This window comes from Prosopis cineraria, unplaced genomic scaffold (assembly GCF_029017545.1).
Source record: "Prosopis cineraria cultivar Desert tree isolate PC_DT_omini unplaced genomic scaffold, ASM2901754v1 PC2, whole genome shotgun sequence".
In the NCBI taxonomy this organism is placed as follows: Eukaryota; Viridiplantae; Streptophyta; class Magnoliopsida; order Fabales; family Fabaceae; genus Prosopis; species Prosopis cineraria.
The window spans coordinates 22,095,437-22,239,615 of NW_026555333.1; the positions used below are offsets into that span (position 1 = coordinate 22,095,437).

General features: G+C 31.1%; 3 protein-coding genes, 2 long non-coding RNA genes and 1 pseudogene across 10 annotated transcripts in view; 1 reads left to right on the top strand and 5 right to left on the bottom strand.

Annotated features, from left to right (window-relative positions):
• The first annotated feature begins 28,727 nt into the window (after positions 1-28,727).
• Positions 28,728-30,522, top strand: LOC129299417 (putative lipid-transfer protein DIR1). Its single transcript, XM_054937888.1, has 2 exons — positions 28,728-29,070; positions 30,153-30,522. The coding sequence occupies exons 1-2, from the start codon at positions 28,755-28,757 to the stop codon at positions 30,158-30,160; spliced, it is 324 nt and encodes a 107-aa protein (XP_054793863.1). The 5' UTR covers positions 28,728-28,754; the 3' UTR covers positions 30,161-30,522.
• A 13,850-nt stretch (positions 30,523-44,372) lies between these two features.
• Positions 44,373-62,138, bottom strand: LOC129303623 (uncharacterized). Of its 6 annotated transcripts, XR_008591517.1 has the most exons (6): positions 61,752-62,138; positions 58,695-58,928; positions 58,193-58,278; positions 52,277-57,495; positions 46,147-49,519; positions 44,373-45,127 (listed from the first exon to the last, which is right to left on the bottom strand). It is a non-coding gene; the product is annotated as an uncharacterized LOC129303623 (long non-coding RNA). The 6 variants fall into 6 exon arrangements; XR_008591519.1 differs by lacking the exon at positions 58,695-58,928 and having other exon boundaries at positions 61,818-62,138; XR_008591521.1 differs by lacking the exon at positions 58,695-58,928 and having other exon boundaries at positions 52,277-53,805.
• Positions 62,139-62,924: 786 nt separating this feature from the next.
• On the bottom strand, positions 62,925-79,513 carry LOC129303624 (uncharacterized). Its single transcript, XR_008591522.1, has 3 exons — positions 78,945-79,513; positions 78,022-78,326; positions 62,925-63,401 (listed from the first exon to the last, which is right to left on the bottom strand). It is a non-coding gene; the product is annotated as an uncharacterized LOC129303624 (long non-coding RNA).
• Positions 79,514-88,913: 9,400 nt separating this feature from the next.
• On the bottom strand, positions 88,914-90,309 carry LOC129300623 (putative lipid-transfer protein DIR1). The gene is made up of 2 exons (XM_054939197.1): positions 89,815-90,309; positions 88,914-89,169 (listed from the first exon to the last, which is right to left on the bottom strand). Exons 1-2 carry the CDS (start codon positions 90,029-90,031, stop codon positions 89,162-89,164), a joined length of 225 nt encoding a protein of 74 aa, XP_054795172.1. The 5' UTR covers positions 90,032-90,309; the 3' UTR covers positions 88,914-89,161.
• A 23,180-nt stretch (positions 90,310-113,489) lies between these two features.
• Positions 113,490-120,592, bottom strand: LOC129302645 (isoprenylcysteine alpha-carbonyl methylesterase ICME-like; annotated as a pseudogene).
• A 9,345-nt stretch (positions 120,593-129,937) lies between these two features.
• Positions 129,938-144,179, bottom strand: part of LOC129304207 (probable disease resistance protein At4g27220) — a 17,293-nt gene continuing 3,051 nt past the window's right edge. Inside the window, exons 3-11 of the mRNA XM_054943895.1 lie at positions 135,038-135,128; positions 134,872-134,961; positions 134,663-134,764; positions 134,411-134,563; positions 134,241-134,329; positions 134,083-134,140; positions 133,513-133,753; positions 130,765-133,287; positions 129,938-130,046 (exon numbers count right to left, since the gene is read on the bottom strand). Of these exons, the coding sequence (XP_054799870.1) occupies positions 130,769-133,287; positions 133,513-133,753; positions 134,083-134,140; positions 134,241-134,329; positions 134,411-134,563; positions 134,663-134,764; positions 134,872-134,961; positions 135,038-135,128 (3,343 nt within the window). The 3' untranslated portion in view covers positions 129,938-130,046; positions 130,765-130,768. The remainder of the gene's footprint in view (positions 130,047-130,764; positions 133,288-133,512; positions 133,754-134,082; positions 134,141-134,240; positions 134,330-134,410; positions 134,564-134,662; positions 134,765-134,871; positions 134,962-135,037; positions 135,129-144,179) is intronic.

Sequence of the window (144,179 nt, forward strand, 5' to 3'; positions counted from 1 at the left end):
TCTAATTCAAAAGTTAAATGAAGTAGAATACTTAAATTGAGTCATACATTAAAAATTTAACAAATATAAATATTGAAACTGTTTAGACTAAATATGAAACGTCGCTCAAATAAGTCATGAAGCTAAGTTGGGTTAAGTAATCGAAACGTCAGACCCAATATAAACAAAAGAAACTGGCTTAAAGCTCAATAAAGTCCACAACAAATAAACATGTTGAAATCCCATTAGCTTCAAATATCAGACCGTTGGCACGAAGACACGATCCTAAGTAATGCCGAAATCTATGCCCAAGTAATTCGATGAAATGGGCTGTTTATCAAAATGGAGAGACCGTGCCATAAGTTTCACGAGATTCCTGATTCTTCGGTAGAATGTGCTAAGTCTTAAAGAAAAGGCTTCTACTATCAGACACTATAAATAAAAAGAAGAAAAACAAAGAAAACTAGTCAACACTCAATTAAGACTCGCATATTTTGCATTCATTAGCCTTTTTTCAGTTCTTAGTTTTAATCTGTAATTTTCATGGTATTGAAACCCGGACCGGACCGGTTGGGTCAACCCAGAAACCAGTAACCCGGTCCTTTGTTCGGTCTGGGTTTACTCCTAAACCGGTGAGGGAATGAACCGGTATAATCCGATCAACCCAAGTTCAACCCGATATAACCTGGTGGGTTGACTGGGTCAACCGTGTTAATTTTTTTGGAGATTTTTTTTTCATTTTTGATTTTTCAAAGTGCTGAGTTCAGAAATAAGATAACAAAAAAAGTAAAACTAAAGTCAAAAAATGAGAAGTTAGAGGTAGAGCGCGCTAAGTCCAATCCAGATTTTCAAACAGTATTTAGTTCAGCCTTTCATCTGTGCCTCTCCTCTCTCGCCCTAACCTAATCAGCATCTCTTCTCTAGCTTAGTCTCCGTCTCTCTCCAGGCTCCAGCTCTATCTTCGTCTCTTCTTCAGCTCTATCTCTGTCTCTGCTATCTCCATCTCTTCTCCAGCATAGTCTCTGACTCTCTGTCTCTTTTCCAACTCAATCTCTGTCTCTTCTCCAGCTCTATCTCCATCTCTTCTCTAGACTTTTGAGATTGAAGAGTTGTAATTGTAATGATAGATATTGAAAGTGTTGTATTTTATTATTATTAGACTTTTGAGTGGTTGGATTTGGTCGAATATTTTTATAATTAATGTCTTTTTATTTAAATTGTATTATTTTAATCATGACCGATTTGCTACCGATTCAACCCCCGATTTAACCCTAATTGAACCACTAACCCGTGACCCAGTGCCATAACAGGTTCAATGACCGGTCCGGTTTTACGTACCTTGGTAATTTTTACACTTCAATCAAATTACACACTTGTTCTACCAAAGCCTTCTATCTTTTTACATCCAAGCAAACTGTAGTAAGGGAACTCATGACCTTTTTCGTTATCTATTGAGATTCAGTGTCTCTGGCACGCTTGGTATTTATTATTCAACCACGAATAATTTATGGCACGCCCAGTAGGACCTGTGTAACAAAGATGGCAAGGACGTGAAAAGATAAAAGGACTGATGAAACAAGTGCTGGTTCTCATGAACCAGAAGGGATCTCTACACACGCAAGATCAAAACACTTATCGCCCGATGCTAGAGCAGCTAAACATCCTAAGCACGTAGTACCGGTGACAGCAAGTAGCAGCAGCACGAGCCTTGGCTCCAAGTCAAGAAGTGGCCAACCCAACCCATTGATCATATCCAACAGACCTGTGGCAGAAATGTTGCGGGGAGTTCAAGACCGGATGGATAAGCAGCTAGAAGAGAACCAAAGGTTCTTTGCAATATCCCTAGAAACATCAGAACGCAGGGAGAAAGAATGACAGCAGATCATGATGTAGGCTCTGTATGAAGGCATGAAGAATAAAACTACATCATTGAAAGGCACCCATCTGGAAGTAGGCTCAAGCATAGGGCCACTTGGGGGATAGCAAGGGGGAGTCAATATAGGTGTTGGCCATCAAGGCTTTACACTTGTAAGAGACATCCCTTGCTACCAAGTATTTGAACACAATCATCCTTTAATTAATCCATCATATTATCTATAGGATCCTGGCATGAATGGCCTGAGGGGCACAGTGGTGATCCCGACACGTGCAGTCAAGCCTTAAAACCAATTAGTGAACATGGAGGCTCTAAGAGATGTCATTCAAGATATATATGGACTAGGGCTGAGGCCAATCAACCACCTCACCTTCTCAAAACCTTATTCAGAGTATATAGATAGGGACAACCTATACCCTCGAGGGTATAGGATCCCTAACTTCACATTGTTCTCAAGAGATGGAACACAGTCAACCCTGGAGCACATTAGGAGATTCACAATCTAGTGCAGTGAGATTGCTAATTATGAGAACTTCACTAACTTAAAGTTGAGGCTGTTTCTAAATACTCTCACAGGCCCGTGTTCACATGGTATACAGCGCTACCTCATAACTCAATCATTAGTTGGATGCAGATGGAGTAGAAGTTCCATATCAAGTTCTATAAAGTAGGGCCAAAAGTTAGCATAGCGAAACTTTACAAGCTCACACAATGGGCTGGAGAGATAGCAGACCAATACTCGGTGTGGTTCAAACATTTGAGGAGTAGGTGCCACATGCTGCTTCCAGAAACTAAATTGTCAAGCTGGCACAGTCAGGATTGGATATAGAACTCCGAAAGAAATTTCAGGGGATGGAATTTTGAGATTTCTATGAACTTATGGCCAAGGTGTGGGGTTATGAGGAGTTACTCAAAGAAGAGTACCATCACCAACGAACTATAACTGGAACTTAGTTTGGGGACCTGGACGTAGCGGTGGTAGAATTGAAGAATGCTGGTAACTACACATGCCCGACTCTAGTTAGAAAGGCTAGAGAACTGCCCAAAAGACCAAACGCAGTCTAGTACACCTTTGATACTACTAAAACAGAGGAAATTTTTGATTTCCTCCTCAAGGAAAACTTCATCTCCCTACCCATAGATCATAAGATTCCTTCAAAGGAAGAACAGAGAGGGAAGGAATACTGTAAGTATCATCACTCATGGAGTCACAATACCAAGGCGTATTAGGGATTCAAGAACATCATTTAGGACCGGATCAACAGGCGAGTTTTAAAATTCCCTAAGGAAGAATTTGTACGTATGAGGTGAAATTCAAATAGTCAAGAAGTTTTAATGGATAGAAAGTCTGTACGTATGAGGTGAAATTTAAATAATGATTGATTTAGTTCATTCACTAGTTAACAATTTGAGCTTTGAAAACAACAAAATAATTGAAGGAAGATAAAAGAAACCAAGTCCTTGTGATATAAAAAGTTTACAATCCAATTGCCACCAAAATGCATTAATGGCTCTTACTTTATAGGCTAAGTCAGACTTCAAATAGTAAGAACCAAAATGGAATTATTTCCCAACATCACTTTGAAGTTTTATCCTTGCTTTCATTCAAGATCTAGAAGAAGCCCTTTTTATTGTATCAACAGGGAAAGTGAAAAGAACAGAGCATGATTGCCCCAAACAAAATTAAAATAAAGCATGACAGAGAAGAAATTCACAATAAAGCATTTATCAACTACATAAGGGTAAGTAATGATCTGGGATGAGGAGCTCACAAATGCAACATGAGTGATGACAAGGACTTAGGAGACCGATAACAGCAAGCAATGACCAGTCAATTATTGTTAGGACTTGGGTCTTGGGAGGGAGTGTAGTCAGAGTCAATGATAGGGATAGCCAAAAAGTGAATAGAAGCAAAAGCAAGGATGACTTGTGATGTGAAGGCAAGGCGACGAGAAGAACTAGAGTGGAGAAAGCAAAAAGTGAATATTAAATGAATTAGGGGATTTAGGATTTGTTTTATTTCCTTCCTCAATAGATATGGGCTAGGCTCACATGTGATATGGAGACAGATCACACGTTAATTTTTTTTTGTAAAGTCCAAAGAGGAGTCTAGTCAATTGTATAACTTGATAAAAAAATATAAACATGTGGGCTTAAACAAGCTGGCCCTTTGCCCATTAGAGCTAACCCATTTAAATCCTAAATTAAACGAGCTTAAATGGGCTAACTTGTTTAAGCTCAATTTATCATTTTGGGGTTCCTTTTAAAAGCCCAGCCCTCTTATTATAGGGCTTAAATGGGCTAGCTCAATAGACTTGGCCTATTTTCCCAACTCTAACCATAGCCAATGATTCTCATATATATCAAATTTTTAACGTTCAACCCATGATCAACAAAAACATGAAGAGGAGAAAAATTCTCATAAATCATCATACTCATTCATTTATACAGCTCCCTACTTTTACTAATATTTTGGCCCTATTTAGACTTTGCAACTGCATAACATATAACCCACGACACAAAATAAACAATCAAATTAATTCACAGATAGTGCAAAAAGTTAAAAATTATATGAAATGCTAGTTAGCAATTATCCTTAAAATATGCATAATTAAAATGATACAAGACCTACTATTAAGATTTACATAAAATCCTATGCCTTTGGTCGCTTTCCCCAATCCTACTTCGATGAGCTAGGTTCTGTGATATTACAAAATGAGGAATGAGTATAACTATTCAATAATCAAGGTTAATCCAGCCTATACAATTAGATATCAATTAATTATAGATGCAAATGGCAATAACAACTTTCATAAAAAATTTTTGTGAAAGTTGTTATTGGCACAATACTAGCAACTATGTGGTTGGGCATAAACACATGCCATCTCATAACAATGTATAAACAATAATGCACATATGAAGTCATAATAATAATAACTATATGCCCCTATTATATCACGTCAGACCATAATAATAACAACTATGTGGTTATAAATATAAAATGTGTGATCGATACCAACTTTATACCCTCCTAATACCTCCGATGTGAAACCAATGGCTATTCAATGGCTACATCTATAACTCATACTAATCAAGCCTCCTACTTATAAGGAACTATCTGGCCAAGGCTACCTCAATTACTTGTGATCTGTAGTTTTTCCCAATACCAACACCTATAGGGTGTTGCACCCCTAATATAGCCTTGAGAGTCTAGTTAGGTTTAAGTCCCTCGAAGAACAAGTAGGATAGTCCATAATAAACTATAAGACAAGGGCTACCCTTAGATTCTAAGGTCGACAATTGGTTGACTTTTTATCCCAATAGTAATTTGTAACATCTCACCATACCTTCCAAGGTCTTTTGCTCCACTTAGGCTTAACACTGCCTCACAGATCTATTGATGCTACTGCTTGACACAACATTATATTTGTTCATTAATCCACATTTACCTCAACCTTATATCACATTCATCTTCTCAAAAGTATATGCATGCTCATAACTTGAAAACTACCTTGATTTCACATTTGCAATACAAACCAAATATAGCATCATGCACATTCATATTTTGAAAACATAAATCAAAAGTATTAACATGCTTTTACATTAAAATCAACTCATGCCTGTGACAATCCACATTATCTATAATTAACAATCAATTGACATATAACTACCCAGAATAAGGTTTCCCCGATTACCTCAAACCTTTAAGAGGTCAAAAATTTACCCCTCAATATTATAGCTTTCAAGCTTGTATTCCTAAGCCAAATTGGTGTCCAAGAGCTTAATCTACAATTAACTAAGTTAATCTTCATTAACATTGCCAAACACACGCATTCAACTCTCACTTATCCACTTTTAAATTTCCTAATGCCCACTTTTTATGAGTATGGGCCTACCCATTGGATTAATTAACTATTTTTTTGCATTATATAAGTTCATTGAATACCCATATTGCCATTAATACCTCAACAACCATCATAACTACAAACTTAATATCCATTTTTGAATGTTTATGGAAGTCACCATCTAACAACCACTAAAATCATCAATATTAGGTTTAAATACTTTAAACAACTCCCATTAACTCCATTTAATGGGTTTAAACCCATAACCCATATGGATCGAAAATCATCATCCTCATTCAAACCCTAACTTAAATCTTTAAAAAAGTAGAAGACAAAGGGAGAAAAGGGGTTTAGAAATCTTACTTTAGATGATTTAAAATTTCAAACCTTCTCAAATCCTTCCCTAGATTGTGCCCTAGCAAAGGAAGATGAGTTCCTTCATTTTCCCTTTCTTTCCCTTATTTTTTTCACATCAATTTGTGACTTATTTTTGCAGAATTCGTATCGTGTGCCGTGATGCCTATCACCATGCGCTGCAGCATGTGGTACAAAGAAGACAGTCTCTCGCCTTTTAGCCCTGTGCATCGTAACGCACCACACAGACCCAGCGGCATGTGGCATAGAGGCTTTCTACTTGTTTTTCTCTACTTTTTGATCCCTAAGTGACTCAATTTCACTTTGGACCCAAATTATACCTGAAATTTCAATTAAAAACACTTATTAATCTCCTTAACCAAACACCATGTAAATCCTATTAATGATGCTTAATTGCTTAATTGTTGGAGGTTAAATTTTTAAGATGTTACATAATTTGTCATTAGCACGTGGATTTAATACTATTCCTCTCTCTAAGCAAACTCCCACCAAAATGATCATGCCATACACACATTGATATATAGCATGGAACAATAATGACAACTATCACATCACATCATTCTTATTACAAATCATCACCATCATATTCAACACATCTTAATATCTATTTTTAAATATATTTGCATGCTTACTCAAGCTTTAATTGTACATGCTTAATTTACATATCATTTCCATATGTCAAGCATTTCACCATCACTTATCAAGCTAAAATTTGCATCAATAAATTTACAAATATTAATGAATCTCAAATCATTCTTTCTAACATATAATTAATTAGTACACAAAAGCATAAAATAAATCTTCTCCCTATTACCTCAAATCTTTAAAAGGTTAAATATTTACCCCTCAAAACACAATTTTCAAATATCTAATTAGCTCAAATGGTGCCAAATTTAGTTAATTTATAATTTTGACCACAAGGATAATTATTAGTATCCTTATTTGGGTGAATTCTAACACTTTACTCAACCTTTATAACTCATATAAAATATAATCTCTGACTTTTCAACATACCCATTAGGTTTACTAGTTTTTTATAACACATATTGTCATTAATGAGCCATTAAACTATTATTAATAATTCCAAAGCACCTCCAACCACCCCTATTAAAACAATTTCTAGCTATTTATGGTACTTACCAACCAAACATTTATAAAATCATCAATACTAGGTTTAAATAACATAAACAATTCCTATTAATTCTATTTAAGTCAATAGATTTAGACCCATAACTCATATGAACCGAAAATCACTCCCCTAACTTAAATCCTCATGAAAATTGTAAGAAAAAAGGAGGAAAGGGGTTTAGAAGGCCTACTTTTGATGGTTAATGGCTTAGAAATACTCCCAAAACCTCCAAAGTAAAAAGCCCTAGCAGAGAAACCTCAGGTCCTTTGTTTTCTCCTTTTCCTCTTCTCTGATTCCTCAAGCAAACACAAACCAGTATAAGCAAAATTTTGACCATGCACTACGATGCACACACCACGTGTTGCGGCACATGATAGAGAGAGGTCTCTCCTTAATTCATGGATGGACACTTGTGTATCACGGTGTATGTGCTGCACACTATAGCATGTGGGACAAGGACTTCTTTAGATTCTCTTCCTTTGTAATTCCTAGATCGCTGAACTTCACTTCGAACCTGATTTAAGGCTGTAAATACAACCAAATACACTTATTAGCCCTTTTTGGCCACACACCACACTAATTTACTCAGTTACTCTCTTTTACTTAACTTAATCTAGTTTTATAATTTAATAGATACTCCTTCAATTCTCTTTATAAGTCATTTCTACTAATTTCATTAATACCAATGCAAAAAAATATAAGAGATAAAAATGTATAAAATTTCAAATATGCCCTTATATAATAAATTCAAAAAGTAATGTTATATTACTTTTTTTCCCTCTCATGACCTGAAAAGCCGCAAACGTGACTTATATAAATGAGACCAAATAAATTTTTTAAAATATTCCTTATACATGGGACTGAAGAGAGTACAATGGTAGAAGTTATATTGAAAAATTATGACTTTGCATGAGATTTACTTTTATTGTCTCACACACACACGCACACACACACGCACGCACATTCAATTTTTTAATCAATGGGTGAGATTTATTTTATTTTTCATTTTTAAGTTGAATCTTTTTTATAAATTACTCTCTCTAGTCTTTATTATAAGATACTTTCAATTGTTTCACGCATTTTAAGAAAAATTAATTTTTCATTTTTAAGTTGAATCTTTTTTATGAATTACTCCCTCTAGTCTTTATTATAAGATACTTTCAATTATTTCACGTATTTTAAGAAAAATTAATTTTTTCTTGATATCATAAAAAATGAGATGTACTTTTTTTTCCTTAACTTTAAATAATAATACGACTATATTGAATAACTTTACACTAATCAAAAATGGATAAAATTAAAAAAAAAGTAGTTTAATTATTACAAGATGTCCTATATTTTAGACAAAATATTACTTTTAGAAGGTGTCTAATAAATGGGACTGGAGGGAGTATTAATTACAAAATCATGTTTATTTTACATTTTATTACTATTGAAATAAAAGATTCTACAATTAATATAAAATAAAATCTAAATTAACCCAATTGTCAAAGTATATATGGTGTAAATGTTGGTGGGCAATATGTAAATATCTTTGTAAGTGCATGTCTGATTCTGGAATGCTCTCGACAATGGCAACTTCAATTCACCTAAACATTTGATAAACATAAAATATACAAATTAGTCATAGTCTAGTGTGTCATGAACAAAACATTCAAAGAAGGTTCTCTACTACATCATAATGCAGTCAAAGTAGGTCTATTTTCTTCCAATTGATGTAGTGGGGCCTAGGAGGCCCAAGGAGTTTATGGTTAGTTCACAAATCACAAATAATAATTATAGCCGTCATTGATGATAAGAAGGATTTTTTTCATTTAAGTAAATTTGTTATACAATACTTTTCCCCTGGCCATCTTATTATGGATTTAATTGATAGGTGAAAACTCTTTTCACTTCATACTCTTTTGACTCTTCATGGAGTTCGAATGAATGGAGGTTGAGAGACAATTTTCCAAATCAACCAACCAATGTCCAATTTCTGCACCTGCGTGGAGGAGCTATACGCAACCCATGAGCAACTACGTTGAAAAAGCGATCCAAACGAGCAAATACCACCAAACAATCATGAACCCAATGAATTTTGTGTGCAAAATAAGGGAGAAAGGCGGAAAATATATGTTTTCAAAGAGGTTTGGAGAGTTTGGAGTTGGATTTTTTCCTCTACAAAAGAGAGCAGAGGAGAGACTGCTACAAATCTAAACCATTAAATTAGATTTGAAAATTCAAATTTGATGATTTTAAAAAATATATATTTAATTTGAACAGTTTAAATTTACAGTGGAGAAATAGTAGATTGAAAAAAACATAGAGAAACCTACCCTAGCGAGTTTGAAAGGAAATATAATAAGTCTGAGTGAAAAATAAAATAAATCCTGCAGGACATTTAAAAAAAATATTAAATAGTTATTTCAAAATAATTTTCAATTATTATCTATTTGACGCTTGAAAGTTATTTTAAAAAAATATCACATAAATATAATATATATTTAAATATTTGATGTTTGTTTTGAAATAATTGTCAAATATTTTCTGCTTTTTTATTTAATTTTTCATTTTTCACAAGCAAATGACAAATATAAGACATCTTATTTAATATTTTCTGTAGTAATTCATCTTGAAATGCATTGCCGAGCGAAGAATCTAAGTTATTGTATGAATGCCGAACTGATATACTTATTTGACTAAAGATATTTCAATTTGAATTCATTTCACCTTTGTATATGAGATATTATCCAGTAAAATTTAATTAAATAAATTAAATCTCTATGATAGAAACTTAATATAATTAATTAATTAATTAAACTACAAATGTTGCATTTCACCAAAACCATATTCACACACTTCATATTATTCTCAAATTAGTGGAGTACCAATTGAATGATGATTGACTTAATGATGCTAATTTAAGGAGTGCTTACACTATACATCAGCCACGCCAAAGTATCATATCATGTCATGTCATAATCGATGACCATGACTCCTTTCATGACTCTTTGAAATTTGAATTATGAAGCTTTATTTTCCTTTTGTTCACACTTGTACACTTCACCCACTCTCTCCTCTATTTGATTTCAAATTAACGTGAAAATGAAGAAACGAATCTTATTCTCTTCGTATGTATCGAAAGAAAATAGCAATGAAATGAAACTCGTCAAAGATAGCCGTTGAATATTTTTTGGTCATCGTAGAATAAAGCATAAGAAAGCAATGACTTGGAATATGTTTTTTATGGTACACTTTCATTTGGAAGAACTGTATATGAGTCTTGTTTATTTCCATGGAAATCAAGATAAGTTACATTTTTTGTGATATATCTTTTATGTTATATTGTATACTCATAGGGTAACAATTTAATAAAAGAAGGGGTAAAGGGCAAACTTGCATTAGAAGTTTTTCATTATATGCAATTGATATTTTTAACTTTTGATCGACACAATATAAATGTGGAAGTTTTAAAAATAGGGTAATTTCATCCTTTAGTAAGGTTTACCAACGTTGACTATTAGTTAAAAACTTTTAACAAGGGTAAAGAACAATTTTGCTTTCAAAGTTTTTTTAAATGAACAATTGATATCATAAACTTTCAATTAGCACAATATTTTTGGATTTTTAATGTTCAATTTAGAAGCCTCCAATCGATCAAAGTGCAGCCAAAAATCACAAGCCCAAGGTCAACTGAGGGTAAAATGGTGGTTGAGTGGCCGAAAATGTTCTTTTGGTTGGGGTTGGGAATGCTTTGACTGGAAGGGAATGAGTCTATTATGAAATGAAAATGAATTTTTGGAGGCATTTTAGACATAATATTTGACAGTTACTTCTAAACAACCACCAAATATTATGTATGTAACACTTGTTTTGGAATGACCATCAAATACGCACTTAATATATTTGATGGTTGTTCATAAACAAGTGTCAAATAGTTATATTTTTCAAATAATTTTATTATTATTATCATCTATTTGATGCTTGTTTTGTAATAACCATCAACTATATACTGAACCTTAGTTTTGATAATTACAAAATAGAAAAGATTTTATTTTTGTAGAAATTTTAATTTTGCTTGATGGCTATTAAATGTAATTAGTCTATATGCTTAAGCTCTATCATCTTATTTGATGTTCTAAGTTTCTTTAAATTTTTATTGGAATAAGTATTTGATTTATCTCAAATCCTTTCTTGAATCAATCTTGAGCACTGAAGAAGTTCCTTGTGCACTTATAATAAAGGATGGTGAGACCATCAAGGAGATGCAGGTCAAAAGTGCAAACAATTTACTAAAGCTCTTATCACTCTACCTACTACTCACTTTCGGGTTGTACAAACTCAATACCCCTGATAACAATGTGAAATCGATACAGCTACTATACAAAGGGTTTTTCACATCACTATTCAACCTTTCAAGCATTTCAGGACAATCCTTGAGTTTCTCTTCAATCGCCTCGGTTATCTGTTCAAGATGGTCTTCCTCATCAACCTCATATGTACTTGTATCAAAATTATATAACATGTAGCTTTTGCTATACCCTTGGCTTGCATCCCTTGCCTCTCCATGCTTGTACCAATACTTATAACTCAAATCAATTCATAACACACTAAATGATCTTCCAATTTTAACGCACAAACCTACTTCATCAAATAACATGTTACACAAAGGCACACAATACTATTATGGTCGTTAGTATGCTCAATAAACTTATTTACCTCATTCAACTATTCCTTTGTTATTCGATTGGAAAACATCTATTCCTTGTCCACCTTCCAAATCTAGAAACAATCATTTTGAAAAAAAAAAAAGTGATTAGTGGCTACTTGATATTGACCAAGTTAGTGGAAGATAAAAAATTAACCACTTAGTCTTTCAATCATGAGTCACATTTGTTTCACTAACATAATCCCTCTTTCATCTTTATTAACTATAACACTTAAACTAAGTTAAAAAACCTTGTTAAATGCTCAAAATTCTTTAACTTAATTTAAATAAAAATTTGACTACTAAGTAATAAAACTTCAAAACTTACAGTTTTATTACTATGAAAAAAATTGGACAACATAACGACTTAAAAATAAAATATTTTTGAACATTTTCCCCCTCTTCATATTAATTTTAATTCCTGTAGTCATTAATCTAACTTAACTCAATACTTAGTTACAACAACAACCACATTCATAAATATAAAAGAGGATAAAGGAATCATATGGTCATTGCGAGAAATCATGGGAATAATGATACCTACTTTCAAAGAAGTATCAAGCCAAATCAAATTAAAATCAAACCACAGAGTTCAAACCAAATGCATGGGATATAAACTAAGTTTGGAAAATAAACTTCACAATTTGATGTAACCAATATCAACCTAAACAAAATTTTAACAACATAACAGCTTATAATTGGAAGTTTTCCAAACATTTTGCCCTCTTTTCAACCCAACTTAATAACTACAGCAATCAAATCAATTTATGACAAACATTTTAACAATACAATAACTAATTCAACAACCCAGACAAATTCAATTTTGATTTCATAAAAGTATAGTTAATGCAACAAGTCAATTTTAGTCAATATAAATTACTAATTAAACATAACATAATTCCAACCAAACTAGCAGTCAAACCAATATCAATCTTTAGCCACACAAATTGAAGAAAAATTTAGAAGAGAAAAAATATTATCAACATAACTTGAAAAAAAAAACTACTCAATTAAAGTCAAGTAAGATAACTCACCAAAAATTAAGCAAGATGGAATTGAAATTACAATCCACCAAGTGAAAAAAAATCAACAATTGATCATAAAGCTATTGCCATGTTAAAAATTCAACGGTGCACACATTGAAAGAGGAAGATGAAGAGGACGAAAATGGAGAATAAAATTCTACCCTACCTTGGAAAAATCAATAAGGAAGAAGAAAGGATGATAACCCATTAAACAAAAACACACCTTAAGAGACTTCCTAAGCAATTGAACTTCATGGATTGAAGCACATACACCATTCACATTGTTGAGACCCAAAGAAAATGGATGGGTTTGACAGAAATCAAGTATTGATGGACAAGAATGGCATTTAGGGTGCTTGGGGATTTTGTAGCATTTGCAAAAATAAGGGAGAGACTTGATTTCAATTAGGGCCTTTTATTAATTATTTATCACCTTTAAGTGCACACATTGCATTAGATTTAAAATTTTGCCTAAGTGTCTACGTTTATTATAGGGGTATTTTGATCCAAAAAATGAATTTTTAAGAAAATGTACAAGAAAATTTGACAAAGTGCATTTTATGTTCAGTTGATGAGTGGTGAAATTATCTTTTTAAAATTTATTTTAGTTTGGGAGTAATTAAATAAAAAGTCAACACTTTCTTAAGTATCTTAGTTTGACTTAGTTTTCAGTTTACTTTTGTGTGAAAATTTTTATATAATTTTATATAACCTAGAACTTGGTTAGTTTAATAAATTATCCCTTCTAATTATGAATTTAATCTTAAATATTAATTATATTTTATTATATCACATGCTGTTTAATTAAATTATGTGATTTATGTGATATAGGTGACATGTGACTTGTGCATCAATTGGACAATTAAAATCAACACTCCTTGAGATTAATAGCTGAGTACTTGCACATGAATTCTTATTATTTTGAGGGACTAAATCAGCTTAAATGATGTGGATGACACATGAAAAATTACACACACATTGGAATCATCTACAAACAAATAGGAGGGTGCCACCTTACAAATGTAACAAGGCTCTCATTTTCTTTTTATTTTCTTTTCTCGTTTTCTAATTGAGTATTCAGCTGAAAGGAAACACTAGGAGCACACTATTTTGAGTCTCAAATTAGATATATTCACCTATTCACTCATTTTGAGTCTCATTTTCTCCAACCACCTTTTCTTTCACTTTTCACCATCAAATTCACTCAATTCTTCCACTATTCTTCTCCTTTCTTAAGGCTGACCCTACCCCAAACACTTGAAACAAGATTTGAGCTCAATTCATCAAGATTATGAAGCAACCTACTCGGCCACTTGGTGTTCTTAATGGAAGCAAGATTTTCTCGATGTTTTCTAGCTAGAACCTTTATGGAATCCTAAGAGAGAGTTGATGAAAGAGGAGTTTTGAAGTCTTCACTTGACTAAGCTCAACTATTTCTTCATCTTATTTCAATTCCATTAGAATACTATGACTATTGTTGATTGTGGTTCAATTTGACTTTAGTTTCATGCTTGTTTGTAATTTGTAATGTTAAAACAAGATTGTTTAGTTAAATTTCATGCTCTTGTTGCTTCTATAATTTCATCCACTCTATGAATTTGTATGGTAATATGTGATTTTAATGGGTGAATGTCTTGTATTAGCCTAGCATGTAATTGTGTGATGAATACTTAATGAGTTGCTTGAGTTTGTATAGTTTTAAGCTTAGGTACAGCTTTAGGAAGTGGCATTTTGGAATGAATTTTGACTAAACACTTAGTTAATCTTAGAGTTAAGCTAGTAAGATTACATAGGGGGTTTGTAATAGTACTTAGAGAATTGAATTAGTGAAGCTAAGGTACTTGAGATAGTTATCTTAGATAAATTAATTTTTAAGCCAAGGAAGAAGAGTTGAGTGAGTCGCCATATTTGATTAAGAACTAGGATTCTTCTATTAACAATACCCTATAATTCCTATTTAAATTGGAAAACCACTTCTTTCATAATTAGGTTTAGTTTTCTAATTTAGTTTACTAGATAATTAGGATGGAATTTAGTTAATCCACTTCAAACTTTAGGTGATTTATTTTACTAGATAACTTTAAATTAGATTTAAAATCATTCCTTGGGAGATGACTTAAGGTTGGCCCTATATTGCCTTAAGGTTAGCTTTAGTTTAATTTTAAAGGCAAGTGATAAATCCCTATCAAGACCTCAGCCAAGAAGGGGCTCATTTATGGCTTAATCACTCAGTATAACTCAAAGCTAGGGTACGAAGAAATTGAATCTTCGGGATAATGGCTCCTAGGCATGTACAGAGTGGTTTGATTTTAAGGAGAGAATGATTGAGGAGAAGAAATCACAAAGCTTTAGGAGGGTTCTGTTTATGAAACTGGAGAGGGTGAATTGAGATTTTGATTATGAAAGCTTAAGTTTGACAGTTAAGCTTTTAACAGTCATATATGTAAAGGATTTACTTAACGATTAAAGCTTTAAACCATCAAACTTAAAGATAAAATTTTTTGGAGGCTATAAGTTTGACGTTTTCCTAAATAACTATTATATGCTGTTATGTATATATTTAATAGTTAAGTAATTAACAATTAAATATACGTTTTCCTGTTCTCTACCTCCCTTTATTCAACATTGAGATTCATAACCATCAAATATTTTAAATGCAGTAGTGAGATCTGATTCCCATATGATCTTCAAGTCACCAATTAGAGGAGCTAAATATATGCTAATGTCATTCCCAGGTTGCTTAGGTCTTGCAATTAGTATTGACAGCATCACATACTTGAACTTCATGCAAAGCTATGGAGGAAAGGTATAAAATACTAAAATTACTGGCCATCTACTGTGGCTATTGCTTTAAAGCTCATACAGATCCATCCTATAAGTAAACAAAGCAAGGTGTAGGTTCCTACTTTCTTCCCCAAATTTAGGGTACTTACAAAGAATCTTTTTCCATCGTAGAGAATCAGTAAGATGATGCAACGTGTCATTTTTAATCCTATCTTCTTCATGCCATGTTAAGCTTTTTGTAATTTTCACACTGCCATATAAAATCTATGCATAATTGGAAAATACTATAGTGCCTTCACTGAACTTGATCCATTCTACTTGTAGAGCAAGGTATTACACTTTGAACACTTGGTAAACAACGTATATTAATTCTAAAATAAAAGTCAATCATTAGAACATGCATGTATATTTTCATAACTCATGCCAATTGATCACAGCACTTGTTTTGTGTCATATGTCTTGCAAGAAAGCTCAATTTTCTCAAGAAGTAATTTTACTTTCAAATACTCAAGCAACTCAATAAAACTTGCATCACTCTATCCATGTTTTGCTTTTATATTGCACAATTTTAACACTGCTAAGAACTTTGATGCACTACAACTAGCCTTCATCGGAGTCTTCTCATCACTTTTTAACTTCTCAAACATTTTTAGACAATCCTTAAGTCCTCATCAATTGCTTTAGCCATCTATTCTAGTCAATCTTCCTCAAGTGTTCATGTTTCAAAATCATTAGGAGATGATGCATAGCTTTCACTACACTCCTGCTACAACCAATATTATCCCTTGTCTCGCCATGCATTGTCTAACACTTGTAACTTTAATCAATCTCATTAATCACTAAGTGTTCTTCACAAGTATCCAAACTAACTTGATTCACAAGGCCACACTTTAAACATAGGCATACAATTCTAGTAGGCTCCTTTGCATGCTTAACTACACACTTAATGAAGTTCCCTACCCCATTCCAAAGACTATTGGCAGGCATCCATTCCTTATCCATAATTCCAATCTACTATGAAAGATTAAGAGAGAGATGTGATTAGTGATTTACATATATTAGGAGGAATAAAAGAAAGATAGGGATCTTTAATCTAAAAATAGAAATGGTAATCCATGATCCACTAGTCACATCAAATTTTCCCTCTTTAATCTTGTCATGAATTTTTTAACTAATTAAACTAATAATTAATGTAATCTAAAAAAGATTTTATCCTAAGGATAAACTCTTTTAAATGCTAGCCTTTGAAAAAAAATTTGGTAGCATATCGACTTAAAAACGAGAGTTTCCTAGGCTCTATGCGTTCTCTTTATACTAAAATTTCATCATGCAAGGTCCAATGTAATAGTATTATACCTAATCAATTGAAAAAAATTTGGGAGCACAACAATTTAAAATTAAGTATTTTCTAAGCTTTATGTCCTTAGAAAAATTATATTTTCTACAACAACGACAATATATAATCCCACAAAATAAGAGTGAAGCTTGTGTGAATTAAGTAAAATCCCAAAAATATGTTGTATTTTTAGTTATTCTTTTAGTAGAGAATTGTAAAAATTTTAATTAAAAAGAAAGATGAACATACTAATTAAATTAATAACTAAAGTAATCTACAAAGTTCTTTTCATTACTACTACTTTAAATGCTAGCCATTGAGGAAAAAAAAATTTGGTAGTATGACTGCTTAAAAATAAGAGTTACCCATGCTTAATACCCTCTCAATAAAACATTTAAGTAATCAAGCATTCAATCAATCAAATTTTTCATTCAAGTAATCAATTAAATTTTGCAAATTATAGTATACTTACACAACATTCAAATAATCAAGAATTCAAGTTGAAGCAAGATCCACATATAATTCCCATGAATCAAGCATTCTAGTTCTTTTACACATTTTAACAAACATTTTATGGGTATCAACAATGCAATCAAGTTCAAGCTCAATTAAAAAACAAATAGCTAGCTCCAACCTAAAAAAAAAAAATCCAAAACATCCATTTTCAAGCCCGCGAATTCAAAAAACAAGGTTTAATGAAGTAACCAACCTTAAAGATAAACCCACAAGCATGATTAAGAGCACCCATGAGCAAACAACAATAGAAGATGAAACCACAAATAGAGATGAGAAAATGGGTGAGCTCAGCGCCTAAGGGCTTAGGCCCTGAAGCTCGATTTTTAAAATTTTGAACAAATCATGAGACTTGTCCTTATTAACCAAGGCCCAGAAGCCTAGTTTAAAAAAAATTAAAAAAAATCAACAGTATAATTTAATTTTGCTCTTCTAGAAAATAATTTAATTCAACATCATAATATTTAACATTACAATTTAACTCTAAAATTAAACATAAACTAAATTAATGTTTCACATTATCTAGAAAATAAATAAAAGATTTTAAAGTCTAAATAAATGTTAGTTGATGCCATCAGAATTCACAAAAAAATTTCATAAACAGAATATATGAGGCATATTGATATAATCCTCATAGAATAAGATGAGAGATTAGACTTTTCAAATCAAATTGAAATCTCAAAAGTGAGCATCAAATTAAAATCTTGAACATCTATGGTCCTAAAAAAATGTCTATGCTGAAAGAAAAATTACTTGAGAGTAAAAGAGCCAAAAAGACAAAACAATAGAATTTTGAGAGGGAAAAGTTGACTCTAGAGACGAAGAGAGCTAGAGAACTTGGAATGGTAGAATGCTTAGTTTTTTTTTTTCTTATTTGCCAAATGGAGCATTCCAAAGTATAAGGGAAAAAAATAAAACAGGGTTTAGAGGGCCACTAAGGCTCAAGCCTTTTTTTCAGAACTTATTAGGGCTAGGTCAAAAGTTCGATTACCCTAAAAATTTATCATTTTAAAAGCCCGAACTCTTAGTTAATTAAAGCCCCTAGCCCAGCCCTTATTCTCAACTCTAACCACGATTGGAGTGCGAAATGATGGATTTTGGCCACTGGGTTGTCGGAAAATGGTTTTCAAAGGGGTTATGGGTGTTTTTGAGCAAATTCAGTATTGCAAAATGCATAACAAAAATAGAGAGAGAAAATAAATTTAAAATACAATTCTTGACAATTATTACAGAATAATTGTCAAGTATATGTGAGACATACTCAATTGTAAAATATGGATATGTCATATATTTGAAGGTTATTTTTAAATAACCATTAAATATATATTTAAATACCCTAGCATTTAGTGCCTTTTTTATTTGTCACTTTTTTCATATAACTATCAAATATGAGTTGTCTTATTTAGATAATTTTGTAATAGTACACATGGTTTAAACACATTTGAATTGAGTGCTGGAATCTTTCATGGTGTTATCAAAAATCACTTAAATGAATTTATGTTGATCTTTTTTTGTTCGGTAATTTTTGTCCAAAAGAATCATAGGAATTGGTGTTAATGGTATGGATTAACTTGCTGTATTAGATGTCTCTTTTGAGTTAGTTTAATTGTTGTATAGTTGATTGATGATTTGGTATTCTTGGAGAAATGGCATGATATTTTGTTCATGCAAAATTATGTTACTTCTAGAATGGAAATCATTTATAGTTAATCATTTTATCTGATTGATGAAGTTATTACTGCTCATGCATTGCACGAGGAAGTCAATGCTAGTTGAATGATACGGAAAACTTTTTAGCATCATTCAAAAAACACAATGACAAATGATAATTAATACAATAAACAACTTCCTAATCAATCAATGGTATGGACAAACAAACGTTTCGGTTGGAGCTTCCTTTTGGTGAACATTTCACTTCCTGACAACCCTAGCAACTATCCTCTACTTGTCAGTAGTATCGTTGAGATCTTTGATAAAATGATTCATTGGAGATGCCATGATAATTCCTTAAAAGGTCAAAATAAATGTAAATGTAAATCCTTGCAAAGATAAAGCGACATGTGAGCCTTACAAAGCGTTCAGAGTATTTACAATGAGTTTCGAGGTTCACAAAAAGTTTGACAATCGTTTAGGTGGGGATTATTTGAATAGCATCATTTGGTAAAAAAGAAAAAAAATTAAAGATATTATAATATAGTTTACATTAAAATTATAGCCATAATAGTGTCATCTACAGTATCACTATATCCCTTAAGAATAAAAACTAAGAAAAACAGAAAAACAGAGAAATGATGCTCTGTCCTTGTGAGGGATGGTGAATCTCCCGAGAAGCACAATAAATAAATAAATCCACCCTGACAGTGACAGATATAGAATTATGAAAAAAACAGACCAACTACACTGTACAATCCGTAACATGATAGGAGGAAGATGGAGTTAAACATCATGGTTATCCACTCTACACAACAGTCCCAGTAATTTAGGAAGTCAAGATACTTGTTAGACAGCTTCAAATGATATCGTGAGGAACCTTCATCAAGATCTTCCAAAGGATAGCATAAGAAACCGATAGACATACTATCTAAAAGTCACATAGCCCAGGATCCAGGCAATATATAGACAAGACCATCAAATCTTGGAACAACATTGACTAAGTAAACATTAATTTTAAACCACCCTATGAAAAATAGTTCGGCATTAGCAACTCTATCAAAAGAAGTTTGGCAAATCAAAGCACACAAGTCAGATATGAACTCTATCAAGTATTCCTTTCAATTCTATTTATAAATTATTTCTATCAAATTTATTAATATCATTACAATAAAAATATAAAGAATAAAATTTTATAAAATTACAAACATAACTCTCAAAAAGTAAATAAACTATATAATATTATTTTTTTATTTCTCTCTTTCTTATTTTTTAAAGATAGTTTAAACATTTCATTTGAAATAAAATATTAATATCAATCTAATAACTTATAAAGTAAACCACTTCACACTTCTAGAATGTGACCTATAAAGTGAACCGGAGGGAGTAGCAATAAAGCCCAAACTTTTACTCCACTAAATAGTGAAATTATTGAGTATAAAAGAAGAGAGCTTTCACGTGACCAAATTCATATAAATTGATTCAATGAATAGTTGATTGTTTTTGGGTATAGGTATGAGTTTAAATAATTTAGAATTACTTGTTGTTGTTCTCACTTGTTGTTAATAGGGTTGTTCTTGCTCTTATTATTGATATTAATGGAAGTATTCTTGCTATCTAGATGGAGTTTTTAAAATTTTTTGAAAAATGCCACATGGCTACATGTAGCGATTAAAGTCAAAGTAATGATCAATACTAATGGTAAAGCAAAATTGCTCTCTTTTCGAAACTTTTAAAGCAAATAAGTTTCAAACAAAAGTTCAAGATGTCTAGGCCCCCGGAGAAAATTTTTTAGAACAAATATGATATTTAATCTTTGATTAAACTTCAGTTTAACTATTAATATTTTTTATATTTAATAGTGGGATAAAAATATTTTCTTTTTGAAAAATTCGGGGCAAAAATACTTTCAAAAAAAGTTTTAAGTTGTTAGGCACCTCTGAAAAAAATTCTAAGGCAAATATGCCATTTAATCCAAAAATATATTAGTAATGCTTTTTTTTTTTTACAAAAAAAGATGGATTGACAATAGGATTTAAACAGAGAAATTGTCATGAAGTTAGCAAGAAAATGAAACAGAATGGTATTATTAAAAAAAGAAAGGACAATTGCTAAAAAGTACATTATAGTTATTATAATTCTAACTTAAATAATTCCATCGAAATGGAATTAGATGCTGAACTATGGTATAGATCGCAAATAATTACTAAGCACAACCAAGGTGAGGAATCTAATAATCATATGAAAATATTATCTAAAGATCTCTATAGCATAAAATTATTTAAATTCACTATGTACTGATTTTATATATATATTGTACACTATTTAAATTTTTATTTAATGTTAATTTATATAACAATCAAGAATATCCCGTGCATAAAATGGGTATATTGCTAGTTTTGATATTAAAGACTCTACAAATTTGAAACATCACTACACCCCCTTAATACATTCCTAAAAAGAAAATTTTGGAGGAAAAGACCTAATTACTCCATAAGTCTTGCTCCAATATGAACAACAAAGCATTTGAGTTATCATACCTAATTAACAAGCTATGCAGACATTCATTCATGAATAAATTATAAAAACAATGTTTTATACTAGTTTTAGAATTGGTGTAAAACCAGCCGGAATTATAATGTACTTTTGAGCAATTGTTCTTTTTTCAATTATAGCATTCTGTTTCATTTTCTTGCTAATTTCATGATAATTTCGCTGTTTAATTTCTATGAAACAATGTCATTCTATTTTTAAAAAAACTATGCCCAAATATTTTATCAAAGTTTGGACGAGCCAATTCATCTGCTTAGACTAGAAACCATCTCATGGTCCAATATTGATCAATTCCAAAACCTGCTTATAAAAGAATCGATCAAAGACAAAACAAACCCGATTAATAATCAACTAAATCAGTCAAAACTAAACTGATTCACTTATAAAAACTAGACTAGATTTTTTTAAAAGAAAAATGACCAATCAGAATAATTAAAACTCTAGGAAAAATGTTGCAATTTTCACTTAATATATTCAACTCTTCTACTCCTTACCAGCCTCTTGTACAATCTGGCTATTCCATTGCCTCTTTATACATACCAGGTGTTCCTGTTTTTGACGTGGGACTTTGTTCCCTTGCATTGCGCTTTTATTGATTTTCAAAAATTTAAGTGAATTGGATCCAGATCTTATTAAGTTCAGAACATACTTTCATACTCAATAACTGCTTATAGATATATTTGTAAATCGTTTGCCACTATGGTCCTCATATTGGCAACATAATTTTTTTTTCTTTTTCCCCTTTTCATTGCTTTGGTTGCTCCTTTTCTTCTACCTTCGTTTTTTTCCCCATCCAACTAATTTATTGAAATGTTTTGCTTAAACCTTGCATTATTTTTTTTTAATGTAAGCATATATATTCAATTGTTGTGGTTTACATAATTTATCTATATTATTTTTACGAATATTATATTTTTAATTTAGTCTTAATTAGCTTTTTAACATTGCCACATACTTTATGATTATATATATATATATATATATTGCATGGATGTGTACTCTTAAAAAAAACAAATTTAGAGTGATTTTGAACTTCCATATGACTTATAATATTTATGAAATAATAATTTTCACATTATAAACTTAGAAATTTTATGGAAAAACAATGCCATCCTCTTTTTAATTTTCTTCGTTCATGCAACTTATAATATTTTATGAAATTTCATTTCTAATATAAATTAATCATAACTGATGTGACCATATTGATCATTGAACCAATGTCTCATTTGATTTAATGTGACAAGTCTAGGTTTTTAAACCCTGTATTTCATAGTCAGTATGAAAGCTAAAAGTGAAAGAGCATCTATACTTAGACATGTAAATATACCAATAAAACGTAAACTATTACTTTAGTTAAGTCAATTTTTTAATATCTTTCAAATGATCTCTTTGTCATTTGGAGGATGACAGTTTTAGACCAATAGAGCAATTTAATTTTATTTCAATACCATAAATTATCTAACTTCAATTTGATTGTTGATTAATGATAATTATACATCTTGTACGAAGATAAATATAAAATAATAATTTTCAAATTATAAACTTTGAAATGTGAGTTATGAATTTCGAAATTTCAATTGTACACAGGTCTTCGTTATAGATCAATTTTCTTATTGTTTTTCTCTTTTTGTTTAGTTGTCAATTGATTTGTTCTGTTTGTTAACAGTGTCTCTGATAGTCATTCTCCTTTAATGAAATCAAATATATACAGGCCTCAAACCGTTAGGACCTGATTGATTGTGTTTCCATTTTTTTGTCCTAAAAATTGTTCTACAATATAATTTTAAAATTGTTTTTCTATAAAACAAAAGAAAAATAAAATTTATTTAATTATATTGATTTAAAAACAGTTTTATAATTAAAAAAATTGGCCAATAATAATGGTCATCAACTGCAGTTCAAAAATGTATAGTGAATATTGGTCAAAATGACTATACTTTTCAATAATTAAATGTAATATATTTAAAAAAAAGATAAAAAATTTTTATTTTTAAAATAAAAAATAAATTCAAAGAAGTCATCAAACAAGTTTTTAAATTTTTATTTTGTTTTTAACAATAAACAATTTTTTTAAAAATAGAAACTACAAGCTTTTTTCTTGACTCTTTTTTTAATGACCTTGACTTTATGCAGATGTAGATGGTGGCGGGCTCCGCCTTGCTTGGAAGAGGACTTGTGTTAAAATTTAGTGTTGGCATGTTTGTGAGCGTGCATGGACACGTGTATTTTCTTTTGTATTTTTTCTTGGGGTATATAGAAAGGCGAAACTCAAACAAAATTAAACTAAAACTAACCATAAAAAATCAAGTCTAATATATTCCTATACAATACATTAATTACACTATTAGAAAAATGAAATTTAGCGAGGGATGCCTCGCTAAATTTCATTTTTCATAATTAAATTGTATTTTAATTAGAAATTTTGTTCCTCGCTAAATTCGTAGCTAAAAAAGGGCTCGCTAAATTTAGCGAGGAATTGTATTTTCTTCGCTAATTAGTGAGGGATTTAGCGAGAAATTCAATCCTTCGCTAAAATTAGCTATGGATTAAATCTCTCACTAATCCCTCTCTCATAATATTCAAAATTTGATAACTTTAGTGAGGAATTAGTCCCTTGCTAATCCCTCACTAAATATGCTTATATTTAAAAATAACTATGCCACGTCACCCGCCATGTGTGATGTCAACTAGTGACATGTCATCAACAATCTCAGAAGTGGGGTCTCTCCACTTCCTTTTCCTCCATTTCCCTCTACTTCCCCCATTCCCACTATTCATTAATTTTTTCATTTAAAAAAATTGTTTAATAAAAAAATTTGAATGGTGGGGATGGGGAAAGTGGAGGGAAAGGGAGGAAAAAAAAGAGAGAGACCCCTAATCCCAACAACCTCATGCTTTGTCAATTATCATGTCACCTACCATCTCACGCCCTATCACCCACCACATGTGCGACAATTCATGACACGTCATTGTCCACCTTACGCCATGTCACTTGCTCCTTACCATATCATATATTCATCATGTTTATGCCAAAGCCAAGGTTTGAACCCTTGATCTCATCCCTTTCAAGTTTTATGCTCTCCTTTTTTGCCAGTTGAACTGAAAGGCACTTGCAATCATTATATGAGAAATTAAATATGTATATATATATTATTTAACTACATAAATATATCAAATAATATATTATAAAAATATACACATATACATATTAAATTTTATTTTTAATTATTAATATGTTAAAAATATTTATATTTTATTTAAATTATTTGCTATATTATATTTTTAATAAAATATTATTTTATTAATGAAAATTAACTTAAAATAAAGAAAACATTAAATAATTTTATTATGAATATTTTAGTTAATTTTTAAATTTAATTATTATTTTTAAATGAAAATAATTAAATGTATAATTAAAAGTCATTGTCAAGAGTTATTTTTTTTTTTAGTAATTAGTTAGGAATAGAATCCCTTGCTAAATCCCTCGCTAATTATCTTATTTTAGAGAGGGATTGGCAATCCCTTGCTATTTTCCTCGCTAATTCTCTTATTTTAGAGAGGGATTGACAGTCCCTCACTAATTTTCTTGCTAATTTTAAATCAAACTACGAAATTAATATCCCTCACTAATTTCCTCGCTAATTTGGTATTTTAGAAAGGAATAGATAATCCCTCGCTAAATTTCCTTGCGAATTTGCATTTTTCTAGTAGTGTTAAGCCTTCAAGAGGCTTACTCAAAACCTATAGTCCACATTTCTGTGATAAGCTCCAATTAACCAACCAATTCGCACTAAAATTCCCTTCTTGATAAGTATGTGCCACACGGATATGCTAGCTCGCATCAAGCATAGTTTGGATTTGTTGAAGGAATTGATTCTTCACACAGAAACATGACAACATTTGTTTCAACATGTGTACAAGTACAGTAGAGTCAGATTCAATGATAACCTTCCTTAGACCCAAACTTTTTAACAAGAGGAACCCAAACCATAAGCCCCATAACTCTGCCTCCAAAGCTGTACACCTACCCACTCTATTAACAAAACCCTCTTTCCAATTACCAGTAAAATCCTATATGACTCCTATACAACCAGCATCCCCAAGCCACCCCTTAGCAGCACCATCAATATTGAGCTTTAACCAACCCTCTTTAAGCGGGCCACCATCGGATATTGTCCTAATGCTTGAGACAAATATTGTCATCCACAGCATAAACTTTTTTAATCCCCTCAACATATTGCAAAACACTCATGGCAAAAATCTTAGAGGAATCAAAGTTAGGATCAAACATTATATTATTCTTCCAAGACTACATGAACCACACAGCCACCCTAAATATCAAATGCCAATTACATGCATCCTCCTTTAAACTACCACCTAAATTCTTTTGAAACCATTCATACAAATTTAAACAAAAAAATAAAAAAAATGCATACCTCATATCAGCTGCTCCCACACAATACTCGCATAAGAACAACTCCTCAACCAAACCACACCTGCAACAAATAGATGACCCAACAATACGGTTAAACCTTTAAATAGATGTTAATAATCTATTTGAAGCAGCCAACCATAAGAACGTTTGGATACATTATGGACCCTTCCAAGACTAAATTTTCACCCAAAAGCTGTTTCCCTCTTATTGATCAAAACCATTTAAATGCTTGTACATTGTAGCAACACTAAAATCATCAGAACCATCACCTAACCAACAAATTCTGTCTTCCCCTGCAGACGCACAAGGAGGCAGTGTAGCTTGAATCTGACCCACTATATCCTTAGGTAACCAAGCCTTGAACTCCTCTAATCTCCAACCACCCCTCTCATTGACATAATCCCTTACACGCTTCCATAATTCAGAAGGTGCAGGAACTACCAAGCATTGGTCAACTAAAAATGTACCATTAGCCACCCACCTATCAACCCAGAAGTTCACTTTGCTCCCTTTATTTACCTCCCATCCAGCGTGCCATAGTATATACAACTAAAGCTCACCCAATTTCTTCAATACAATAGAATCAATACGTTTAACAATGCATTGGGGATCCAACAGCTCCCTTCATCCATATTTACTTATTAGAACTTGAGAACTTAATTTCTATGGAGATACAAGTATCGTCCATCTAATATTACTTAATAGGGCATTATGAGAAAGGATTAAGTTAGGAGTAAATTTTCTTTTAACAAAAAATGGATGATGGTGGGGCTGGAAAATTAATCATGGGACAATGACAATTAAGTCCCAATAAAAGAAATTAATGATAGTTAAATTCTCAACAAATTTTTTAAAAAATTTATTATAAATATTGATTCAAACAAGTAAAATTAAGAATTTCAATTGCAAATACAACATTTAAATTCTAAATATAATAATTAATTTATAATTCATATTTTTAACTTATAACTCTTTAAATTGATATTTATATTTCTTTCATGAAATTTTATTATGAACTTATCTCTCATTAATTCATTTTTTTTTAAATTTTATTATTATTCTTTCATTAGTCATCTCAGCCAATATTGTACTGACTACTGCTTGAGAATTATTGAGATGAGGCCCATTAGCTCAGCGTGTTCTTCACGGTTACACTCATTGGGCGTGATTGACGGGTCAAGTCATGTTCAAAGCCAATAATGAAATTAGGACCGGTGAAAATGGCTAGTCCAGTTAATTAAAATTCAAAAAGGCAGTCATGTGACATGTCCGTGGTTTATCGAAAGGGGGCAAAAAAGTCATGTCCTTTGAACGAACAAGTGTGGAGAAGACCGTTGATGTGATGAGAAGGAAGAGTCAGTCAAGCGTGGCCTTTGTCCCCAAATTTTTTTTAATTCTTTTAATATGATATGTTTTTAAGAGAATTGTATGCAAATCATAATTAAAAAATTAATTAATCATAAGTTACGAATGTAAATATTAAAATTTCATTTATAAATATAAAAATATAATTAATTTCATTATTTGGAACTGTATTGTAATTGTAAATATTCTTATAATCATTTTCATATTTGTAATATTATTTCTTATATATTAGCCATATTATATATATAGGCACACATTTAAGGTTTTTATTTTCAATTATATCAAGACATGTTAATTATATATTATTTATTTTATAATAATTTTTTTAATAATTAATATATTTAACACATTAAAATATACTTGTTTTCATTTGATTGAATAAAAGTGTATTAAGTGCATATAAAGCTAAGTATTTAAATACTTTCTCTGTTTAAAAATATAAGACATTTTTAACTGAATCTCACTTTTAATAAAGTAGTTATATATTTTAAACTAACTCTATCTTTTTCATATTTGCTTCTATTAAAAATAATAAATATAAAGTTACTATCAATAGGGACACTTTTAAAAAAAAGACAATGATAATATCTCGAAAAACTAAAAATGTCTTATATTTTTTAACTTCTAACACTTTAAAAATGTTTTATATTTTTAAACGGAGGGAGTATTATCCTAATTTTAATTCCAATAATAAAAAATTACCAAGCAATAATATATCAACTTCTCATAAAAAAATAATATATCAACTTCTTAACATATATATTCTCTTCAACTACATGAGAAAATAATATTACGTTGCATTTTTAATTATATACCCTCTTAAAAAATATAAGATATTTTTAACCAAATCTTACCTTTCAATAAAGTAGCTACATACTTTCAAATTAACTCTATTTTTTATATTTACTCATATTAAATACCTTACAATAAATATAAAGTCATTATTAATAAGGGTATTTTTGAGAAAAAAGGAAATGATTATACTATAAAAGACTAAAAATACCTTATATTTTTTAAACATCTAACTGCTTAAAAAATATCTTATATTTTTAAACAGAGAGAGTATATTATATATATACGTGCATATTATTGGTGGGTCCATCCTTGACCATTTTCACATATAAATAAATAGCCCGAACTCGCACTTCAAGCATAGTACCTAAATCAAGACAACCCATCTTTCAGAAGAGAGCAACAACATGGCAATCAAACTCAGATCCTTAGTGCATGGCATCGTGGCAGCATACATATTGGTGATAATAGGCTTACTGGGTAGAGGAGTTGAAGGAGTTGTGCTATGCAACACAGACACCACCAAACTGAGCTTGTGTCGCCCGGCTGTCACCGGGCCACACCCCCCGCCGCCGACGGAGGCGTGTTGTGCAGTTGGTCGCCATGCTGATGTGGCATGTCTCTGCAAGTACAAGTCGGTGCTTCCTGCACTTGGAATTGACCCCAAGAAGGCTATCGCTTTGCCTGCTAAGTGCGGTGCCACCACCCCTCCCCAATGCAAAGGTAATTGTAAATTTGTTTGTTTTGTTTTGTTTTCCTTTTATTAATTTTGTATATATATTTTTTAAATTTATTTACTTAAAATATTTTATTTCAATTAAATATATATATATATATATATATATATTATGAAAAACGGAGAAGACTAGCCTGCAGCTCGGTTAACCGGTGGCTAACTCGGTGCAATCCGGCTAAGTCAGATGGGTTAATCGGTCCACCGCACTGAAGAAAAAAATGCAGACAATTAGTGAAGGTCTGGTCAAATATGAGTAAATGGCACGGTAATTAAGGAGTCTAAATAGATAGAAGACATAGAAGTTGGTGTATATTGAACCTATTAGTCAAGGCAGACGTTTTTTTAGCAAGGGAAAAGTTTTTGGCCCTAACGCAAATAAAGTATAGGTTTCATTGAAATGTTAGGGCATAGATATAATATCAATATCATGTGGGTGGAACTGTGTAAACTTTTAAAGGATAAATTTTTACCTGAAAAATTGTAAAATTTGATTTATCATGTTATTTTTAAAAAAATATTTTTTACATTTTAACTTTTATTATTATTATTATTGATTATCATAATCTCATTATTGTCTAAAAATTAATTTTAATGATAATTTAAAATTTTAGTTTTGTTGAGATAATCAATTTATTCTTAAATTTATATTAATTTAATTACTAGCTATTGGTTTAACTTAGGTTCAACCTTAGTCAAATTATTAATCCTTAAACCAACATCTAAATCCGGTTCAATAACAAGCTTGGTTTTTGATACCTTGTATTTTATACATTATTTATATTATAAAAATTATTGTTATTAATATTTTAAATTTTAATTGCTTGATTTTAAGAGACAAGTTGACCACAATATTCTTTTAAAAGAATAATTTTCTAATTATATTTAATTTAATATTTGTATCATACAAATGCCTCAAGATTTTTTTTTGGTGAGTCATAAACAGGATTTGAATTTAGGATCTTTTCTTAAAAGAAGTTTCCAAATCAATTATTTGAACCAGACTATTTTTTTAGTGAGAATTTCAGGCAATCTTATTTTTATTGTGACCCTTTCTTTTTTATTGTTGCAGGAAATTGAATGAGTTTTACCTCATATATATTACAAGCATAGTCTTATCATTAGCATGAGGAGGCAGAACATCTTCATTCCAGTTTAAAAGAATAAAAGTTTGAGGGTTAATCTTCCCTTTCCTTTAAATAAATTAATATAATATTGTTAATTAGTTACATTCCTTTTCTCTTATATGTAGTCAGGACATCATATGTATCCTACTTCTTGTGTTGGGAAGTTTATGAAGAAATTTGATAAATACTTCGATGATCTTGTTATGCTATTCACCCATTAAATACAATAATGTCAAAACGATTATTTGCTGTCATATTTATTTTAGCCACATATTTTCTGTGTGTTAATAGATTGGCAAATGAGTGTGTCTAGTAGATCTTGTTGCAATATCTTGTATGTTATGAGCTTTATTTCTCAACGGTAACTAAAAAACAAAAAAAAAGATCACTGTCTGAGTTAAATTTATGGGAAAATTTCAGTTGGTCCCCTTCACACAACGTAATTTTAGTTAATCTCCCAAAAATTTTGAAATTTTATTGCACATTTGGGGGATTGAAATGAAATTAAAAAGATGACTCAAATGATCTTATTGTCCCTGGTGAAGTTATGTATGAATAACTGATGCATGAAAAATGAACAACTAATGTAAGTGGAATGAGAATTGCAAATTTCACCTATGCTAGAAAGAAAGAAAGAAAGAAATCTGTGAATAATGCCAAGAGCCAATGATTTTTTAGCTGCACAGTCACTATTGTATTTATGCTAGAAACAATTACAACAAAATGAATACAAGCAAGACAAGTAGCCCTTAAAGAAAATTCTACACAAAGTACATAATTACAATAATAATACAATTATACAAATAATACTATGTTCAAACATTTCCCTCAAACAAGAGGAAGTAATAGACAACAAGTTTGCTTCTCAATGCAGAGAATTGAGGTTGAGTCAAGGCCTTTGTCAATTAATCCGCTATTTGACTTGATGATGGAACATACTTAACTATAAGTTTTCCAGCAATGACTTTGATCACACACAAAACATACGTCTATCTCTATATGCTTGCTTTTGGCATGTTGTACTGGATTGGCTACTAATGCACTTGCACTAAGATTATCACACCATATCACAAGTAGATAATGAGGTGACATACCAAGCTCAAACACAAAAAACCACTTTGTGTTAATGAGAAGCCTATAAGATAAGTTTACCACCAACATATACATAAAAACTAGCCATAGATTTTTGGTCATCATTATTAGTTGCCCAATCCACATCAATGAAGGCTATTTATCTAATAGAAGCTACTGGTTTCAAATGTAAACTAAAATAATAAGTACCTTTCAAATACCTAAGAATCCTCTTCACTGCCTGAAAATGAACACTTTTTGGTTGTGACATAAATTGACTTAGCTTATTTACTAAATAAGCTATGTCCAGATGAGCAATGGTAAGGTATTGGAGAGCGCCTATAGCTTTCCTATAAATAAAGGGATTAGAAAAAAAGTTCCCTATCAAAAAAGGACAATTGATGACTAGTAACCATTGAAGTGCACATGGGAGCACAATCAAGCATATTAAACTTCTTTAACAGGTCTAGTGTATATTTACTCTAATTTAAAAATAAACCAGAATTATCTCTACATACTTTAACATTCAAAAAATAGTGAAGAGGTCCAAGATCCTTCAAGGAAAATTGATAATTTAATTTTTGAATAAAATTCTTTATATAAGTGGAATTGTTTCCAGTCACCAAAATATCATCCACATAGAGCAATACAAAAACTTTCAGTCTTTGTATTCTAAGGAAAAATAGAGAAATATCACTTTTAGAATTTTGAAATCCCCACTCTAGTAAAGTAAGTCTCAACTAATCAGACTAAGCACTAAGAGCCTGTTTCAAGCCACAGAGAGCTTTGATTAACTTACATATGTGTGTTGGCCATTTAGGATCAATGAACCCTTCTGGTTGGTGTATGTAAACATCTTCTTATAGGTACCTCTTTGAGAAACACATTGTTTATGTCTAACTGGTGAATTTCCCAATTGAAGGTGACATCTATTATGAGCACTATCTGAATAGTTGTATCTTTGACAGCAAGATTGAACATTTCATTATAATCTACACCAGGGGCTTACTAAAAACCTTTGGCAACAAGCTAAGCCTTCCTTCTCTGAAGTGATCCATCTGTGTTAAACTTGGTTTTGAAAACCCATTTGCAATCAACTAGCTTTTGACTGCCAATGAACAAAACTAACTTCGAAGTATGATTCCATTGTAGCACATAAGACTCCTCTGCCATCGCTTGATGCCATTGAGGTGACTAAAGTGCTTCATGACTTGTGATTGGTTTAGCGACTTGCTCAAGAGATTTTAAGTCGTCAGCAACAAGCAGACCAACAAATGCGTATTTAAGTTTGAATATTCTACTCTTAGATTCAGTAATTATAGGATATGTATTTTAGGCTTCTGTTATTACTATTGCATCACTTAGGCTTGACTGTTCTTAGGCTATATTATGAGAACCTTCATTTTTTATCAGACATGGTGATTGCATTGGATCGAATTCTTCATTAACAGATCTAGATGGAGATAATAGTCAGATGATGACCATAAGAATAGAGACAACATAGTTGATGGTGAACTCATAGGAGAATTCACAACTAAAACCTCTAATGATGGTGCAGCAATTATTAGAGAATTGAATCATTATCTATTAAGGGAGATCGCTTGTTAAGAAAACTTATAGCAAAAGGTAATATTGATGACTAAAAATCACATGATGAGATACATATATTCTGCCAGTGGAACTTAGACATTTAAACCCCTTTTGTTGAGATACATAACCTAAGAAAACACATTTTTAATTGTGAAATTGTAGTTCATGTTCATTATATAGCTTGAGACATAGATTGTAGGCACATCCAAATGGTTGTAACACTTTATAATCTAGCTCTGTTTTAAAGAGATGAAATGGGGGCATGACACCATTCAAAACTAGAGTGGGAAGTCTATTAATTAAAAACACAGTATTCTAAAATGCATCAACCTAATAAGTAAGAGGCATACGTGCTTTAGCAAGATGAGTCAAACCCATTTCGATAATATGCCTATATTTATGCTCTGCTCGACCACTCTGAGGAGATGTACAAGGACATGTAATTCGTATGTTAATTCCATAACTCTGAGCAATCAGAGTAAATGGTTTATACTTATACCCACCATCACATTGTATATTTTTAATCTTGGTGCCAAATTGATTTTTAACCAAAGGTCTAAAAGATCAAAAGCATTAACAACCAATCCTTTAGTTTTTAGAGGACAAAACCATGTAAATCTAGTATAATCATCTATAAAATGTATATAATAATAGTGACCATGAATTGATTAAAGTGGAGATGGACCCTAAAGATTTGTATAAATTAATTCAAGTGGCAATGATGCTTGTGAAATAGAAATAGGAAATGGTAACAACTTTGATTTTCCATACTGACATGCTTTACAAATAAAATTCTCATTGACATTCACAGGAGCATTACATTTATTTAAAATTTATTTCAAAATCTTATCACTAGATGACCAAGTTTGTAATGCTAATCTTTATAACTTTAAAAATTTGATTCTAGACAAAGGTCAGTATTCTCAATACTTTTAGGATCATGTTTAGCCATGGGATAGACTCCCTGATAAGGATGCCCTTGTAATAGTACCTTACTTGTTATTTGATCCTTCACAACACAACTATTAGCCTTAGAAAACTCAATAGTAATGGCATTATCACTAAGTAAGCATGACAGACTTAATAAATTCTTAGTTGTAGAGGGAACAAGTAGCACATCATTCAATTAAATATTATACTGAGAAAGGATAGTATAACTAAAACCTTGTATAGGCATTTTGGCACCAGTACAAGTCAACAAATTAGTCTTACCAACTAGCTAATTTGGTAAAGTTGATTGGGGTTTGGAGCCATATGATAGTTGGCACTACTATCAATGTACCACACTAAGTCATTAACTGTAGTAGATGTAGCATAATAAGCTTGAGGAACATAAGAATCACTAGAACGATTTCCACCAACAATAGGAGGCTGAAAACTTCAATTAAACTTGTAATAACAGTTAGCAACCTTATGATCATGCTTATAACACAAATAGCAATAAGGTCTACCACTTCCCCAATTTCGATTATGAGAAAGAGGACTACACCAAATACCTCCATGACTGGAAAGATTATTGTCCCATTGAGCAAAATTAACAGTCGGCTAAATTGACAAAGTTGAGAATTGGTTCAGTTGGTCTAATCGACTTTCATAAGCTAAGAGAGCAACCTGGGCATCAATCAAGGTTAAATTTAGAGCATCGATAAGCTTCACAACTATAGCATTGTAATTTGCATTAAGTCCATTGAGAGTATAAATAATAAGATCTTCATTCGACATTGGTGAACTGACAAGAGCAAGTTGGTCGGCAATTATCTTCACTTTAGAAAGATATTCCTCTATTTTTAGTCTATTTTTATGAGTATGATGCAGATTTGACTTGTAGATCATAACATGAGCTTTGGTAGAAGCACCTCAAAGAGAACAAACACCCTCTCAAAGCTCCAAGTCAATTTGATAGTAGAGGAGCTAAGAGCTAATATAGCCATCATCGTGTTATAAAGCCAACCAACAAGCAATCAGTCACCAGTATACCATTCCTCAAACTCTGGATTAGCTTTTGATGCTACATCATTAGCAACAAGACAAGGAAGAACCTGATCTGACCCATTGATATAAAGCTCTAATTTGTTGCCCTCAATAAGAGGTAGGACGACAGACTCCCAAAGTAAGAAATTACCATGATCTAACTTGATCAAGGCAGTTGAGTAGGAGGAGCTAAACAAAGAATGTGTCAGAGCAGTTTGAATAATAATGGAAGACAATCAAGTGGTGGAGGAGACAAGAGCACAAGCAAAGGAGGTTATATTGGCTATGATACCAAGATAGAGAAATGGAAGAAATATGAGAATAATGCCAAGAGCTAATGATGCTTTGGCTACATAGTTACTGTTATATTTATGCTAGAAACAATTACAGAAGAATGAATACAAACATGACATGTAGCCCTTAAAGAATATTCTACACAAAATACATAATTACGATAATAATACAATTATACAAAAAATACTTTGTTTTAATAGCCAGTTATTCATTTTTCATACTTGAGTTATTCATTTTATTCCTTATATAAGTTATTCATGCACCTAGCTTCACAAGAAACAATAAGATCTTTTGAATTATCTCTTTAATTTCATTTTAGTCCCCTAAATATGCAGTGAAATTTTAGAGTTTTGGGACATAACTAAAATTATATTGGGTCAAGAATGATTGATTGAATTTGTCCAAAATTTAAACTACTTAAATCAGATAAATTTATCCAAAAATTGTATAATGTACACTTTTATTATGAACAATAAATATTTAAGGTCCATTAATTAATGACATTCTAATCCTTCTCGATGATTGAGAATGATACATTGCGATTCTTTCAAAATCTACATCCTGCCTCATTTGACCTAATTTATTAACACTTCACCAAGTAAAAAAAAAAACATGGACAAATCCAGGAACTAATAAATCTGTGGATCAAATGGAAAATAAAACATAAAGTGGCAGCCAAATTTATTTTAATATTTTTTATAAATAAAACATGAAGAATCATGTATTGACCTTCTCTCAAATGTTTTTATGCCTTCATATATATTATCAGAGCTTGGTTTTAATTGTAAGACCTATAGGTTATGGGCTCATAAGTCATATGATTAAAATTTGGCTCTAATACCACATGCATTATAAGAAGGTTTTAGTACAAAGTTTCCACAATATGCTTTGTAAAATACTTACATGACAGAGTTTATAAAAGATTGGGGCCAATTATGAAGCCAAGAGATTGTAGAATGAAAATTTTGAAAATAGAATTTGACAAACACTCGATACCAATGTTAGACAAATCAAGTATTTTAAGAATAGAAATGCTAATAAAATTAAATGAGATCTATTTGAGAGAAATATTACAATTTAAGAGAAACATTAAAAGTTTAGAGCATCTAAGAAATGTGTCAATTATTTTTTTTATATCATTTCCTTTCAAAAATACTTTCACTAGATCTTCCTTCCATAAATCATTATATGTTATTTCTTTTAATTCAATATAAATTTTTGTTATAAGTTTTTTATTCTCTCAATGATATGTATAGTCATAAACTTGAGGGTATTATGAATTTTATTTATATGATTTGATTCTCTTAACATATTATTCTTATCTAACTTACCTAACTTGTTAAAACATTTGTTATATTCTATCAATAAATTCATGCTATCAAATATTTTTCTAGTTAAATTTTTTTAAATATTTTTCAACCATGCATACCATTGTTGAAATTAGAATTGAAAAGTAAGACACAAAATAAAAAAATAGAAAAATTATAATTATTCTTATATGTCTTCAACTATGGTATCAGAGCTAAGTTTCTATTCTAAGATTTGTTATTTATGTGCTCGTAAGTCTAGGACCAAAACCTATAAACTTTACAATATATAAGCTTTTACATAATTTTATTATAATATTTATAATACATATAGCTTTAAAAATGAAAAAATTATATATTTTGCATGTTTGATTTGATTCTCTCTACATACTATTCTTCTATAATTTACCTAACATGTAAAACTTTTGTTATATTTTATGTCAATTAATTGTTTCCATCAACTATTTTTATATATAAATCTTCTAATCATTTTTTATTATATATACCATTATTAGAATTTAAGGTTCAATATTGAAAATATTCTTATAGTTTATAATTTTGATTAACATAGCTAGATTTTAATATATGATATAACCATTTGTGTAAATTTGTATATTATCCTTCCTTCTTTGAGGAGATTCTATGAAACTAAATTTATCTTTAAATTTTAGGTATTTTTTCCTTTGTGATTCTTAGCTTATAGTTATAACAATTATTAGAGTTGACTCTTTTCATAAATTTATGAAACTTTAATATATGTCATCCTTATTCAAATACAATCCTTCATGGACACCTATAACTATTTCAAAGAATGCTCCAAATTAATAATATAGCTTTAAAATTTTAAGATAGTAATAGCATTTCACACTATCTATATCTCTATCATTTTTTCATGCTATCTGAATTAGATTTTTATATAAGGAATTATTTATTTTCATGCTATCATTTCTCAAACATGTTTATGCCTTTGATTGTAATATCAGAGCATGATTTCAATTCTAAAACATGTGGATTATAGGCTCACAAGTCTCAAGATTGAAACCTAATTTTGATACCATATATATTATGAGAAATTCCTGTGAGAGTATTTCTATTATAGCTTATGTTATTTTTAAACTTTATAGATCTTGTGTATTAATTTTTAAAAAATTGGCCTTTGTTATGAAGTTGAAGAGATTATAGATTGAAAATTTTGGAGACCATTAGAATAACAATGATGTGATGTATTTTAAGTTAAATATATAATTTAGCAAACACTCAATATCATTTTAGAGGAATAGGTAATGTAAGGATTTACTAAGAATGTGATTCAAGTTCAAGTATTTGGTGAAACTTCTTATCACTTTCCTCTTTCATTGAATATGTGCATCACCGAATGTCATTTAGAATCAAAAATATGATTAACCTCTCCTATATTCCTCTAAAATCGAAGAGATTGATTGCTTGTGTGTACCAATCTCTACTTTTATTGAAATTGTGGTTGAATTTGAAAAGGATAATGCTTAGATGTTGAAAGAAATAGAGCAAGTGCATAAATTTTGAATGCTTAAGATGAGTACCACTTCAAGATACTCATTACTAATTAATTTGCATTTAGTAATAGAAGAGTAGACTACAACATGAAGACTCACAAAGTTCCCAACAAAACTTTTGTCAGCTTACTAATGAAAAATAGCATTCAGATATGGATAGAAAATCTTTTTGCTTTTATTTTACATGATTACCATACCACACATATGCCTAAAATGTAAGTTTTTAACCGATTATTTTATAATTACTGAAGATATCATGGTATTGAAAATACCCTGAAATGTGGCTTGAAAATTCCATAAAAGAGTGCCAATGATAGGAAACATGTAAAAGTGTCTTCTATAGATCATTTTAAATGTTATCGAATATCCATAAGCTTATTCATTCACATAAATTGAGATAATATCATGGTATTACAATTATGATGCCTAATTTTTAAGATGCTATGTCAAAATTTGAAATATATATTAAGTATAATAATAGAATTTATTTTGCACAATTTAAATTTTCATATTACTCTATTTAAATTGCTTGTGACATGCTTTCAAATGTCTCCCCATACAATTACCTAACTATTTTTTTCTCGAATCTGAGGATTCTAATATAAAAGTATACAAGAAATAATAAGTGAAAAACCATAAAAACTAAACCAAGAAAAACCATGAACTTGTACTTCTTACAACACTCAACTTAACATCTATGGCTTAAAAACTAATCATATTAGAATTAAATATAACCACAATGTACTATAATGCAATAAAATATGATTAAACAATAATAAAACTTATACATACCTGAAGGACTATCACTGACATTAATACTTAACTCTCTATGATGACTCCTTTTAGAGTAAGGATTTACTAATTTATAGGGTGCAGCCGCCACCTTGTCACCCACTTTCATATCTCCTTATCTAATTGTTTATGCTACATTTGCATCATTTCTTTTACTTGAAGAAATAACATCTTGTAGCATAACTGACAGACTATCAACAAAATATTGAGGGATCATACATTATCCATTTCTTAAACATTTTTATGCCTTTAACTGTACTATTAGAGCATGATTTCAATTCTAAGACATGTGGATTATAGGCTCACAAGTCTTAAGATTGAAACTTTTTTCTGATACCACATGCATTGTGAGAAATTTTTATGATAATGTTTCCATTATAGCTTATATTATTTTCAAACTTTGTATATCTTGTGCATCAATTTTTTAAAAATTAGCCCCAATTATGAAGCTAAAAAGACTATAGATTGAAAATTTTAGATATCACTGAAATTAACAATAATGTGACATATTTTAAGATAAATATATAATTTGACAAACACTTAATATCAGTTTTGGACAAATCAAATACCTTAAAAATTTTATATTAAAAAAATTATTTGGGATTCATTTGAGACAACTATTACAATTTAAAAGAAGTATTGAAAGTTAAAAATATTTAGGAGACAGGCCAATTAAGATTTTTTATGTTGTTTTCTGTTAAAAATACTTTCTCCATAAAAGATTCTACTATAATTTTATTACTTTCTTAATAATATATGCAGCTAACAAATTGAAAGAATTGTTCATTTTAAATGTATAATTTAAATTTTTTTAACATTTTGTTTTACTATAGTTTACGTAATGTATTAAAATCATATATTTTATCAACAAAATTGTTCCAACAATCATTTTTTGATGCAAATTTTCTAATTAATTTTTTATACAACATACTATTATTAGAATGCAATGCATATCATAAAAAATATTCTTATAATTAATTATTTAAATGAATATAGCTAGAATTTAATATATGAAATAGTCATTCGTGTAAATTTAGATATCATTAATACTTCATTTCTTGAGAAGATTCTTGCTAAAAAAATATCTATGTTCTTTAAGTATTTTTTCCTTTATAATTTTTGCAGTTATAATATCCTCCAGGTTGATCCTTTATTTTTATTTATTAATTTTTATTCTATCTTGTCCACTTTCAAAGACCATCCTTAATGGACTCTTGTAATCTTTTTAATGAATTTTTTAAGTTAATAGCACCACTCTAAAATTTTAAAGTCATTAATATTAAATTCTATAAGTTAATAAAAGAAATTGTTATAGAGGACTATCTTAATTGTAATCATAGACTTTTGCACTTTTTTATAAATGTTTTTAAATTGACCACTTCATAATTAGAATTTCTATTGGAATTGAATTTTATATACAAAGGAATCATATATTGTTCTTTTATCAAGCATTTTTATGCATTAAAATGTGGTATCAGAACTTGGTTTTAATTCTAAAATCTATAGGTTATTGGCTCACAAGTCTCAAGATCAAAACCTAACTTTGATATCACATGAATTGTAACAAATTTCTATGATAGAGTTTCTATTATAGCTTATATCTTTTTTAAATATTATAGATTTTGTACATTAATTTTTACAAAATTTGAGCCCCATTTATGAAGTTTAAGAGATTATAGATTGATCATTCTAGATATTACTGAGATTAATAATGCAATAAGGCATTTTAAGTTGGATACAAAATTTGGCAAATACTCAAGACTAGTCCATAAAGAAATCAAGTACTTTAAAAATAAAGATATAAAAAAATCATGCAAGATCCATTTGAGAGAAGCATTACAATCTAAGAGAAGTATTGAAAATTGAAAACACTTTAAAAATTTGTCAAATATAAATTTTTTATATTAATTTTTTATCAAAAGCTCTTTTTCCAAATCTTCCTTCCATAAGCCATTATTTGGTATTTTTTTTAATTTCATATAAACTTCTGTCATAATTCTTTTTATTATTTTTATAATACATATGTCAATAAACTTGAGGGAATTGTGCATTTTGCATGTATAATTTAACTCTCATCATTCTATTCTTATGTAATTTATCTAACATGTTGAAACATTTGTCATGCTTTGTTAATAAATTTGTTCCATCAATTATTCCTCTAGATAAATCTTCTAATTATTTTTATACAAAACATACCATTATTAAAATGTAAGACACAAAATAAATAACATTCTCGAAATGTATTGTTTAACCGAACATAGCTAAATTTTTGTACATGAAATACATACTTGTGCAAATTTGTATATTGTTGATCTTTCATTCCTTGAGGAGATGCTTGGGAAAAAAATCTATATTCTTAAATAAATAATATTCTTGTAATGTATTATTTAACCAAATATAGCTAGATTTTTGTACATGAAGTACCCACTTGTGCAAATTTATATATTGTTGATCCTTCATTCTTTGAAGAGATGCTCGGGGAAAAAAAATCCATATTCTTTAGGTACTTTTACTTTCATTCTTCTTGTAGGTATAACAATAGCTAGGGGTGACATAAGTTTTTAGCACAACTCCAAACCCTAGAGGTCATTGATGTTTATTTTTGTAATTCAATGAAAAATATTGTTGGAGGGAATCATCTTTATGGTGGTTAGTCCTTTCACTCCCTCTTATAACTCTTCCTAAATTGATTACTTTGAAAATTATGGAGCCTATTAGAATTGCATTTTTGACTAAAATAGTCATTTAAAAAAACAATAGTGTATAACTCAAACCCAATATTTCCATTTAAGCATTTAATCTAGAAACATTCTCATCTGATAACAACATAATGGTCAAATTTTGCTTTCTAAACTATTAGATTTGTATTAAATAGTTAAGAAATGCAACTCTCTCGTTACAAATAAATCCATTTACGAAAATAAACTTGTTTAATATGATTCGTTTAAAAAAATTAATTTCAAAATATCCTTTAGGAAGACGTTATCACAATGAATAACAAGCGTGGATACACAGTCCACGAGAATAAATAACAAATAAGTGTGAACACACAGTCTATAAAAGTGAAAAACTAGTCAAGCGCAACTGAAATACACAAAGCAAGCGTGAGATGCTTGTTAATATTCATCCCTCCATTTCACGTGCGTTGGCCAGCATATGGGGCTAGCATCTCCTACAAACATCCTATTAGCTAGGTATATTATGGCATGCCAATGGCCAATGGAATTGCTATTAGCAACTAGCATTTTGATTTGATCCTACACTTTAAATCAAGCATGCATGAGGCATAATAATAAATTATTTCTTAAACCATAAAATCAAACATTGCCAATATATTAGAAAATGGTAGATATCCAATTGTAAAATAACTCTCATTCTTCTTATAAAACTTTATATAATAGAAACATTTTTATTCATGATAGTTGATAATAAAGTTTAAAATATAATGATATAAATTTACTAATAAATGTGAAAAAATAAATTTATTAATAAGTTATTTAGGATGCTATTTACTTAACTAAAATATTCTCAAACATATAATTTACTTCAAATTAGCCACTTTTATAATAGTGTTTGTGCATTTCCTATTGCCCAAAGTAACGTCCTTGTTACTTCTTTTGTTTATAGACCTAAAAATTTTCACTCCAAACAAATTTGGAAAAATAGAAAAAAAAAAAGGTCAAGAATAAACTTTTCACAAATAATCAAAATGCCATGATGAATTTAATCAATGAATCTTTGACATACGCGTATATAAAAATATTCAAAATTTTCAGCTCTTCCTAAAAAAAAATAAATAACTTCTTCCATGATTTATTCAACATTATCAATTATATATGTCCAATTTTCATAATTTTTCTTTCACAAACATCTTATCAAACATTTTATATGCACCCAAAAGCTAACATAAACAAAATTAGTCTTGCTCCTTGAATTATTAACTGAATGCTATTTTTCTCCCCCAAAATTCTCTTAACTTTATTTCCAATTTTTCATTGTGAAGAATAATACCTCCTGTGTCAATTTTACCCATCCATAGTGCATATGTCACATTTATTTGTTACCATAGACTAACATCCCCCAATCAAACCTTTCATTGAACACCTTTCTTGCATCTAAAATTAAACCATACAACAACCAACTTATGCTTCAAATCTTTTTTCCAAAATTTTTTCTAGACATCTAAATAAATTTTCTATGCTTACGAAATTCATTTCTTTATCAAACATAAATTTAAATCCATTAAAAACAGAACAAAAAATCCATAACATTAGTCCTAAAGACATTGAATATATTAAATAACCCTATTCCAACTCTTTTACACTTTATCCATGACAAGTTAAAAGAGAAAACAATAATCAACCAATAGTTTCAGCACAAAATTGATGGTAAATTTCTCCATTCAAGCATTTTATCGATCATCTTACATGCATCAAATTTCAAAATAATACCAAGCTTCTTCCAATACAATCTCTTTATTTTTTAAAAAAATTGAAAGACAAGTTAAAAGACCTTAAAGTACAAAGCTTAGTTACTCATGCATTGTTAATCAGCCCATAAATAGGCCATACATCCACCAATAAGTTCATTCAAGATACATAGGTTAGCATTAATTTTAGGTTTAAGGTGTAATTTTACATTTAAACTATTATCAGAGAAGCAATATTGCCCTTAAACTATTCATCATAGCAATATTACCCTAAACTAATCAAATCAGAACAATGTTACCCTTGCCATTTAAATGTCCATTACTGTAGCTAATGGCACTCACTTTTTATGAATAAAGGTGCAATGTTACCATTAAATTATTCAGGAGTAATGTTGCCCTCATCATTTAAAAATTATAAAAAATACATAAAAATAAAAATATAATAATATTAAATAAAATAATATAAACGTATATATATAAAAATTATAATAATATTAAATAAAAATAATATTAAATGTATATATAAAGTAAATATAAGAAAAAATATAAATTATAATTTTATAACTTGTCAAATATAAGTAAATTTTGATTAAATTAGATATGAGTGGACTTAAAAGTATCTACATTTGCACCTATAACTATTGACATCTTTATACAAAAATAGTCTCAAATCATATTTTATATACATGAATTATTTAAAAATAAAGTTGACGTTTAGTAGGATCTAATTTTTAAATTTTGTGTAAATGTTTTAAGCTTTTTTTTAATATTATAGGTGTGGCTTAACTCTTGTCCAATCCAACTCAATTATGAAAATGGTTTTTTGATCCAAATCGAGTCGTTAATGACAACTCTAGTTGATAGTTATAAGTGCAAATGCAGATATTTTTGAGTCTATTTATATCTAATTTAACCAAGATTCACTTATATTTGACAAATTATAAAATTATAATTTATAATATTATTTATTTATGACATTTTATTAACATACTATAATTTTTTCTTATATTTATTATATATATACATTTAATATTATTTTTATTTAATATTATTATAATTTTATTTTTATGATTTTAAACAGTGATGGCAACATTATTCCTCTAAAAATAGTTTAGGGGCAAAATTGCACCTTAACTCATGAAAAATAAGTTCCACTGGCTATAGTAATAGACATTTAAATGATGGGGGTAACATTACTTCGATTTGATTAGTTTAGGGGTAATATTGCTATGATGAATAGTTTAGGAGGCAACATTGCTCCTTTGAAAATAGTTTAAGGAAAAATTGCACCTTAAACCTTAATTTTATGCACATCCTTATCCAGGCAGTCAACTACTTTTATATTCTCATGATTGGAATAGAAAATTTCCACTTCGCTAACTGAGAAAATCAATTTTTGTGTCCTAGTAATATTTGAACATAAAGGATGATTCAAGCCCCTACTAGTCTGCAGTAAGTGGGTAGCTTCCAGCAAGTCAAAGTGACACTGAATTTTCTTCATGTGATATTGCTTAACAAGTATAAGACCTAAATGTAATGTGGATAGCTTGGCCATAGTGGACGGAATATACCCAAGTTTACTATGAAAACCCAAAATCTAATTACCTCGCGCATATCAAAAGGCTCCCTCACGTTGCAAACCCTTGACAATTCATCGAATTGTCAACATCTAAGTGAAGATAGCTCTCTGATAGTGAACTCCATCTTTTTTCCCTTGTGTCCACCTTTGAAAGACCTTGTGCTTGAATATTCCATTCTCCACTATTTTAACTACTTGCATTTTAGTCTTGTGCAGGATCTCCACAGCTTCAAGTCATTTCCCTTCTATTATCCCTTTGCATCTATTTTTCCACAGAGACTAGTAACGCCAGCCATTCCTAGTTGTTTCTTGTTTCAGAGCTAAAGTTACTCTGAATATTTCTCCTTAGCCATACCTGTAAGTTAGAAGAGCAAAAGGTTTGCATATGTATGGGGTTAGTAATATAAGACCACACTTGTTGAGCGACTTCACAATCACGGAGTATGTAGATAACTATTTTCTCACTATGGCACTCCAATGGACAATTAGAACTTATAGAAACACCTCTTGCAGCTCTAAATGAGTTATTGGGAAGTTTCTCACCGAACACTTGCCATAAAAAGTGTTTAGTTTTTTCAGAAATAGGCCACTTCCATAACATCCACTAAATAGGCTCTGTAGGTAGATCCCCAATTTTTTGAAGAAAAAAATGCTGATTTAATGCTAAAGTTCCCATCAGAGGATGCTTTCCAGCAAAAATAATCATCTTGATTTCCATTGGGTCATTTAATCATCATAATTTTTTCCACAACCCAAAGAGGAAGAAATTTAATCATCTCCCTATAATTCCAGTCACCATTATGATTAAGAAAAGTAGCCATAGAGGCTCTTGGGTCTAACAAATGATGATTTTTATCCACATACTGGACTAGAGGTTTCTCTAGAAGGGACCACAAATCCCACCAAGCCTTGGTATTACATCCATGACAAATTTTTCTACTTATCATGTATGTAAACCTATCCCAAACAGTATTAATACTCTTCCAAACCATAGATGATTTTTTGTCCATTACAAAAGAATAAACATCATTACCACAACGATATTTGGCTTTTAAGACTTTAACCCAAAGAACATCAGGCTTAGTCAATTATCCCCAGCATAGTTTCAGCATAGTTTCATAATAAAAGTCAAGTTTTGATGATACAAGTCCTTAAAGCCCAAACCTCCTATTTTCTCATTCTTGATGATTTCCCAATTAATAAGGTGCATCATCCTACTCTCCCCACCCTGTTTCTAGTAGAAATTTCTACTTATTTTATTAATATCATTTAAAATTCCTTTAGGTAAAAGAGTAGATTGCACGAAGTAGCTAGGGATCACAAAAATAACATATTTAATTAGAACGACTCTACCAACTAATGAAAGAAACTTACCTTTCCATAATGAAAGCTTGCTACGAACCTTCTGCAAAATGGGGTGATAAGTTCTCTTTGTAGTTCGTTGATGTATGAGCGGAACCCCAAGATATTTCCCTAAGTCTGTAGAGACACCTATGCCCAAGCAGTCACTGAACTCCTTCTCATGATGGAAATTGACATATCTAGAAAAGAAAGCTTTCGACTTTGAGAGATTAATCCTATGACCTGACCCATTACAAAACTTAGTCATAGGATCACAAATAACCTCCATTTGCCTCTGGGAAGCTTCAACAAAAAGAAACAAATCATTTGCAAAGAACAAGTGTTAAACTTGAGGTTCGTGAGCACTAATTTTTATTGGTTTCTACTTCTTCAGTCTCACCTCTCTTTGAATCAAATGCCTTAGACATCTCATGCAAAGGATAAACAAGTAGGAACTTAGTGGTTCTCCTTGCCTAAGTCCTCTTGAAGGGTAAAATTCTTGAGTCTCCTCACCATTCCATAAGACTTTCATCAAAGCAAGGGAAACACAAGACATTATGACACTCACAAAAGCCTATCCGAGACCAATGTCTAACAAGGTTCTTTCAATTAGGCTACAATCAAGTTGATTATAAGCTTCTTCCATGTCAACTTGTCACACCCTAAAATTGAGATGTGATTGGCATGGGATATATGCACAAATATACATCCCTTGAGCCTTGATTAGGAAAACTTTACTCTAATATTTTAATTCAATTAAAATAGGATGTTAAATCATTATAACATTTTTTTTATATAAATGAAAGATTCTTAAATTTTCTTGTAAAAATTTTGACAAAACTTCCACTGTAAACAAGACTTCCCAAAATCTTTACAACATCAATGCGCGATCCAAATCAAAAATGCGGAGCTCTGCTCCTCCACCACAAACAGACAAATAAATGACATATTAAAATCTTATTTATAGTTAATGTGGAGCATCTAATCAAAATTTTAAAGTATAGCACATAGTTAAACATTTACGTCAAAAGGAAAGTACCCTCAAAAGGCTTTCTCTTTAGTTCAACAATGAGCCCCTTAGAGATCAATAAGAGGTAGATCATCAACTATGCTATCTGGGACCAAAAATATCTTCAGTGAATAACGTTCCAACAAATAAACAATTGAACATGAATAAAAGAAAAGTTTGAAACATTTGTGTAAGTTGGGGACCATGATTTTCATAAAAATTTTAGCAAACTTTAGAATAAAATAGCTCTATATAAAATTTTAAATAAAATTTTGGACCATTAAATTATCAGATCAAATATTATTGTCACGTGATTTCATAAAAACAAATAAACAAAATAAGTGATTATATATAAATTACTAAATAAAAACCAATGAGATGTAAAATCACAAAATAATCTAATTTATGATTATAAAGACTTATCAGAACAATTAACAAACATGGACACACAGTCCACGAAGGTAAATAATTAGATGCGGCTCTTGCCACAAAAACAAATGTAGACACACAGTTCATGAGGGTAAGAAACCAAACACAGCTGAAGCCACGAAACAAACGTGAGTATAATGCTCAGAAATAATCATCCCCCCGTTTCACATGCATTGGCTATTGCACGAAGCTAGCACCTCCTATAAACACCTGCTAGCTAGGTGAACCATGGTGCACTAAAGGCTAACAAAACTATCATTAGCAACCAACGTTCTGTATAAAGTTCCCTTTTTTTTTTAAATTCCATTTCAAACATGCGAGAAAATATTCACTATTAGAATAAAATTTTTATTTTCAACGTCAGACTTGCATGAATTGTTTTTTGTAGCAATTCAATAACTTTCAGAATGAAATTTCATAATTAGAATTCAAACTTGTATTTACTGATTAACTAAAATTATCAAATTTGATAAATTAATTCCACAAAATCAAATAATTTAATCAACAAAATATATAATAATCACATCGTTGTTGCAAAAAAAATTTGCATAAAAATGTAATATTTTAATAAAGAAATTTTATTAAAATATCAGTTAGGACGCTATCCACTTACCTGAAATACTTTTCAAAATTTAAAAATTCACCTCTCAACTTCAATTAAATGTTTACTCTTCCAAAAACCTTATAATTTATATAAAATATTTAATAAACTTTCAGTAAATTTGATAATTTACTTCCAATATTTTACTACCAAGATTCAACTTTATAATAACTTGAAATTTTAAAATCAAGACTTTACACATGAAAATCCCTCAAAGGTCATAACTCAATATTCCATTATGATACAATCTCCTACTAAACTTTTTATCTAGACACTGAATATACATTATTTTCAAATCTCACAATAAATTGCTCAACAATTTTTCAATAACTGCATAACTCTAAAGAATTTAACTAGCTAGGCACCACTTTCATAATAAAAAATTTTTACACAATACCAAGCTCAATTCACTAAATAATATCATCCAAACCTGTCTCCCAAAAAGTTTAATGAGATTTTAGGAAATGCACAATCAAACACTCTCTCTACCAAGCACTTTAGCAAACATCTTATAGACATCATTCTTCAAGTTTCATTTTTTGGTTTTTCTCTTCCAACTTCATCCTAACCAAGCCTTCAATATCAATTTAAACAAAAATCAATCCAGCTCAAAAATTCTAACCCAAATATATCTTTACCAAGCTTCAATATGCATTTTTAGGTTAATTTAAAATCTTCTCCTTCTTAAACAATCATGACAACAACAAAACACAAGAAAAGAAATTGAAACTTCAACAAAATTGAATCATGCACACGCACAGCAGTACCACCAAAGGAAGTAAATTTATCAGCAACAATATGAACAGAGGAGGAGAAAATAAAGAAGGTCCGATGCAACCCATACCATGGCAAGAACAGAGGAGACAACCAATGACAGCAACCCTATAGCAACGCACCACAGAGGAGAAGTGGGTGAAGATGAGCCACGAAGGGAAGGATTTCAGTCACCATAGTTTTCGACGTCAATAGTAAGAAAGAGATGACTTCATCCCTGCCCAGCAACGATCGACTATAGCACAACAGAGGAAGGAAATTCTAGCGCACTCTTACAGCTTGCCTAAATAGAGGAAAACAAAAGACGGAAGCTCCAGCACTTTCACGATGACCCAAGACGCACGGAGAAGAAGATCAAAGAAGATACGATGGTTAAGGTCGGCAGCTTACTGTCGGTCTCCAAGTGCATCCATGAGAAATAAAAGAGGAAGCTTCAGTTACGTGGCCATGGAGGAGGAGAAAACCACGACTTGAACCTCTTCGAGTGGCAGACGAGGCTTTCTCACACACATACGCTGGCGAGAATTGGAGACCATGGAGGAGGAAAGAGAATATGATGAGAAGCAGAGGAGGAAGAACATGCTGTTATAGCTCTGTGATGAAATAAAAAAAAACTCATAGTCACCGATGAATGACAAGGTAGAAGGAGGATGAATAAAAATTGACTCTCTCTCCCATCTTGGGTCTGGAAAATTCAAGTAATGGGAATGGAAAATATTGACCGTGCATGTGTGCGTTTTCTAGATTTCTGATCCCCTCTTCTCTATTTTTTTTCAATGGTAGAATGGTAATTTTATCAAAACTGAAGCAAAACAAAACAATTTTAACTCCGCACCCACTAAGATTCGAATCCAAGATGTGAAGATAATTTCAAACAAAAGTTTCCCCTGAACCACCAACACATCTTGCTGCATCTACTATCAAATTTATATAAAAACAATCAAAATATGTTATTATTAATTTAAGTATTATTTTTATTTTTAAGGTCATTCATTACACAACCAGTATAGCCACAAAACCTTTTTGGCCCTTTTTCCTTGTCATGGAGTGAATAATTTCTCATACAATGATGACATTATCACACCCTTATCTTTCTGCAATGAAACTACACTGATTAGGCTCAATAAGAGTATTCAAAACACCCTTTAAACTATTGGCAATGATTTTGGTAATTATTTTCAAGCTAACGTTACAAAGGAAAATAGGCCTAAATTGTTTCAAGGAGGAAGGATGATCAATTTTTGGGATAAGAACAATGTTTGTATGGTTAAGCTCCTTAACTTTAACAAGATCCAAGAAGACTTGCTCAACCAACTCACACACTTTCCCACCAACAGTACCCCATTGACCCAGGAAAAAATGGGCCTACGAACCATTGAGGCTAGGTGCTTTGAAGGTGCCCATACAAAAAGCTACATTCTTAATCTTAATATCAGTGACTTCTCTTTGGATATTGTCACACCAAGAAAAATGCGACATGAACGGCGCGCGAGTGAAGGTCCCGGCCTTTGCGGCGGGAACTAGATCGAACGAGGAGTCGCCACTAAGATTTTAAAGTAAATCTCGGGAAACTAATTAAAAGGAGGATAAAGTTGGTTTGCGAAATCAGAGAATAAGTTTGGAAGTCAATTGAGTGTGGGGAAAGTGTTAGGCATCCCACAACACCTGTTTGACAGAACGGTTACCTGAAATTTGTTGTGCTCTATTAATATAGTTTTTTAATTATTTTAATTATCTCTTTTATATTCATGTGTTTGATAAAAATGATAAGAATTAGGTGAAAAATATTTATTTATTTACAAAGGAGGACTTGACTTAGAATCTGACTTTGAGGCTTACGTACCCTGTGATGGGGATCAAAGTCCACATAGTTCGGGTTTAAAAGTTTGTTGGTGAAAATATTTTTGAAGAGAAATTAATTAAAAATAACTCACCATTTTTCAAATAAAATAATTTATGAATTTTTGATATGTGTGTTTTAAATTACAAAAAGTGATTTAATTTCAATTATTTTCTCAATTTTTGAATATTTGGAATAAAGAAGAAAAAGAGTTTAAAATTAAAATTATTTTTCTTTTATGTTTTATGTTTAGAAATTTTAACTACTATACCTGCAGAGCCTTATTGATTCATACGATAATGCAGTTGTTTTAAATATCTGCGAAGATTCTGAAATCTCACACGATAAAAGAATTTGACAATTTAATTTATTTTATATTCTTATGTATATTTTAAGTGTTAAAAATATATTTTAAGTGTGTATATACATGTTTTGAAGAATTTTAATCAACATACCTGCAAAACCTTATTGACTTATATGATAATACGATTATCCTAAATATCTGCGAAGATTCTAAAATCTCACATGATAAAGAAATTAAATTTAAATACGTCTTTAATTTAATTAATTTAATATATAATTTATATATATATATATATATATTTTAAAAACATAATCGTTATATCTGCAGAGTCTTATTGACTCATACGATAATACGATTATCTTAAAAGTCTACGGAGATTTAAAAATCTCACATGACTAAAAGATATAATTGATAAATATGATTACAACTTAAATTCGTTAATTTGATTAATTAATTTTTTTAAATTGTGTATTATATAATTATCTATAAAAATCATTTATTATATATATTGAGAACCACTATATCTGCGAGAACTTATTATCCCACACGATAATGTGATTAATTTAAGTCTTTATGAAGATTCTTAAAATCTCACATGAGACTTAAATATTTATTATAAGATTGATCCTCACACCTACGAAATCTTATTGATTTACACGATATGAAATCCTTCTAAATGCCTACGGAGATTCTTAAAATCTCACACGACAAATAGATAATTAAAACATTTGTATTTGCAGTCGGTGTATAATATGAGTTTAGCATTTAAAGGAATAGAGAAAGAAGCTATTTTGACACTTCACTCCTCTTTTGACTTGAAGATATGTTCCTCAAGATTTTTCAAATTGGTTTAATGCTCAGATATGACTTTCGAAAGAAAATGATAAGAGTAGTGGTAATAGCATCCAACAATTAAAATTAATAAGTTCTACATACCATCACCACCATTACTTACCTAATTTATTTCCCATGAAAATCAAAATGAAGTTGATGTCTTAAAATTATTTGTGAATAGACAATAGTCACATATTATACATATGCATACTCTTAATTTTTTCAAAATAATATGATCATTTGAATGAATAAAGCAAGCATATGAAATTTTTGAAAGAACTACAAAATTTTAAACAAGAAAGAGCTAAATCAAAGTTATGACCTAATTATGCATGTAAAAGATGACTTATGAAGAATGGAACAAAATTATACCTGACATTGCATTAAGTAGCCTCCACGGAAGGTACCTGATAATGCAATTGAAGCTTGAGCCGCTTCCATAACCTTCTCTATCACGAACTACCCCAATGTAAGCATTTCAAGAATCTTTCTCTAACCTCATGAAATCACGAAATAAAGTTTGATCCAACACCAGTGAGAATGTAAGAAAGCCACAAAGCAAAGTTCCATTCCTCCTCTTCAACTGAAAGAAGTGATCTGTGATGAACTTCCATTTGCAGATTTTGAAGAGAAAGAAGAGCAGAATAGCACTGTGATGACCAAATTTTGCATGAGAATGAGTCATCAACTCAGTTGGAACTCGGAAGCTAGAAGTGAGAGCATGTAAAAAAATGATCAGTAGGTGCTGTCCAGTTTCCATTATTTCTCCGTCTGGTTTTCTCTCTTCTCTTCTCCCGGTCCCCTCTCTTTTTCTGTGTTGCTTCCTCTCTCTCCTCGTGTTCTTTCTTTCCTCCTCTTCTCGATGCTTTATTTCTTGTGCTCCAGTTTTTTCTTCTCCCACAGTCCTTTCTCGCTCTTCCTTCTGCGTTTCCTTTGTGTTCTGTTCTCGATTTTTTTCTCTTCCTTTTTCAGTTTTTTCTTCTTTTTTTCTTTTCAAAAAACTCTCCGGTGCTGGTTTCTCGGCTAAGTCCGTTTCTCCTCTCTTCGTCTCTGTTTCTTCCTCTCTCAACCTCTATTTTTTTTAACTCCTTCGGTCTCTCTCTTCTCCTTCCCAGCTTTTCTAGAAAAAAGCTACTCCGTCACCTCCTCTCTTGTCTCTGTTTTCTACCTTCAGTCCGCTCTTCCCTGTCACTCTCCTTTTCTTTAGCCATGACATCCTCTATTTTGCATTCTTCAGTCCTCTCTTCCCTGTCATCGTGTTTTTGCTTCTTTTGATCCCTCTCTCTGTCTCTATTTTGCTTCCAGTTTCTCATCATCCTGTCTTTGTTTTCCTTCCAGTTTCTCATCCTCACTCTCTTTTCTTCTTCACCTCTATTCAAGCTTCTCCCCTTTCCTACGTTCGGTCACTACTCTCTCCCTTTTTTTCTTCTCTTCCAGTTTTTATTCTTGTCTCCCATCCTTCCTCACTCTCGGTCTCTCTCTTCTATCTTTCATTTGTGCTCTCGTTCCCTTTTTCTGCATTTCATCCGTGCTCTGTTTTTCTAGCGTGTTTTCCGTGCATGTGTGTGCTTGCTTCAACGTGTACGCCTGGTCTTCTGTTATCATCTATTGCTCTCTTTCTGTCTGTGTTTCGCTTGCAGTCTGTGTGCATGTCTAGTCTTTTCTTTTGCCTTCTCTCTGCTCTCTTTTTTTACTGCATGGCCAAAGTTTTAGGGCTATGGTTGCTTGCTCTGCATCTCTCTCTTATTTTGTTGCATGTTCACATGTTCTCTCTATGAAGCTTTTCTGTAGTCTGTGTTTTCATCTGGCATTGCTCTTTGCTCTTTGCTTTTTCCTTTCTCCATTTCATGATTGTGTGTGCTTCTGGCGTTCTCTGCTCGTGTTTCTGTTTTCTTTCCTCCCTGATCAGCGCCGAAAAGGTCTGCTCTTAGCTGTGGTGAAATGCTGTGCGTTTAACCACAGCCTTTTATCATTTTTTTTAATTAATGTCTATTTTTGAAATTAAATTAAAGATATATTTTTTTAATTTTAATGAAAAACAAGATTTAAGGAGAGAAAAAGTTAACTCTCAAAAGTTGACACTCAATATTTTTTGAATGGTTGAAATAATTTGAGAGAGATTTTTAAAAAATTTAAGCAAGATTTTTTTTGAAAATATAATCCTAAAAAAGGATTAAATTTCATTTTTATATTTTTTTATATTTTTTGATTATTTATTATTAAATTTAAAAAGAATACCCGGATAAAATACAATGTTCACAGATATGATTCAACTAATAAGAATGAAGAACAGGGAAATCTTGAGGCCAATCAGTGAAGCTCAGAATATTAGAATTATTATAATAGAGATTCTTGAAATAGTCACAAGCCATGCTTTTTAGCGTAGGAATATCATGATCCATTCACCTATATTATTTTGAAGGGCAATAATGTTGCTTTTCCTTCTTCTTATTCTTGTAGTAGTATGAAAGTACCTTGTGTTCCTATCCCCCTATTGAAGCCATTTACACCTTAATTTTTGAAACCAAATCATCTCCTCTTGACCATAAAGTTTTTGGTATTCTTTCCATAATCTTCTTTCCAATCGAAATAAACCATCATGATCAAATTCACTTCTATTCCTATCAGTGCTCCTAAGCTTGTTAAAAATTTCTCTCCTCTTTTTAGGAATGCTACCAATATTATTATTACTCTAAATTTTAGTAGCTTTACTAAAACTTTGTGCACCCTCAATCCAACTTCGATTATTCTAAGTGTCTTGGACAAGTTCGGGAAGACCATTTTCCAATGTTCAAGCTGTTTGATAGAAAAAATGCTTGTTGACACTCCAATTGTTCCTAGAAGGATTTTCATTAGCAACAACTAAAATGCAATTATCAAAGCTGAATTTCAAGCAATGGAAAACTTTGGCATGCGGGTGACTTTCTTGCTAAAGAGCATTGCAAAAAGACCAATCTAACCTTTCCTTGAGATCTTTTCTTTTCCAAATAAATTTATCTCCCACAACTGGAATTTCAATAAGTTCAACTTCATTAATGTAGTTGTAGAAATTATTCATAGCCTGAATAGAAGGTAGTAACCCTCCACTCTTATTCAAGAAATCCAAAAAAGTATTAAAATCACCAATAACTAACCAAGCTTCATCCGTGAATTCAGCAATGGCTTTTAGGGAGTCCCACAATAACTTTCTTTTTAAAATACAAGTCTCCCCATAAACAAAAGTAGAAACTAAACACTTACCTGACCTAATATCAAATAATTTGCAATGGAAAACTTGGGTATTGGAGCATATATAGTCAACCTTAATATCCCTATCATTCCCAAGAACCTAAATCCCTCCAGCAAAACCAATTGCTTCAACACAAAGCCAGTGACTGAAACTAAACTATTTAATCACCCTATCAGATTTGTCCCTGCTAATCCAAGGCTCAATGAGACATAAGACATCAATATTATAAAAAGAGAGCTAGTTTTTAATGATGCCTGTAAAATCCTTACTACTAGCACCGCGACAATTCCAAGAAGCAACAATCATTAAAAACTAGGACAAAGAAAGGGATAAACCCGAATTAGTTGAGAGGATCATTAACAAACTCCTCTAGAACAGACTTCAGCAAAGACATTGTATTTTGGCATAACTCGTTGATTCAAAATGCATGAAACACTTCGCACCATAGCTAAAAAATCTTGCCCAGAATTATCCAAGAAGTTGTGCGCAGTCATCAAACCTTGCGAGTCAAGGGGTTTCTTCTCCATTAGTGTTTCCATATATGTCATTTATTTGCATATCTAAAGGTGAGCCTAGAGGTGAGCCTTATGTGTCATCTATTAGCATATCAGCCTCAGGGGGATAATTTGGCATAATAATTGATGGGCTATTGTGTGAGGATTTCAATTGGTCAATATGACCAATTACAATAGAATGGGTTCTCTAGCCCAATTTCTTGTTAGATCCGTTGGATATTGGGCTTATTACCCAAGTCGTTTTTCATCACACCAGTTTTTGGTTCTGACCATTAAAAATAGGCCTAGTCAATTTTTGGTTTGGGCCATTTATACCTGACCCACTTGGTTTCAAATTTTCTTTCCTTATTGTCTTTGATATTTGCTTTGACTTATCTTGTCCTTTCTTTCTTCCCCCACTGCTTCAGGATTGACCCCCTACACTTTTTGTCTTTTTAGCCTCCTTAGCATTAAATAGGGTAGACTCTTCTCCTTTCTCAACCAAAATTACCTGCTTCCCTTCTCCACTTTCTTGATTTTCTTTTGACATGCCAACATCACCTTCTAGCTCATCTAAAGCCTGATAGCGAGAAGACAAGTTTAACTTTTCCTCTTTCTTGTAGAACCTGCTACTCCTGCCTTACTCATACTTTTTCCCTGATGGTCTATACCTTCTCACATTCTAAGGATTTCTTGGTGTACCTTTCAACATCCATGTCCTACAAGGGTGTTTTTTGTAAAGTCTTTTATATAATCTAGACTTTACTAATCCATACACACATTACAACACAAGTATAAGACTTATAGCCCTTAATTTATTTTTAAAATGGGAGATCTCGAATTTTTAAAAAAATAAGTTCAAATAATAGGGCTAACAAAAGCATAACTTATAGCCTACCAACAATTAAAATACACAATTATTTATCTCAAACAAGGCCGTGTGCTACGACCTGTACCACAATACACTGCCACATGTAGTATAAAGTCATAGGCTCCCTTCTTTGTGTCATGCCACGGTGTACATGATAGAATTTTATTGTCAAATGACAATTCACAAAAGCAAATTTTCATCTTGCATCGATTCTACATCCGATGTTTGATTGGAGTGATTCAAACGCCCACACGAAAGTTTCAACATATTCTATCTAATGAGATAAGTTTGGACACAATTCAACGGTCCGATCTACAATTGGACATTCAAATGTAAAAAGTCATTTTTTAAAACTAGCATCCTAGGTTCTCAATTCTCATTCCTTATCCTATTAGATCGCTATGGTCCTTGAACTAAGTCTAAAATGACAATATATACCTGATTAACATATCAAATCATGTATATCACAATAAATACTTATCTTTACCTCTCAATGTCACATTACACACTTGTGGACTTATATGAGACACAAAACACATACGTACATACACTTGTTCACTTTTAATCATCTGACTCTCACATATGGGACTAAGCCTTACTATATAGTCGGAAATTACAAATACACTTGACTCATACAAATGGGGTAAAGCCTTAACATTTGGTCAAGTCCCACATATATGCACATTTCATCACAACAATTTCATAACCAATACTAGTAGAACAAGTTATATAATAACATACACTTGCTTGACTAGCATCTTGGCCTACCCACGTATCCACCATTGTGGTACACTCAGTGAGATGCAATACAGAGATACAAGCAAGTTCTCACAGCATAATCACATATATTCATTTATATACACTTATGTATCCTAGTTGACAATTCAAATCTTTAACAACATAATTATACACTCATTCCACAAAAGTGGTTATACCTCTACCATTATAAGTTACTATTTCCTCATTTCCTTTCCTAGCCTTCTCATCCTCTTTTCACCTATATACAAAGGTAATAGAGTGAAACATATGTCCAAGTAACTTGAATAAACCCCAAATACTGGTTAATAAGTAAAATCATAAATTAGAGATAAAGTAGCATTATTTCAATTAAATAGTATAGATATACATGAACATAATATCATTCACTCATGGCTATGCTCATATATTCTTAGTTCCCCCTAGCGAAGCAAGCTTTATGTTTGAACCAGCACTTCTAGCCTTATATGAAACAGAGCCTACTAAACCACTATCTCAATCTAGGAATCATTAATATGTATTGGTGGTTTCCTGCATCCTACCAAAGAAGCATTCTCAATACTTAGACTTTTAAGACTTTCTAGCCTTACATAGAGTAGGACCACGATCCCCTACTCTAGTCTAGGGTACATTTATGGATCATTATCCTAGGTCCTTCCTGGTGGAGCAAGCTTTACGCTCAAGATTTTTAGGACTTCCTAGCCTTGCACAGAGCAAGGCTGTAACCCCTTACTTTAGTCTAAGGTACACTAACGGATGCAAATACATATGCATATGTCACTTCACATACGTTTCAAACATCACTCATACACTCATATGCATATTCTTTTCACAATACTGCTACTCTATCAGTTCATGAAACACAATGCATTCAACTATATATAAAATACTTGTAAAAATTTTTACAAATTAATAAATAAAAGAGTTACTCTAGTTACCTTTTACCCTCACTATCAAGGGTTACCATGCAGGCAGTTAACTCCCATGGGTGTAGATTCCCACAAGCAACTCTCAAAGACTAAATCTACACAAGGAACATTCTTTAATCAATTTTCAACATTTAGCACAGGCACTAATTTGGTTAAATCAAATCCCTCAATATATGAAACAATTTATTTAGTACTTATAAAGCTCAGACAACAATTTTCTATAATCATTTGCCCTTTAGGCTACTCAAATGACTAAAACACCTTCTTATTTCTTCTGTTTATCAGTTTTTTCCCATTTTAACCTAACAAATTAGTTCAATTAAGACTATATCCTCAAATTTCAATCATTAAACTTTAAACTAATCACAAAACCTTAGTTTCGCACCTAAAAATCCTTTTTAAACCTTGTCCTTAGATTATAATTCCTTATAACTTCCTAATTCAATTTTTCTAACGATCAAACTCAAAAAAATTAGGGTAGAAATATAGTGGAAGATAGTACGAAACTTACCTGACAAGTTACTAGTTGAAGTAAAATTCTAAACTTTTGAAAACTATTACCCTAGCAGAGAAACCTTCCCTTCATGCTTTCTCTTCTTTTTCCTTCTGATTCTCAAGTTGATGCATATCAGCTTTAAGTAAATTATGTGCCATACGCCGTGATGCATGTGGCACATAGTACAGTGAGGCTATTTTCATAAGTGCTCACACGTTTCATCCTGACTTGCCATTCTACTATTCAATCCTATTAACATAATAATCAACCAACACAAAATATTAACCCAACATCCGAATAATAATCAATCCACTAATTAATAAATTATCCCTAGTTAATAACTAGTTTTCTGGATTAAAATTTAAGATGTTACATTTTGTTCCTAGAAATTTCTTTAACTGACAATTTTCTTGAGGGTTGGAGAATAGATAAACATCTTGAGATCCTTGTTGATCGCTTGCCCTATACTACCAAGGGTAGTTCTCTCCCAAAAATATAGACGTGAATGACACGGAATATATGCACAAACATACATCCCTTAAGCCCTAATTAAGGAAAGTTTTTAATTAATACATCTAACACTCTGTCAGCATAATTTTATGTATTTAATTTTAATTTTCATGTAAATCTAATTTTCAAACTATTTGTAGAAATTTCGACACTACCTCCCCTAAAAGTAATATGCCTTGAAATCCCTACAACAAAAATTTTACAATATAAATCCAACAATACAGAGCTCTACTTCTCAATAATAGATAGATGACATAACAAAAGAAAATTAAGACTCTAACTACAATCAATGTGAAGCACTCTAAATTGTATTTCCAAACCATGCTACATAGATTTTAGAATTTACATAAAAAGGAATATATTCTCATAATTGATCTTCTAGTAAATTTAGCAATGAACTCGTCAAATGTTAGCAAGAGGTATCACATTAACTATACTATCTGAGACCAAATAAAATATTTTTTAGTAAATAACATCCCAACCATAACATTTTGCAGAATTAAAAAGAATAATATATAATAGTTACATAAATTAAATGAGAAAGCAATTCAATATAAACAAATTTGTAAATTTGAAATAAAAGTTCTATATAACTTTAATGACAAGAACATTTAAATCTGTAATAATAAAGCAGCTTTGACATTTAATCTTGATAAGAATAACAATAAATAAATAAGAATAATAATATTTACTGAATTAAAATCCATTACATATAAAATCACAAATTAATTAAAAATTCATATATTTTTAGAGGATTTATTAGAACAATTCACAAATGTGGATACATAGTCTACGACGGTAAATAATCAAACGCAGCTTATGCTATGAAAATAAATGTAGACACATATTCCATGAGGGTAAGTAACCAAACATAGCCTGAGTTACGAAATAAACATGGATACACAGTCCACATGGATAATACTAACCAAACGCGCCTTGAAGCCATGGAAACAAATGCAGGTGTTAAACCCATGAATAACAAATATGAGATCGGAGCTCACAAAAATTAAACTTCCTAGTCATTGACTATGGCACGCCAAGAGCTAACAAAACTACCGTTAGCAACCAGTGTTCTGTATAAAATCCCTCCAAATCTATTTTCAAACATGTGAGAAAGTCATTACTATTGAAATACAATTTTCATTTTTAAAATCAAACTCACATGAATAGTTTTATACATCAAAACTTGTCAAAATAAAATTTCATAACTAATATTCATGCTTGCATTTATTGAGAAGCCAAAATTACTGAAGCTAATAAAAATAATTTCATCAATCTTGAAAGTATCATTTGTAAAGAAAAACACATACACATGTCATAATTCAAATATCCTTCAAAGTCTCTTTATAATTTTTCAAGATAAAGATAATTTAATTAACAAAGTATGTAATATAATTGTTATTAAATGATCTATATAAAAATATCTTGGAAAAAATTTTTATTGATAAATTAGATGGGATCTTATCCACTTACCTTTAGTGTGTCCAAGTACTAGAATTCATTTCTTAAAAGTTCATTCAAGTCTCCCTTCCTCTAAGAACCCTACTCAAAATACAGAACCATTTAATGCCCTTATTCTAGTCAAATAAACTATCTTCCAATATTGGCAACAATATAATCAGTCGGGTTCCAAATCATTATAATTTAATCAACCAATTCTCAATTTTTTTTTCTAATCCTTTCAATATTTTACATACTCACTTTTCTGGACCATATAACTCTCAAGAATTCATCTAATAACACACTAGCTCCATATTCGACAAATCTCTTATAATACTCAAATTAAACTCACAAATAATTACCAAATATGCTTTATAAGAGTTATCGCAATTTCAGGAAGTACATAAACAACAAAACTTCCCCTAAAATATTTTTTTCATCAAACATCTTATAGGCACCAATGTTAAAATTTTAATACTAAGCTCCTCTTTCAATCTCCTTATAATATATAATGTCAGACTCCCTACAAGTCCAACAAACTTCCTTCTAACATTGATACAACATTCTCTAGATATTCTAAAAATCAATAATACAATTATCACAATTATTTCCTATCATTCACCAAAACTTTATCTTTCAAATATTTTATTGAACATCTTGTTTACATCAGAGTTCAAACAAATACCAGCCTTCTTCTTTATTAATTTCCTTTCTAAAATTTATCTCAATAGCAATATCTAGAATTAATCAATCTCCAACCAAAAAAAAAAAAAACAGTTTTAATCTTAAAGGAAAAACCCCAAATTCACATTCATCTCCATTAACCATAACCCAGAACAACCATACCACGCTTGCTTAACGGAAATGATTAATTAACATTTAAATTTCAGATTACTCAAATCTTCTCTCTACACAAAGGAAAATGGCAGTTAAACAAGGAAAGAATAATTCACAACCATAACTACCCAAAACACATGCTCACAGAATCATGCCTGAATGCAATTTCAAAAAATACCAATTAACACAACTCTTCTCTAGTTCTATAACTTAAGTAAATCCTTAACTTCCTCCCTTCTTCTAACCACCAATAATTTAAACAAGGACAGAAGGAGTTCCTCATACCAAATTAGTGATGAAAAAACAAGAGTTGAAAGTCAAACACGGAAGAGATAAGGAGATGATCTCCACCCATCCTATAGTCGACGACGGCAGAGCTGAGGAGAGAAGATTTTTCGATGACGCTGCTGCACTCGAAGGAGGAACGCCCAGAATTGTTTGCAGGTTCCCACAAAAAAGGAACTCTGATGATTACACCCACAATAGAGGAACGAACAGAGGAGCAGATGTGGAAGACAGAGCAAAGGCGAGGATCTTCTGTGCACCTAACATCACTAGTAATGGTGATAGACAAAGGAAATTGGTGGACAAGGGTTGCGGAACGGAGGGGTTGAAGCTTCCGGACAAAGAACTCTTGCTCACAGACACCGACAAAAATGAGAATCAGATCGGGAAAAGAAGAGAGAAGGAAAGGAAAAAAATTTGATGATTTTACTGAAGGGCTTTCTAGTAATTTTTCTTAAGCTGAAGCAAAGCCCTTTTTTTGTTGTTGAAGATTCGAACCTATAAGCAAAGTGTAAGTACCAAGACACTTTCCACTAAGCCACCAACATCATTTTATTAAGTGTCTCTCAAAATTAATAAAATATATTTAAAAAACCTTATCATAAATTTTAAATTTTAACTAAAGATTTTGAGTAATTACTGATGACCATAGTGCTCACAAGCAAAACAAATATCGTTCAACCCTTCTAAACCACATTAAATACAAAATTTGCAGCGATAATTCTTGGAATTAATTTCTTCTATAAATTCAATTTCACACACAGCCGTGCAAATCTTCTCTTTCTACAAGAGCTTCTTTAACTGTAAAGTCAGCTAAGGTAAGATATTAACCTTCAGAGCTCTCCTATTCCTTTCTTTCAATCTTGAGATAAAATTCTTCTTGTAACAATACATTGAGATATTGAGTGTCCTAACCTATATAGTTAGTCTTCCAAGTTAGTTATGGAAGGGATCAAAGTAGGGTGTTCACCTCTGTATCAGGACACAATGTTGCTTAATCACCCACAAACCACTATAGAGAACTTTTTTGTAATGCACCAACTCTTGGGTTGGATTTTTAAATCTTACCATCAAGTAGTTATTAGGCATATCATTTAGTTCAAAGCTTCTAATTTCCCATATGAATTCCAAGTAATCCTTTAAGTCATACATGCTAAATCTCTTACCTAGCATAGTGAGGATCAGAGCCTTATTCCAAGGCCTGCACCATTCATTGAACTCTTCTTGGGAGATAGGAACTTTAGGATACAAGTGCTTCAACTGTTCAACCTTTTCAGAAGGTTATGGTAATGTCCATGTGATTTCATCATCATCCAGCAGCAAATCTTCGTTTTCCACAATTTCCTCTCCATTAGCCACTTCATTATAGGCCATAATAGAGCCTTTATAGGAGACTTGTTGCTGTTCTTTCTTGCATTTAAACTTTCCTCTATTTTCATCTTCCTGATCACCTGAGGGCGATGCCTCACTCACTTCACTAGATCCTGCCATTTTATCATCCGTGATGGCATCTGTGATCAAATTTTCAGCATTGTCAATAATCATTTTCTTCTTTGAATCAGGGGGAGACTCATCCAACGACCTATCTAGGGGTAACTTTCGGTGACCTAGATCATCCATGATATAGAAAACACCAACATAGCACGCATCCTAAGAGAGAGCAAAATGTTAGTAGTCAAGGCACTTACCCACTATTCAACACTTCATTTTACCAAACTTTCTAAATATCATTTATTCAACACGAACCAATTAAGCTCAAGGAAAAATCAAATATAAATCAATCTTCATCAAGCAATAACCAAGACAATTTTAATAGAACATCAATAAAAACATGCTCTTTAAGCTTAAATTTTCAGCTTGCTCAAACTCCCTCCTTTCGTCCCTCATAGCAACTAACTGATAAGAACAATCAAGGTTTTAATCACCCAAAATCCAATAAATATACATAATCAACTTGAAGAAAAAAGGATCCAGAGTTCCTACCTCAAATCAGTCACGACAAAAGCAAGAAGAAGAAGGAAATGTTAGCTATATGAACATGCAGAAGGAATAAAAAGAGGTTGCGATTCTGCTCAGTTCTGCCCTCCATAATGGCTGTTCTCATTCCACACACACCAAACAACGTGCCGTAGGAGAAGGAATAACAAAGCTCTCGCATACACATCTCTGTAGAACGCCGCTGCAAGAATTAAGGAAGTAAGGAGAAAATCGACGACATGAACAAAGGAGGAGAAGAATCCAGCTACATCGGCCCCCAACTACAACATGAATAGATAAAATTTTGGTGACCTCCAGTGGCGATGGATCTCCCTTCCACACACCTCGACGAGGAATGGATGGAAGATCTCTCACTCACATTTGTGACAAAAGAGAAGAAGAGTTGTGAAGCTCTCTGCCTCTTAGTGTTCAGCTGCCCAAAAATGAATGAAAAGAAAATGGGGTGGAAATATAATGTTATATTTTTTAAGAGGGTTATTTTAGTAATTTCAATGTGTTTAAAGAAAAATAAAATAAAAATTTTCCATCATCCTAATGAGGATTCGAATTTAGGACCAGAAGATAGGCAACAAGCATGGTTCCACTAAACCACTAATTTATGATTGCATCTATTCCAATTTTTTTAAAAAAAAAAATTCATCAAAACATGTTCCTATTAATTTCAATATTTAATTATTTTCAGAATCAACATACGTACATGGATATACATTTTTCCACAACATTATCATCAAAATATTAATAAGAACAAATAATTATTTTATTTAAATTTATAATTATTTTTCTTTCTTTCTTTCTTTCTTTTTCTTCTTCTTCTAATTTTTTTTTGGGCCAAATTCTATTTTGATACTAAAATAAATTTTTTAATGTATATTAAAAAAATTTCCTAAATTTCCCAGTTGTCACACCCGATAAAGAGTTTGAACGGCATGAAATATGAAAGAAGCTCATATTTTATAAGCCTTAATTAGCCAAAATTTAACCTAAAATATTAATATATAAGTTATATGTATAATAATAATAATAATAATAATAATAATAATAATAAGGTTTGCAAATTTTTAAATGTTTTGTAAAAATTTCAGTAAAGTTTTTGTAATTTAGACCTCCTGAAATTTCTACAATAAAAAAACCTGTCAACCAACCTAGCGGAGGAGACTAGCTTCATTATAGTAAGTTACATATTGACAAAATAAAACTAGAATCTAACAATGGCTTACGTAGAGCACTGAGATAAATTCATATAATACAATACCAATTTTTATCAAATAGATAATCAAAAGGTGCTTTCACTATCCAAAAAGTTATGGGGCCTCTTAATGTTAAGAAAGAAGCTCAAGGTTGCTACAATATTTGAAACTAAAATTTTTTTTTGATGAATAACGTTCTAATTAGAATTATAATTTAAAATTTATAAATATAAAACTAATAAATTTAGTTCAAACAATTTAATGAAATAATGAAATATATACTCAACTAACAATAAAGAACAAGTTTTCTCAATATATCAATTGTGAAATTTAACAATGCTAATAGAACAATACAAATCATCAAAATTTGTAATGCTCATAGAATATAAAAATTTCAAGTAATAATACAATTAGGTAGAATGCTCATAGAAAATTAATATAGAAATAATAGATTTTAATCTTAATTTTGGAGAGCTTTGTCAGAATGAATAACAAACATGGACATACAGTCCATAAGGGTAAATAATCAATTAAGCGTAGACACACAATCTACAAGAATAAATAACCAGTTAAGTGCAACTAAACGCTACAAAATAAGTACGATTAAAGCCACAAATCAAGTGTAGGCATGAGGCTCACAAAAACAAGCGTGAGTAGTACTCATGAATTACCATCCCTCTGATTCACGTATGTTGGCCTTTATATAAGGCTAGTATCTTCTATGAACACCCTACTAGCTAGGTGTACCATGGTGCGTCAAGAGCCAGCAAAACTGCCATTAGCATCTATCATTCTAAATTCAGTCCTCCTCATTAAAATCAAGCATGTATGGATCAAGAAAGGTAATTTTCAAAATTTTCACTTCAATTATTGTTGACCTATCATTTTCTCCATACACAGATTATTGTAATAAAAATTTTATATAAATGTAAAATTAAATAATTAAACTAATTATGAGAAATGATACCATTTATCATATATATGTTTCAGTCATTTCTTATTAACAATATAAATCATAAGTAATGTTTAGGACATTATCATTAATATGACAATTATTATGAAAATAAGATTAACAACAATATTTATACAATTTATAAAGCAATAATAATAAAATTTAAATAAAAATTTTTTATAATACTTCACTAGAAATTTATTCGAATTGCCACCCACACACCTGAAAGTTTTTTAAGAATTATAAAGCTTGCTTTTCTTAACTTTTAGTTTTATTTTAATGATGCCTTTAATGTTCTGACAAATAAGTCAAAATTCTACAATCATTTATCAAATAATCTTCCAAACACTTAATGGTATCCATGTTCAATCCAAGCAATAATAAAAATATTATAACCAATTATATTTCAAGTATACTTGAGTTAGTCAAATATTTGACAACTCTTATTCTAAGTATACTTGAGTTAGCCAAATATTCAACAACTCTCAATTTATCCTCATACATTTTTATGATCCATGCTCATTCATAAATCATAATAAACTATATTAATCACTCTTAAGCTTCCTTTAGACTAAAAAAAAAAATGTAAAACAAGCATCCTATGTAATCGTTTCTCTCACTTTGATATTTTAAAATTTTCAATTAATAACTTAAATAAAAAATTATATATACTGCTCCAAGCTATAATATGGAAGTTTAACAACCCATAATTTACCAAATTCTTCTCTATCACATTTTTACAAATACTTTAAAGGCATGCATTTATTGTTGACAAAATTTTGAGATGAGTAACCAAAAAATTCCAATAATTTCCAAACTTATACTTTCGTTAATCAAATTTAGTTCAATATCATAATAGAATAACATTCAAGATTAACTAAAACTATATTTCTAATTGATTCTAAAATTTCATGACAGCAGCAATGAGGAACAAAGATTTCATAATTCAGCCAGAGAAGGGAGAAGAAGATTCGTTGCTGTTATGGGACTTGAAGAGGAAGGAGAAAAGAACTGCAACTCAACTCCAACAAAACTGCATTGGCTACCCCTATAAATCAGCACGTGACCAACACTGAAGAAGGGAAAGAGAAGAGCTCCGATCTGCTGTACGCACGAAAAAGAAGAGGACCAAAATTTCAGCTAGCAGATGCAAGAATCAAGCTACCATAGACGCACAGACACGGAACTTCAACAGCCACGGAGGAAGAAAAGAGACAGATCAAACATGAGTACACACACCTCTGACAGCCACAAAACAGAGCAGAAACGGGGAAGAAGATTCAACCTTTTATCTGTACAAAGATGGACGGGCCTCCGGCGGTGAGAAGAAACGAACACACTCACGAGAGGATTGAAGCTAGTGCGACAGGAAGGGAAGAAAAACAGAGGAAGAACGTGAGCTCTCTCACTCTACTTGCTCCATGCGAATGACCCATAAAGGGAAAGGAGGTATTGAAATAACAAGTTCATTGGGCAAAATTACAAAACAAGACCAAAAGTTGAGAAAATTACAAAATAATACCTCATCAGATTTTTGTTATTGATATTATAATATTTTTATTAAAAAAGGGCATTTTAGGACTTTTTAAATAGGAAAGGAAAATTATTTAATTTAAATTTTGGATTATTATACTGGTCATTGCAGATTTCTTTATTTACATAAAATCATCAATATGCATGTGATTGGAAACTTCAATATGAATTGAGTTGCCAATGTGTCTTTGACTGAGGTTTTAATTAATTAATGCTTCAAATTTGATTGCATCTTGTAGCGATGCTTGGATTTGAAACTTTGCGTCAGTAAACAAGTGCAAGCAACTATATTTCAAGTCTCTCTCTCACCGGAATGGAACGATTCCGTATCACGTTCAAGTGTATTGTGGGTCATCGTTATTTTTAAATCAAACCTGATTGTTTTTAATTAAGCAAATTAATTCACTTGTTAAAAATTTTTTAATTAAACCTTAGGTTAAATTTGAGAGTTATTTTTTTTAAAAAAATTCAGATAGCATTTCCCAATAAGAAAAGGCTACTTGAAAGGATTAATTAAAAAAAGAAAAGAAAATCCTTAGATAGATAGGATTAGAGCCGATAATTCGGGCGGGTCGGGCTTATTTGAATCGAGTTTAAAGAATTTTACTTTTTGTAAAAAGCCCATATAATCAAGCCCGACCCTAACATCTTTGGGCTTTGGGCTTATTCAAGCCGGCTTGAATACTTGAAACTTTTTAAAAAATATTTTTTATTTTTTAATCAATTTTAATTTTTAAATAATTTTATTAAGCATAAAATATTTTTTAACTTAAAAGGAATAAAAAAATAATTTATTAACTTTGTAGTTAAGTACTTAAGTAGCTCTGTTACTATTTTGTTATATTATGTGCAATTTATTCATGAATGTTTCCTTTACTTGTAAATTGATGTCTTCTTTATTTAAATATTTTCCTTATCATGGTTATATAAAAATATTTATATATTTTAACTGAATCATATTATTTTAATTATGATCAAGTTAATCTCAATTCAACTACGATTAGACCACTAATTTAAAATTATTGTCCAAATTAGTTCAAAATTTTTAACAACTATTAGATAAACTGTAATTTTCATTTTTAAGAATATGAGAAAATAGCCATCATTATATTATATAAAATAAAATCATTTAATTATGGGTAAAATACTATTTTTTTGAATTTTTTTAACCTTTTATATTATTTAAGTCCTATATATAAAGGGTATTTACTTTAGTTCATTCTTAATTTTTAACTAAATCTGACGTGGATGATAATTAAATAATTATCTAAAAATATTAGTTTATTTATTATATTTGTTTAGTAGTAGAGCCGAAATTTGGACATGCCCAAATTTTATTTTTAAAATTATTTTTAATTTAAAATTAATTATCTTATTTTATAAAAAATATAAAATATAATTTTTTGGACAAGAAAATGGTGTATATGACTCAATTTTTCCAAAAAAAAGATTGAGTCTTAAAGTATAAAAATTAATATTAAAATATATTTTAATTATTATTTTGAGATATTTTATTTAATTAAAAATTATAAAAATAGGAAAATATAATATTTTTATTTTTTTAAAAATAACTATAGTAATACACTCAAATATATGGTATTTTAAAATAAAATGATATAAAACATAAAAAATAATTAATAGTTATTATACTATATATATTTTCAAAAATGTATTTTTTTTATTCGAGTATTCGGGCCAAGCCCGAATCCAATCGGGCTTGGCTTGAATTTTCTCAAGCCTATTTGGGCCACCCGAATAGGCTTGAATAATAAAAAATTATTATTTTATTCGGGCTCGAGCCTAAATTATTATATATATTTTTAAAAATGTATTTTTTTATTCAGGTATTCAGGCCAAACCCGAACCCAATTGGGCTTGGCCCAAATTTTCTCGAGCCTATTTGGGCCGTTAGAATAGGCCTGAATAATAAAAAATTATTATTTTATTCTGGCTCGGACTTAAATTTTTCAGACGGGTTTGAGTTGGCCCATCGAGTTTGGCCCAAATTATCAGCTCTAGCTAGGATAACCTTGGATAAGGTTTCAAGAGTTAGTTCTCTATCGTCTGAAGTTTCAATAGTTTCATCAAGGTTTGCTTTTAATTTTTGTTAAGTGTTTCAATTCTTATAGAGGTTAAAAACACTAAAAAAAAAACTATTGGAACCTGAAAGCAAAAGTCATCCAATTTTTTTAAAACTAAATAAACTAAAAATATTAAAAAAAGCTACATGAACTAAAAACAAAATTTCATAAAACTATACATACCAATGATTGTATTTTCCCTTTTCCGAATAAGAGAATTTATCTAGGGATAAAACTTTTATACTTAATCTTATTTACATAAGGTTCTTATTTCTAATTAAATCAAAATATATGAATCCTTCATAGCTTATTTATTATATAATAAACTTCTATTATTAATATTTTTAATACATTAAAATTCACTTGTCTTAATTTAATTGAATAAAAGTATATTAAGTACATAAAGTTAAGTATATAAGTCTTGCCCTTTATCTAATGACTAATATATTTTTTTTTTACTAACCTTAACAGTTACTCCTTTTGGTATTTATTGTAAGATATTTTCAACTGTTTCATGCATCTTAAGAAATTTTTCTTCTTGATATCATAAAGAAAATAAAACATACTTTATTTGTTGTCCTTAACTTTTAATAATGATACAACTATATTAAAATACCTTTTATGTTAATAAAAAAATAATAAAATTAAAAAATATTTGAATATTACAATTACAAACTATCCTATTTTGACCAAAATTAATTCTAAGTGTCCTACAAATGCTCAAGAAGAATTAATCTAGTACTAGAAATCCCATTGCAATTAGATTAAATGGGGTGACAAGAATACCATATTTTCTTCATGCATCTGTTGTAGTTAAAAGGAAGTCAAACAAGATTCTAGCTTTACAAGATGATGATGGGAATTGAATAAATAACCAAGAAGAGTTGAAGGCTATGGCTAGTAAATTCTTTCAAGATTTATAGTCCAAGGATTCTTGTTGGGTAACATGACACTTGGCCAAGCCCCTTTCTGCCTCTTGATAACACTGTCATCTTCTAGATTCAATGGGAGGTTGATTGCATTGAGATTAAAAATGTTGCTTTCTCAATGGGAGCTTTCAAAGCCCCTGGCCTAGATGAATTATAAGCAAATTTCTTCCAAACCTAATAGGATGTCATTGGAGACAAAGTTTTTGATTTGGTAATGAAGGTGTTTTGAAATCCAGATTCTTTGGGGCAAATTAATGACAACAATATTGTTCTAATATTAAACAAATTAATTCACTTGTTAAAAAAGTTTAATTAAACCTTAGGTCAAATTTGAGTTTTTTTTTTTTAAATTCAGATAGCATTTCATAAGTCACTTTGAAAGCCACATTCCAACCTATTGTCCATAAAGTACAAAGGAAACTTTCATCTTGGAAAGGGAAACTTTTAAGTACGATTAGTGCTGATGAAATCTGTGTTATCTACCATTACTAGCTACTATATGTAGATTCTGCTTTTCCTTAAGGGTCCTTTGGATGAGGTTGAAAAATTTAGTGGGAATTTTCTTTGGAACCAAATAGATGACTCGAGGAAATTATACCTTATGGCATGGGATACTATTAAAAAGGAGAAATCCAAAGGTGGATTGGGTTTTTAACAAGGCTTTTATAATGAAATTATGCTGGAATCTCCTTACTCAATAGAATAAACTATGGGTGAAATGCTTGAGAGCTGAGTATAATTGTGGTCATGCTTCTCTACCAAATGTCTCAATTCGACTAGATCAATTTGTTATCTAGGGAAGCATTACTTGGGTATGGGACTCCTTTATTTGAAGTATTAAGAAAAACGGTCATTAGCAGTAATGACACTCTTTTTTATTGGAATTCCTTGACACAATTGGATTCGCCACTTATACAATATATATTCAATAGAGGTAATTGACTAAACTCTAAAGCCTATGTCAAGGAGATGATCCAAGCTGATGGAAATTGGAATTTGGCGCTACTCTAAGATCTACTTCCTCCTCGGGCAGTCACTACAATTCTTCAAATAAAACCCCCTTCGCAACATGAAATTTATATGTGGTATTGGAGAACATCTATGAATGGAGCATTTTCTATGAAAGTTGTTTATACTTATCTATGTGATTGTTTTGACAGTAATAAGGGTGTTTTCTTTAGCAAGTTTTATAAATGGGGGATACCGAAAAACATTAAGACTTTTCTGTGGCAAATCTCCTTTGATAGAATCACTATCAGGTCACTTAAAGCAAAGAGAGGTCTCACCTCAAACAAGAAGTGTTACCTTTAGTGTCATTATGAGGAAAATAGCAGTAAGGGTGTTTTCTTTAGCAAGTTTTATAAATGGGGGATACCGAAAAACATTAAGACTTTTCTGTGGCAAGTCTCCCTTAATAGAATCACTATCAAGTCACTTAAAGCGAAGAGAGGTCTCACCTCAAACAAGAAGTGTTATCTTGAGTGTCATTATGAGGAAAACACCATACATATACTTCTTGATTGTGAAACAGAAGCGTGAACGTAACTCCCTGAATGTAACCCACGTAACTCCTCCATTGATAACCTTAAATGCCATAATTCTCTCTGTAACTTTCCTAGGCTAATAAACACATGTAATAGCTCATGTAATAGCTAAAACTCCTTCTTCAGCATTTAAGTCTTTGGGTTCTAAGGTTTAATATAAATGGCCATGTCATTTCCTTTGTAAGTCATAAAATTAGAGAATAAATAGAGAACTTTGTTCAGAGAGTGGTTTTTATGCCATTTTGGCATCAGAGTTGATTTAGAAAGTGAGAGAGTAAATTACAGTTAAGAAAGTACGTCGAAGAGGAGAGAAGCTCAGAGGAAGAGTCCATGACGTTCTCGTGTTTTACAATTCAAGCATTTGTTTTGGAAAACTGACATTACCATCGTGCTCTGGAGATCTAAAAACATGAAACAATGGGTTCCTCGTTGCCGGACACATAGTCATGCACCTATATGTGCCATTGCCTAAAGTCCAAGTGCCATCACCATCTTACACGCACCGCACATGCCTACTAGAGGTTGAAGACGATAACGTCAGCCACCACATCATCCGCCATGTCAGCACTCTGACTAGATCAACCTAGTCAGATTTTGCCACGTGTCATCATAGGCACGTCACCTTACCAAATCAGCCATATTTTTTTTAAACCTTTTCATATTTCCATATTAATCCTGTACTTTTTAAAATTTCATTTTTACTTAAAAAGTTTTTAAAATTTCATTTTGACCCCAAATCTTTCCTAAAATTACACTTTTACCCCTTAACTTTACCTAAATTCCATTTTGACCCATATTTCTAGAAACTATACTTTAACCCCTATACTTTTTGAAATCCCCATTTTGCCCCAATACGTTTCAAAATTCATGTTTACCTTGATTTTCCCAAAAAATGCCTCCAAGACGCAGGATATGAGAGTTGAAAGCTATTGTGGAAATGCAATAAACTTTGTTAAACAATAATAGAGAAAACCTAGAAGGAGATTCTGAAGTAGTAGTTCATCATCCATTAATAACCACCGTCGTCCATGGCAACACAGTTTTGCCCCAATGACATCAAGGTAGACATTCCTTAATTTAAGGGAAGACTCTAGCCAGACGAGTTTGTAGACTGGCTTCAAACTGTTGAATGAGTCTTTGAATATGAGGAGATTCTAGACACGCAGAAAGTCAAGATTCAAGAAACATGCTTCCATTTGGTGGGAAAACCTTAGACGCAAGCAAGAATGTGAGGTAAAGTACAAGATTGAGACCTGGGAGAAAATGAGAGGCCAGCTCACCAGGAAATTTCTGCTAGATCATTACCACCATGATAACTTTTTCTAGCTGCAAAATCTTTGACAAAGGTCTTTATTTGTTGAAGAATATACTAGAGAATTTAAACAACTCATGATGAAGTATGACATTCAAGAGAAGGAGGAGTAAACAATAGCCTGGTACCTTGCAAGCTTAACCACTGATATCAACTATCCAATCCAGCTTCAGCAGTATTAGACCTCGGATGATGTAATCCATCTAGCCATGCGTGTTGAGAAGCAGATGCCTAAGAGGTCCTCTTTCTAGCCTTCTTCATCAAGGGGTTACCCAGAAGCCCATAAAGTAGAATTTTAGCAAACCAACTCCTTAAGCAAGCCACAATCTAGCACTATATACAAACTATCACCTAATACTGCTAAGGAATCTAGCTCTAAAGCAATTAAATGCTTTAAATGCTAAGGATTTGGCCACATTAATATAGATTATCCTACCCAAAGGGTAGTTAGCATTAGAGAAGGACAAGAGTATGAAGCACTTGAAGAAGATGCGGAGGGGACTGAGTTTTATGGCATTGATCTTGTATATAATGAGGAGGTCATGCCTGTTGATCAGGGAGAAGCATTGGTGCTTAGATGAAGTCTGCATAGAACTGTAGTTAAGGAAGAACCTTAGCTATGACGCAATATTTTTCCATACTCGTTGCATGGCCCAAGGAAAAGTTTATAATGTCATCATTGTCAGTGGAAGCTGTGAAAATGTAGTATTTGACTATATGGTGGAGAAATTAAAGTTGCCAACACAAGATCATCCATAACCTTACAAGCTTCACTAACTCAACAGGGGGAGTGAGGTAAAACTTTTCAAATAATGCCTTGTGACCTTTTCTATTAGGAACCAATATTGCGATAAAGTTTTGTGTGATGTTGTTCCTATGGATGCATGCTACCTTCTCTTAGGCAAGCCATGGCAATATGATCGACATGCATGCACAACGGGCGACCAAACACCTATTCTTTTATGAAAGATAGTGTAAAGTTCACACTAGTGCCTTTATCGCCTAATGAGATTAGCCAATCTTCTAGGGAATCTAGCACCTTTAAGCTATTAGTATCTTTAATGACTATGGAGGAACTCAAGGTGTCAAAGTTTGAAGCCCAAATGATGAGCCTTATTCTGATGCTTAAAGTGAACGATGAGTCTACCAATCTACCAGGAGTCATTCTGTTATTGTCTAAATTTCTAGATGTAATATTTGATGAGATACCACCAAGGTTGCCTCTCATGCGAGACATATAACACACTATTGACTTCGTTCCAGGAGCAGTCATTCCTAATAAGCCTGCCTACAGGATGAGTCCTTATAAACATGTTAAAGTCCAATGGCAAGTTAAAGAGTTGTTGAACAAAGGGTTAGTTTGAGAAAGTGTTAGCCCTTATGCTGTACCTATTCTTCTCGTACCTAAGAAAGATGGGAGTTGGAGAATGTGTATTGACTGTTGAGCTATCAACAAGATCACTATTAAGTATCAGTTTCTGATACCTCAACTCAATAATGTGCTAGACTAGTTGCATGGTGACAGTATATTCTCCAAAATTAACCTTTGTAGTGGGTACCACCAAATTAGAATTAGACCAGGGGATGAGTAGAAGATTGCTTTCAAGATTAAAGATGGTTTGTATGAGTGGAATGTGATGCCTTTTGGATTAACAAATGTCTCTAGTATATTTACGCGCTTGATGAATTAGGTATTAAGACCTTTTATTGGCAAATTTATTGTTGTGTACTTTGACGATATTCTTATTTACAGCAAGAGTCAAGAAGAACACTTAGATCACTTGTGGCAAGTTTTGCAAGCCTTGTGAGAATATAAGCTTTATGCTAATCTCAAAAAGTACACCTTCCTCACTAGTAAAGTTGTGTTCTTGAGATACATCATTATTGTAGAAAGTGTTCAAGTTGATCCAAGTAAAGTTACAGCCATTAACAACTGGCCAATTTCAAAATCTATCCAGGAGGTTCAAAGTTTCCACGAATTAGCTTCTTTCTATAGGAGGTTCATCCTTAATTTTAGCTCTATTGCTACACCACTTATAGATTGCACCAAAGGATAGAAATTTTAGTGGACAAAGCAAGTTTAGAAAAGCTTTGAGGAGCTTAAGAAGAAGTTTACCAAAGCTCCAGTCCTATCTCTTCCTAATTTTGACCAAGTGTTTGAAGTTAGCTGTGATGCTTTTAACACCAGCATTAACGCTATCTTAAGCCAGGAGGGCCTTTGTAACGTCCCTGAGATTAAACCACAATTTACTCCAAATCATGGTGATCCAAGGTTTAACCCTAAAAAGATTACCAAATTACAAAATTTAATAAAAAGGAAATTCTCAAAATTCTTTCAAAGGAATCCCCAACAATTCAAAACTCAAACATGATTTAATAAGTCCAAAGTAAAGTTTTGAAAGTAAAGCAGAAGCTTGAAAATCATTTGAGACCCAAATAATGAGTTTTAAAACTCAAAAATAGATTTTATGCAGAAAATGTCATGTGCACCGCGGCTTATGGCATATGTGCTGCGGCACGTCTTTTCTATGCCATACGCCGCAGCGTGAGGCGCAAAATTTGATAGCATCAGTGCTGTTATTTGACAGCACAGGGAGCGAACTTTCGGCGCGTCCCAAATCTCCTTTTGACTTTGATTAAAGTGGTTTCAATGTCTACATAGAACTTTCTCCTAACTCTAGCTAATAACACTATTTTCACACTCAAACTCATTTTCTATAAAAAGTTGGACACCAAAACTCATTTTGACCACTTTTTCACAAAATCTCACAAATGGGGTGTCGCAACTCAACCACACGTGCCAATAGTTTATACTAACCATCTGACCATACTTAATAGGCTCTTGCAAACTCATGCAATGCACCACACACAATAAAAAAAAAGCTTATCTCATGAAATCACCACTCAATCTCGATTTTTACAAAACATAAAGGGGGAGGAAATGTTGTACAAAATCAACAATTTCATTCTAAATTTCTCAAAATACATATGTCTCTACTTGTAAAAGTATTTTAGCCTTGTCCATGGGTTCACAACCCAAAACTCACTAATCTAGGGCACAAAATACTCTAATTATACATAAAATCATGCAAGTAGTGCATAAATCATGCAAATAATCCTAGTTCACAATTACATTAACAAATACATACGAAAGTAACAAAAGAGAGGCATATAGAGGGTTACTCCACAAATCCTAGGGCTTTATATGTTTTTCCCAACTCAAATTTGATGAGCTAGGTTTTAAAAATATTGAGAATTGAGGGGTGAGTACAAGCACTCACTGATCAAGTTTCACTTAACCCATACAGTTGTATATCAATTATAAATAGATGTAATTAGACAAATAAGCACGAATAACACATAACACTCAGCCACAGTTCACAAAACTAACAACTATGTGACCAAGCTTACCACAAAACACTTAATCATGTTATTTTGCAAAACATAACACAGGGTCGCAAAAATAACAGCCATGTACCTTCAACACATGCTGGACCATAAAACTAACAACTATATGGTCGAACTTATATGCATGATTATATGCTAACCTTATATCCTCTTGTTACTTCTGACACGAAACCGGTGGTTATCATATGGCTATGTCCTTCATAGACTAATCCAACCTTCGACTTATAAGGAGCTACCGGTTAGGGTAAACTCACTTACTTATGTAATTTAGTTTTCCCCAATACTAACAACCATAGGGTTTCGTACCCCTAATCTAGCCTCCTCATAAACCGGTAGAGACTAGTTAGGTTCAAGTCCCTTATAGAATAAGTAGGACAGTCCCGAATCAACCATGAGATAAGGGCTATCTCTCAATTCCAACGATCAATGTCAAAGCTAGTTCTCGATTCCAACAGTCACTGCCAATACCATTTCAACCAATCTACTTCTTTCCTTAGGCAAACTCCAGCCAATGATCATGCTATGCGTATTTCTCATATAATATGCAATTTAACAATCAATTCATAATACATAAACCCACATAACTCAATACTTCACAATTCAATACATAATATATCACAATTCTCCACCCAATAATAATAAATCATAATCAATTTCATAAAACATCAAGGGTGACAAAATCAAAGTTTTCTTTCTAAAAACCATTTCACAAATCAAACAATTTGCAAATATGCATCATTAATTTAATCCATAATTCACATTTCACAAACAAAATTAATATTCAACTATAAAGATTAAGTTTTCCCCAGTTACTTTAAACCTTTAAGAGATTAAAGGTTTACCCCTCACTGTACAAACTTTTCAAAGCTTTAACCAGCTTGAATAATGCGAAAAACGAACCTCTCTACATCCATACCACAAGAATATCATTAGTCTAACTCTTGAAGCTTTATCAACATATAACTTCATACACTCTATTTTTATCAACTTATAATCACTATCCATTCATATATAATGGGCTCATTAAATTTTATTAATGCACATTATCATTAACAACACTTCAAACCATCATTAATGCACATAAACCTCTCCTAACTACCATATTTATGATAATTTTTGGATAATAAATGCTTCTATAGACTAACCACTTTCAAAATCATCAATGTGGTGTTCCAATACATTAAACAACTCTCATTATATTTATTTTAACCAATAGAATCAGATCCATACTCCTATGGACTAAAAATTCATCTCTCAAGTCAAACCCTACCACAAATCATCATAAATAAGGGAGAGAAAGGAAAAAAAAAGGAACCATAACCTTACCTTGGGTGTTTGAAAGCTTCAAAATGTCTACAATAGAAGCCAATGTCGTGCCCTCGTAGAGACTAAGTCAAGCTCTTTATTTTCCTCTCCTCCTCCTCTTTTATTTTCGCATGCAAAACGAATCAGATATATCTAATTTTTAGCTTGTGCGCCTACCCTCCGCTGTGGCACATGGCACAAAGGAGCTCATTATTCAAATTTGTCTCTGTGCATCGCGGAGGACCCTCATAGAGAACGATTCTTTATTTTTTCTTCCTTTTTCCTTGCCCGGGTGGCTCGTCATCGATCTGGACCTATTTCTAGAGCTGAAATCACAACAATTATGCCAAGTTAATCCCTTTTAGCCATACACCTCATTAACTCGCTAATTACCCTTATTAGGTTAATAAACTAAGGTTAAATTTTTTCAATATTATAGCCTTCCCATCGCCTTTTTCAGTGAGAAGCTCAACAATGCCAAACTTAGGTATTCTAACTATGACAAAGATTTTTATGCCATTATTCAAGCTCTTCAACATTAAAGTCATTATCTCCTAAACAAAGAGTTCATACTCTTTTTTCATGAAGCTCTCAAGTATTTGAACTCTCAACAAAAGATCAGGCATAGACATGCCCATTGGAGTGAACTCTTACAGTCTTATCCATTCCTCTTATGGATATCATTCTATAAGTTTTAAGTCTAAGTTCTTTTATCCAAATCTCATCTTAACTAATTCTTCAATATCTACCAATCCAAACAAATTAATTTAACTCAAAAATTTTAATCTATACTTATCATAATTATGCTCTCAGCACATAAGTTTCAACTTAAACTCTTCTCTCTCTTCTTTTTTTTATACCTTTCCTCTCAACAGTTACAAACAGAAACAGCAGAAATTCAAGAGAAAATTGGCAACTTTAACTCTATCATATCTTACACTTACATGCACAGATTTTTACGAAAATAGAAAATCATGGTTCCTCATCTCATCTCAATAGAAACAACAGGACAAAGTAGCAAAAAGGAGAGGAATGTCTGAATCCATGCTAAAACACAACAGAAATGAGAGATGACGCATCAGAATTGGAAGGAGACAAGGAAAAACTTGGAGCTCAACCTATCACAGCAGCCCGAACAAAGGGAGGAGAGGAAAGGAGTTCACGATAAAGAAAAAAAAAAAACAGGGGAGGAAGAAGACCAATGAAAACGCGCGCCACAGCACCGTCAAAGGAGGGGGATTTCGGTGTTTTCCTCCAGTCACCAGCGGCGAACAGTGAGAAACAAAGGTGAAGGGAGAAGAAGAAGATTGAACACACTCAACCATATGGATAGAGAAGGCAGTCGACACCGGCATTCACCATGGGAGAAGAACGAAAACTCATGACTGAAGCTTCCTGCATGGCAAACTGTTGTAGATGCCCAACACACGCCTGAGGAACTGGAATAGAGGAGGAGCGATTGCTTGAACGAAGCTCCCCTCTATATTCTCTAGAATCGAATCGAAGAGGATGAGGGGAAGTGAAATATCCGTACGTGATCTGATAAAATCTCATCCTCATTCTTTTTATTTTATTTTTATTTTTTCTCAACGAGGGCATTGCAGTAATTTCTCAAACTGAAGCAAAAGTAAAAAAAAATGTTGTGTTCCACGTATGTAGATTCGAACTTTGAAGCAGCAAGTAAAGGCCCAGAATAATTTCGACTAAACTACCCATCCTTTACTATGATATAATTACCCCAAAATTTATAAAATTACAATCAACCTATATCGTTATTAATTTTTAATGTTATTATTTTCAGGGTTATTACAATTTGGTTTATGAATTCGTGAAAGGTAATGTTCCTATCTAGAGAGAATATGTGTGGATCAACTTCTAGAAATGACCTATTCCTAAAAAGATTAAAATCTTCCTGTTGAAAGTTTCACTTGAGAGACTACCCTCAAACTCAATTAGAGCCAAGAGAGGCTAAACAGAGATGGTTTATGCCAATATGAATGTCAAAGAGAGCAAGAGATTATACACATTTTGAGAGATTGTAACATCGCTTCTGGAGTCATGATCCTGGAAATAATCATTTCAAAAAATGGCCTTAGGTTAGAGTTTTTTCGTTAGTCTGTTGGACCTTTTTGACATCAAGGTGCAAAAAAATCTTTAACACATGTACACCTTTAATCAAGGAGATAACTCATCGCTGTATAGCACTCATACTGGAAGAAACAAGCAATGGGAAGTTCAAAAATAGAATATTTCAACTACATACCAATGCTCATAGCAAATAGATTCCACCCTCATCAGATTTCATGTAGGTAGATATGGATGCTTCATTCATATTGTTATGACTTGCATAACCACGACTTCTATGAAGGTTCTTTGGAATGGAGAAGAGTCTAGAGAGTTCTAACCTTTAATAAGGATAAGACAAGGAGATACTTTAAGCCCTTATATCTTTTTCCTTTGCATGGAAAGATTGGGTATGATGATTCAAGATCTTTGTAGGAAAAAGAAATGGAAACCTTTGAAAATCTCTGCTTCTTGGCCTTCTATATCACACTTAATTTTTTATTGATGACCTTGTTCTGTTCTATAAGGCTTCCTTGGAGCAAGCTGCTTTGGTCAAGAAAGTTATGTTGAATTTCTGTATGGCCTCATGACACAGAATGAATTTAAGGAAAACTAAGCTATTTTGTTCTAAAAAAGTTAGCCGGTATCTTTCCTCTGACATCAGTCAACACCTTGGAGTGGGACTTACCCCAGGCTTGGGAAAATACTTAGGAATTTCATTGCTTCACAAAAAGTCACCAAAGGTATGTTCATTCCTATTATTCAAAAAGTTCAATCCAAGCTTTCTTCTTGGCAAAGCTCTTTTCTAAATATGGCTGGTAGAACGATGATCACAAAGTCTGGTATTTCTACACTCCCATCCTATTTTATGCAAACCATGAATATCCCTGTAGGTATTTTAAAGGAGATTGATAAATACAATCAAAATTTCTTTTGGGAAAATAGGGAGAATCAAAAGAAAATGCGTCTTATTTCTTGGAATACATTAGAGAAAGTAAAACAAGGGGTTGGGTATAAAGAATAAGGCTTTTCTGATGAAATGGTGTTGGGTTTTTCTTACAAATGTTGATGCCCGTTGGGTTAAATGCTTGAGATCTAAATATAGATGTGGCGAAGGTATTATTCCAGCGGTTGTTAAAAACAGTTCTACCTCCCATACTTGGAACAACATTGTTAAAGTTTGGGAAAATTTTCTTCAAGGAGTGAGCAAGAAAGTTAACAATGGTAAAACCAATAGCTTTTAGTGGGATCATTGGGCTACATTTGAAAGATCCTTAATTGAATATGTGACCAATATATCCATCCCTTTTAATGCCCATGCTAAGATTTGTGATGTTTATTCTAGCATGGGTGGGTGGGATATTTGCGCTCTCCAATATCCCTTTTCCTAATGCTGTTATCAGGAGAATGATGGTTTTTGGTGGGGACCATCTAGCGATGTTAGATTCTCAATCAAATATGCTTACTCTTTCCTTGAAACTGGTACATCTAATGGTTTATCCCATATCTGGTCTCATTTATGGAAGTGGTCTTTACAGGAAAAAATCAAATACTTCCTATGGCAGGGCCTGCATGAGTGTCTCCCAAGAAACCTCATTAGAGCAAAGAGAGGGATTACTCAAGACACTCATGCCCTTTTGAGTGTAGATGTGATGAGAATGCCATACACATCTTGAGAGATTGTAAAAGAACAAGAGAAACATGGGAGAAAATTATTAATAATGTTTTTCATAACAAATTTTTCTCATATAGCTTGCATGATTGCTTTCAATAGAACATAAGCCAAAACTTAGGAGGTTGAATCTTTCAAACTTGGGACTTAACGAAGATCTTTGGAACCATTTGTTGGTTAATCTGGACAACAAGATGCAAGGAAATATTTGAAGGAACACAGCACCATGCTGAGAACATTTAGTGCATGTAGATCGAAACTGATGGAAGAAAGTGATTTACAACACTTTAAGTTAATACTCAAACAGAGGTGCAAGATTCCGTTTAGGTTGCTCTAGTTGATGGTACAATACGCATGGGTGTGGATGCTTCTGTAAATCAAAATAATAGTATGGCCTTTAGAGGATTACTCAGGGACTCAGAAGGAAGTGGATTATAGGTTTCACATGCAATTTGGGGTATATGCCAATCACAATTGCAGGAGCCAAGGCAATCAAATATGGGAGTGAGGCCTGCAACCTTGTTCATGCAGGGAAAGTTTATGTAACTTCAGACTTAAGGAGGCTATGGATATAATCTATCAAGGCATGGCCAGGAATCATCTGTTTTATAATGATATTGTGGAACTTCAACTACTTGTATGTGAGCGAAAGAATCTGGAAATGCAACACGTCCATCGTGAGGGAAACATGTGTGTTGATTTTCTTGCCAAGTTTACCTATAAGGGGCCGAACCACTTGAAGCTTCTTCATAACATTCAAATGGATTGTATTAATCTTATTTTACAGGACCAAAACAGGGTTAGTACCCTACGTATGCAGCTTTGGTTCTTTCATTTTGTGTTTGTTTTTCCTCTAGCGGTCTGCTAGCCTTTCCTAGAGCTAAAGAGAGAGAGAGAGAAACTCGAGTGGTAGACGAATCGTCGGATTTCAAAAAGAACTTGTTGTAAGAAGCATAGTGGAAGCAGAAATTCATGCAATTAAATTATGCTTTGGAAGTGAGTAGACAGTTGGATTTTACAAAAATCCAGATATTGTCGGATTCACTGAATGCTATTTATTCACTGCTGAGGGATGCTTGGAAGTGAGTAGATGTGGCCTGAATGATTTTTTTGTGTAATTTTGCTTCCAGGCTAGTGTTGTTCTGCTTATTTTAATCCTTTAAACTTCGGCTTGCCTTTGTCATTAAAAAAAAAACAATTTTATGCCTACAAGTGTGATGAATTATAAGTCACCCTCAAATACAGATGACGGGAAACTCACTGCAGGTGGAGAAGGACCTCCATGGATGCTGCGATTGCTCCTCCTCAGGTCTGTATCTGTTATCGAGTTCTATTTTAAAAAAAAACTATAGTGGTCTGTGTATTTGTATGGAATTTATATTTTATCTTCCGTTTGTAGCTTGTGGATGATGTTGCTTGCTATATTTATATATTTTGTATTGATACGAGTAACATTTGATGAAATCTATACGGTATATGAACATATTAATTGTCTTTTATTTATCCATAAATTTCAAATATAAGTCCAGAGTTTCTTCTATTCAGTAAAAGTGAAGAATTAGAAAATTTATTATAATTATTAGATACAAATTAAATTATCATGAATTAGATTTATCTTCTATGTTTGTCGACCCTTCTGCTGCCTGAATCACACATACATATTTGGGTTTAAGGATGACAAGTGGCTTCTCTCTTGGAAATTCGAAGGCTCCTAACTGTATTCATCTCAAATATTGGCCGATGTGGAGAACTTCAGAACTCAAGTCTCTTACTTTATGCCCCCACTTGTCTTTTGAATTCCTTATGTGGAAAGTTTATTTGCTGGTTCAGTGGGTCTTTGTTCTTTAGTCTTATAGGTTATTTTGGTTTTTCTTTAGTCTTTTAGGTCTGTAACTTTTAAGCTTATATAATTTGTTTTTTTTCCTGTTTTTGGCAGGTTTTGTTTGTATTTTACTTTGGTTGTGATGTTTTTCTCATTACAAAAAAAAAAAAAAGAAGAAGAAGAAGAAGAAAATAATTGGATTAGCAGTCTAGAGCCAATAAGAGTGAAGAGTGCGCTTCTAGGCTACAAGACCATTGCTTATAATGCCTCTTTTGGTGGTGTTGTCACTGTACACTTGTATATCAGCAGATCACCAGGCAATGATTTCTGAATCCATTATATCTAGATTTATGCAGTTCAAATATTCTGGTGTTACATTTGATCCTGATCATTGTTGTGCTTTTCAACATGCTGGTGAATTGGCATAATTCTCTAATTGTGATGGCAGAAATCCTAAAATAAGAACATGGTGTAATTAAATTATTTAGAGTAGATTTAGATTGATAGATTAGGATTTGTATTTAGATTTTAAATTTAAAATCTTACATTTCAAATCTCATATTTAAAATTTATATATTTAAAACTCTTTGTTTGAATAGTTTAAAAAATGTCAAATGAATATGAGAGATGAATTAAGATTAAAACAAAATGAAAAATTGAAAATGATAAGTTTATTTTGATTTTTTAATTGACAAAATATAACAATTATAAATGTATTAATAGTAAAAATGCGAAAAGAATGACATGTTTAAAGTTATTAAAATTTCAAGTACCTAAAATATGAATGGAATTTAAAATTGTAAATAAATTATGATTTAAAAAGGATTTTGATTTAAATCAAATTCAAATTCATAATTTTTTGTGCATTTAAATGAAAGATCTGGGCTAAATCCAAACACACCATAGATGCTTTCTGCTTCTTGGCCAAAATAGACGTGTTCTTCATTATATCGAAGATTTTGATTAGTTAAAAGATTTCCGGAAAGAGCTGTACTCCTCCTTTCACTTATTTCTTTGTCCTTAACTATAGTAATGGACTGCTTTAACTCAAGCTTATAACTAAACCTAAATGGATGTAATAGTTTGGGCAACTGAATGGTTAATATCTTTATATTCTTTTAATTATAATCCCTAACATGTCATTACATGAAAGCCAGGTGGACTTGATGTGTGTTGAAGCACATGCCTTGTACTGAAATTTCGATTACCCCAATTGAAATGTAGATGTGTTGGCCATCTATATTTTGACCCAAGCATATAAGCTGTGTAGTGAAGGCTTGAAAATAATGCTGCACTTTTATTATAAAACATTAACAATCAGAAATTTGATGATCTGATAATAGAATCAATTCATTACAAGTGTTTGGCTTTCAATTCTCACAAAACCACTTATCCGTTATCTTCTTCCCCATAGAACATCACTCATCAGGAATCGGGTTCGCCTATTGAGGACTTGAATCTGCCATTGGCTGTCCTTTGAGGAGTCTGCAGCAACTAACATCAGCCGTGCAAAAGAAAGTTTGTCGATGTTGATGGAAAGACTTGTATACACCATACATCATTATTATATATATGTTGAAGGAATTTTGATGATGTCTACAATTCAAGTATATGGTCTCTTTTATAAAGTTAATGAGTATTTTTACACATTATATTTGTTTCTTTTTTTTAATAGTCATTATTGTTAATGGACATTAGTCAAATTTAATGGAATGAATATTGTTGCATTCATTAGATCAAGTTTTTAGATATTATTACACCTTTATTCACTTAAAAATACTGAATGTTCTCAGAGAAAAAGCTATTGGATATTTTTGAATTTTAAGTTTGTCATTTATTTTGAATTCTTATCTCTGCAATGGTTCATTTATTGCTGTTATGTGTTGCATTTTCACTTTTTAAGAACATAATAAGAGAAAAACTGGGTAAATCACACTTTACTCCCTTGATATGATAATTGTTTCCCCAATATCTATACTCTACATGTTAACCCAATTTATTGAATTGACTAATACTTTTTTCCTGTAATTTATTATCTTCATCTACGTGCTCGTTGAACCTCTATTTGTTGGTGGAATAAAGTTTTTGTGAAGGATTTGGTCAACATTTCCATTGCCCTGAATTGACGGCTTTTTTTGTGTGCTTGGGTTTGTATGCCTTGACAAGCATGGTGCTTCGTGTGAAGAGAAAATGATACATAGAGTAGGAGAGTTTCACTTGACTAATTCTCATCAATTTAAGAATCAAACCTTATAAATCTAAATCACTTTTATAAACAATTTTTGTTGGACATGACAGCCAAAAAGAGAGTAAATGGAGTTCTTTAAATTTCTCAAAAACTTTTCCCAATCCCAATGAATAGTAAACAACAAAAAAATAGAGTGAAAAATTGATTATGATAAAATCAATTAATTGTGAGGAGAGAAGAAGAGAATGACACAAAAAATTTATCCTAATTTAACTCAATCACTTCCACATTGTTCTCAAGAAATTTCTAGAAATTTTACAGCTAGCTCAGCAAGTTTTCAATTGAACACTTGCAGCCACAGTACAGTCTCAATATTCAAAGTCTTGTAACTGACTTAATCCCTTACAAAGACTTGTAAGAATCAAAAACCAACTTAAGAAAAACCTTTTTTTAACCAATACTTTGAAGTATTCAAACATGAATGCTTATAAAATCTCAAAAGGTGTAAATGAATACAAAAACGCTTAAATAGAGTAAGAGAGCTTCTTTATAAAAATTCAATGAAGTAGTTGGATGCAATATATTTATTACCAACCAATTAAAATTAAATGAGGTTTTATTTATAGTTTTTGATTATATTTAGAAGCAAGAAATAGCAGAAGAGCCATTACCAGAGTTGCAACATGCAATAAAGATGCGGCTTGCAAAAAGCACTTTATTGCAGAAGAAATAAATACACGTCAGAACATTGGGCGTCATTTGGCGGATAGCATGTTAACTAGTAAAAAATGCAAGGTTTTGGGTTCTGGTTAGTTTAGAGGCCCAAAATTGGTTAGATAGCGTGCATATCGTGCTAACTGATATGGCTGAGAGGAAAGCATTGATGAAACAAGATGAAGACTCTCTAGATATCTTGTTATTTGTTGATTAGCGCACTATTGGAGTTACCGGGGAGTAGATCGTTTCTGATTAGGTGGCTAGCTGCCTAGATATATAGAATAAAAAAAAATAACAAATTAATGACAAAATTTAATGATGGAATAAATTGTTATCATTAATTCATCACTAATTCATTACTAATTTATTAACAGAATGTTTTGTTACTAAAAATTCTATCATTATTCTGCCGCTAAACTTTCATAAATAGTTTGGCAATGGAATTTACCAAAAAAAATTTATTGTTAATTTTTAGGATATCTTATTTTAATTTTGTGATAGAAGTTGCAACAAAAAAATTCATCACAAATATCTCCATCATAATTCCATTGTTAATTTTGTCATAAATTATTTTTTAATTTTATTATATGGTTTATAATATATATTTATGCATAATTAATTTTATAATTTATTATTATGCTATAAATAAATAATTTATTATTTTAAATTATTCATATAATAGTAATTTGAATTGTATACTTAATTATTTTTATTTAAAAATAAAAAATATTTATATTATATGAAAAATAATATAATATATAATGGTAATAAAATATTTGTCCAATTTAATATTAAATTTCCTATCAAAAATAATTTTTGTTAAAAAATAATATAATATAAATAATTATTATATATAAAAATTACTTTATCATATTAATAAATAAAGATAATTTCAAGTAAATAAGTATACGTAAATAATATATTTATTGATATAAATGTGTGTGGTGTTAAATATTATATATTTAATTTATAATTAAAGACTAAGCATCTTTTTTAGCTCAAATACTAGCAAGTAGATGAATGCAAAGACACTATAGAGATATGAGGTTGTGAGTTCTAGCTAAGTTATTTGAAGTTAATATATGATATGGTAGTGACAAGTGACATAGCAATGATGTGGCAATGACATGGCGATAAGGTGGCATAGGATTCATTGGGTGACGTGGCAATGGTGATTTATTGATGGACTTAAGATGGATTAATGATAGAATGTATTTTGTTACAATGTTAAAATAGCTTGTTCTTGTATACTAATTCTATCACTAATTAAAAACGAAATTGCCATTTTGTCATTCCATTGCTAATGAACTAGCGACAGAATTTGTCTTGATTGACAACGAAAAAATTCTATCACTTATCCATTGTTTCGTTGTAGTGATAGTAGATAGTTTGTTATTTGATGCACTAGCACTGTTTGAAAGATTTGGTAACTCAGCGTGGAAAATGAATCCAGACACTATATTGAAGCTCAAGTGTGCTACGCGAAAGACAAGAACAATAACCAAGTGTCTAGGAGGCAGCACAAGTGAAACTCATACTCATCAATAGTGCGTTATTTGAAGGACATGAGGACTCATATTTAGTTTCCCTTAAGTTGGATAGCACGCTAAGTAGAAATTTAGGCGCTAACGTGGACGGAAGAGGGGGAATTAAGGATGACACACACTAGACAAAGTGCTATCTGATGGATAGTACACTAAAGGACTAGAAGCTTGAAATATACGGCGTATTTAGTTTCTTTTCTTATTTTTTATTTTTTAAAATTATTTTGTAATATAGTTTTTAAAATTATTTTTCAAAACAAAACAAAAGACTTTGTTTGATTGTGTTAATTTAAAATCAATTTTAGAATTTAAAAATTGGCTGATAATAATAGTTACTGGCAATTAATAGTAGTAGCTTATGATAATCATTAGTTAAGGTAGTTGTAGTTTCTAATAATTAAATGTAGTGTACTTGAAAACAAGAAAATTAAAATGGAAACAATTTTAAGTTGTTTCTATTTTTTGTTTTAAAAAATAAAAAATAAAAATAGTTTTGAAAATAATTAGATTCAAAACATACTTATTCAAACAAGTTTTTAATTTTTTTAACAAAAAAAACTATTTTTAAAAATAAAAGCCAAACATGCCCTAAGTCTTCATCTTGTGCAAACTATTAATTTAATTATTTTGTATCTTCAAGATTTTCTTTAAGTCCTGCAAAAAAAAAAAAAGTAACTCATTGATTTGTTATCGTCTATACAAGTGAATGGTGATCCAACAATTTTCCTCATATGTAAGATTCAAATTTAAATTAGCAAAAAATTATTTAAAATAGTTACCATTGATAATGATCTATTTTAAAAAAAATTATAGTCAAAATATGGATCTGCAATGTCAAATTTTAACGATCTACTGTTGCAGCATGAACGTGAATAGACATCCATTTGCAAATTTAATTAATAAACAGAAAAAATAATTGTTTTGATATCATTATATCTCTTGGTGAACAGAATATGCATATCAAGACCTTTTGCAGTACATATATCAAGTGGCAATGCAAATTAATTTTACAAACATAAGAATCACATTACATCAGATCAGACATCTTACCCTGTAACAAATAAACTAAGTCACAATACAAATTAATGGTATTTATTTATTTAAGGGCAGGCTGTTTAAGACGATGCATATGATAAATATGATCTAAAAGACCTTCAATTCCCTGCAAAAAGAATTAAAAAAAAACAAGAGCCATCATCTCTGAATAATATTATTTTAAAATGTTTTTTGTGCACAAATTTAAAATGTTTCAGCAGACTGTCTTGTTTTCATTAGGAGATATATTAGTTTGATTCCATCTAAAATATTAGGAGGGGTTTTTAATGACATCGTTTTCAATATTAACTTATATAATATATCCATCAAAAGCTAAAAAAAAAAAAACACTTGTATATATATAATCAATATGCTTGATAAAACAGAGCATATGAAAACCATAGTCAACTCATTCAAATCTGAATTTGGAGGGGGGAAAAAGGAATGAGTAGTAGTGGCTATTAGGTATAGTTATAAAATTTGAAAAATAATCTCCATCTAAATGCAAAGAGTTAAAGTAAATTTGACACAAAAAAAGGTTAAAGTAGTAAATTGAATTAAATATATATATATATATATATTTATACACCTTAAAATTCCTTATATAATTGATCAATCCAACCCTTACTATCAATCAATACCAACATGAACAGGAAAATAATTTCTCCCCGGATTCATGTAGTTTCCTTTTATATTTTTCTTTCTTTCCTTTTTTTTCATAATTTTTACAACTCAAGAGCCATATAATTAAAGGATTGATTATATATATTACCTTTGCATTGTGGAGGAGCGGTGACACCACACTTTGCAGGCAAAGCGATGGTCTTGTTGGGGTCAATCCCAAGTGCAGGAAGCACAGACTTGTACTTGCAAAGGCACGCCAGATCAGCATGCCGGCAACCGCGCAACATGCCTCTGTTGGCGACGGCAGGTGCTGGCCGGTGACTGCTGGACAACACAAGCTCAGCTTCGTTGTGTCTGTATTGCATAACACAACCCCTTCAACTATTCCACCCAGTAACCCTATCACCACGAATACAGCCACTGCCACCACACACTGCACCAAGGGTCAGAATTTGATTGCCATGTTCTTATTAAGATGTTGAGGTTGAAAATGGATCTGGTTATTATACACACACACATTGTGTGCATGCGTGGAAATAATTTGAGACTTCAATTTTGACCTTTCAAAATGATATTTTGGTGTAGTGCAATGAACCGTCTTGGTCATCAATCAATCATTCATGACCAGTGACTGAAATTAAACATCAACATTCGTGAATGGAGAGGAAGTTTCTTATGAGTCTGGATCTGCGTTTCATATATTATATATATAACACATACAAGTGGTAGTTATACCAAACAATTATGACTTTGCATGGGATTTACATTTATGATTATATATATTCAATTTTTTTAAAATCTTCCTTGGATGGGCGAGGTTTCTTTTTTATATTAATTTTTGTTATGTTTAAGACGTTTAACATCTTTTTATGAATCATTAATCATAAAATCATTTTTATTTTCCACTTTATTCCTATTAAAATAATGATTTTCCAATTAATTTAAAATAAAATATAAATTACTCAAATGTAATTTAAAGGGTCTAATTAGTTAAAATATGATATGCGCATTCTAAAAGAATTCTTTTGTCCTTATTACAAGGCACTTGATGAAATATTAATTGCACTTTTTTAATATTACTCCTATTTAAACTCATTAACAATGAGAAATAATATAATATAAATTTGAAAAATTTTTATTTAAATAGGGATAAAATTAAAATTATATTATATTTTCAGATAAAATTAATGACTTAATCATCCCTCCTTAATTCTAGTGAGGTAATTAAAAATATTGTATAATAAATATCAGAGAAAATATATGGTAAACATAATATTCAGAATATATTCTCTAAATCATAATAGAACCAAAAGTGGTTCTATTCTCTTAGTCAATGTAGTGGGGCCTGAGAAGTATGAAGTTAGGTCACAAGTATAGTTTTGATAAGTCAGGATAAAATTATGTTAAATATAGAAAAAAAATATGTGTATATCCCATGGAGTAAACTTATTAAATAAGTTTGGTGACATTCAAAAACTATAGCCATATATCTGAAGATTTGATTATAATTTAAAATTAGATTGAAAAGATCATAATGTCCCTATAAAAATGCATTGCATATATCAATCAAGTAATTTATAACTATGTCATTAGTAATTTATAATTATCACTTTAATTTTAATTTTACAATTTTAATTTTATATATTAAATAGTTAAATTGATTATATGCTATGTAACATCCTAATTTTAATTTTAGGATTTAAGAAACATTAAAAAATAACAATTTCAAGGTAAATGAAAATTACCATGTAATTACTTGAATAAAGAAAATTTACTCTAATGGGTTAAATTTTTGCAGACTTAATTTTTAAGTCATAGTTTTTACAAAAGGAAGAATTATTTAAAGTATTTTTTCAAATTAACATGTCATAAATATTTAAATCGTATGAATATTTTATTTGAATAAAATACACAAATTTAATTCAATCCTTTAAATTTTGAAGAATATATATATTATAGATGGAATTTTAAAAAAAATAAGAAGAGGAAGAAAAGAAAATAATGAAGAGGTGTTTTTAAAACAAAAAACAAAAAAGATTTGGGGATTGGATTGAGAGCGATAGCCCATTAGTCATGCCACGTGACATTAGACGGCAAACAATTTCATCCCCTCCCACATTTCATTTTCCGAAACGGACAGAGAGGAGAGAAATAGAGAGCTTTCACACGAAACGGGGCGTGCGTTCGGCTGAGGGAGATTTCAAAATTCAAAGGGCTTTATTATATGATACCTTCAGAGTGTTTTAAAGTTTTTTAACAGTAGATAAGCATTTTAAATAATTTTTAACTATATTTTCTGTTTGATATTATAAAATATTTATGAGTATTTTAAAAGAAATTATTATAAATTAATAATATTAAATACTATTTAAATAAATTTATGTTGTAACATATATATTAAACCCCATTATTACATGAAACTATTTTTTAATTTTGTTTAATGTGTTTTTATTGTCCAATTTTATATATATCTGCCTATGAAAGGCAATACTTGCCACATGTATTTTGAAGAGCCTCTAAAACGACCTTTCTCTCCTCCTCTATCTCATTGCTTTATTAGTGTTAATATTGCTTGAGTTATTTTGTAAATTTTCATTGTTCTGCGTCCTTGTTCATTTTTTAGGAAGAGTCTATTTAATTCTTGAAAGCTACTATACAATCAATCTAGTATAGCGGAATAACTCTGAAGGACAATATTCTTGAGCACAACTCAGAGTATAATTTTACCTACTGGTACCAACAATTTTAAGAGCTGTTTTTTTTTCCAGCCTATTAATGTTTTTGAGTTTTTCCACCAGTATTTCATTCAACAATGGAAACAAGATAAGTTTATCTTATGATTTTGCTTTATTTAATTTTCATATGTATCTTAGAAATCACCTCTGTACGTGGATCCAAAATGCTTCTCACCTTTGTGTTCTTTTTTTTTTTTTTAGAGAGATAAGAAAGGAACATTATGAGTGAGGATAACATGATTAGCAGAGGTTGTTCAATTGTTATTGGAAGAAAATCTTAATTATTTGTGGTAATATTAATTGTTCTTGTAAGGAAATGGATCGGAGTTATGATTAAATTGAAAGAAGACATCTATTTAGTATTTGTAACGTCCTAAGTTTTTTCATTTATAATTATCAATGTTTTCAAGGAGTAATTTGGTCAATTTAGATAACTTATCAATTTAGCGAGGTTTATGAGAGACTAATATAGTTTTTGAATCCTTAGATAGCCTTAGAAGAGAGTTAGGTCGATGTTTAAGTGAGCCATGTCACAAAAGAGAGTTTAAAATTTTGTGAAATTTTCTGTGTCATGAGCTATGGCAGGCGTGTCAATGCACCGCGGTACACGTGCAAAATTTATACTTATTAGACATGAAAAACAAATTAAAAATAGAAGAAAAAAAGAGAGATAACAAGAGAGCGACGAAGAAGAGCTTATAGTCTACTAGGGCATGATCTTTAGGCTATTTTGGAGGCATTTGGAGCTTGGATCACCGTTAGGTAAGTTGCACATTCCCTCTTCTCTTTCTTTTATGCGAAAATCTAGATTCGTGGGGCAATGGGAGTTTTAATTGGTTCCCTTGGGTTTAGACTGAACTTATTGGTTTATTTAAGGTCTTAGTATAACATCATAAATTTTTTTTTCAAAAAAACAATTTAACTCAGCCATGGTAGAAAAGTGTCTACCATGGTAAACAAAAGTCAATTTATCCTATATTTTTTTAAAACAATTCTATAATTTAAAACACTACCATGGTAGAAAAGATTAAACCCTTTTTTAAATAATACAAAATAATTTTATACAACTAATATACATTTACAACCATAGTTGGGTTATAACCACCCAACACATTTTATATCAATAAATTTAATATAAAATATTTTATAATTGGCTTAAGCTTGCACAATAGAACATCTTGAATAAATTTTTACTTCTTACATGCCATTAGGCTTAAACCACATTTTTCATCCTTATACTCCCAACAATTGCAAACCATAGACTAATAACTAACAACTTAATCAATTCCCAAAACAAGTCAATTATTTGGCCTTATAATCATACCATTTTAAACCATCGAAAATAAATCAGAGATTAAAGTTATAGTCATCCAAAGTGTACCAAAAGTAGAAATAGTTTGAAAGACATGATTATATCATTACATTTATATAATTGTCAATAAACAAAAGCTCTAGTGTTGACAATATAACACATTAAAAATCATAAATCAAATACCTAAAAGAGACAGTAGATTTATGCCACTAAGCCTCAAGGACTCCTCCACGCGCCACTCGTGGTTCTTCTCTTAAAAATTATTAACCACATAATGAGACTCAAAAGTCTCAGTAACCAATGCTAATTTATGATAGTGTATACAAGCAGTTAAATGTTTGCTTGCTAAGTGGGAAAATAACAATAATATAATTCTAACAAAATACATGAAATATTACAATGCATAACAAACAACCATCCTTATCTCCCTCCATTAATCTCGAGCCTTATCCCTCACTCAATGTTAAATTATTCGGCCAAAGATAGATTAGCTCGAGTCTTTACAAGCCACCTGTTGAGCTCCAATAAGGGCGTACCACATGGCACATAAATACAACAACAATAACAAGTCTCCTAACACCTCCCACACTAATCAATTATACAATATTACAATCTTCACAATTTTTTTTATTTTCAACAATATTACAATATAACATCTCACTTGGAAAAAATAATTCAAAATGCCTGTCCATAATTTCACAATTTTTTCATAAATATAACAAGGTAATTTCTCAACAATAATTTATAATTTTCTCAATAATCAGCCAATTAATATGAAGCAACACTAATCACAAATTAAAAGCATGGTTACCTTATGGCTTTTTCAATAAATTATTCTTTACAATTTTTCTCCCATCACAATCTTTACCAACAACATAATCCACAAATAACATATTATTTATAAATATTAGTTTCAATTATTGAAACTAATAAAATAAATCTAATAATAGGATTAGAGAATATAACATAATTTTTAATCTCAATCTTAATATAAATCTAGAGTTAGTACTATTAAGTAAAATTTCTAATTCCTCTTTTAGTCATCAATAAATATTAATAAGCTAAAATCAACCTCTAAACCAATTCCTATTATCAAATTTTTTTTTATTTCATAAATTCGCATTTAAAACACCCAAAAATTAGAAATTGAGTCTCAAGTTTAGAATCATCATCCTATAGCCATAATAATCCATTCCTCATCCCAAATAATCATCTAAACCTCAATAAATCAACATATATTTTTAAATTTAATAAAAATTTAGCCTAGGGTTTGATCTATAAGCCTCAAATTCAAAGCCCACTAATAAATTTATACTCTAGAATATTTATTATACTACTAACAACCTCAACAACCACATTTATTCAACAAAAATTCATCCCTTTTTCAAACCCTAGATTTTCTACCACCACAAAATCTGAAACCAAAGAGGAAGGATGGCTAAGGAAAAATTTTAAAACACTTATTTAGTTTTAAAAAGCTTGAAATCACACCCTAAATATTCTATTAAAAACTCTTACCTTTGAAACTTAAATCTCTCGCACCGGTGACTCGCGTTCTCTCTGTTTTTGCTTGCGCACAAGGAAAAGCAGTGAATAGACGAAGGAAAAAGGGCTGTGAATTTTTAAAAAACAACACTGTGGGTCCCACCCCCTTTTTCTTTTACATCACACTGCGCACACAGAACTGCCCCCTACCTTTATTCTTTTTTTAATGTGTGTGTGTGTGTGTGTTTTTTTTTTTTGTACATTACACAGCACGCGGAAAAACATCCGGCCTTCCATTCTATTTTATTTTTATTTTTTTATTTAATTCCTACACACACACACTCATATATATATATATATATATACATTTCATTTCTCAATCTCTCTCTCTATTATATTTTTCTTTCTTCTTTCCTAATAATAATTTATTAGTTATTATTATTTTTAAAATCTTAACTTAGAATTATATCCTAAGTTAGATCTAATAATCATCTCCTACTAATTTACTTACCTCTAAATATTCTCCAAAATTTCTATTAACCCAAATTAACTATTAAAATTTAAATTAGGATGTTACACTTGGGAAGATAAATCAAGCCTTTAACCTTTAATTTATAAGTTTTGTGGTGATTAGGAATTTTTGATAAGGGTTTGGACAATCCCTAAGTATGATTCAAGAATTTTGAGACAACGGGAAACTTTAGTTAGTGAATTTGATGTGTTAGGATGTTTAATTAGATGGTTAGAGTATTTGAAAATGGTTGGTGTTGAGAGAAAAGGGAATTGGGTGTTATAGACACTTAGAATCTAGTGAATTTGGGGTTAACCAAAGTGATAATTGATTATTGTCACTTGATTATATAGATTGAGTTTTGCTCGAGCTTTATCGTGCGTATAGAACACGTGGAGCTAACATTAAGCCATGATAACCCTTTTTGTGTGACAAAGGGTTGAGTTAACCATATAGTTTATTGTGTTTATTAACTATTATAACTGTGTAAAAGTAAACACAAATGATAAAGTTATGGTTTTGATGAGTTTTGTGCATAAATAATTTGATATTGTAAATGATTTTAGCATGAAAATCAATTTATAAAAAGTTATTGATTTTAGTTGATATGTATATACTATGTATATAAATTTGTGATGTGAAAATGTGATGAAAAGTAGTAAAAATTGTGAAAGAGCATGATCATAAGGGGTGGAATTTCACCCGAGATATGTGGGGGATATGTGTTTGTGGAGATATATGAGTGAAAAATTCATATAGTTAGGCTAGCACTATAGCACATCCGGTATAGTATTATATGGGACTGTTATCACGGGACATTCGGGCAGTCTGAGAACTCCTAGTACCTAATAGGGTGTAGTTAGGAGTCAACAACACCTCTATCATAAATGTGTGAAGAGAAAAAAATCATAGTCTATAAGTAAGTTAGATTACCTTTGGCCGGGTGTTTTTGCCACCAAAAGTGTTCTCAGGTTAACAAGTAGTTGATTCAGGAGAGCCTATGGTTTCATGTCAGGGAGTATTAAAGATTTAGTGGTTAGATGATCATGCTAGTATTAAATTATGTGTTTTGTTGTGAAAGGATGCACTTATCTCATAAATATGGTATACTTGAAATTACTTTAGTTTTGATACTTTATCATGGTTATTTATGGTAATAAGCATTTGATGAACTATATTGATTACTGAGATATTTATCTTACCCCGTGGTTATATTTTATAGGTGAGAGCTTCGGTAGAGGCAAGGGGAAAGAAGGGACGTTTGAAGGGTGAAGAGTGTCATTGTATAGCTCTTTCCTTTTTTCTTTGGGTATTATAACAAATATTGTCAATGCATATATATAATGCCAACTTAGGTACATGACATTATTTTGAATATCACTTGTATGGATTTGTTATAAGTTTACGTATCTTGGTCCAAGGATAATGTATGAATTATGTGTGTGTGTTGGGCCAAGTTGTAATTACAAGTGATGAATTTGAAGTGAATTATGTGCCTAAAATAACCAAGTTGATGTGTGTGCTAAATACAATCCACCCCTTTGTGTTATTGCCAAATGGGAGTTTGGTAGTCATTTTAAGCGTGACTGCTTATTTGTATGATATGAAGGAATTGTTATGTTGTGTGTGGTCCATTTAAGGTGGTCAAAGTGGTGGGGCTAATGGTATTTGGTATTGTGAGTTGGACACCTTTGTGTGTGTTTTGTTATGAAAATGAATCATTTTGAGTTCGAGTGTTTGTCCTTTTAAGGGATGATTATTTGAGTGAGAAACCCACCATTAGCTAGAGGGCTCAAAGAGTTTTGTGTGGACACTTGAATCGCCTAAATCGGACATCGGATGGTAAAATGACGCACTTTGAAAGTTCGATGGGTTGTCATGATAGTAGCTGTGCACTGTGACACATGATTGTTGTGCCACGGCACATGGTTGTTGCACCATGGCATGTTAGGCCTTTGAGGGACTTGTCCCTCTATGCCATCCGCCGTGACAGATGAACCAGAATTTTAGAAGAATGATATTTTTGGCCTAATTTTGATGTGATTTGTTTCTCATTCTTCCTTATTTGTTTTAAATTGATTTTTAACCATGATTTGAGCTTAAATAATATTTTAAAAAGGATTTTCTTGGAATCCTAATAATTTAAACTAATTATCTTTAAACCTTTGAGTTGTAGTAACTTAAAAGGATTTTATTTAATCCTGGTTACAACGATGTGTGAGTGTTATCCTGATAATATTAATATAGACATTACAATGTCGATATAAAGGTTGATTGAGTTTTATTTCTAAACATATATGTTTCATTATTTATAAAAAATGGGAACAGTATAAGTGATTAAGGCCCAAATACTTGGTTCACATGGGCAGGGATTTGATGTTTTGGTGTAGGGCATGCAGGCAAAGCCATCCATGATTATTATAATCGGTGGTGTGTTTTTACGCTGCCCTAAAACCAAATTCACTCCAACCTTGTGCCATGTGTTTGACATATAGCGAAACCTCTCAAATGAGACAAGTTATATTCTCAAATATGTTTCCTATTTTATTATGAGAAATATGATGATTAAATAGAGAAGCCTTGGGGTGTGTTCAAATATGATGGTTGAGTAAAATAAAATAAAAATAAATAATCGTTAAGATGATTTTTTGACTTTTGCTTGTTTCCAGCTTTCGGTTTTGCCGTTTCTCCTTTGTTGCTCTTGTAATTAGTCCATGTTTCTTCCTTGTTAGCTTTTCGCTGCACCTAGTTTGGCATGGCTTTTGAGTTCAATAATATTGATGTGGTTTAGACCCCCACACAAAGATATATATATTGTTTTCTAGTTATATCCAAGCATTAGGTATATCATGTATGAATTCAAAGTTTTTGAGCAACAGAAGATACTGGACGTCTCTTGAAGAGTTACCAATAATCATGACTTATGCAAGTGCCCATTTCAATTCTCTTTTGGCATTCATGGTTTCTTAATAATTTTTGGGTGTTATGGATTGTTTATGAAGTGGCATAATAAACTTTCAATTTTATAAATATTGAGGCTAATAAAATGGAAAATATTTATAGATTAAGTCTCAACAAATATACTTTAAATTTTAAAATGATTATTGGCTAAAAACATTATTTTGGAGTTTCAAAAATTAATGCTGGTATTAATAGATTTGTTATGATATCAGTAAAAGAAAGGCATGGTTGTCATTTGGCACCTAATTAATCAATGATAATAATTGATTACATTTAAATCATTCCCATGTTAGTTGTGTGAAAAGTTGGGATTAAAGCTTGATGCTTTGTCTACATAAATTGGTAGGAGTTGCAATTTTCTACAGTAATATATTTAGTAAATGCCAATTGGTGTGAAAAAAAATTTTTGTGAATTGAATATTTATAATTAACAGATGTTATTTACAAATGGAGATTATGACTCTCTAGGTATGATACCACTCAATTATTTAGACATGAATGTGGCATTTATTGTATTTTAGAAGTGAATGAAATATTGTAAAGTGGTTACACAACAATTTCCAACGCTTAATAATATTTTGTCTAAAGCATAAGTGATATCTTATAATTCATTGTAAGAGTATATTTTGGGCACTAAGTAGCATCAATGATTTGGTGCGTGTGTATATTATTGTTATGATTATGAGAGATCACATGTTTGCTTGCACAATTGTGCTGCTTTATGGATGTTGCCCGAAAATGTTTTGATCCATTCACAATTTTTAACATCTAAAATATGGGGGCTATGTGCATGGGTTTATGCATAGTGAATTTAAATTATGAGAAATTCTAATTTAATTAGAAAAGGAGGAAATTGTATGGTGAAATACTAATTTAATTAAAATCATTATTGACAAGGTATGAAATATTTTTCATGTGATTGAAATATTTAAAAGTATATGGGTATTAGCCTCATTTTATAAATGCCAAGATGTTTTTGTGTTGTGATTTGGAAAAGTAAGGTTTTTTAATTATGAAATTTTGTATTGCTTGAAATAAGCATTACGATGGTGGCACAAAATTTAATCATTTATCTAGTATAGATAAATGTATTTTAAAATAGGTGGATGACCTAGTTAATTATCTTGGTATAAGTATTTATTATTGCATGTAATGATTTGTTTATGTGTGTTATGGTCCTATGTAAAATAAATGAAATATTTTTTATCATAGTTTTGTGAATAGTGGATTTCCCTGAAATAAAATACACAAGTATTAATATAATTGTATAATTATATGAGAAAATCCATTGGCAATAAATCTACCTTAGGTGGTGATAAAAAAAATGTTAATAGGACCATAATTGAGTTAGAGTCATTACTCTTAAATTGGAAGTTAAGTTGTAGAAAATCTTCTTAGCAATTATTTGGTGCAAAACCAACATTTAGCATCAATGAGCATTCACATGATGCTAACATGTTATTAGAAAAAATTAAAATAGGATGATTTTATTGCTCCATCTATATAAGTATGTACAAACTTTTGAAAGTTTGTTGCATTTATCAATATTAATTTATAAATAGTTATGTTGTGTGAAAATTGAGTATATCAAGTAGTCTTATAAAAGGATGAAACAAATTTGGTATCACATATAATGAACTTCCATTGTATTAAAATAGTACAATGATATTAATTGAATTTCTATTCAGATGAGGAAAAAATCATTAATAGCCAAATACAATATTATGTGAGCCAGAATATATTAATTTGAAGTTGGCTAGTAATGAGGCTAAATAGTTGAGAAATCTCTTAATGAATATTGTTTTAAGAGTAAAATCGACACATGCTATCTATGTCAATGTTTTGTGTAATCACCAAATGGCAATAGCAATGTAAAGAGAGCAATAACAATTGCCAAATGCCATAATAGTGATACATGCGCCATGGTGCATTAGTGGCAATACTATGGTGCATGGCACAAAAAACAAGCATGTGTAGCTCTATATCAAATGTGTAGTACCTAGCACATTTTTAGAAAAATGTTTGTTTGATTTTTCTAACGTGTGGGTGTACATTTACGCTTCCATGAGCCTTTTTTTTGGTAAACTTTAAACTTATGTTTGACGTGTTTTTAAATAAAATCGAGATCGCACATTTTAAAAATAATTTAATGGCTTATATCTTTGTTATTATGTAATAATTATAATGCAAGGTATAAATGTGTAAGTAAAGTCTAAGATGAAAAAGAGGACTTATACAAAAATGGTCAGAACATTCCCATAATTGTAATCAAAGTTTAATTATTCAAAACAATCAAAACATTTCCACACTTGTTTTAGAACCTTCAAAATCTATGTTAAAAGATTCAAAAGAATATTCTCACATTTGTAATCAAATTTAAAGGATTAAAAAAGGTTGAAACATTCCAACATTTAATATTAAAATTAAAATATTCAAAACGATCAAAACATTTTTACATTTGTAATTAAAGTTAAATGATTCAAAACAATCAAAACATTCTCACATTTGTTTAGGAAATGTCAAACTCTAGGTTAAAGGGTCTAAAATAACATTTCACATTTGTAATAAAAGATAAAAGATTCAAAATAGTCAAAACATTCTCACATTTCAAATCAAAGTTAAAGGATCCAAAATGATCAGAATATTTTCACATTTGTAATCAAAGTTAAATGATCCAAAATGATTAGAACATTCTCACATTTTTTTCGAATCATCAAAATCTATGTTAAAAGGTCTAAAACAACATTCCCACATTTGTAATCAAATTTAAAGGATCCAAAAAGGTTAGGACATTCCAACATTTAAAATTAAAGTTAAAAGATCTAAATCGATCATAACATTTCTACACTTGTAATTGAAGTTAAATGATCCAAAATGATTGCAATATTCCCACATTTGTTTAAGGACCATCAAAATAGGATAAAAGGTCAAAAATAACATTCCCACATGTGTAATAAAATTTAAAAGATCCAAACAGGTTAGTACATTCCCACATTTGAAATCACAATTAAAGGATCCAAAATGAACAAAACATTTTCACATTTGTAATCGATGTTAAATGATCTAAAAAGGACAAAACATTACTACATTTGTTTATGAATCGTAAAAATCTATGTTAAAGGATCCAAAACAATATTCCCACATCTATTATCGAAGTTAAAGGATTCAAAACAATTTGAACATTCCAACATTTGTAATCCAAATTAAATGGTCTAAACTACTAGATATTCCCCAATATATAATCCAACTTAAAGAGTCTAAAACATTCCCATATTTGTATGGGAACCATAGAAATTGAAGTTAAAATATATATAAAAAAGCATTCTCACATTTATAATCAAAGTTAAAAGATCTAAAGTTGTCAGAACATTCCCACATATGTAATAAAATTTAAAAGATTCAAAAAGGTTAGCACATTCCCACATTTGAAATCAAAGATAAAGAATCCAAAATGATTAGAACATTCCCACATTTATAATCGAAATTAAAAAACCCAAAACAGGAAAGACATTTCCACATTTAAATTAAAGTTAAAGGATCCAAAACGATAAAAACATTTTCACATTTGTAATCAAAGCTAAAAGATCCAAAATGGTCAAAACATTTCCATATTTGAATTAAAGTTAAAGGATCCAAAATGATAAAAACATTCTCCCATTTGTAATTGAAGTCAAAGAATCCAAAACGGTTAGAACATTATCACATTTGCTTAGAAAAAATCAAAATTTGTGTTAAAAAATCCAAAACAATATTCTCACATTTGTTATCAAATTTAAAGAATTCAAAACAGTCTAAATATTCTAACATTTGTATTGAAAATTAAATGATCCAAATAGTCAAATATGCCTAAATTTATAATCCAATTTAAAGAGTCCAAAAAAAATCCCATATTTGTAATCTAAGTTAAATGATCTAAAATGATCAAAACATTCTCACATTTGTTTCAGAACCAACAAAATATATGTTAAATGGTTTAAAACAACATTCTCACATTTGTAATCAAATTTAAATGATTCAAAAAGGTTAGAACATTCCAACATTTAATATCAAAGTTGAAGGATCTAAAATGAATAGAACATTTTCACATTTGTAATGGAAATCAAATGATTCAAAATGATCAGAATATTTTCACATTTGTTTAGGAACCGTCAAAATCTATGTTAAAGGGTCTAAAATAACATTCTTACATTTGTAATGGAAAATAGGGGATCCAAAATGATCAAAACTTTCTCACATTTAAAATCAAAGTTAAAGATCCAAAATGATCCGAACAATTCTACATTTGTAATAGAAGCTAAATGATCCAAAACGATGAGAACATTCTCACATCTATTTATGAACCGTCAAAATTTATGTTAAAGAGTCTAAAACAATATTTTCACATTTATAATCGAATTTAAAAGATCTAAAAAAGTTAGAACATTCTAACATTTAATATCAAAGGTAAAGGATCTAAAATAAACAGAACATTTCCATATTTATGATTGAAGTTAAATTATCTAAAACGGTCAAAACATTCACACATTTGTTTAGGAACCATCAAAATCAATGTTAAAGGGTCTAAAATAACATTCCCACATTTGTGATAGAAGATAAAGGATCCAAATTGCTCAGAACATTCTAATATTTCAAATCAAAGTTAAAGGATTCAAAATGATCAAAACATTCTCATATTTATTTCGAACCATCAAAATCTATGTTAAAGGGCATAAAACAACATTCCCACATTTATAATCGAATTCAAAGGATCCAAAAAGGTTAGAACATTCTAACAATTAAAATCAAAGTTAAAAGATCCAAAGCAATTAGGACATTTCTACATTTGTAATTGAAGTTAAATGTTCCAAAATGGTTAGAACATTCCCACATTTGTTTAGGAACATCAAAATCTATGTTGACAGATCTAAAATAACATTTCTACATTTGTAATTGAAGTTAAATGATCTAAAAAGGTTAGAACATTCCCAATTTGTTTAGGAACTATCAAAATCTATGTTCAAGGATCCAAAACAACAATCCCACATTTGTAATCAAAGATAAAAGATTCAAAATAGTTAGAACATTCTTACATTTGAAATTAAAGTTAAAGGATCAAAAATAGTTAGGACATTCTCACAATTGTAATCCAAATTAAAGGATCTAAAACACTCAAAACATTCAAACATTTGTTTCAGAACTATCAAAATCTATGTTAAAGGTTCCAAAAGAATCTTTTCACATTTGTAATCGAATTGAAAGGATCCAAAAAGGTTAGAAGATTCCCACATTTGAAATCAATATTAAAGGATCCAAAATCAACAGAACATTTCTATATTTTTAATTCAAGTTAAAGGATCCGAAACGATCAGCACAATCTCATGTTTGTTTAGGAACTATCAAAATCTATGTTCAAGGATCCAAAATAACATTCCCACTTTTCTAATCGAAGATAAAGGATCCAAAATGGTCATAAGATTCTCACATTTAAAATCAAAGTTAAAGGATTCAAAAGGGTCAAAACATTTCCACAATTGTTATCAAAATTAAAGGATCCAAAATAGTCAAAACATTCATGCAGTTGTTTCAAGACCGTCAAAATCTATGTTAAAGGGTGCAAAAGAATATTGCCACATTTATAATCGAATTTAAAGGATCCAAAAAAGTTAGAAGATTCCCATATTTGAAATCAACGTCAAAGGATCAAAAATGGTTAGAATAATTCTACATTTGTAATCGAAGTTAAAGGATCAAAAACGGTTAGTACAGTCCCACATTTGTTTAAGATCCATCAAAATGTATATTCAAGGATCCAAAATAACATTCCCACTTTTGTAATTGAAGATAAAGGATCTAAAATGGTCACAACATTCTCACATTTGAAATCAAAATTAAAAGGATCCATATCGGTCAAAACATTCTCACAATTGTAATCAAAGTTAAAGGATTCAAAACAATCAAATTCCCACATTTGTTTCGGAACCATCAAAATATATGTTAAAGGGTCCAAAAGAAAATTTCAACATTTGTAATCAAATTTAAATTATCCAAAAAGGTTAGAACATTCCCACATTTAAAATCAAAGTTAAAGGATAAAAAATGGTCAAAATATTTTCATATTTGCAATCGAAGTTAAAGGATCCAAAACGGTCAGTACATTGCCACATATGTTTAGGAACCATCAAAATCTTTATTCAAGTAATCAAAATACCATTCTCACTTTTGTAATCAAAGATAAAATATCCAAAACAGTCAAAACATTCTCACATTTAAAATCAAAGTTCAAGGATCCAAACGGTCAAAGTATTCCCACATTTGTAATCAGAGTTAAAGGATTCAAAACCATTAGAACATTCTCACATTTGTTTCAGAACCATCAAAATCTTTGTTAAAGGGTCTAAAACAACATTCCTACATTTGTAATCGAATTTAAAGGAACTAAAAAGGTTAGAACATTCCCATATTTGAAATCAAAGTTAAAGGATCCAAAATTGTTAAATCATTTCCACATTTGTAATCAAAGTTAAAGGATCCAAAACGATCAGTACATTCACAAATTTATTTAGGAACTGTCAAAATCTATGTTCAACCATCCAAAACAAAATTCCTACTTTTGTAATCAAAGATAAAGGATCCAAAACAATCAGAATATTCTCACATTTGAAATCAAAGTTAAGGGATTCAAAATAGTCAAGACATTCTCACATTTGTTTCGGAACTATCAAAATCTATGTTAACAGGTCCAAAAGAACATCCTCACATTTGTAATCAAGTTTAAAGGATCCAAAATCTTAGAATATTCCAATATTTAAAATCAAAGTTAAAGGATCCAAAATGGTTAGAATATTTTCACATTTGCAATCGAAGTTAATGGATCCAAAACAATCAGTACATTCCCACATTTGTTTAGGAACCATCAAAATATATGTTCAAGGATCCAAAATAACATTCCCACATTTGTAATCGAAGATAAAGTATTCAAAACTATTAGAACATTCTCACATTTGAAATCAAAGTTAATGGATCCAAAACGGTTAGAACATTTTCACATTTGCAATCGAAGTTAATGGATCCAAAATAATTTATACAATCCCACATTTGTTTAGAAACCATCAAAGTCTATTAGAGCCGGTAATTCGAGCGGGTCGAGCTTATTCGGGCCGGGCTCAATTCGGGTCGAATTTATTCGGATCGAGTTTAAAGCATCCAACCCCTTCTAAAAAGCCCATATAGCCAAGCCCGGTCCTAACACCTTCAGGCTTTGGGTTTATTTGGGTTGGCTCAAATACCCAAAACTTTTTAAAAATATTTTTTCTTTATTTTTTGAACCAATTTTAATTTTTAAATAATTCTATTAAGTGTAAAATATTATCTTAATTTTAAAAGAATAAAATAAAAAATAACTTATTAACTTTGTATTTAAGTAGCTTTGTTATTATTTTGTTGTATTATGTATAATTTATTCATGAATGTTTCCTTTACTTGTAAATTAATGTCTTAATTGTTTAAATATTTCTCTTATTATAGTCATATATAAATATTTTCTATATTTTAATTAAATTATATTATTTTAATTATGATTAAGTTAATCTCAATTCAATCACAGTTAGACTACTAATTTAAAATTATTATCCCGATTAGTTCAAAGTTTTTAATAACTTTTAGATAAATTGTACTTTTTATTTTTATGAATATAAAAAAAATTGCCATCATTATATTATATACAAAAATTATTTAATTATAAGTAAAATATTATTTTTTTGAAATTATTTTTTTTAACTTTTTATATTGTTTAACTCTTACATAAAAGAGATTCTTACTCTAGTTTACTCTTAATTTTTAACCAAATCTAGCATGGACAATAACCAAGTAATTATTCAAGAATATAATTCTATTTATTATATTTATCTAGTATTAGAGTCGGAAATTCATACATGTCTAAATTTTATTTTTAATTTTATTTTTACTTTAAAATTAATTATCTTAATTTATAAAAAATATAAAATTATTTTTTATATGCAAATGATTTAGAGGACTCAAATTTTTTTGACAAAAATTGGATCTTAAAATATTAAAATCAATATTAAAATATATTTTAAATATTATTTTGAGATATTTTATTGATTAAAAATAATAAAAATATGAAATATAACTATTTTTAATTTTTTTAACAAATAACTACATTAAAACACTTATATATATAGTATTTTGGTATAAAATAATATAAAACTTGAAAAATTAATTAATATTTATCATATTATATATATATTTTTAAAAAGTTATTTTTTTATTTGGGTATTCAGGCCAAGCCCGAACCCGATCAGGCTTGGCCTGAATTTCCTACCCGAATAGGTCCGAACAATAAAAAATAATATTTTTTTGGGCTTGGCCCTAAATTTTTCAGGCAGGTTCGTGCTGGCCTGTCGGGCTCGACCCAAATTACCAGCTCTAAAATCTATGTTCAAAAATCCAAAACAACATTCTCACTTTTGTAATCAAAGATAAATGATTTAAAACGGTCAGAACATTCTCACATTTGAAATCAAAGTTAAAGAATCCCAAACGATCAAAGCATTCCCACAATTGTAATCAAAGTTAAAGGATCCAAAACCATCAAAACCTTCCCATATTTGTTTTGAAACTATCAAAATCTTTGTTAAAGGGTCCAAAACAACATTCCCACATTGGTAATCAAATTTAAAGGAAAAAAAAATGTTAGTACATTCCCACATTTGAAATCAAAGTTAAAGGATTCAAAATTATCAGATCATTTTCACATTTGTAATCAAAGTTAAATAATCCAAAAAGGTTAGAACATTCCCAAATTTAAAATCTAAGTTAAAAGATCCAAAATGTTCAAAATATTCTTACATTTGCAATTGAAGTTTGAAGGATCCAAAACGATCAAATCATTCTCACATTTGCATAGGAACTGTCAAAATCTATGATCAAAGATCCAAAATAGCATTCTCTCTTTTGTAACTAAATTTAAAGGATTCAAAATGATCTAAAATTAAATGATCCAAAACAATTAGGTATTTCCACATTTATAATCTAAGTTGAAGAATTCACAATAGTCAAAACATCCCATATTTGTATAGGAATCATCAAAGTCAAAGTATCAAAAAAAAATATTTTGACATTTGTAATCAAAATTAAAGGGTCTAAAACAATCAAAACATTACCATATTTTAAATCAATGTTAAAGGATCCAAAATAATTAGAATATTCGCACATTTGTAATTGAAGTTAAAGGATCCAAAATGTTTAGAAACCATCAAAATCTATGTTAAAAGATCTAAAAGAACCATCCCACATTTGTAATCAAATTTAAAGAATTCAAAATGATTAGAACATTCCCACATTTGTAATCCAAATTAAATAATCCAAAACGGTCAAATATTCCCACATTTATAATCCAACTTTAAGAATTCAAAACAGTCAAAACATTCCTACATTCATATAGGAAACATCAAAATCGAAGTTAAAGTATCCCCAAAAAAAATCCCACATTTGTAATGAATTTAAAGGTCCAAAATAGTCAGAATATTCCCACATTTGAAATCAAACCACATAGCTGCAGGATTTAGTGGCTATGAATTGCAAATGGTGTCGATTTGAAGTACTGGAAAGACTCGAAAAAATGCTAAAGGATTTCCAATTCTCTAGCACATCATGGGACCTAATTGGTCAAATATTCTAACAACAAATTAAGATAACTGCATGCATGTAAGCTAAGTCTTCACCACTTGCCAAAAATAAGTCAAGACTATCAAAGAATCTTTAGAAACCAACCTCTAATGCAGAACATCACATGTTTTTCACTAATATCTTATCAATGTACATTTTCAGGAATAATTATAGGACTAACACTACCCCAAGACAAATACTACCTCGCATATTAGTTATTTAAAAAATGAGATAGAAAATTACTACTTCACACCAGTATCTCAAGTAAAGATTTCATTCCATGCAATTACAATAGGACTAATAACTCTAAAAGTGAAAAACCAAACTGGAAAGTTAAAAGTTTCATGAAAAGTTAACAATACCACCAGCATTGTCAGCATATTCCAGCTCCGCATCACAATCTTCCTCAATTGGTTGCTGAAATAAAGATGCTTTTGCACGTGAAGGGACAAACTCCAGCCTGATTACAACCTGAAGTGTAAAATTTTTGAAACCATCAACAGTTGTATAATTAATTTGATAAAAGATGAATCCTCAATAATCCCATATAGTAATTACTATGTAAAGTAATTAATAAATAGGAAATTGAATTTCAGCATTCTTTAACAAACTAACGGACAAGAAAAAAATGCAATTATCATTGAATTTTAATATATTTAATGTATATCAAGTATAAAAATAAAGCACATAGTCATACAACAAAATATAGGGCTTTGGTGATACGTTTGTACTCAGGTAAATGACACTGCCAAATCCCCCCATCCCCAAAGAAGGTTCTGGTTGTGAGTAGGGTATAGGTAGGATACTACTGTCACCACCATCCTCAAACCCATATTTAACTTGTAAGAAATTCCCCATCCCCTTGGAATTCTTGTATAATATTTTTTTGGCATTTTTTCTTGAAAGGCCATCAGGCACCACCGAGGTTATAGCTATGCAAAGACAAAAAGAGACATGAATGGTAAATTTTTTTAAAAAAGAAAAAGTATCATGAAATAAAGTTGGTAATTATTATTATTTTTTTTTAATGAACTGAGGTAACCGTTGTTCCTAGAATCCTACTGTCACAATAGTTTTCTCAAAGCCAAGTCAGAGAACTAATCAGAGGATTAAGTGAATAAGAGATCTTTACAGTCAACAGCTAAGTGTAGTGAAAGTTAATTTATGACCAACGGGCGCTTTATCATAACAAATAATACATATTATATTATGTATTACTTGTTATAATAGTATTATTATGAACTCGGCTTTGAAATGATGGTGGGTTTTTTCTTTTTAAACTCATAGTTAATTATATTTTATATTTTATACTTTATATATATATTGACACACACACTTTTTCACTTGTTATGATAGTAAATCATTTTTTATGAATATCCAGTAACCTTAAATTTATTTCCCCTTGTTAGGAATTAGGAATAAGATTAATTGACTGTCAATGAAAATTTATCAAAAAAACAAAGAAAATTATTTTTTAATGACCACTTATTCAAAATATTTTAAAAAAATAATTCTGTGTTACATAAATTATGTTTTAATAGAAAAAATATTTTTGGCAAAAAGAAAAACAGATGTTATTACTAAGGAATTCAAAATTTAATATTGTGATTCTTATAAGACACATTCTAAAATAATTTTTTGGTCCTTGATATAAGGTACCTAATGAAATATTAATTATATTTTTTTAATGTTATCCCTATTTAAACTTTTTATCAACCATGAGAAATAATATAATACAAATTGTAAAATTTTCATTTAAATGAGAGTAAAAATAAAAAATTATTTTAAACAAAATTAACAACTTAACCATGTCTCATTAGTTTCAATGAGATGTCTTATAATATAGATTGAATATAAATTAACAATTAGACATTAAATATTAAATAAATTCAACATCAAGAATATATTAAAATTTAAAATTTAATGCATTAATTTAAGAGGGTAACCATTTTTCTTGGATAATAATTAAAGGTGAATAATTTTAAGTTAAACTACCTACATGCAGAAAAAAATATGTAGCAAATAAAACAATTCAATTTCAAAGAGAAAAAAATCAGGGAAGAAAATGATATATATATATATATATATATAATTTTCTAGTTGACACTTGAGGTTATTTTTACAATTTTAAAATTTATACTTCCTCCGTTCAAAAATATAAAACATTTTTTGAAAAGTTAGATGTTAAAAAAATATAAAGCATTTTTAGTCTTTTGAAGTGTAATCATTACTTTTTTTTTTCAAAAGTATCCCTATTGATGAATGACTTTATGTTTATTGTGAGATGTTTAATAGCGGTAAATATAAAAAGATAAAATTAATTTAAAAGTAGGTAACTACTTTATTAGAGAGTAAAATTTGATTAAAAATATTTTATATTTTTAAACGAATGGAGTAGATCTTAAATCCATTTAGAAGAATCTTCATAATTTGTAGATATCACAAGATATATGACACATTGTATATCAACCAAAGCTATTCTGATTTGATTTATATCTTTTCAATTTGTGAAATCTTGAATTCACTTAAAAAAATTACCCTAATATTTCATTTAATAAAAAAATCATATGCAAATCTCACTTGCACAATAAAAACCACAAATCGTTTCCCATATATAAATCATAGAAGTATTAAATATGTGTCAGTAGTTTATATAAAAAAATACTCATTCCCTTTAATATTATAAAACACTTTTAATTAATTTATAGTTTTAATAAATTAATTAATGATATTTAAAATTATACTTGAAATTAACAAGAATCTATTATGGTTTTAACAAGTTAAAAAATAATAATGACAAATAAGGACCTTATAAGAATATTAATATCAAATTAGGACTTTTCAACATTGATGTTCCTAAATTTTAGTACTCCTTCTACCATGTTTCAATACTAAAGTTTCTAATTTGACATTAATGTTCTTACTAGGTGCTTACTTGTCATTCTCCCTAGAAAAAATGATAGGAAGGGTTTAGTTTTATGTGTTAGTTATTCATTAATAAGTATCCGTTTGGTTTTGATAACAACTTATTCATGATTGATAACAACACATTGTGACATTTAACAAGTAGAATAAGTAAAGTTTTGAAGCCCTCAATTTGTAATTGTCTATATCAGATTAATAAGTGACATTTGTAAAATAACAACAATTCATTTGAAATTAACAAGAATCTATTATGGTTTTAACAAGTTAAAAAAAATAATAGGAACGGTTTAGTTGTACGTGTTAGTCATTCATTGATAAGAATTCATTTGGTTTTGACAACGACCTATTGGTGATTGACAACAACACATTGGAATGTTTAACAAGGAAAAGGAGCAAAGTTTTGAAGCCCCCAATTTGTAATTGTCCATATCAGATTAAGAAATGACATTTGTAAAATAACAATAATTTATTTAAAATTAACAAGAATCTATTATAATTTTAACAAATTAGAAAAAATGATATGAAGGGTTTAGTTATATGTGTTAACCATTCACTGACAAGTATCTATTTGCTTTTGACAATAACGTATTCATGATTGATAATAACATATTGGAACGTTTAACAAGTAAAATAAGTGAAGTTTTAAAACTCCCACTTTGTAATTGTCCATGCACATTAACAAGTAATATTTGTGAAATAACAACAATTCATTTGAAATTAACAAGAATTTATTATAATTTTAACAAGTTAGAAAAAATAATAGTAAGGGTTTAGTTATACGTGTTAGTCATTCATTGACAAGTATTTGTTTAATTTTGATGACAAGCTATTCGTAATTAACACAATACATTTGGACATTTAACAAGTAAAATGAGTGAAGTTTTGAAGCTCTTAATTTATAATTGTCTATATCAAATTAACAAGTAACATTCGTAAAATAACAAGTTTTGTTCAAAAATTAACAACACACATTAGGTTATTATATGAAAGTGGTTTTGTGCTTGGTTTACTACTTGTAATTTTTTTGTTTTGCCATATATATATATATATATATATTAAAGGGCTTGGGCCACCAAGGTCATGGGATTAAACACACCCTTGGCCACCTAAAAACTTCAATTCTTAGATAAAATGTCGTTGGTGATGGAGCTCTAGTGACAGTAGGGGCTCTAGCGACTTCCTTGCTGACGGCGATGGGGATTTTTGTTTTTTTTACTATGAGGGGTACTTTGATCTTTTCATCTATGGAATTAATACGTTAGAAGGACTAAGAATTGCAATACTATTATCAAATTATTTGGTCTTTGTAGAATATAAATTTTATACGGTGCCCTTGAATGCTATTTTTCTTATAAAAAATGACAGCACACTCATAAATGGAAATTGGTTGATTGAGATCAAGACTCCATGAACATAAGATCGGACCATATAATCCAATCAGTTGGACCGCTGGCCCGACATTCCAACGGCTTGATTTTCATCAAATAACTGTTTCTAGGGTTGAACCGAGTCAAGTCGGATTGAGAGGCCATGAACCTAGCAACTGTTATTAACCCGAAACCGAGACTTGACAAGTTGAGCCTATTGCACGGTTCAACTTTGATACCACGTGTCCCCATTAAAAAATCTGATATGAGCACATGTTCCCAAAAATAACGCAAATATTGGCTAATACGGCTTCGTCGAAGGACTATTGAAATATTGGAATTAGAATAATATACAAGGACTAGAGCATTGGAATATTGAAATTAAAATTATACAAACACTGGAATGTTGAAATTAAAATATATATACAAGGACTCAAGAGTCATTGACAATTAGCCTCTGTTTTTTTTTTTTTAATAAAAGGCAATCCGGCTCTCTACAATTGCTATAAAAATGCAAAAATTGACAAGGTGGTAGGAGGCTGGTTCAGGGAATGCAGTTTTGGAGATGTTTCCAGGAAATTGATATGAATAACATGATTACTTATAGATTTTATATTTTATCTGGAATGGAATTGAGTTGATATTGAAAATTATATTAATTTCTATCTAACACTCCACTCAGTTTCAAAATTATTAGACTGCCCAACTCTGACAATATATGCATATATATATATATATATATTAGGTTTTTAGAACAGCAACACATACATACATGCATATACATATATATATAGAACAAGCAAAGGAAAAAAAAGATTACAGTACATAAATATAAAATGGAACCTGAGGATAGCGAAAAGATCAAAAGGGGCTGATCTTGCTGGCCAACTTTAATAAAAACTCAGGAACAAGGCATCTTCTTGGAGGTTCTGTTACATTCTTTGCAAGAGCTTCATCATCACCAGCATGTATGACAGAAACTACATGTTCAAATAGGTCGTCTTTACCACCTCAGAATGGATCCTGATTATGATCAAGGTGCAAGACATCATTGGACAAGAAAAGTTAGCAGAGTTACTCAATGCACAAGCATGTTGTTTGCTTAGTTAGTTTAGGATGTTAATAAATTCAGAATATGTGAGTCATTTAATTGGACTCAAGCTGTATATGCTCTCATGAACACATGAAAGTGAAATACAATATGACTGATTCTTTCCATTCTATATATCTCAGGAAGTTCCAGCACAAGACCAATCCTCACGATTTATCTGACCATGTTTTTGTTCAAGTATAATTTTGTTCAAATGTCATGTACTAAAACGATACTATGAAATCCATCAAAGATTAAATACTCTAAGCTATCCAAAAAAAAACTTGACTGCTAAAGTGTAACAAAAAATCTGATAAACACAATAGCTGGTACTGAAGTCATTTTTGGATGACCAGCATAGTTTCAGTCCATTAAGGCTAAAACTACCAATAAAGTAATTTAGCTAATAAGGAAGGGAAGAGGCCCACTTCAGCATCAAAACAAACTTGTGTGTTTTACTATGACATATACATAGCCTACGTTGGATTATTGTACGCATATCCATTATTAGTGTTTTTGCCCTTGTTTAAATGAGTATCTGATCAAATAGAAAGAAAGTTTGCATCAGATCAAATAATAAACAACTATGGATACCTCAAAAAAAAAAAAAAAAAGAAACTCCACCTGCATGCAATCACTTGGTATAGAAAACCACACCCCCCCCCCCAAACCTTTAAAACCAAAAATTATAGTTGAAGAGAGTAAAGTTAGAGACCAATTAGATCACAACTACTGGAATATAAACAAGTTAGAGACCAATTAGGACACAACTACTGGAATATAAACCAAGTTCCACCTTTCACCACATGGCTCACCAGTCAAAATTTTTTAGGACTTCACAACTCTGTGTTGGATTAAGTGGATAAGCATTTTCCTCATGTGAAAGAACCTGCGCATTAGCTATAGCGCAGAGGTAATGAGGTATATGAGCACCACATGACCAAATGCTAACTGTTAACGGCTAAACACTTCAGACCACATTGATTAGCCTTTTATCAAGCCACTAAGCCAGCTGGGCTGCTTAGAAATAGATTAGCAAAATTTTCATGTACTCTGCTTGGAAGTTAAAAATGGAATGGCTGCTTGGAATTTGGAGAAATTATCCTTTAACCAATTGCACAGCCTGAAAGTGTGAAGAGATTACCGCCCAAAGATCTCCTTTCTATCAAAGAACTTCAACATCGAATTATAATTAGGGAGCCACTTAAATATATATCTAGCTACATACTATTATGGTGTACTACTATGTCAGAGATGTAAAGCTGAATCTGTCCAAACTAAAGGGAACAGGAGACTAGAAGGCCATTGCGAAGACCCCAACCATAGTTGAAACCAATATTGCAAACTTCCTAATTTTGGATTTAGTGTTTTCCACATCCCCCTACCTAGTACCATCGCTTTGTCACCCTCGCTATTACTCACAAATCTGTTCTCTAAGATACTGCATAAAGCTTGTCGAAAAGCATCTCAACCTTGAACGGTGATATCACCACAATTATTGCAAAATGAATTTATCAATAAACTGCTTTATGTATATGAAAGCAATTTTACTGTAAATTTTAGGCAAGTTTAGGCATTGCATTATCAAGTTTGGGCATCAATATAAATGCAGCCTTCATCAAGACAAAAGAAGCCCAATTCCAAGCTTACCAGCTTCAATTATAGTTCCACATAATTGGCAACATTATTTCCTAAATGTTGGAGATTGCAATATACACAATATAAAGCCTGTATGTAGAGTCTACAAGCAGTAAAATTAAAAACCAAAAAATGATACCACTTATCACTTATTTGGAGAAACAAATCTGTATGTGTTTTTCCATCTTATAGAACCAACTCAGTTCTTCCACCCACCTTCTTTAGAGCGTCAGCAAACCTTTTACTGTAAAGTGTAACAAAGTACTTATCAAAATCTGAAACCAATAAATAAAAGTTGCTAGAAGTTTGATGAAAATAATTACTGGTTTAGCAAAGTTAAAAATATATAATTTAAGCTTCCATATATAGAATATAACATTTGGCGTTTTGACCAAATATATTACAGATACAGTACAAAGGGAAAAAAACAACCTAGAGTCCTACTAAAGATATTTACTGTGATGATATTAAGAGCTAATGAGGCTTTATTATAGCACAAATGGAATAGATTGTAAGAATATTGTCAAAATACTTCATAATTTTCCTTCAATGGAGAGGTAATATATTAGACGCTCTAACAACAGAGAAATTTTAAGACTGCATACTAACCTGGAATCTGACGGTATGAAACAATCATCACTTCCCTGAAACAGAATAATAGGAGGCAAGAGAGGAATGGCATCTTTAAAGCTCGGTCCAGAACCTTGACTTCTGGGGAAAACTTCTTCAAAGATTGTTCACCTTCCATTATTCTGCAATAAAACTCAGTCTTATAAGGAATAAACACCAATTTTTTTTTCGGAAGGGGCTTGACCTAAGCAAGAGGGGGACATTAGATATCTATAATTAACAAGTTTTAGAGAAGAAACCTTAAAAAAATGCAACGATACAAGCCACGTTGATGAAAGTGATCCACTAAATCCAATAAGTTGTAACTGTAAACATATAACAAAGTTAACAGATGTGCACTTGATCATATATAAACTAATTGATCAATGAACACAAGCGCTCATATTTATCAATAGCCATGCTTTCTCCACACTAGCAAATGTGTGATGGCATTTTTTTATTGGGAGTTTTTCACAGCAGCTTGAAGGAGGAATAGGAGTTTAATGTTGGAATTCATAAGTCATGCATTATTTATAAAGCAATGGGTATTGCTTAAGAGTTTGAGTTTAAAGCCCAGAATGCATGTGGCCCTGAAGCCCCTTTATCCTTTGTTGTATGTTTTAAGATGTAATTAGCAGTCTACTCAAATCAAGTAACTGGTACTATAACACTATTACCCAGCTAGTGGAATGTTGAACAAGCTATTTATGAAGTGATGAGCATAGTTCCTTAGCAAGGTAACAACATTCTTCACTAAATATCGACCATTCAAAAACCTATAATGAGATATCAAAGGTATAAAATAGACATTCTATGCCATTAATTATAACACTTGACTAGCTCAGGAGGCAATTAGGAGATCCAATCAGCTGTCATAAAATGCTATATTTATTTTCAACCATCAAATCCATAGGCTTTCCTTAGGATTTTTAATCCACTTTCATATTTCACGCCTTTGTCCACAAAGGAAAAGGAGCTACATAACATTTGAGTTTTAGTTAAACAGCTGGCAGAGAGATGTTGCTCACAATAGCCACAAAGGCAATAACTATATTATGCTCCGATCTTACAATATTATCACAAACAAAAATTATGAGTAGTAAACAATGAGTTCATCAAAGACATAACAAGATAAAGCTTCTAATAAGGAAGTACATCTATAATCAATAGACAACCAAGATTAGTGGCCATCATATTCTCATAAAGAAACAGAGTTTTTCCCTCCCGATAAACGAAAATTAGCTTTTATTCTGACTGCTTGGTCCAATAAAGCACAAGCAGAAATATGAGCACCAGCAGATTGCCCCATTAGATAAATCCTATTACAAATTTATAAGTCGAAAAATCAATCTTATAGCAGAATGGGAAGTAACGTTGTGGCATAAGATATAATAGCATGTCGCCTATTAGGGTCACCTCCGTAATCACAGCAACGTTTTTCACAACGCAAGAAATTCCTTGTGAAACATCTTTGACCATATCACTGATGGTTCCCTGGGGAAAATTTCTGCATCCATAGATTATTAGTCTCTTAAAACTCTAACTATCGCATAGGCTTTGCAATTTATATCTCATAATTATGCCCATTGTCACCCTTTAAGCCACAGTGACAACCATGAAAAGCTCACTTGCCATTGAAACAAATTTATCAAATTAAAAACTATACCTAAATTGTTTAAGATATGAATAATGTGCATATTTATCCTTAAAAAAATGTTACACTTTTCACATTTATAATGATTAAATAAATAATTCCAGTACAACTTGAATATATGTATCATTTAACAGGAATGATAGGCCTAATATCTTGCAAAATTTGAGGTAGTCTTCTGCACATTACTTTAACCTTGAGAAAGTAAAGCGGAATTTATTAAAAATTAAACTAAAAAATAGTTTTGAAAAAAAAGACATAGCAGGAAGCAAACACCCCTGGAGCTGTGATTAGCCTAGAGACCTAGACTTAATTGTCCTAAAAATAGACTACAAGATGTACTACTCCCTTCAATCTCATTTATAAGTCACATTTTAAGAGGTCTATTTAATCTCATTTATAAATTATGGTGCAATTTTTTAGGTAATATTTAAAAGATATTTTTAAAATTATCCTTCATAAGAGAAAAAAAGTAATACAGTATTACTTTTTAAATTTGTTATACAGGGATATATTTAAAATTCTACACACTTTCATTTTTGGCATTTTTTTGCATTGGTGTTGATAAAATTAATAGAAATAATTTATAAAGAAGACAGGAAAACTACATTTGTCATTAGAAAAAAATATGCCAAGTTTGACTATACGTAGATGAAGCGTCAATCTTACACTGTTTGAAAGTAGAATCGAGACCACTTACCTGTAATCAATGATTGCCACTATAATGTCTCTTTCTGCCAACTGCAGTCCCAAAAAGGACCCTAGGCTTTATACCTAAATCATTATGAAAACAGAAAAATTGAACTTTTAATCTTACTGTGCTTCCACTAATTATTTTCCTCAAAAGAATGTGATGAACTATTTAAACTTACAGCTGCATCAACCAAGTCCTACTAGTTAGTGTCTATTTTTAAAATTAATTTCAAAACTACAGGGTAAAGGGTATGCTTCCTGATTAAAGCAGCAATATAAAGTGACAAGTTAAACTAAGTTGTCTCATCTCATGTATACACAAGTTAATATCACTTCCAATCGTGCTCATACTCAATGCCATTCAGATGTGTTCATTTAAAGCACAAACAATATGTTTGCCACTTCAGAAGATACCCAGAATTTCCAAGTGAAGATAAAACTTTAACATGTGAAACACTGTTTGAAGCTTTGTTTCTATCATAAAGCCAGGTCCACAATACAAGCCTCCCATTTCCAATCAATTGGAAGCCCTTCCAACATGAATCTCTATCAGGGAATTTATCATAGAAACAAAGCTTTAACGTTGTGAAACAGGAGACTAGAAAGGGGGAGGGAGAAATAGAAGGAAAAGTGGGAGGAAATAGAGAGAAAATTAAGTGAGAACTGTAACACATCATTGACTGAAGTAGAACTCCTCTCTATAGTGGGCAGCAGTCTGCTATTTAAATGACAAAAATGCTTAACACAAAAGGAATTACAAAGCCTTATTATGCTCAAAAATTAAAGTTGTGAAGTAAACTAACTAATGAATTGAAGCAACATCATGTCTATCTCAAATCACTCACCCAATAATCCATGCTCCCCCGGTTACAAATATCAAAACTGGTTTAGGTTCACAAATATTAGCAGGTGAATCTAGATCCATCCTGCAAAACCACCATTTGAAACTAGAATACTAGGCATTCAATAAATAACATAAGTCACAGGATATAAAGAAATATTTTTAAAAAACTTAACAAATTATGTATTTAATTTACTTGTTTCTCAGCATATTTTCATAAATAACACTCTGCTTTACTCGCTTTGAGAATAAATAATAATATGCAACTGCGGGGATCACCAAAAAAAAAAAAAGTACTGCATTCCACGAATGTGGTGATATCGCTACTTACCAGTTACAACCATTTATGAAACACTTTTTAACATAATGACTAGCTTTCATCCCCTTCCCAAGAAGAAGAAATTATAGCTTGAAGTATAGGAGCAGAACTAAATATCAGGATGGCCAACATGAGAACCAATACAAAATAAAGTAAATTTATTATTGTATCACCAACTATTTAAGTGAACAGGAGCTAGATTGAAGGAATATGTTCTAAGTAGTCAAAAAGTGCCCAAGAAGAAAGGTTTAGAAACAAAGAAACCATTCATCGAAAAACCCAAAAAAAAAAATTGAAACAAAGAAACAAGAATTATGGTTTAGAATCAAAGAAACCATTCATCAAAAACTGCACAAAAGTTGCATTAAAATTGCATTGTAGATTATTCCTTTATAGAAAAACAGAATATTAGACCAAAAAATGAATTCATCTGACTAAGGACTCCCTAAAGAATCTACATTCTTAAGATGCCAGCCTAACACCAGCTCTAGCTAATGTATTGCAGGCTTTTCACAAAAAAGATCTCTTCTTAATTACTGCACAACATTTTGATCTGATCCTTAAATCGGATTACCCAGCATAAAACAATACCTGGGCTCACCTTCTAACAATCAATATCATGATTAAGCATAACATTATACACCATATCTGGTTATGGACATGACTTACAACTCGCTACTATGACTACTGTTGAAAACAGGAATCAGTGACAAATGAAAAAAAAAAAATGAAAGATAGAAATTCATTAAAACTAAAGAAAGTATTAAACCACAAACAAAGTTATAATAGATATAATAGCAGCACTGACTCTTTTCAGCAGAAAATTCAAGAAGTTGCACCGCGTAATTTTATTCCCTTTTTTATATCTCTTGCCAACACGTATAGAATGTCTGAACAGATTCTGCGAAGCACAAAAACATCAATAAAGGAGTCATCTTTAACGCCGCCGGGGGGGGGGGGTGTCAAAGAACAAGTTTACGATGCATCAGTGAAATAGCGATTGGACATATTAAATTTGGTTACAGCGCCATACCCTGTCCAAATTTGGCTTATTCTTCACTTTTCCAATTTCAAAATTCAAAATTTCTGGAAGGGATACATTAAATATGAACAGTGAGTTCATTGTTATTGATCGCAGACCTTTCAACAAAACTCTTTACTTATGATATATAGCCATTCAAAGAAATTTGCGTAGCAAAATTACACCTGTAAATCTCAGGTTTTCCAACATGAATGATTCAAAAATAAATAATCAATAATAAATAAAGTATAGATATGAAATCTGAAGCAAATAAACAAAAAAATAAGGTACCATCCTCATCAAATCCAGGTTAAAAAAAAAAAAAATCTTTGTCAAATCCAATAGGGGTAATTTGAATGAGCATAACTACAGAATGATCATGTTTAATATGAACTATGAAGAGACATTCCAATGCTAACAACAAAATCACCGTAAAGCACATATTAAACATGGAAGGGGTTTTGGAGATTCCCTCCCCTCCCTCCAACCATACAAGGGGTACGCCTTTTGTTTTCTCTTCCTCGCCCTCGACCTTCGTTCAGATTCGCTGCCACTGCACCGGTCGGTTTTCCTTTCTCCTTTTTTCTCTTCCTCTCACCCTTCTCTTCTCTCCTATAGCTGTGTCTTCTGGATTCCAAGCTTCCTCTGGTTCAGCTTGTGTCTTTCATCCTCCATTCAGATTCAAGTGCAGATGTCGTCGCATGCTTCATTCTTCGTGCCTGTCGGCCATTTTCAGGTGACTCCAGATTTACTAAGTGATTTTGACTTCTGGGTTCTCCGATTTGATGATATTAGTTTGCATTATGAGTTCTACATTTTTAAATGTTCCTCTGTTATTTTTATTTTTTAAGCTTACGATGATCTGGTACTCTTCATTATCCTCTCATGGGCTCGTTTTTTCTCTCGTTACCAGCTGCTGTCAACATCTTCTTCAACAGATGGTTCGCATCACTATCATGTTGCTTCGCTGCATGACCGATGCCTTGCACCTCTGGACCATGGGCAAGCTCCGTTTTGCAAGTGGTCGTCAATACTAGCCATCGCTTGGCAGCTCTTCGCTATCGCAGGTCAAGATTGGCTTCTTCTTCAACCTTTGTCATCCTCTCTCTACCTCAGGTTACCATCTCGTTCTCCTCCTTAATTTTTTCTGTTACAGTAAACAATTTTCTCGGACTAAATTTTCTCAACTATTGCATTGCCAACATCTTTAGGTAAGGTTCTTGGATTTTATCGGTTGAACAATTGGGGTAGTTTTTGGGAGGTGGTTTTTTTTCAGTTAAATCATGTATGTATCGTGAGTGCGTCCGCTGTTTTATGGTTTTTGGATAAGATTTTTAAGTTCAATCTTGAATTCCAGCTGGATTTTCCGGCAGAATGAAGTGTTTGTTGAGGATTTTACTGCTATTTCCAATATTTGGCTTTCTGATAGTTCATCTACCTATATATGTTGATATGAACTTTTTAGCTCTTCCATAAATGACAATATTCAAAAAGATTGAGGGGACTACCGCATGCGGTTAATGTTGAGGACATTAACACTATGAGAAGAGATATGAAATTAGTGACTAAAAGGCATCCCTCATTTTCATTGGATTGACCTTGATCATGGATAACACCTTGATGAATTGAAAAATTCTAATTTCAATTATCCCGGTACAGCTTTTATTTGTGACTTTTTGAATTTAGTTCCATTTATCTTCTTCCCGTTTCAAGGATATTTTCTCCTCTGGAACGTGGCATTTCAAATTGATAGACAATAATTGCGATTATCCATGTACCATATAATTGTTACAGATGATGTGTATATGAAGGTTTAATCATCAGTCATTATCAGTACAATTTGGTAGTTAGTTAAATGTGAGACATGGTTCCGTAATTAGCAGTGCAATTTTTTAATTCATTATGCTTCCAGAGCTTGAAAATATGAGAAGTCTACAGATGATGTATGGGGTAAATAAAGCTGATTGAACCAATTTTATGGCTGGTATTCTCTTGGTTATGCGTATTTACTGTCAATTTGCATTATGGAAATTTCTGTTAAGAAATTTTACCAAGAGATGCTTAGTAAAATCATCTCCCGTGAAGCTGCAGAAATTAGGTTTTTATTTTTATTTTATTTTTTTGGTTGGTTGTTATGATGCAAATTTCTTTATTGATCATAGCAAAATTTACTTATTTGATGTGAAGATATAGAGACTTTAAATGATAAAGATGACTCGTCCAGTCATCCTTAAAGTCAAAGGTTGGACTTGGAGATAAAAGCTGATGTAAACCATTCAAGTGGCATCTACATTATTGTGCGTATGAAGCAGGATTGACTGAAGTTATTTATAAACATTTCAGATTATTTGAACCCATTTAAGCAATAGATAATTAAGAGAAGAATATACAAGCGACCTAATCATGCATTATGGAGTAAAGTGAAAGTTGTTTTTTTGACCATTTGGATTGATCGAGTGATAAAGTCCTAAACTCGTCCAATCAAGCTTTCATCAATAAAAGAACTTTTTCAAAAAATGAACATCTTATTCAAGTTTTTGAATGTAACCTCCTTTCATGTTGATATGTTTTATTTTTTTTTCTGTGAATTTAAAATGTAGAAAATGATGAATATGTCATTGGAACATTTAATATCTATAATTTGGAAGGAGTCCAAACTGCCATCTATGTGCAAATAAAAAATAAAGTCTTGCTATGTTACAGTTAATGAAACTCTCAATTTAAAATATAATTAATGCGTAGGATAAATATTTGTGGTATTTATGAAAGTACATTTTATTGTTGTAATTTCTATGCTTCATGTTTAATTTTTATTTTTGATGACTTAAGAAGGTGGCCATTGTAATAATCTCAAAATGTTAATAAAATTAGAATTTCAAAAGTATTTTTATTAATTTTAAAATAAATTTATCCAAAGGATGAGTCGGTCTGATGGGGATTGTGCCATCATCAACCTAAAAGGTTCAGGCTTCAAATTTAAAAGAGGCCAAAAAGAGTTCAGATCTGACAAATTGTTTCCTTCCCACACACACACACAGGCTCTGATTTTTATTTCATTCTTCCCTGTTTCTCCTCCCTTTCCCTTCCGTTTCTTTCTGTCGCTGGTGAAGGAGGATGATGATTGCTGCCTTGCAACGTTCAGGTCTTGCGCCATTCTTTCCGTCTTCCTCGGCCTCCACCAGTCGCTGATGGAGATTCTGCCATCATCTAGCTAGAAGGTCTAGGATTCGAATCTGAAAGTGGCAAAAAAGGGAGCTTCATTTTATTTTTTTTCTATTTTTGCTTCCTAAAATTATCAAATTTCCCCTTTTTAGATCTTATAAATTTTTTCCTTTCTTCTCTTCTGGAGCATTCGAGAGTCAGAAAACAGAGAGAGTGAGTGAGACTCTGATTTTTCTTTCATTCTTCCCTATTTCTCCGCCCTTTCCCTTCCGTTTCTAGCTGTCGGCGGTGAAGGAGGATGATGGTTGCTGCTTTGCAACTTTCAGGTCTTGCGCCATTTTTTCCGTTTTCCTCTGTCTCTACCAGTCGCTGATTGTGCTCGTGCAGTAGGTGGGCGTGAGAGCTGAATCCTGGAATTTGGGGCGCTACTCGTGAGCCTATTGTTTCTTGATCTGGTTCTATTGTCTTTGTTCCTCTTCCCCTTTCGTGTGTCATACCAGAAATTCGTCCTCTGTCGAGCTGTAAGTCCTGATTTCTTCATCCCTGTTATGTCGGTTTCTTCTTGTTCGTTCCCTCCTCTGTTGCTGTTGGTGCTTCAAGTGATGATTCTTGAACTTTCTTTGGTAATTTGGTGCAAGAGAGAGTATTTGAGTGGATGATTGAAATTGCAAATTTTTTTTCTTCTAATTTTTGCTGCTGTCCGTGACTGTTGAGGGGAGGGAAGAAATGGAATTAAATTGAAATTTATGAATTGAAGGTATGATTATGAGAAATATGATCAGAGTTGTCGAGTCAAAGTAATCTTAATTGATTTAGATGATGTTAAAGGATTAATTACAATGAGGTGGAGATAAAAAACTTGGATATGAAATTTAAAGGTTAGTTCTCATAACATGTTAGGTAAAATGTTTGAGAGAGGGGGTTGTTTAATTGTGTATTTATTAAAATACAATTAAATTTTTTAGAAGATATAATTGATGGGGATGTTATTATATTATGAATTTAATTTGAAAATGTAAAAAAAGATATATGAGTGGGTATTTTTTTATGACTTTATTGAATTTTGCAAGAAACATGAATTGACTTGAGTGTTGTTTATTTTGAATTTGAATCGAATATCATGAAAAAACTTACCTATATTATTGAGAGGTTAAGTGTAATATATTTATATATATGATTAAAATTTTTGAATGTGTATGTTATAGAATTTGAAAATAAAAGTATACTTAATATGTTAAATAACAGGAGTATTCATAAGAGGTAACCATAAAGTTAGAGAAGCTTTTAAGATATAGATATTAGTGTTTTTGAATATTTACTGTTGTAATTGATTGAGGTCATCTTTATTAATTTAAATTTTTGTATGTATATAAATATATTCATATAGGGTGTTTAGAGGAAGAGGATAATTGTAAAGGTGATAAGGAATAAGTTAGAAAAGTTGGGAAGACTTATTAGATAAGTAGATAACGTCCCTAATTAATTAATTTATTTGCAAATTTTCTTTTATAAAAATATTATTTTCAATAATTTTCAGTTATGTATATATTTTTCTTTAGCATTGGTTATTCTTACTAATTAAAATTCTTTAGCATCTGAAAACATAGCATATGCTCATGAAATTGAAATTGATAGAGAATGCTTTTATGAGTTTTAGTCCTTCTTCATTCAATAAAAATAATAATGAAAATTGGTGAAGGAGTTTATGAAACATTAATTGTGAATTTTTATATTTTAGAAAAAGAATTGAATTTTTAATTAATTCATGTGAGTTTGTTATTAAAAAGAGAAAATGGTATTTTGATAAGTGGTTATTTTTTTGTATGTTTGAAAAGAGGTTTTTAGAAGACTGTAAGCAAAACACTGATTGCTAACGGCAGTTTCATTAACCCTTGACATGCTGTGGTCAAAGACTAACTAATTTGAATTTCATGAGTTCTATTATCATGCTTGTTTCGTGGCTTTGATCATGTTTGGTTAGTTACCTTCATAAATTGTGTGTCCACATCTATCTTCATAGTATAAGTCGCATTCGGTTATTTACTCTCGTGGATTGTGTGTTTATGCTTGTTATTTATTCTGTAAAGTCCTCAAATTATTAGCTTTTAATTAGTTTGCGAACTTTATATTTCATTAATTTTATTTAGTAAATGATTCTATTTTTTTATTTGTTTGTTTAAATTATTGATTTCTCAAGAGCAAATGATAAGACTGCTTCGTTTTATTTGTAAATCTAATGGTTTAATATTTTTCGAGGTTCTGTATAATTTTTAAAAACCTCAAGTTTGGTGGTCATGTTACATTGAGAGATTTTTTTTAATTTGTTTATAATTATTTGAATCTATTTATTTTGGAAATGTTATTCATTAAAAATAATTTTTATCTCAGATAATGTAGCTAACACCAAACCTTCCGTTGAATTTTGAGGGGTTTATTGCTAATCAGAATTAGTGGAGTTAAGGGTGAAACTTTATTTTGATGTAAAGTTTAATTATGAAATTTTATTTGTAAAACTTATTTTTATGCTCCACATAGTTTATAAATAGGTCTTTTGTTTTGTTATATATCTTGTCTGCTGGTTGGAAGAAGCTGAACTCTCAATTGAAATGATCTTTCATGCAAAATATTGTGTTGTAGAGTTTCGGGAGATCTTATTTATAGAAAAGGTTTTGTCAAAATTTTTACAAATATATTAAAGTTTTTATTAATAAAAAACTGGTCATGTATGTTATAAATTAGTAATTATATAATTATGTTTTAATAATTGAAAGAATTTGTGATTTAAAGCTTAAGAATGATATGTTTGTACATATATTCTTTACTAATCACTCTTTATTTTTGAAGCGCTACAGCCATCTTCACTAAAGAAAGTTGCTTTAATTGTTTGAAACCGTGGGAACATCACGGTCCTTTGATCTGATTTTTTTTTTTTGTGCTAAAACGTATTATATTTATAATTGAATATTCTGAGGATATGTGGATTAATCATAAAGTGAAATATCTGGAAAATTATAACAATCTGATGATCCAGAGATAGTATACAAAAAGGAGCACTCAAACAATATTAGGGAGAATATGTATCAGTTAAACAATATTCTTTAGTATGACACTCTTACCATCCTCCATCCCCCTAGCCAGTCTCTTGCCGGACAACATTTTGTAATTTACTTCTAGAAAGTCCTTAATTTCTTTTGGTTATACTTCTGGCCAAAGCAATTTTTACAATGTCTAAAGTTAATGGAGGTTATAATAGAGTGAACATAGGTCAGTAGCTTTCTACCTAACTATTTGTATTGCTATTATTTTAAATGTGTACGATTTGATGAATGCTATGGCCACTACTATGATTTTTTGTAACCAAACCAAATCTGAAATGTTATATTCTTAAAGTTCTGAGTAGACAACCTTATGAAAAGTTATGACACTTGACACTATGTTTTGATAGCTTAGGACCTACTCTATAAAATGTAAAAGCCTACTGCCCTAGAGCTATTTGATTGCTCTGAACATACCCCTTTTTTTATGATTTTTATGGGTTCGGTTGAGTGATATTGTTGTGCTCCTGTCATTATCACGTATCACTCAAAGTTACTGATTTTTATTTAATCCTCATGAGTTATTTTCTATGTAATTATGCATAAACTGTGTACTTCTCCTTCCATGTGTTAATAATAATTTCAAATGATATTTATATATTCTTCATTGCGATTAGTTGGTGTTTGCTGTAAATGCAATTCGCCTTACGTATAAAAACTTACATACTTAATTTTATATATTTAATTTATTTATTTTCAATTAAATCAATGTATGTGAACTTTTTATATATTATTTATTATATAACAAATTCTTATTATTAATATTAGAGAAAATTAATCTTTTAATCTTTTAATTTTTAACTCACTTGTAACTCAATCCCTCAACTATGACTCATTGTGACTCAGTCTCTCAACTATAAATCACTGCGACTCAATTCCTCAACTTTTGATTCACATATAACTCGACCTTTATTTTTTAATTTTTTTTAAAAAAATTTCTTATTAAATAAGAGGGATAAAAAATCCTCATATATTATTTTAAAATACCCTCCTCTTACTCATTGATGTGAGGTATAAGCTAACATAAAAAAAAATTAACAAAAGTTAAGGGATTAAATTGTAAGTAATTCAAAAGTTGAGGAATAAAGTCAAAGGTGAGTCTTAATTGAGGAATTGAGTCATAGCGAGTTATAGTTGAGGGATTGAATTACAAGTGACTTAAAAGTTGGAGGATGAAAAGATTAATTTTCCCTTAATATTATTAATATATTAAAATTCACATGCCTTAATTTGATTGGTTAGAAGTACATTATGTAAAAAAAGATTAAATATGCAAGTCTTACTGTTTGATATATAAAAATGAAACAATTATGTGATGAATATAAAGTTAGTGAGATTATTGATATATAGTATCTCCTCTTTCAATAAACTAAGTGGGCTTACTTTTAAAGGGTCAAATATTTTATTTTTAGATGATGACAATAGTGATTAAGTAATGTTTTGCAATTTGACCGTCTGAAGGTTTATATTTATGTTGTCCTTTAAGGAAAAAAACATTTTATTATCATGTTAAAGTATAAAAATAATCACAAAATATTATGAGGAGGTACTAATATTCTTAATTTAAGTGTAGGGTAATTTTACCCATCTACCCTAAAAAAATGGTGCAAAAATTTTAAATTTGTAATAGCAACCTGATATCTATTAAGTAAGACTTATAGATTCCACATGTTATGTCACATATAAATTGTTGGAAGCAAAAAGATTTATGAAGTTGTATATTATAATGTAATTTTACCCATCAATCATAAAAAGGGTGCAAAAATTTTCATTTCATAATAAAATTTACTTGTTAGTAAAACGATGACCGTGAATGTTAGAAAAATTGAATTTTTATTTGATATGAATTGCATACATAGAAATACATGTCTTTAAATTTGTCTTAATTGATTAAAATTAATCTTAGGCATAATATTTTATTTTATCACATTACAATCACAAAAATATATTTTGATTCAAAACTTATATGAAGCTATCACAACTCTTAATTCTGTTCTCTCAGCTACCCAAGTTAGTTCATCTCTTCCCTCTCCTCCTGACTATAAAGGGTGGCAAAATAAAATATTGTGATTAGAGTTTGTGCCAATAACATATGTCTTTGTTTTGTTTTATGTAGGAGATTTTTGCTTCGTTTTTTAAGGTTTTGAGCAAAATTGTACCATAATATAGTAAATGATAGATAATTTTTCCCTAACCCATTTACATGCTCGTTGAATATATGCTGTGCACAAAGCCCAATCAATTGAACCTGGGTTTAACAAAATGACAAATAAATAAATATAACAAAGACTTTGAACCTGAACCTTCATGTATTAGACCACAGTAATGAGACGTTAGAAAAGAGAAAAAATGACAAAAAAATTTATTTAATTATGTAAATGATATATTAATCTCACAAAATAGTATAATTCCCTTGGAGTTTCATGAAACTTTTTTGTCATTAGGGAATTAAAAAAATGGTCAAATTGTCCTCAAATAAAACAAAAATTCTTAAAGTTGCGAATAACTATTGAATTATTTTAAATTTAAAAAAAAAGTTATTAATATAAGAACAAAAGTTGTAAATAAAAAGTTATTAATTTTTAACACTTGATGTATATCAGAATCTGCATATGCAGAATTGTAAATGACTATTAAATTATTGAGAATTTAAAAATAAAAGTTATTAATATAGGAACAAAAGTTATAAATGAAAAGTTATGAATTTTCAACACTTGATGTATATCAAAACCTGTAGATGGGAGCTGTGAATAACTATTGAATTGTTGCAAATTTAAAAATAAAAGTTGTTAATATAGAATAAAATTTATGAATAAAAAGTTGTGAATTTTCAACATTTAGTGCATATTAAAACTTACATATCAGGACTTGTAAATAGTTATTAAATTGTTGTGAATTTAAAAATAAAAATTATTAATATATCAACAAAAGTTGTGAATGAAAAGTTGTGAATTTTTTTAATATGAATAAAGGGCAAAAGTATCATTTTCTATAATTTTTTAATGACAGAAACATTCTTTGGGACTTAATGAAAATTATGCCATTTCATGGGATTATATCAATCTATCATTAATATAATTTAAATAAATTTTTCTATCATTTTTTCTAGAAAAAATGAGAAAGATAGAAGCAATATTCTGAAGTTTTTTCTTAATTTATTGAAGAGAAAGAGGCATATTTATCCTTATTTTTTTTTTTAAAAAAAATTGTAATGAAGAGATCAGCTTGATCTTTCGCGCGCCAGTTAAGACAATGCTTGTAAGGAATATGAACTGAAACACAAACACACCTTCAATTCCCTGCAACAACAAGCATCACAATACTTAAATTGAAAACATTCACTAAGGTCTTAAACAATAGTACCATCTCAGAAATAGGATCGCATCACTAAAGTCTTAAACACAAAAATGTGAAGTAGCCCCCGACATGTCTAAAACACAAAAAATATAAAGTACACAATTTGAACATTGAATAAGAAATTCATAGCATCAAGTTATATATCCTTCAAATTGGCCAAGTATGATAAAATAATCATTTAAAATTCTACTTGTAAGCCCGAATACCCAAAAAAACAAAAAAACAAAAAAAGACACAACTAACTTGTAATTGACAGTCATCTCCACAATGAAGAACTAGGCTTAAACCCAAACATTAAAGAGCACATAGGCAGAAGGATCGAGAGAAATAGAAGATAAACCTAATGCATGATACTTTCTATCTAATAATTATAATAATTTTTCTAGTTTCATCATTTTGTTGAATAGATAAGAAACTCTTGACTTATATTTGAAATATTTGGAGAAATAAGACAAACACACAATTGCAATGTTCATATACGCTACAGATTTCATCAAATATTACCCTCATCAATGTAAAATATATAAGGTATAGCAAGCAGCATTGTCGACAAGCTACACGCGAATAATAAAATATAAATTCGACACAAATACACAAAGCCCCCAATATAGTTTTTTTTTTTTTTAAGAAAAAATATTGAACTTTGAAGGAGTTACAGACCTGATTAATAAATGGACCAATAGTATCGTCCATAATATTGGTTCTTCTCCATCTGCAGTGCATTTTCATTTATCTGTATCTGAGGGTGACTTAATTCATCACAGTCGGAGGCAAAAAATTTCCTGAGAGAAGGACAGTACAGGATCTCTTTGTACACGAACTTCAATTCTGGTAGTTCCCACATTTGCATTGTGATCAATTTGGGAAGAGTTAAAGTAGGGCACGAAAGGCGATGATCCTCTCCAACAATTTCTCTCATGGAGTTACAAAACCCCACATTGATGAACTCCAAACTTCGGAGCTGTGCTAATAACTCAGGTATCAGTACAATCGTCATACTGTGACATCTGGTAATATAGAGAGATTTGAGATTAGAAAATAAGATGGGGATGGTGGGTAGATGCAAGGATGGAGCAAGTGGTGACACAATATCTTTCAAGTCCTTTAAATCTTCGAGGGTTAGATCCCCAAAGAGATTAACGGAGGAGCAAAAGCAGCAACTAGTAGAGTAACAACACAAGCACTCCAACTCATCGCAACTCCTAATATCCAAAGTGTCAATTCGGTGTAGATTATCATTATTACAAAATGATAAGACACGGCATGCGGGATATTCATTCCATTGCCCAGTGTGACACTCGCATATAAACAACTGCCTGATATTTTCTGGTAGCATCACTACACTAGCTCCCAAATCTATGTCCATAAAAGTTACCATTTGACTGGGGTAGGGGTCGATTCCTTCTAACTGCATTTCAAAATCTTCAACCATATCATTGGGGTATTCTTTTGTCTTTGATAAAGTTAGAGAAAAGGTTTCAAGTGCAGAATCTTTAACTTGTAAACTACTCACATAAGCATTGAATTGGTTGATGTCACAAAAATTGACTGTAATAGCTTCTAATTTGTCTAAACCTTGTAGATCTTGTGCATTAACTTCTATTAAGTTCGGAGTCCAGTTATTAAGCTCAAGAGATTGTAGATTGGTCATTTTGGATATCATTGAAGTTGACATTTTTAACTCTTTTGTGTCTTGTAGGTTTAGATGTTTAAAATTCTCCAATGATTCCAAGCCTGATGGTGCTTCAGTGATGGCAGTAGATGAAAGGTCCAATGATATGAGCCCTTGTAGCTTTCCTAATGAAGGTACATACCTCAATCTTTCACATCCTGAGATTAATAATGTAATGAGGCATCTCAAGTTGGATATAGAGTTTGGCAAGCACTCAATACCTGTCTCAGACAAATCAAGAACTTTAAGAGCAGGCATGTTGTTGAAAAAATCGTCTGAAATCCATTCAAGAGTAGTATTACAATTTAAAAGAAGCATTGAAAGTTGAGAACATCTTGGAGATATGCCAACTGGTATATTTTGTATATTATTTCCTGTCAAAAATACTTTTTCCAAATCTTCTTTCCACAAGTTATCCTCCGGTATTTTGTTCAATTTCAGTTGAGCTTTTGCCATGATTTTATCATTCTCTTTTGCAATACCTATAGCCATCATCTTGAGTAAATTGTGCATTCCCCATCTTGGTCGCAATAATAATGGGTCTTCCAATAGACTATTCTTCCTTAATTTATCCAATATGTTGTAACCTTCCTCATACTTATTTATCAACTTCATTCCATCGATCCATCCCATATAGATAAATCTTCTTATCACATTTCGACAATTCAGGCCAGAATCATCTTCATCAGTTTGTGAGGCCCAGTACAAAAAACATTCTTGTAATTTATTATTTATTAGCCGAGCATAACTAGATCTCAGAACAGGAAATACCCATTTGTTCAAATCATATTGCCAATCCTCCATTCCTTGAAGGCAGCTCAAGATATGGTTCCAATACAATATTTGATGTTCTTTCCCCCTCATGCTTCTTCCAATTATAACAATAGCAAGGGGCAATCCTTCACATTTATTTGTAATATCCTGTGCTATCTTCTCAACTTCCAATGACAATCCTTCATTGACTCCCATAGTCTTTTCAAACAAAGCCCAACTATCAATGTCCCGGAGAGGTTCTACTTTTATGATATTCTTGCAATTCATGACTTGACATACTTCCAATGAACGGGTTGTCAAAATCAATGTAATTTGGTTATATGAAGTAGGTAATCCGACCTCCTCTAGAAAAATAGGATCCCAAATATCATCAAAAATAAGAACATATCTATTCATATGTTTGAATGCTTGGAATAATTTGCCAGCAATTCTTTTAACCTCATACTCATTAGATATGTCCAAATCAATTGATGCAGCCACAACTTTTTGCAACTGGCAAATGCTTTGATGTTGTGATGCAGTTACCCAAATGACATGATCAAAGTCACCACTTACTTCTTCTAAAAGCTTGTTATGGATATGAGTTGCTAAAGCTGTTTTCCCCACCCCTCCCATTCCCCATATCCCAATTGCTGACGCCTTATCTTCGATTATCCACTTCCATATTTGTTCAATATATTCTTGAAACTCTTCCCCTACTAAATTTGTTGCTGGTAATACGTAACCTTTAGAACATCCTAGCAACAAGAATAGCAGTAATCAATACTCAACATCAGGTCATAGCAGGAATCACATATTTCTTGCACGGGAAGTGATAAAAATAAAAAAGAAAATTAACATATCACATTTAAATTTCAATCTTGTTTAGTATGATAATGTTTGTTTATATATATATATAGTCAAAATTTTTGATAGACGACAGTAAAAATCGGCCTGACAGTTGAAGTTCATATTGTACGTACCTGTTATCAAATCAACATGGTCTCTCTTAACTTTTCTATTAGAACCATCCAATTCTATATATGCCTCTCTTCCAACATTTTCAGGGCTAGCACGCCTTCTCTTAACTCGAGACATATATGAATCTTCTTTTGCTTTTACTTGTGAACTTTCTGCTTTGCAATATAGATTTGCTTTTTCCTTATTCAAGTTACTGTTAAGTAACTGTAGAGCTAGATTCAGCCGTCCTTCATTGCTGTTAACCTGCATTGCTAACCATATCATATATGTGAAAACATGAATAAACAGTAACTGTAGAACAAGATTCAGCAATTTTTGGTCCAAAATATAGGATACCTTGTAATAATTAAATCACTTTTTTCAATTTTACCCCTTCTTGATTAACATAAATGTATTTAATGTAGTTGTATTATTATTTAAAACTAAGAGTAAAAATAAAAATATCTTTCATTTTTTTATGATATTAAAAAAAACTAACTTCTTTTAATATACATGAAACAATTGAAAATATTCTATAATAAAGACTTGAAGGAGTATTTGATATGTGGTAACTAATTTACTATTGACAGTACCTGAATTGAATGAATCATTTGTTGCATAAAGTTAATAACGAATATGCCACTATCATACCTACATTTTGATCAAAAAGATAATGACGATGACATTGTGATGAATGCTTCCCGTTTTTTAACGTAAGCCTTATAATTTAAAATAAAAATCGTTAACTCACTTGTTGGACTGTAATGGAATATTATTCGCCATCGTCTGATCAAATTTTGTGAACGTAGTATCCTTGAAGAGATTTTCCATGGCAATCAGCTGACCATAAAACATTAATTATTAAAAAAGAGAATAATCAATCAATTAATGATATGAATATTACAATCACCTAACACTTACCAAATTTTGAGTTGTCTCGTCACGTTCTATTTTAGTCATATATTCATCACCCAATAAAGAATCCCATATTTCAACCAATTTATTCTTTAAATCAATAATGTATAAATAAAAATGTCCATCTAACTTTTGCCCAACATGAACCGGAATGAATATCTGTGATGAATGAAATAAAAAATTAAATTAATATATAGTCAAAAAATGTAATTATATATAAGAATAAGAAATTATAAATAAATGGAACATAGTACGTACCTTTTCACAGTCAACCAAGTGATCAGACATGTAGTTTTCTTTTATATTATTCCGTTTGACAAAGTCGAGGAAGTAGCTTACGTAGCCACCATCTGCTATTCTCTATAATTACATCATGGATGAACAAATAAAAAGTTCTTGTCAATGAAACAGTTTTGAATTGCAAAACTAACATCTTATATTTAATTTAAAAAGGATTAAGAAATCACCGAAAATGACACCGGAAGATACCAATGACGAGGATTAGCTTTTTCCTTTCGTTCAATGTCAGTAAAGATCTCAACAAAAGCATCTATCACCTAAATTGCAAGGTAGCAAAAATGCATGTAAGTATGTAAAACACCAAGAGCAGCATGTATATAAATAAATACTTACCAGTGGATTCAAGCAAGTCCGTGGTTTAAGTGTGGTAAAGGCATATTTATCCAAAAATGAATGTGATGAAGAAAAAACCAGATACTCGTCCCTGGAGAACATAAAAGATAAGAGTCTCTACCATTTAAAAAAGAAAAAAATTATCGATGGTTATTTTATAGCGTTTTTACCCCGTTTAAGAAGGGACATAAAAGCCGCAAACTTATATATAAATTATTACCAACGTGTCAGTAAAATTAAGTTTTAACTTTAATTTCAATTTTTATTAAATTAAGTATACATAAATTTTTTTATTAAATTAAGTGTACATAAATTCATAATTACGCTTAAACTCAAAAAACTTTAAACCAAAGTTTCTTAATAGAATCTTTCAACATCCTTTTTAAAATTGATGCAAAGCTGGTGTCAGAGTTTTATTATTAAAAAAATACCATCTGTTTGGACCAAAATAGTGCATTAGGACAGAGGGTAAAATCTAGGGAGAATGACAATTACGAACCTTCTAAGATTATTAATCTCAATTACAGACCATGAAATTTTGAAATCTCAGTTAAGGACTATGGTCCTTAATTGTGATAAAAAAATGTAATTTATGAGGTGGGATTCACTAACGCGACTTGAGAATTCACTAACCCAACTTGAGAAAATTACTAACGTATATTGTGAAAACATAAGACCCCACTTGGGAATGAAATGTTTAACAAAAAGCGTCACTTGAGAATTCACTAACTAGACTTGAAAAAATTTCTAACGTATATTGTGAAAAAATGAAACCCTACTTAAGAATCAATTGTTTAATAAAAAGTGACTTGTCCTAATTGATTTTTTTATTAAACAATCGATTCCTAAGTAGAGTTTCATATTTTCACAATATACGTTAGAAATTTTTTCAAGTCTAGTTAGTGAATTCTCAAGTGACACTTTTTGTTAAACATTCCATTCCCAAGTGGGGTTTCATATTTTTACAATATACATTATAAATTTTCTCAAGTTAGGTTAGTGAATTCCCAAATGACAATAGTGAATTCCATCTCACAAGCTACATTTTTTTTATCACAATTAAGGACCATGATCCTTAACTGAGATTTTAAAATTTCACGGTCCGTAATTGGGATTAATGTTCTTAGAAGGTCCTTAATTGTCATTCTCCCTAAAATCTACTATGGTCCAGTTCAAAGGGAACCATGCTGCCAAGTCTAATCCATTAAAGTTGGACCTTGGAGGATTTGATGAAATGTCCCATTTTGATGGAATGGTAGCCGCTCTCCCTCAACAAAGTGCCCCTACAATTCTCAAATTTGTGTGAACAATTATTTCTCTTCTTGGCAAATGAAATTCAAATTTGAAGGAGCATATTGTTGTAGCCTCTTTATAAAAAGCAACAAGTGCATAACTTAAGATCTGTTTGCAACTCCTTCAATACTTAGCACAAATTGAACTTGCCCCAAGCAAACTTAACTGACTTAACATCACTACAACCTTGCCCCACATGACCCTAATGAGAAAGCTATGTTTGGTACTCAACAAATGCAAAAGGTAGAGGAGGAGGACGGGATCTACATTCTCACATTGCAAGAATAGGAATATTTTCATTAACAACAGGAAGAACAAGAGCAAAAAGAGTAGGCTAAATTGTGCTAGGTGATAGCTAAGACCATGCAATGTTTTCTCAATCAATTCGCGATCCATATAGCAATCCATTGGAGACCCCTTAGCAAGGCAATTCAGAGAAGAGCCCACACGTAAGAGGCATGAGGGATAACCTTTTAGTATTAAGGAGTCAGTTAGCCCTCAACCATTGCCCTGTGAATGTTACACTTTACCACACTAACAAGGATTGGCTAGCTAATGTGGACACTCTAATGTAAGAAGCAAAAACTCGATACAAGTAACCAAACTACTTACAAAGTTAGTCCTTTGCAAGGTGTTAAAGGCTTAAGGGCTAATGCTTTAAAAGAGGGAATAGAGCTGACATTCATATAGTAAGATAACTATCCTTAGTAGACCCAAAAGCCATTAGAGAGGTGGTTAGATAAATGTATATACCTAGTCCAAGGCCACAATTTTCATGCTATGCTCGAGAGTAGATGGTGCCTTGACCTTAGAAAACATTGCAAGATTCACCTTCCGATGTAGAAAGTTTAGCCACTCGAATAACATGAAGTTGAGATTGCTCCACACTTCTGGCCCTTAAGGTTAAAGAAAGTAAGAAACAATCTAACATTGCCACACAACTAAGAAAGATAAGTCTTTAGCTTCCTCTCAAAGAAGTTCATCTCACTCCTAGGAAACCAAAAACTCCCATCCAAAGAGGAGCGACAAGAGAGGGAATATTACAAGTACCATCACTCCCAGAACTATTCCACCCTAACTTGTCTTAGGCTTTTAAGACTACTATTTAAGAATTCATCAATTGTGGAATTCTCAAGTTCTCAAAGTAGAAGAAAGAGGCAATTGTGTTAAATAAGAATCCTTTCCCTTTAGTGGAAATCATTAATATAGTGAAGTTAAGCAAACATAAGAACTGAGCATCAGCCAGAACAAATCATGCTTGGGAGTATCGCATGACCAGAAGGGATTCCAAAAAGAATGAGTACTAGCTATAATACCTATAGAATGTTTAGAGAAGAATAATAAAGGAACTTGAAAAATAGCCACCAAGCTAAAGCAGCAAGTCTAGGACACTTTAAGTAAGATGCTAGGGAAATTCAACTATTAAGTGAAATATTTGCTATCCTAGGTATAGGATAGCTACTCCTTAAGAAACTAACTGTATGGTAGGACAAAAATCCACTTAAGTACTAAGGAAAGTAGAAATAAAACCATAACTAGTAGCAGTTTTGCCATAAGGATGGTAAGAAAGTTTAGTAGTACCCTTTAGGAAAACTCCAAATATATAGTGGAACATTCTTTATCACCTAAAGGCATTGATCCCCTTGAGCAAAACTTAAAAACAAAGGCTCCCATAAAGAAGTGATGTGGCAAGATCCTAGGTAAACACTAAGCTTGGTAAGAGGGAGTTGTTCCCTAGGCCTTCAAAACGGAAGTTTAGACTAGGAGCCATAAAGCATGCCAACTCAAATGAGTCCCTTAAGAGCAACAATCTTGTCAAAAATTTTAGGTTAACATTTAGCATCGCTTACCCTTAACATATGTTGGTTCTATTTAATCTTGTTTTCTTCTATTACTTTAACCTTGCTTATTTCTTTTCAGCTAAACCAAACAAAAAATCCTTTGAAGGATGGTGACAAGGACAAGGAATACTAGAATGTTATAGCTCAGATACTTTTGAAAGACCCCAGGAAGCCTTAATACTAGCTAACTAGAGGGTGGAAGCCTTCACTAATAAGATTGCTATTAGTCTTGAGTTTAAGTATCTAGAACTACTAGCAATGGAATGGGCTTCCTAAATTTCAATCATTCAAAATTTAGGAAAGTCTTAACAAATCATAATGGAAAACTTGCTGCACACATGATACAACACCTCAAACTACTCAAGATATAAACATATCTAGATAACGTTTCTATCTCTCAGATGCTAGTGAATAATGTTTCTATCGTCAACATGCTACTAGTGAAATTACTTAGGAAAGTGGACAAGATGTAACAAGACATGATCCCTATAAATATGATTAGGCATCATTTAATGGAGATGAGTCTAAGATGATCATTGTGGGCACCAAGTTTGCTTTAGCAGCCTTCTTTATGATCAACTTTGCCACCCAATACCAAGCCCTCTTAGGATAAGACTACATTTATGGCAATAAGTATATTCCATTCTCACTATACTAATGACAAAGAAGGATGGTTGTACCTGTGAGGAAAACTCCAACTATGAAGTAAAACCTCCTTTATCACCAAAATGTGCCAATCCCTTAACCAGAGCCCAAAAAACAAAGGCTTTAATAGAGAAGTGCCATGATAAGATGCTAGGCACAAACTAAGATTGGTTAGTTGGAGTTGTTCCCCAAGCCTCAAAAAGGGAAGTTTATATAAAAATCCATGAAGATCCTATTTATAGGGGAGGTTCTGTCAAAATTTTTACAAAAATATTAAAACTTTGTTATGATAATTAGTATCAAATTGTTAGAACTTTCATATTATATGATTCTATTTTTGAAAAATGGAATAAATTTTCATTTTGAGGTTTATGAGGATATGCGAAGTGCTTTGCACCTTGTTGATTACTCTTTATTTTCGAGGCATGACAAATGGTCTCTATACCACGTACCATAGTGGATTGTGATTTATCCACAGCAGATGGAGTCATGTAGCGTTAGTCAAGGTGGGTAGACTTTTAGCCAAGATAGACACGCACAGAAGTGCTAAAATGATTGTTTTGTCCCTATTTCATCCTATTCTCTATGCTATTTCTAGTTTTTATGTTTACACTTATCATCTATACTTTGATTCTTAAAAATATACTAGCAAAATTACTTTTATGATTTTTTATTGATTTATTGGGATCCCAAATTCAAAAATAGTTTTCATAAAATTTATTTCTCATATAGCCATAATTGATCCTTAATAATTGAGAGCATCATGTTTTGTTGACTTTAGTTAGAGTTAATGATAGAGGTCATTACAAAGGGCATTTCGATCTTCTCGCCCTCATCACTCCTTCATTCTTCCACCATTACTTGTTCCTTTGCATATTTTTCATCCTTTGATTTTTTTTGTTTGGTCTAACTAAAAAAGCAACAGGTAAGGTTAGAGTAATAGTAAAACATACGGGTAACAAGAACTAACCTATGTTGTGGGTGAGCGATGCTAAATGTAGATTGTTCACAAAGTTATTGGTCCTAATGGACTCTTTGAGTTGGTTCCTCTATAGCTCTTTATCTAAACTTCCCTTTTAGAGGCTAGGGGAACAACTCTCTCTTCCTAAGTTTGATCCATACCTGGCATCTTGCCATAACACTCCCTTGTTAGAGCCTTTGTTTTTAGGATTTGGTCAAGGGGATCGGCTTCTTTAGGTGATGAAGGTGTTTTGCTTTCCTTAAGGGTGCCATCATCCTTCTTTGGTATCCTTATGGTGGAACTTTTGCTAGTTTTGATTTTAGATTTACCTTCTTTCTTGGTGCTTTAGGCAGATCCATGTCATGCTATCCTAGTAGTTTCCTGAGCAGTTGCTATCTTGTACTTGGTGGTGTTAAATATTTCACATAATATTTGAACTTCTTGGACATCTTACCTATAATGTCCTAGACTTCCTACTTTGGCTTAATGGTTGGATCTCTAGGTCTTTTATGTTCCTCTGTCTTCTTTTGTATACATCTTATAAGTATAGTGAGCTTGAATAGATCTTTAAACTCCATAACTTAGAACTTCTTTTAGAGTTATAGCTTTAGTCCTCACTGTGCCATCTTGACATACTTGATCTCAAGTAACTATGACTTACAATATCTATAGAGCTTCTTAAACCTATTCAGGAAACTCTTATATACAAACTTTTAGTTTCATTATATGGAACTTCTCTTGGATATTTCCATACATTTTAGTGTAATTATATATTGAGTTCTAAGGTAGCCTAGCATAACATAAGAAAGCTAGCCTCATGAAGGAGTTGTGGAACAATCTCAATTTCATGCTATTAGAGTGGTTGAGCTCTCCACATTGAATTGTGAACCTAACTATGTGCTCGTGTGTTGAGGTTCCATCTTTTCTAAAGAGGATGGTGAACTCTAAGACATGGAATCTTCTTAGGAATGAATTCTATGGTTGATGTATTTTGGGTTTGATTTATAGAACTCTAACCTTGGCAAAGGCCTCAAGCTAGGCCTATATAGCTCTTTTACTACTTCCCTAATAACTTTAGGCTCTACCAAAGGTAGTTCTCTAGCTGTATGGTTCTCTATTCAAATCCTCTCTCCATGTATGTTGTAACATTTTGATTTCTTAACCCTATGATTAGTTGTTAATTAGGGATAAAATGGTAATTAGTAAAGGATTAGAGATTTGGATAATTATGTGATGATTTGACTCATTAGGGTGTCAAAAGAATAGATACATGTGGAAGGATTACGTTCGAGTCGAAGCAAGTACATGTGATGAGACTACTTCTCATTGTGCTACGCACTATGGCTAGAGCTATATGCATTGCAACACATGGATTAGAAAATGACCCCATGAGTCGGGAAATTTAGGTGAATTTTAGAAAGAAAAATTAAAAAACACACGAAAGGAGAGGAGAGGAAGTTGAATTGTGTTAGAGCAAGCCATTTTGAAGCTGTGGAAGGCACTTTTGATTAGTAACATATCGGGTAAGCTACATATAACTCTTATCTTCCATTCTACCCAAATTTCACTGAATATGAGTTATAAAAAAATTAAATTAATGAAATTTAAGGGGTTTGATTCTTACTTAATAGTAATAAAAAAGTTCTCGAGAGTTAAATTAGAGAGCTTTGTGACTGGTTTAGAGTTGAACAATAGAGCTTTGAACCCGTAAGCTCAATTTAGCCCTCATTCATTGAGATTTTAGGGTAAAAATCATGTTTGAATGAAATAAGACTAGTTGAGGTGATGTAAAGTCATAATCAAGTAGTAATAGAACTAGAATGGATAAATGAAAAAAGGATAGATAGCTAAATCTGGCCAAAAGTAGTAATTATGTGCTTTTGGTCAAATTGGACCAATTGATTAAATTGTGCCAATTGTATTTAGATTGGAAAATTGTGCGTGTGAGTTGAGAAAAGAAACTTGTGATGAGATATAGTGGTAGTTGAAATCCATAGATAACCTTTTTAGTGACAAAAAGATTGAGATAACTAAACAACTTCCTCTGTTTGACTATTTGTTATAACTGTGTGTGGTTATGCTATATATTGTATGAAATTGTTTTGAACTAAGCATGTTTTATAGCATTAAATGTTATTTTCATAAAAAGGGGTTTTGGTTAAACAAATAATGAAATTATGTAATTTGATTTAGAAATATGTATATATATATATATGCGTAAAGTGGTGATTAGAAACCTATGAATGGTTTAGAAAGCATGATTATAGGGGTGAGAGTTCATCCAGGTGAAAGGTGGTGATAAAACTATATGGCATATTCTTTTTAGTACTCGACGGGGTACAGTATTAGAGAATTATATCTTCTTAGTGCTTTTCAAGATGTGGTGTTGGAGATTATCTTCTTAGTACCTATTAAAATATGGTGTTGGAGATTTGGACTCCTTAGTGTCAGTGTGATATGGTATTAGAGTCAATGACATCCCATTATGTGTATTGGGAGAAACCATAGTCCAAAAGTGAGACAGAACACCTTTAGCCGGGTGATTCTATCACTAAAGGTGAGCTCAAGGCTAATGAGAGTATAAATTGATTTAAGATGAGCCTATGGTTTTGAGTTGGGGTAATTTGAAAGTTTGAACGGTAGAGATCATTCTTATATTAGAAAAGTGGTGAAAAACAATGAAAATGGTGATATATGCTATGTTGATGAGATTTGAATGGAATATGTGATATGTGTTATATTAAAAAGATATATTAAGCTTTACTTTCATATAGTTGTATGTGATAATCAGTAGTAGGAAGTTATTCTATTACTAAAATTTTTATTTCACCCTCTTGGTTACATTTTTATAGGACATAACAGTGATCAGGGCAAGAGAAAAGAGTCTGGACTGATATAATGGTACCATGGTCATATGAAAGCTATGAGTTTATGTAATGAACCAATTTAGTCTAAATTTTTTGTATATGAGTTGCTACAGGGTTGCATGCATAATTTGAATGGCTATGAGTTATTGAATGTAAAAATTATGATGAATGTCATAAATTTTAGTGAATCTGAGCCCTTGTGTGGAAATTATGATGAAATAACAATTCAGGGCTAAGATTGAGTCGTGTTTATATTATGAATGTGAATATATGTAAATTTATGGTGAGATAGGCCAAGTGGGTCAAGTTTGTGTTAAGTGGTGAAATTTTATGAAGTGTGAAAATGGGTTGTTAAATGGCCACATTTTGATATGTGTGTGTGTGTGTGTGTGTGTGTGTGTGATGAAATGTGATTAATCAGATGTGTTAGGTCTTTTTAGACTTAGTTCAAGGCCTTGTGTGGTCTAATGAGATAATAGAATTGATTTGAGCTCTTGGGTGCATTAAATTTTAAGAGAAAGTAACTTTTTACACCTGAGTGTCTAAATTTTGATTGGACCGTTAGATCATGTCCAAATCTATCTTATTATTTAGTTTATGAGTTAGCTTTATGTGGTCACTTAAATTACTCCGATCAGATGACGTATGTGAAAACGGCACACGTTGAAAGTTCATCATTTTTGCTATCAAATGATAGCAACAAATTTGGACTGGCACTCCATGGCACATGGCGTCTCATGTCACGGTGCATGATATAGAAGGTTAGGTGTGTGGCTTTATGCCACATGCCACGGCGCACTTATCACACACTACAGCTTATGGCCCATATGCCAACCTGATTTGGTAGTCTTTAAGCATGCAATGGCTTGTATGAATGCATGTGACTTGCTTTTGTTGTGTAATTCTATAATGTGATGTGATTTCAATTGTTTTGTAAAATGAGTCTTAAGCACAAGCTTTTCAAATAAAGTATTTGATTACTATTTGGTGTGATTAGTATGGTGATTTATTAATCTTCTTTTGTATCAAGCGAATATAGGAGGAGGTTACACACATTGCCCCTCAAACCCTTAGTGCCCTTTATGTTATCTAATTCATACAAGTTACGATTATTGGAAGGGTTAGTACAGGCGTCGTAGTGCCTTTAAGAAGGTCCTTTGTCCTTCATGTTAAATTAGCCATGCTACCCTACCTATCCCTATTGATGAGCTGAAGTATATCATACCTCTACTGATGGCTAAGGTTGAATAGATTCCTTCTTCCTATAAGGTTGCCTCCTAAGCATGGGGCTCTTGTCAGGGTAGTCATTGAAGGATTTTCTTCAGTTACTACTCAAATTGTCGTATACATAACAAACTAGTTGCCCAATGCTTACATGGTTTACATAATGATCTGGCATAATAAAATATACCTTCTTTGATCTCATTCTTCCTATTATTGTTAAAAGAACTCCTGCTCTTATGCCTTAGAGGTTTGGATCCTTTCCTTTTCTTCAGCTTTCTCTATCTATTGAATGAGGAGCAATGTTACTTCAT

Coding starts and splice junctions, on each gene's coding strand:
- LOC129299417 (XM_054937888.1), top strand. CDS start 28,755: ATGGCAATCAAACTCAGATCCTTAGTGCATGGCATCGTGGCAGCATAC.
- LOC129300623 (XM_054939197.1), bottom strand. CDS start 90,031: ATGCAATACAGACACAACGAAGCTGAGCTTGTGTTGTCCAGCAGTCAC.